The 133,084-nt window shown below is 40.1% G+C and overlaps 1 protein-coding gene across 5 annotated transcripts; it reads left to right on the plus strand.

The window, feature by feature from the left end:
- Positions 1 to 25,544: 25,544 nt before the first annotated feature.
- On the plus strand, positions 25,545 to 113,940 carry RET (ret proto-oncogene). 5 transcript variants are annotated; one of them, XM_077822210.1, is made up of 18 exons: positions 62,144 to 62,377; positions 62,700 to 62,941; positions 65,966 to 66,167; positions 67,979 to 68,178; positions 75,732 to 75,990; positions 78,611 to 78,736; positions 79,786 to 79,896; positions 83,965 to 84,078; positions 85,400 to 85,656; positions 88,353 to 88,500; positions 93,963 to 94,070; positions 96,836 to 97,050; positions 97,221 to 97,343; positions 103,096 to 103,166; positions 105,897 to 106,034; positions 108,974 to 109,073; positions 110,840 to 110,987; positions 112,906 to 113,940. In XM_077822210.1, the coding sequence occupies exons 1-18, from the start codon at positions 62,260 to 62,262 to the stop codon at positions 113,061 to 113,063; spliced, it is 2,838 nt and encodes a 945-aa protein (XP_077678336.1). In that variant the 5' UTR covers positions 62,144 to 62,259; the 3' UTR covers positions 113,064 to 113,940. The 5 variants fall into 5 exon arrangements, with proteins under 5 accessions (XP_077678341.1, XP_077678336.1, XP_077678337.1 ...); XM_077822215.1 differs by lacking the exons at positions 62,144 to 62,377; positions 62,700 to 62,941 and adding an exon at positions 25,545 to 25,604; XM_077822211.1 differs by lacking the exon at positions 83,965 to 84,078.
- Positions 113,941 to 133,084: the final 19,144 nt, after the last annotated feature.

Below are 133,084 nucleotides of genomic sequence, written 5' to 3' on the forward strand. Positions count from 1 at the left end.
GGCACATTGCAAAGTCTGTCTCTTGCAGCAGGCTCTTGGGGGAGGGTTGAGTTCCTGCTGGGACCAGGGGAAGGCATTTTTAAGGGAAGTTGAAATACTTCTTTGACCAGCTTGGGTGAATAGTGTTGCTATAGAGGGTGGAGTTCCCATTGAAGTTAATGGTTTGTATTTTATAACTGTGTTTTTTAAAAGATCATAAAGCACCTAGAGCCTGAGATGGACACAGCTTCTGTATCTATATATCCAAATAAACAGATACATACATATAATTAATCATCTTGAGCCGAGTAGCCTGGAGCCCCTTCCCTTTAATGTTGAGCCAAGCTGCTGGAGTTTCCAGCTTCCAGAATGACCATTGGACTTTGCACTTTACATTTGTTTCATGGTCTTCCATGCCTTTCTTGAGAGCAATTCTTCTCATGTACCAAGCACTCTCAACACCCATTGAGTTGGAACTTCGCATTGATGGAGCTCAATGCCTCTCCCAGGGTTCTTATCATTAGGGCAGGGAACACTGAAGGGCTTTACCATTAATCCTTGTAAATGGGCTAGATTACCCACATATTTCCTTAACTTTGCTGTCCAGAACAGCGCACAGACAAGTACAATGCAGTTAATTGGTAAAATCTTCCTTTACTTGCCATACCGTGCCTGTGCGCACACAGGCAGAGACTTTGGGGAAGGGATTTCTCAAGAGAGTTAGAATTTAGATCTACATCCTGAGATTAGTCATTTGATTGGATGTTAGATAATTTCATGTTAGCATGAAAATCATAAAAAAAATCAAGGATAGGAAAAGCCTTTTAGGTTGTCTGCCAATGGTCCTCAAACCTTTTCATACTGCATCCTCTGCTCACCTTTCTGTGACCCCCTATTTTGAGAACCCTGATGTAATTTATTCTCTTGCTAATGCAGGATTGTTCCCTACCAATACAGGATGTTCCTGTATATTTTTTTATTTTCAGTGCTCAGCTGGTTTTAAACTTCCCTAGCTTCTACAGCTTCCTTTGGGAAGTCTGTTTCACAGGCTAATACACTTAATCATTACACAGTTTCCCCTCTAATTCCAGGACACTCCAGAAGGAAGCATTTCATTTAAAATGCACTATGCTCTGTATAAGGAGTATTTGAGCATCAGCTGCTTCCTAATAGCATATGGGACATGCTACAGATTTAATAAATCCACTGAGAAAGAAACAGAGGCTCTTGTTTTTTCTTCCCAAGCACTTACTGGAATCCTACTTTATTTTGATTTAAAGCTGAGCTGCTGTTGCATCACCTTTTCCTACAGCAGAACAACAGAAACCCACAAACATGTGGAACTGCCATTGAAAGTGAAAGTGCTTAAGCACATGGGCTGTGCTGTGTGATTAAATGTCAGATGTCGACTTCTCAGTGCAGACACTCTCGTTACATGACTATGCCATTACAAGCCAGAATATCTGATTTTTAGGCACATGCTGTTGTCTGGAAAGAGGCTTTTTAAAATTTAACAGTTGCGTAGCTCATGGGTACCACTATCCTTACAAAAATGTTGCTATCATGGGTCTTAATTAGCTAAAAAGATGATGGGAACTAGGGCTATTCATGCATATTTCACTTGGAACACTGTAGAATACCGTTTTCCCCATCTAAAGATGTACCCATCCTTAAACAGCTTCCAATTATCACTGGGTATTACACAGACACATGCACACACAGACACACACATGCACACAAACAAAATGTGGAACATAAACCCACCATTGATTTTTAAATCTAGCATGCAGAGTGCACGCACAACCCGGTTTTTAAACACGGACTCCCAATTTAGGTTGACCAAAAGCCCACAGTTCTACCACTTTCCACGACAGCTGTTTAAAGCTATGGACTTGGAAATCTAGTCAGTAGAAAAAAAGAATGAGTTAAAAACTAGTTCCCAATATTAAACCAATTGGTGTCCACCTTACCAGTTTGGGGGGTTTGCAATCACATTTTTTTTATTCTTAAACTGCATGTCTGTGGGTCTCGCTCTCTTTGCTGTCAGACCTACATAAACAGGAGAAAAGTCACTGACTATGCTGGGAAAATACATGGAAATCTGGCCCTTAGCACATAGTCAAATTCACTAAGTGTTTGCTAATGTGTTTAAGAAGGTTACAGTCTGTTCCAAGGTAAATAAACAAAAACTCTAGCCCCTTCCAGATTTTAGATAATCTGTAACAATAGTAGATGTGTAATTTTATTTCTTTTTTAAATAGTGGTCTCTTTTAAAATGAAATTACATTTGCTGCTGTACTTGCTGAAAAGCAACTGTATTTTAACAACTTCATCCATCCCTTCTGCCACAGTAATCTTCCCAAATGGGAACTCAATGTAAACCAAAGCAGTGTTGAGTTGAAGTACAGCTGTGACTCAGATGGACTCTCCCATTTATCTCAATGAGGCATAATTCTTAAGTCTAAAGATTATTTTCATGTCATCATTGCCAATTGTTTCATTGCTGATCATTTTAACAGCACCATTCAGATATAGCACTTACCTATTAGAATATGAAGGATACAGTGGAAAAATGAAGGAGTGAGACAGATGATTGCTGCCCAAGATTATTGGGATGTGGAATAAATTCAAGCCTTTCCCCCTCCCTCCCAAAAGCCAGTTACTTCCAATCCTGCCCAAAAGGTGAGGGGAAGAGGATATGTATCCAACTCTTTAGTCCCAGAAGCGTCAGTTGATTCCTAGGTAACACAACCCCACATTTCCCCTACCCAGCTACCAAAACTTCCAGAATTTCCACAGTATATTTTATGCATTGGCAATATGTTTGTAGCTTTTTGGCAAAGTGGGGGGTAGCCTAAAATAAAGCGAATACATTAAAAATTAAATCCTACCACAAAGACTACTCTGATCATATTGTTTTTTGTGTCTAATTAAATAAAACCTCCATTATTATTTCACCCAACTCTGCTGCAGCATATTCAGCCTGCTGCAGAACAGCAGTAACCTGGGGGCCTTGGTGCAAAATGTAGAGTACACAGACCACTGTGTGTAAGTTTCCAAAACCTTCACTTTCAACGCTGGCAGAGGACAACAGCTCTTGTTAATGATGAATTCTCTCAGTGCATGATGGCAAACCCATCTGTCAGTACTTTAATTGGGTTTGGATTATGCCCGCATAGAAGTCAGTGGGAGTCATCCTATTGACTTGAATAGGCTTTAGATCATGCCCTCTGTGGCCAAAACAAAGATATTGGGAATTGTACTTGACAAAACATTTTTACGTTTGTTTACATCTTCTTTCCCCAGCATCGTCCAAGCTGCTAAGCATTATGAATGTTGGTTTACTGCTGCTATTAGATTGACCTCTTTTTCAGCTTAATAATAATTCTCCATTCTATTCAAAATTTCAGTTTTCTTTTACCTCCCCCAAAAAAGAACCTGAAATATATATCTTTAAAAATACAAATCATACAAAGCCTGGGAAATTTGAAAAGCAAAACACTTAACCCACTCTCTCCTCTCCCCCAGAAACAAACCTGCTTATGATTGGTAAGAGCCAGGTTGCAGAGTGACTGCAGTGTAGTTGCCTATAGCATCATTGTAAAAAAAAAAAAAAAAAAAAGGGGGGGGGGAACACACCACACGACTTAAATATCTCAATGAAAATGGAAAATGCTTCATTAAAAAAATCTTTTTGAATGTCTTTAAAATTAATTCAAAATGGAGTCTCCCTCCAAACGGTAAAGAGTGGTTAGGTCTGCCTTACAGCTGTTTACTTATATTCTCTTTCTGTTCTGTTTGTACAGCACCTAGCACCACAGTTCCTGATCTGTGACTGGGGCCCATAGGCACTGCTGGGGAGCAGGTCCTGCAGCAGCGCCAGTCTCTAGGCAACCAAATGAATGCAGCTGCCCTGTAGTAGGTCTCTGATTCCCTAGACCATCTGATTGATTGGAAGAGTCAGCAGACTTGCTCTTAAGCCCTATAGCAGTTTAGGGGCTGCTTAAAGCATTTTTCCATGGCTGTGATAGCCCCTGTACCTGTTTGTTCCCAGCCTTTCATGATGCTTGTCAGAGTGTCCAGAAATGGGAATCACCTTGTTACCTCCTCCCCCATCTCCAAGAAAAGAGAGACTTTCCTGTGCTTAGCTAAGTGTTGGCTCCCTGACATCACCAGCCTCTTAGCCACCCAAACAATCGCCTCCAGGCAATACTAGTCTTCTCTTTGCTTTGTAGGTTAACAAAAGATGCACCCTGTTCCCCAAGCCTCTTTTGAAGCATTCCCCTGAGATATCCTGTCCCTGGCAACTCACAGAAATATCAGGTGTGCTGGACAGTGTAGACATGGGGCTTGTTGGATTTAACTGTGAATCAGCTCTTATATAACATAACAGGACTGAGCTGTATTTATAGTGAAAACCATCAAAAGTTTATCATCAAAGATTAAGGTTTGAGATGGTAAGGATAATGGAAACGGAAACATTACCTATACAACAAAATTGTAACATGTTTCCTCAAGTCCAGATGTAATAGGCTTGTTTAAAGCAATCTCCCAGCATTTCCAACCTAGATGGAAGGGATACCTCTTTAATTGATGCAAAAGCACTATTCTTTTGCTTCCTTGGTGAAGGATAAATAGGTGTCCTTTTACCTTCTCCTTGTATCCCCCCAAATTTATTTTTTTGTCCCTAGAGTCAGGGCTGATCTACACTGAAAAGCTACACTGGCATAGCTATGTCTCTGGGGATGTGTGAAAAATGAGAGATGTAGTTAAGCTGATCTAGCCCCCAGTGTAGACAGTGCTAGGTTGACAGAAGAATTCGTCCATCCACCTAGCTACTGCCTCTCGGAGTGATGAGATAATCCCTCCTGTTGCTGTAGCGAGTGTCTACACTGAAGAGCTACAACAGCTCACCTACAGCACTGCAGTTGTTCTGCTGCAGCGTTTTCAGTGTACACATAGCCTCAGGATGACACCCTCAGTTTTATTCCCCGGTGTGTTGACTTCATGGTGCCTTTATATGCAAACAGAACATCCACTGTGTTGGCTTACAATGCTTAATTTACATGTTTACTGAAGCAGAGAGGTAAATATCCATCCTTTGTCTGGCAGAAACCTCTTTGTTAACCCTGCCTTGAGTAGGAATTTAGGAACGTATTTTCATCTTACATACATAACTTTTTACTTAATGTTTATACATACATTTCACAATGATATTAATGATCAGTGTGATCTTGGCTTTCATTTAAGACCTTGCATGATATTCTTTATGGATCAATATAGTGAAAGCAGCCAGGGCCAGCTCTAGCTTTTTTGCTGCCCCAAGCAAAAAAAATTTGGTTCCCCCCCCGCCCTTCTTTTTGGCTTTTACACATGTTTGCACTTCAAAATGTTTTTGTTTTGTTTTGACTGTTTCAAATTAAAAAAAAATGAAAACAGAGAATTTGTAGTTAGTGAAATAAAACAATTTCCTAGTACTGTACTCATTTAATTTTAACAAAATCACAATTACAAACAATTTGGGTTCAACTATACACTGTAATGAAAAACGTTAGTGTCTTCTGGTAAGCCCAGTTTCTCATAAATTAAAAGAACTATAATTGAGTAATATGTGACATGTTTCAAATCTGATAAAATTTCATTACTCACTCCATTAGAAATTAATTGTATTATCTCATTTTGTGTATTTTTACCCAAATAGTGGGTGTGAATCTCTCCACCTTTCACTCTTCGTACATGCTCAGCCATAACACTATCAAATTTCGCCAATAACTCAACCAATTTCAAGAAATTTCCTTTGTTATTCTCATATTAAAATATCTGAGCATCCACGGAATGCGAGGCACTGTTTGGCTAGGATATGAATGATTTCCAGTAAACGTTCCAACACAGCTTGCCAACGTAGAATTTCTGAATTTAGTAGACGTTGCTGTACAGCACCGATTGTTGTACCAGAACGTAATCTGTTTGACAGCGCAATCCAATTTGTCAATGAGCATAAATGATTTTTTGATCTTTCAAATGCTGATGCAAATTTTGCCAGTCATTAAAACCTGCAGTTGCCAGAAGAATGTCCGAGTTACAGAACAGTGTGCAGCAAAACCAAAAAACTACATCTTTGGTCTGTGAATACACTAACCACGATCCATTAGTTTGTTCCCCATTTTTCATTTTTTTCTTCATACTGGATGGCATAAATCAACGATTCGACTCATTACATGGATATTCAAATGTAGGATCTAGTTTTAAAGGACCTTTTTTCACAATAATCATTAGAATTGCGTCAGTAATTATTGTCGGCCAGGTACTTGGATCTCATCCTGTGTCAGTCTCTCCACCTTCCCATAATTGTTCTTCAGTTTTAGATTTGGATAACAGTTCTTCTTTTCTGGACTCTTCAGCTGAAGAAGTAAATCTTTGGATGGATTATGATTGTTCGTCTTTATTAGTTAGCGAAGATAATCTTTGGTCGGATTGTTGTTCCTCTTTATCAGTTGATAATCTTTGGTTCGATTGGTCTTCATCAGCTGGTGAATAATCACTTTCAATGCATTGCTTAGACCTTTCTCCTTGATTGTCAACTTTTTAAAAATACTTATTTGAGGTACGAAATAGTTTTTCTAATTCTTTTTGCTGTTTTTCTCTTTGTTGCCGGTAGGCAGCACCGGAAAGTCGTTTTTGTTTTTGTCCTGGCATTTTAGCCCTATAACCATTGGCACTGACCCGACATGGAAATTGGCGTGAATGGCACCGATAGGGTGGCACAGTATACACAAGTAATCGTGATTCCTGATTTAATTAATCATAACCGTTAATGTTTACACATTTACCCCCTTTCACATTATAATTGACCGTGTCACTGCGTGACTCGATATTTTTCATGTCACGCTCCTATCGCACTACTGGAGATTTTTTTGATCTTCATGTATTTTTTTTCGTACATTGGTGGATTTTTCCGATTTAAAAAAAAAAAAAAAAAGGATGGCCGGAATGCTGCCCCTGGAAATGTGCCACCCCAAGCACGTGCTTGCTTTGCTGGTGCCTAAAGCCGGTCCTGAAAGAAGCGTGCTAGGTGTAATGAGTTTGTCAGGCTTGTTCAGAGTCACTGTCACAAAACACTGAACCCTGTCCCAGCTGCCAGCAATGGGCCTCTGTGTCATACCTTGTTCCAGTCCTGCTCTTGCTTTGTTTCTGCTTTGGACCCATACCTGCTCCTGCCTGGCCTTGCTGCGGGGAATCTGGTCTCTAACACCAGTTCTGATCCTGGTTGCAACTCCTGCTCTGACCACTGGGCTGACTGCCCATGTCCTGGCCACTGAAGTTGGCACCGCAATACAAATCATGAAATAGTAATGATCGCTGTCTAATTCTGTCTCTGATATACACCTATCAGTGCCATCAAAACTTTGTATGGTTTATAGGTGAAAAAGCGAAATCAGTTTCTCATCATATTGTCCCATCTCCCCAAATTTAGTAACTGTGGCACTCCCCCCAATCATCCTTGTGTTCAATATACAAGATGAATGAACTGTTCTGACTTTAATGATTCTTCTGGTTTTTACAGCAAACTGAGCTCTGAGGTAGCCTGTGCTTTCAAACTCTCCTTGCCAATAGTTCAGGGTTTTTTAACTCCCCTTTCCCTGGCAGTGGAGATTATTCTATAGTGAGTTAAAGGGTAACTCATCATCTTGTGTGATGACAGGAAACATGGGGGAGTGTAAAGGATAATGGCTAATTCAAAGCAGATTGTTCCACTCCGCCTCTGGAAATCCATCAGCCCCATTGAAACTCATGATTCAGTATTTCAGAACGAACTCTCAAAGCTCTCTCGCCCTTCTTCTGCCTCAATAAATTCTGTCTGAGAGAGGATGATGCAAGTGCCCTTGAACTGTGCTGACCCTCATTACTAGGGAGCAAATCGCATGTTGTTCCAGCATGGCATTCGGAAGACTTAAGGATTTAGGGGATTAATTCAAAGAGCACTGTTTGCCTAAATGAGGACACAGGGTTGGTAACCGATAGGGTGATACTAAAGGTCTGTATGGCGTTACCTGGAACTAGTTTCCTTGTTTCCAACAACAGAGACCCCAAAGCATGTCTGATTGAAAGTGCACTTGCTGCCAGAACAATAATCTCTAATCTGAGATTGGATCCAGCTCCCGAGGCAGAAGGGCCAGGTGGAACAGCAGGTGAACTGTGCCTTGAGTAAACACCTTTGTTTGCTTTTTTTCTGAAAACCAGCTGCCGACAAGAACAAGGAAAATCTAACACAATAACAAGCTATAGAAGTAGATTTTAAAATCTGTATTCCTGAATCGTTTCAGAGAGGTGATTTTCTTTTAGAGATGGATCAGAATCAGAACCATTCATCTGGTATTCCCATCCACTTCTCTCAGGTTCAGTCACATTCACACCAGAATCTGAATCATCCTACGTTGGTCTGTGATTCTGCTTTGTCGAAAAACCAAAAAACATGCCTGCAACAAAGTTTTTGTTTTTGGGGAAAAAGGTTACTTTTCACTGACACGTTTTTCAAACAAAACATGCTCACCAGCTCTACTTCTGTTTTTCAACACTGTCAGTGAGACAGGATCCAGCTATATCAGCCATCGTATCTCTTGACTTCCAAAGATAGCTTCTCCTTTTTAGGACGTCCTGCAAAAATCAGGGTGAAGCACATGAGAATTTGGGATAAAAATGTTCTTTGTTAAGAGGGCTTAACTGTGAAATGACCTGTCTGAGGAGACTTGGCTCAGCCAAAGACTAACTGCTTTTAGAGCAAACTGCAGAACCCTCCCTTTTAAATCTTTTTCTCTCCATGCAGGATTTTTAAAAAATTTAAAGTTACCGGCACCTAAACCCAGCAGGGCTTCCGAGAATTGGTGAGGTGTGAAGAACAGACTCTTCCATGAAGTCTAGTATGATTCTTGCTGTGCAGAGCTAATTGACTTAGGCAACATTTAGATATGACAGTGATGAATGCTAGAGAAAACCCTAAGATTGTTTCTGCTAGGCAGTGATTCTAATTATTCACAACTATAGATATACATCATCTATTCTACTCCAGACTGTTTTTAATTTCCTGGGGACAATGCACCCTGTGGCATTTTTTCTTCATCAGGTCATCTGATTTATTCGCAAACTGCTAGATCCTTATATCTAAAACTCTGTTAATGATCATTGTGTATGACGACAGGTGTACTTAATGTGTTAACGTGTGTGTGTGTGTACACATTTTAACGTGCTGGCTACTTCCTCGGCCCACCTCTATCAAGCAGATAAAGCAAACATTACAAGAAAAAAAAACCCTGTACAAATAATGCATAGAGCAGCTTTTTAATTAAAGCGTTTCTGCTTTTTTATTACCACATGCGAGAGAGATTTATTGAATATGGGTTAGCAAACGCTAATGAAATGGACAAGTCTGAGGTGAAAACCTTATCACAACAGAGGTACAGTGTTGGGAGAAGACAGTACAGCCAACAATATGATGTTCCAGTAAGGCTGTATTTATTTTTTTGCTATGTCTTTTCCAAGCTGATATTTGTTTTACATTGAAGGTAGGAAAGGCTGGTGGACAGAGACTTAGCTTTACACAATTAATTTTATGACAAATGTAACGATTACAAATAAGCTTATTGACTGAATTATCTCGTGTTATTTTTGCCCTTTACGAGGCAAAAATGTTACTTGGGAATCAAGCAGTTCTTAGGGTGATACAGGAAGTAAAATAGTGATTCAATAGCCAGGATTGAGGGCCTGATCCAAAGCCTATCAAAGAGTCCCATTGACTTCAATGGATTTTGGATGGGACCCTGTGGTAATATTCTCATGTTCTTTTTCAAAAGACCCTTTTTCACATTAATACATCATGTATTTTAGGAAGATTCAGGGAAGGATCTGTTATAATTGCACAAAATTCCAGAAGTAAAAAATTGCAGTAACAACTTGCTCAGCATAGAGCTATTTAATAAAACCATTTTATTTGTAAGCAGAGTCTGCGTGAGCTGTCCTCTGACATCTAGTGGTGAGCTGTGGAAGAGGACTTCCAGGAGCTGATCTCATTTGCGTGGACACACCCACCCTGCCTAGGTGCTCAGCATGATGGGACTGCTTGCCCAAACGCTCAATTGGGGCTGGTATTGGATCCCTAGTCGCCTTGTGATTGGGCCAGGAGTAATAAAGCGTTGTTATCCTTGTTATGTGAACCGAGGGCAGCAGAACTGTACCTGGCATACCCCAATTGAGGATCTCACCTCAACAGCACTGGCTAGGCAAGGGACATGGGTTCCGCAGCCCAATGAGTTGAGAGAGGGTAGGGACAGCTACTTGTATCTGGTGGTGTGGGCCCTGTTTAAGGGCTCTAGACACCATTTGACCCTTTCTGTCTCCATGGTATAATAAAAGAGCTAATTTAGACTCAACTGAGAGTCTTACACACTACAGAGCTGAAATCACTGGTAACTAGGTCTAAGTATTAGACCTACTTTTGCAAAAGAGACACTGCCCAAGAGACTGCCCAGTGTGCACCAGCAGTGAGGCTCCCCTACTAACAGCTGAAATCACTGAGAGTTTTGTTAAGTATGTGTGTGTTGGTGGAGAAGCATGGCAAGCAGCTAGCAGGGTGGCTGGCGGAGAGGCATGGCAAGTGGCTAGCGGGGCAGGTGGTGGAGAGGAGTGGCAAGCAGTTGGCCATTGGGGCGACAAGCGAGTGCCCGAGCACTGCAGCGTGTAAGGTGCCTCCTTTACCCCCAACCCCGCCTTCCACACAGGGTGGGAGGTGAACTCTGCGGATGAACCTCTGAACTCTGGGGCTGCACTGGCCAAAGACAGCAACTGTGAGTGGGGTTGAGAGAAGGGATGGACATGTTTAAAGTGACTTTTGGGTTGCTGGACTTAAGACCCTGAGGGGAAAAGGGCACTGTCCAACTTACTTGGGGGGGTGGGTATTTTGCTCATGGTTTGTGTTTATGAACCCTAGTTATGGTGTTTTCCCAAATTAATGCTGAGTTAATTCCCTCCTTTTATTAAAAGTTTTTGCTACACTCAGACTCTGCTTGCGAGAGGGGAAGTATTGCCTCTTAGATGCACCCAGGGGATGATGTGTAATTGCCCCATGTCACTGGATGGGGTCTCAAGTCGGTTTTGTGTTGTATTGTTGAAAAGGAACTCCTAGATACTGAACCCGGCTCTTGTTGCTGCTGGCTGAACCTGGCAGAAGGGTTATGTATTTTATTTAGAGAAAATTTACTTGCTTTTCCATGTAGTGTTTTTGCATATTTAAAAACATACTGTATTGTTCAGATCATTAATACCGCCACATGTCATTTCCTGTGGTCTTTTGAGTGGCAGTTTATTTCCTATCTGAAACAGTAACAACTCATATTCCACAATAAATCACCAAGATGTGAGTTAAACGGATGGACTGGATATTTAGACAACAGTTTTAAGGCCTGAGACTCATAGTTGGGGAAATATCCAAGTTACCATGGAAAATGGTATGGGTAAACAGATAACCCAATCAGCTTGGTACATGCAGGTGTATATGAAGCAGAGGGAATCAAAGAAGGATATTGTAGAGGCAGTGTCTGGATCTCCTTTGTTACTGACTGCTAGTACTAGGCTGCCATTCCAAACAAGAATTGAATGGGAGCTTGAAGTTTGTTTAACACTATGAATTTTCCCATCGTAATAGCTCCAAAGACACAGAAGCTAAATCACTTTGGGTGAATTCTTGCCTCGTTAAAGTCAATGGCGAAACTTCCATTCATTTCACTTGGCTTGTGCGATTAAATACAGAGTTTCAGAAACCATGACAGGTTTGTCTTTATCTGGTATCTGTGCATGTGTCTGGAAGATACATTGGTGCTTTCTATGACCTGCATCTGCATTTAGACTCAATGTGTAAACAGAACAGTGAAATCTGGTTTAGAGAGGATATAGCAGTGCAAAGGTGTAAACAATGGATGTGACACTCACGAGAAGGGTTCAGGCCAGGTCGTGGGTAGCCAGACCTAGTAGTCGGAGCTACGGTCCAAAGTCACAGGATGGGAGTCAAGAGTCAGCTGGGTCAGGACACTGGGAGATCAGAAGCAGAAGACAAACTTAAGAGCAGAACCATGAATCAGTAACCAGAGTCAGGCCAGGTATGGTTACTGGGGGTCAAAGGCAGGAAACAAACTGGAGGTCAGGAGTCAGTCAGGCCAGATTAGGATACCAAGAGCTCAGAGGTAGGAGACAAGCTGGAGATCAAAACCACAAGTCAGGAGTTAAGCCAGGTTGGTATGCCAGGAAGTCAAGCCAGGGGAGCAGGAGCACCAATTCAGAGCAGGGTGGATCCCAGTTACATGGACAACTTCCTGTGCTGGGTTTATACAGAAGCTATTGACAATCAAGACATCCAGCATTCTGCCAATCAGGTTCCAGGACTGGAGTCCTCTGTCAGGGTTCGGCTTCTGCCCTAGCAACTGATAGCAGGTCACTGCATGGCAGGTTTGAGCTTATTAGCTCCTAAGAGTCCTGTGGACCAGGGTTCAAGACCTGGGGTACCTGACAGATGGGTGGAAAAGTACTTGATTGTCACAAAAGTTCACTACAATGGTTATAGGAGCTGCAATGATAGTTGAGCAGCCTCTAATGTATTTGCCCCATATTTAGCTATAACTGCCAGCTGTAGAAGTATTGACGCAGGTGAGAACCATGTACTGGAAAATATCTTGAGAGAAAAATGATCAAGAGCCTTGTAAGGAAATAACATAAGGTTTGCTACCATTATTCAAGACTACAAGTATAGTGCACATGTTGATAGCTTTTTAATGGTTGACAATGACTATAAGTGCTTCAGACATCCACTTGCATGTGTTTCCCCCTAAGGAAGTGAATGACTCATTTGTTGTCATAGGATTCATGTTACTGTGATGGCACATTAAACTGATTAGTCAATAGGCTGTACACATTGTGCTCCAGTAGACAGGGTATCGCACTGAGAGTTGGGAGACCTGGTTTCTATTCCCAACTCTGCCACATGTGACCTAAACCAAGCCATTTCACCTTTCTGCATCTGTTTCTTCATCTGTACAATGGGCTAAATAGCCAATTCTGTAAAGCACTTTAAGCTCTGTACCTGGAAAAAGTGTATGTAAGTAGAGTACTCCTCTTGTGGTTGATTTTTAAAAATGGTTGGAATACCTACTTGTCAGCTTCAAGGTGTGGGTTTGTGGGTTGAAATATCTAATCTAGTGGCAAATGTCATCAGTTGTTGTTGATTTTTCCTTTTTATAACCTCTAATGGTATATCTATACTGCAGTGTAATCCCATGCTTGAGCCTGGCCTCAGGGCTTACCATCCTTGTGTCTACAGTGCAATTGCGCCAATTATGCAATTGGACCCAGGATCCCAGGACCCTGCAAGGCTGGAGAGTCCAAGCTCAAGTCAAGCCAGGACCCAGGGTCCGAGCCCTATTGCTTTGCAGTGTAGCCACAGCCTTGGTTGACTCAGGTCACAGGAGTCATCTGGAAGTATCCCACAATTCCATGGGACAACTTCCTTCATCCTCTCTATCCCAACAATCTGCAATCAACTCTATTGAAAATGGAAGCACTCCCACCTCCCTTGGCAAACGGCAACATCTCAGGTCAGTGTTAACCCATTCTGTTCTGATCACTGATCTGCAAGCATGCTATCAGAGAGTCTCATAGGTTCGCAATGGAGAGCGAACCAATCAATTATTTTGCAAAGAGAGCTGCATCCTGGTAATGTGCAAGGAGGGGTCAGTAAAATTTTTCCACAGTGCACTACAGTCCTAGGGCAAGAGCGGCCACATTTCAGGGGGCTGGAGATTCTGGGATATGGTTACTTTGACTTGGGTCTGCACACTGCAGTGTGGATGCCAGAGCCCTAGGTTTGAGCATGAGTCAGAAAATTCATAACCTAGGATTAAAATATAATGTAGACACTGAAGCCCAGGGCTCCCTAACATGGGTCAGGTGATTGGAGTCCCACTAATCTTGGGCTTACATTGCAGTGTAGACATACCCTAAGTCTTTTATCAGGTGCGTCTGTGCAATTTATAGTGGGAACTGAAAACCAAACTTGTATTCCTGCTGTTTAGTTCCATTATATTAGGGCTCTCTCTTGGGTATTACTCCTGTTCTGGACAATCAGCCAGTACCTGTATCTGTTCATTATATTTGTTTAAAGGGGAAAAATCCAAATAAATTCATTGGCTCTTCCCCTTAAACAAGAGACTTTAGAGATTTAAATGTGCTGGGTTCTGGTCTGCTACTGATGTGCAGGCATAATTTCCACTGACAGTAATGGGAGTTAAATGTGTGTGTGTGTGTGTGTGTACAGAGAGCAAGAGAGACTCCTAAATAAGTACAGCTCAAATAACAAAAGCTGGTCTAAGGAGTTATTTCTGGAAGGTAGAGATTGGGAGTTTTAACTTCTCTCTACTCTAATGTCTATATTCTCCTCTCCACTTATGTTAGATTACATCCACTTTCAACAATGAAGTTACTCCTGGCTTACTCTGGTGTGAGAGGAAAATCAGGCCCCATGTGGAACAGCTAAACAGAAGATGTTTTTAAAATAAGGAGAGAGAGATGCCAGAGAAAACTTACAGAAAAGCTAACGAAAGCCTTTTTCATATCATTGTAGTGAAACACTAATGGAAGTACATACATAGCACAGTAGTGACAACAGTTATAAGCACAGAAGTAAATAACACAGCAGTGTTGCTACTATTAATGTGATTTTGTGTGGAGTTGTTATTGCTCACAACATCTTATTAGCACCACTATATGTATTGTTTAGGGGTGAGAGAAGTGGTCTGGATGAATCAAGTTCTATCATGAATTGAAACTGAACATGAACCAAAACTACCAGACTTTGGGGGTTAACTCTTTTTTAAATAAATTGTTGTGTGCCTCAGAGCATTCTAGCTGCAGGCAGAAACTGAAATCTGGATATATTTTGGCAAAAGTTATTCTTCCTTGGTTTGAGTGGGTTGGAAATCTTGAAGCATTGGAAATCTCTCAGAAAAGCCTGCACTGGTGGGATACTCAACCTAGCTTTCAGTGGGGAGATTCTGAGATGGTCTGGATAAACATCCAGACCCCCAGATGCCTGTTAATTCAGAACATCCCCTCACTCTTAACTCCTCAGTGTATTTGGTTTCTAGATACAAGTCCAAGGGTCAGGTTCTCTACTTTCATGTGCCTGCAGCTGCAAGAAAGTCAACTGTGTTGCATGCAAAAGCCCCATTCGGCCTAAAAGATGTAGGCTGGGATTGTCAAATGCACCTAAGGGAGTTAGGTGCCCATCTTCCATTCCATCAGTGAAATTCAATAGAAGATGGGCACCTAATTCCTTAAGGCCTCTTTGAAAATCCCATCTTGAAATCCTAATGTAATTAGAACAGCATGGCTGGGAGAAGCTAAAATGAATTGTGTGGTGTGCAGGGTCAGCCCTAACCACAGGGAAAGCCAACTGGCTGTTAGCTAAAGCCGTAGAACAGACTCATTTTATCTCGCTTTCTAAGTGGTCTCGGTGCTACTAGAGGGGACACAACACCACACCCAGAAAGTGTGCGGGTTACACCTGCACTACATGTTGCTTGGGATTACAGCTGCAGGTCAGGCACTGGGACTAGAACAGGAGGAGATTTGCCAACTATGGCCCACCTGTGCAGTGCAGGATCTGTAAACTTTTGTCTGGCTTCACTACTTGGTGTTCAGAAGGTCGGTCTCTCTCTCTCTCGTGTGTGTGTGTGTGTGTGTGTATATCTATCTATCTATCTATCTATCTATCTGTAACTGGTGAATATACTGTATACCTTGCATACAGCTGCAGACCCTGAAAATATGGTTTTTGCTAGTTTGTATACCATCATAATTTGATGAGTAAATTACTCAAGAATTGAATGAGTGGAGAGAGGAGAAGGGAGAACTTCATACCAGAAGGACAATTGGACCTGGCGATTGGTATTCCATCACTCACTTTATACATTTTCATTGTGAGTGGATAGGTAGTGGCCTGCAGAAGAAATCAACCTTTGGAAGTGGAAGGAAGGAGGAAAACAGGTTAGGAAAGCCAAGCATGAATGAAAAGACTAAAAGGCATAAGGAAATACTTGAACATCATGCTACTTCCTACTTGGAAATACTTGAACATCATGCTATCTTTGCCAAAGGGAGTGCTACAGTGTGCTCTCTGGATAAACCTCAATAAAGCCTCTAAAAATAACTACATAGATATAGTCTAAGTTGATTAGCAGTAATTGCCCTGACTTAATGTAGTCACAGTTGGATGATGTCATGTGTAATATTCCCTGAAAGTAATTTTAGTAGACAGAGCCATTTGAAGTCCTGTTGTAGCCAGCATAACCATCTTCATGTTGTTGAGCTGAATGCTCAGACTGAAGCACTCAGAAAGCTCTGACATAAGACTCCTTTATCTTGTTTCTTTGCACTGCTGTAGCTCATCCATTACAAATAGTTTTGCAATAACAAAAGATTGCATTTGTCTTGAATGAAAAATTAGTAACTATAACATATTTTAGATTTTCATCTAATTGGGTAACAGCCTAGAATTATTATTTGTAGAAGCATAAAAGTTAGTGATGGATAAGACCTATTAGGTCATTTGATCCATCTGATTGCAAAAATTGCTCCATAGTGTACATTTCCAATGCTTTGGCCAGTATGGTTCTCAATGTTCCAAGCTATGACGGCTTCTCTTCCTTCCCTTGAGTTGCTACTCCACAGTCTAATAAACTGCACCAGAAGGAAGGTTTAAAAAAACAAAAACAAAATATTTTCCTATGCTTTCTTCCATGCTTTTGCAGCTGGCTGCATGTCCATTTGTAACAATTCTTCTCTCTTGTTGTTTTACAGCCTTCAAACATTTGTAGTTGGTTACTGTAGCTGGTGTGTGATTCCACCATTTTTGTTGCTTGTTTCTGAATTATGATATGCTGATAACATTGCAGGATTGAGGATTGAATCATTCATAACACAACAGTTTTCTCAGTGTATTCTGATGCAGAGAGGAATTGCAGATTCACTTATCTGTGATTCTTTTCCACGTCGATCCCCAAAATTGCTTTGACTTGTTTGATGTTATATCACAGTAATACTCAGACTGCGAGCCACAAGTGGCTCTTTAATTTGTCTCCTGCGGCTCTTTGCAGCACATATTAAAACTCTGTGATTTAATTATTAACTAATCAGGATGTTTTTACTATGTTTTTAACCAATTGTAGTTGAGAAAATAATATTTGGTCAGTCATTTTTCTGTGAGATATTATATATATATAAAAAATAGTAATGAAACAATGAATTCACACAACCGTGGCTCTTTTGGGTAATAATGATAGCTAATTTGGCTCCTGAAACACTGAGATCTGAGTATCACTGTTATATCATATTAAAAGCTCAGATCAGATTTTGTCTTCATCACCCCTAGGTGGGTCTTGGTATTGATGCTTTCTAAGTTTGTGCCATTGAATATCAGGAGATAATTGATGTACATTGGTTGCTTTTAAATACTCCATCAGTGAATCAAACAATATCCGGCCTCTGTTTTGCATTATTTTCACCTGTGCAAAGTCCAGTATTCTGGTATGTAAGATTTGCAGGTGCCATGTTGATCTTGTCCACATCTGAGGTTCACCAGCAATGCTTTGTGAAGCTCCTGTCCTGGGGTGAGCTCTGAACAATATTGTGGAGATGTGGAATTTTGCTGTGGATTCAGCTGCCTATCTAAGTAAATGTGCCTCAAGCTCAGACCTTTGTAAACAAGAAGATTTTTGCATGTGTTCACATTTAAGCTCCATCTCAGGCTAATTCTTCCAGGTTTTTAATACTACTCGAACCACCATAGTAGCAGAATGCTTTACAAGCTCCCAATCTGTTGGATCTTACTGGCTTGGCAGGGCCTTTATCTGTTGGAAATAGGGCCCCCATATATTCCTCTAATGTTCTCAGGAGAGAACATTTCATGAGTCTTGCTTATCTGTAGAGGTCTGTGCAGATATAAATCAATATCCACGGAACTGCAGGGCTTTCCCGGGAACTGCAGCAGCTAAAGGAGCGGAACGTGGGGCCGGCCGATAGTGCCCCAAGCCAGCAGCTCCTCCGGCGCAGCTGTACCTCCCCTAACTCCGCCCCAAAGCTTCCATGCAGCTGACTGCGTCTCCTGTCTGGGGGCGTGTGTGCCACTGGAATGCAAAAGCGCGACCAGGGACACTTGCCGGTGAGCTTGGTGCCTGCCCCAGTGGGCAGGGTTGGGGGTGGTACAGCCGTGCCAGAGGAGCCGCTGGCGTGGGGCGCTGGCTCCTGGGAGCGGCAGCCCTACATTCTGCTCCTTTAGCTGCTGCAGTTCCCGGGAGAGCCCTGCAGTGCTGTGGATACTGATTTATATCCGCGCAAGGCTCTATTTATCTGTGATCTGGCTAAAGTGAATTAGAATTACAATCTCTGGGTATTGGTTGTTCCAAACAGAGGGAAGTCCTTTCTTCTAGGATTTTTCTTCATCTGTGTGGGCAGATAAACCTACAGGTAGGAGACCTCTTGATTTTACTGCAAGGTCTCTGATGCCACAGGAATTGGTGTCAGACGTTATTGACTGGTAAAACATGAATATGATTAGCACATTAAAAACCTGTACTAAACTTTGGAAACTGCTTGTAAGTTCAGTGCGCCAAATCCTGAAGGCCCTGCTTAGGTAGAATTCATTTGTTACTCGGGAGTTTTGCCAGAGCCAAGACTGATGGTTTCTGGTCCTGTATTATTAAATATAAGAGGTTAAATTATGCTAAATTAATGTATTTGATTATTTAAGTGTTATATTGCGTGGGTGTTCACATGCAATAACTGATGGGTCAGATTCGTTAATAGATTTTCCTGTTTTTTTCCTCCTGGTTTATGTGATGTGTAGGCCCATTAGGAGTAATTAGGGACAGACCTGGAGCACGTTCCCCTCATGCTCCTCTCTCTGATGACGCCTCTGTGCACAAAAGAATCTGCGGTTTCTCTTTCTGAACGTTAATTTTGTTTTCATCAATTCTGCCAGCTCTGCTGCTTGAGCAGTTTATTTCTCCCAGAAGACCTGGGAACCATTTTTTTTCAGCCTTTTTTCTTTTTAAGTTTGTGGTGGAGAGCTAAGCTAATTGGCTGTACAAACTTTTTTGAGGCTCTCTTCACTATACCTTTACCGTGAAGGGTCAGAGTTGTGAGCTCCTATGGAAGCTTGTTTGGCAGAGTTCACATCTTACAGACTTTAGAAGTTGTTAGCAAAACAGGAGTAGGAAGTTGACAAGAGATATATTAACAGATTTTAGAGAGCTTCCTTCTGTCTTTTTAAGAGTGGCCGTGGCTGTTCAAGCTAGACATTATGACAATTTAGTACAGTTTGTCCTAAGATGGTTGCAGCACATTATGCATAATATTAATAATGGAAGTGATGGCAATCTATCTAGCTGTCTCCTGCAAAAATGTCATATCAGTTGTTTGTATGTGGATAACAACTTCTGATATTTGTGGTGGCCATTTGATAACATATGCATCGTTCTATTAGATGTTTTGGCGGATAAATACTACCATAATTATTTAAAGACTTGGAAGTCATGGTCACCAAGAACCTGATCCCCAAGCCCTGTGAATTCAATGGGTTTATTTCTATTAATGTCAATAGGTTTTGGGGTCAGGGCCATAGAGATGCTTAGAAAACACTGACATGCATCAACTTTAGGAATCCAAGATTTCTTTCCTTTTTCACTCTGTCCCTGAAATTCTTTGTCATGAGGTTGAGGTGAAGGCGATGTGTGGATTCTCTGTACATTTAATAATTCTGAGCTCCTGAGACAAAACATGCTATTTACAAGCATTACATTTTAAAAAAGCCGCCCCTGTGGAGTAGCTAAGTGTTATACAAGAATTTGTGGATAAACTAAGGCACGGAAAGGTTGCATTACTTAGTCAGGAGTTGAGAATTCAGTGACTGAGCTGGGAATAGATCTGGACTCCTAATCCCTCTATCTAACCAATAAATGTGTTTCCAGATATTGCTCTGGTGGTCTCAACCCTGACGCTTGCATAAATGCCTAAAATATACGTTTAATGTGTGTTAATTGTAATTTTTCAAACTTGTGTACTTTATTAAGTGCTAAGCATGCGGTTTGTTTTTTGTTATTTTGGAAGTCAGAGGCTAGAAAGAAGGGATGGCATTTATATATAATCAGGGAGCTTCAAGCAGTAGGTGAGCTGTAAATGGTGAAGGTATTATGGGAGAAGAGACAATGAAGTGCGATATTAAAAAGTATAGGGAGTGAGTTACAGACTAGGCAGAGATGAGGTCAGTACAGCCAGATGACAAATTGATGGAAATCTTGAGATTAGATGTTACAGAGCATTCTGTAATGGACAGGAAGCCAATGAAATTTCTGAGGTCAGATTTGTTTCCTAGTATGGATGAGGAAATAAACCATCCAAATTTGAACAAATTAAAGAACTGGACCATAGGGTCACTCCAAAGTAGGCTGGATACTTGAAATATCTAAAAGTTACTTTCTAGTGTATGTACACATTTGGTGACCTATTACTGCTGCAGTGCCTTACCACTTGGTCCTTCAAACACAACATAACTGGTATTGAGTAATGCTTGAAAAGCTAGCCATCAATTTCATACTTAGATCTCTCTAAAAGACTTTCTATAAGACACAAGAAGGATCTTAGAAAGATAGTCCAGTGGCACAGGCACTAGGCTGTGTCTTGTGAAACCTGGGTTCAGTTCCGTGCTCCGCTACAGATTTCCTGTGTGAACTTAGACAAATTGCTTAGTCTATCTGTGCGCCACTTCTCCACTCTAAAAATCAGGATGATAGCACTTACCTACCTCACTGGGGTGTCATGAGGCTAAATATGTTAACGAATGAGAGACAGGTACTACAGTAATGGGGGCCATGTAAGTACCTGAGATAAATAGATTCCAAACCTCACTTAACTATTTTTTTTTCAGTATTGAGATCATCAGGCTGTGCAATAGCTATCTTGTATAACCTCATGATCTTCTGTTCATTATTCAATGTGAACTTCATGTTTCAAATTAGATTGTAAACTCTTTGGGGAGGTGTAACTTAGACATCCTCTATATTTGTCTATAGAAATTTTTAGTGATCTAGTTTTGCATCTGCTGTACTTTGTTCTAAGTAAAAAAATGGAGAAAACCTTTATTTAAACAAAGGTTAAAGAGAGTCTTCAGCTTGTATAAATTGTCAGCTTTGCTCAAGTCAATGGAGCTGTGACAATTTACACTAGGTGAGGATCTGGCCAAGAATATATAAGGGGATTTTGGGAAAATGACAGATGCCAGTGAAAAATGACTAAATGTGCCATGTGTTTTTTGTTTGTACAAAATATAGTATATAAATTCATAAATGTGTTCCTAAATAAATGTGACAAATCATGATTGATCTTACTGTTCTCCTGCTATCAGAATTTAGGAGTGAGTCCCCAATCTACATGCAGGTAATAGTAATGTCGGAAAGTCTGGAAGTAGGAAATGGGGTTGAACTGAAAACATCATATGATGGGGTTTCATGGGCACTTTGGTGCTGACACAGCCATACGTGTGTTATGTCTGCATCTTAAGAAATTGATTACATGACCTCCACAATGCTTGTATGTATTGTAGGGCTACGGTATGTTTATAATTTCTTTGAGATGTGTCTGTGTTCCTTGTGGAACAAGATATGAGAACAAGGTTGCTCTAATGATTTATTACACTGCAATGTGCAGCGAGACCAGCCTGAAGTCATAAGATTTGTTGTTCTTTCATAAGTTTTAAATCCATCTTTAAATAGTCTTTCTTTTGAAGGAGGAAATAACATATTGTAATCTTTCCATGTTGGATGCTTCCGTGGGAGTCTCAGCTTGTTTGTGAGGCTCAATGTTTGTCTTATTTCCAGCTCCGTAGCAATCTCTTTAATTCCCAGGTTTGTTAAAGTTGCGAAGCTAGACTGTTGTATGATCCAAAAGACCAAGATTCCCCCAGAAGGTACGTTTTTCAAGCAGTTGTCAGCAGTTCTAGCCCATGTTGTATTTCCCTAGCTATTGAAGCATTGTGTGTTAGATCAGTGGTGTGGAACAGTGATCAACGCGGTGGACAATTTATTTGAATGCTTTCCTGACAGGAGATAGACTTTCTTAATTGCAATAAGTGCCGATAAAATCAGGAGCCCATTGGTATGCTCCCAGCCTGCATACATGTGAGTTTTTCCTGGGATGGTTTGATTTTCAAGATCTTCAGGTTGTTAAAAGAACATTTATCGCTACACCTGGCACTTTCTTGATAAAATCCAAGCAAACAACTCAGTTGAAGGATACTGTAATCTAAAGTATATCCTTAAAACAACAACAAAAAAAGTCTTAACATCTGAGCTTTGCTGGAAATTTTTTTCTTCAATGAAAAGGCATAGTAGTTACACTAATCTGGAAAACTGCCAAACATTGCATTTACATTCAGTACAACCTTAATTCAGAAATCAAACTTAAAAGCTATTGGGAAAGGTTTAGCACTATTCATGCCATAATTTTCCCCAAGATATACAGGTTACAGTGGAGATGAAAATTTTCTTTCTTAAATGATAGAAAATTGCAGTTTTGAATTGTGTAGCAATTAACACTTTAGGTGCTCATTTGTTCATTTTGGCAGCTAACATGGATGGTTTGACAATATCTATAAGTACATATTTATCTGTCTGTATACACCTATAACTATCATTTCTTTGATACACATATCAAGATATAATCCTGGTAAGGCTGAATAGTGTAAATGTTTTAAGATTAACAAAGAATAGAATGATTTATTACTAAGTGGTGGAGGTGGCTGGTTGGTTTGTTATTCCAGTATCAAAGAACATGGTTTTAGTAGTATTTTCCCCATAAGAGGTTAGTTCAAGGAAGCAATTTCCCATATTTTCCAAAAATGTTGTCCAGGAAAGCAGACATTGGAACAAACTCTGTTAAAGTTATTGGAAAAAGCAAGGCTGTTCTCCTCCTGGAAAGAATAATGGCAAATTTCAGTGGGAGCTCTGTTTGGTTATTTGAAAAAAAAAATTCTAGTGGGAAGGTAACTTTAGTTATTCTCCCAAAGTGGTTATTTTAAATATTATCAGTAAATTGATTGGAAGTTAACATTTTGGTTTTTAATTGAATATATATCAAATGCTGCAATACGTAGTATAAATAATTCACCTTACTGCACTACTCCCATGTTTCACGGGGTTTATAGAATGACCGGGATGATGAATCTAACCCTTATTGTGTAATGTCTTAAAGCAATTTTTAAAATTACTTTTCACTGTTCAATTGGAGATTTTGAATGTATCCCTTGGTGTTTGTGTGTAACTTAATAGTGCTGCCTTTCTAACTGCCACATTTTGACTGAATGTTAAACTAATTTTAAATACACATCCCTTCATGTAAATGGTTGTGTGTGTTATTGAACTTGTTCGTGATAATGCCAATCTTTTTGTTAACCAGGTTTTTCTTTCTCATTGAGATTCAACAAAAAAAGAGTGTTGAACATCTTGTTGATTTTTATGATCAGTTCAGTTGGGGGAAGATCTGAAGAGGTCATGTACAGATCCAAACTAGAATTAAAACTTGGTTTAGGCTGAGGATTGAAAGTTGGCTTTCAGGCTGAATTGGGCTAGAGCAGATTTTTATGACATCCTTCATCCTGAATGATGGAAATCTAGTGAAATCAACTGTTCTGATGATCTGAATAGGAAATTGTTTCTTCTAGTTTTGATTTGATGCAGAACTAAAATGGCGAGTTTGAATATGGGAATCTGAATCCTAGTCTCTTCTTTCTTCTTCTCTGCTCTCCTTCCTCCTCCCCCCTCCCAGGTTTGACCAGTCAGCATAACTTTTAGTTAACCTGAATGAATTTTTCATAACATATCTGCTAAAAAATACCTAAAGCACCTCTAGGATACAGCATCCTAAAGGAACAGATCTCTGGACTTTCTGAATGGTTGGTGCTGAGCTGATAATGGGGAAATCTTCGTACTTTATTTGTATTCACTTAGATCTAAAAGCTGCTGTAATGCAAGTGGGATGAGCTGATGAGATAGAACTGTAGTAAACATATGTAGAAATGCAACATACATTTTAGTACATTTGCTGAACATTCATATATTTTAAGACCAGAAGGGACCATTGTGATTATCTACTCTGACCTTCTGCATAATGCAGGTCATAGGATTCCCCTTCACATCCAATAGCTGTGGTTGATTTAGAGTACAACTTCTAGAAAAACTTCCAATCTTGATTTAAAAATTTGCAGTGATGGAGAATCCACCACAACCCTTGGTAAATTGTTCTAATGCGTAATTACTCTCACTGGTGAAAATTTGCAGTTCATTTCTAGTCTGAATTTTTCTAGCTTCAGCTTCTTCTTTTACCTTTTTCTGCTAGATTGACAAACCCCTATTAGCAAGTCTGTTACACATGTAGGTACTTACAGTCTGTTATCAAATCACCCCTTAACCTTCTCATTGAGATTGGAGAACAGCAGAGGCTTCTGTAGTGTTGCTGCCTGGATTAAGCATTGTTTCTCCTCTATGAATTACTTGTTTATGTACCCCAGAAACATAGATAGTGGTTTTGGTTTGTTTTGGATTAATTTTGTGCATTAGAAGAACTAGGCTGGGGACTATAAATTAACCATCAGTGCTGTCTACATACATGCAGGTCACAACCTTCCAAATTTTTCTGTCATGAGAGAGAGAGAGAATTAATTACAGTCCTAATTGACTGTTTCTTTGGAAATAAGCAGGAAGGAACTGCTAGAAAGTAAAGTGATTAATCAGTTAGCAAATTACATAAATCAAATTTATAAGAAAGTTAATCATCATAAACCTTCAGAAAACAGAAGCTATCACTTTTTACACAGGGCTTTTGCTGTGTGTCTTTTACCAGTATTCAAGGGAATGTTTAAAGATACACCAGTGACATGTTTTGTGCTTGACCGTCTGTCACTTCCTGCCTTTCCCCAGAGAATGCAAGATGTGGTAAAGTAATATGTCACGGGTGGCCAAACCACAGCTCATGAGCTGCATGTGACTCTTTTACAGTTAAAGTGTGGTTCTCGGAGCCTTCCCCACCACCCTATTCTCCGCGTACCAGACTGTTTAGGGGAGCTCAGGGCTTCTGTCCGGGGGGAGAGGGGGGAGGGGGGTGTCTCAGGTCTTGGGAGGCACCTGCTGGGGCTGACGCCCTGAGACACATCCCGCCTAGGGGTGAAAGTGAGGCGGTACAGGCCAGTACGGCGTACTGGTAAGAAGCTGGTACTGGCCTGTACGCAGCCCACATTAAAGCACTGCTGCTGCTGGGGGGGCAAAAGGGGCAACGATTTTAAAGCCGGGCCTCTGATGGGGAGGGGCAAAAGGGCAGCTGCCTTGGGACCAGAGCCCTGGGCCCTTTTAAATTGCTGCTGGAGTCCCGGGCGGCGGGGGCCAGGCAGCGCGGATGGGCTGGCTGGGGAAGGCTGACCCCAAGCCCCGTCCCTTCTGCCGAAGCACCGCCCCTTCTGCGGACCAGAGCTGGCCCCTGGACTGGTAAGAATTTATTATTACTTTCACCCCTGCACCCTCCCCAACCCCACATGGCAGAAGCCCCTAGCCCTCCTTCTCCACTGCAGGGCTGAAGCACCAAGCCTGAGCAGGCACGACCCAGGTCTTAAACTTCTGAAGATTGTACTTTGTGGCTCAGAGGGTCAGTAAGTTTGGCCACCCCTGTAATATGTGCAGATATCAGAATTTATCTATAGAGCTCTTATTAGAAGGCATCAATTTAGTTTATCAGCATACATGGACAAATAACTCTATTTGCATAATAAATAATTTTTAAATGATAATATTGCTATTTATTTAATGACTGACAGCCAGGACATTTGTGCACTTTCACTTTGCCACCTGAAGCCTTTCAGTTGCTATTTCATGTAAAATACTTAGGTGCAGGCTTAACTTGGAGCATGGATGTTGATGGTACTACTTGTGTGCTTACATTTAAACTGTGTGTGTGTAAATGTGTGCGGGCTTGAGGTCTTAGCTACCATAAATAATCCTAGGAAATAATCCATTTTCATTCATTCATTCACTCTTGTCAGTTGATGACCAGCAGCCTCATACAGAAGGAAATATGAGGCTTTCTGCTTAACATGAGCCTTGGAAGGCTGTGAATGCTGATCCCATGACAATCCAAACCAAGCTCAGGAGATAGCGAAGCTGCATGGGATCTAGAGAGGAGAAAGATTTGATGCAAATTAACTTCCTGCCTTGCAGCAGCTCTGTAACGTTTAATTCTTGAGTGCCCTTCATGTCCTGATATGGGGACTCACTGGAGTCCTCCTATAGTGCTAGGCTTTCAACTGATTCCTTCATGCAGACTCTAGTGAAAGTGGAGGGAGAGCCTTCTAAACCCCTGTTTGGGGTTCCTTCTTTACCATTTCCCTGGATTTTAGGGGCTGTGTCTTGACACCTTGGACATGTCTGGCTGTTTGTTTGTTTTTTGGAAGAGCTGGGAGGTCCTGAAGTCTTCAGGCTCTGCCTTCTTTAAATATTTGCTCCTGGTCAACTGAATATGAAACAAGTAGAAAGCACAGCTTACTCTGGGATGTCCAAGGCTGGACTGACTTATCCCAAGTTCCCAGCTGCCATATACTTGTATAGCCATTGGGCCAGGCAGGCAGATACTATGAACTGGACCATGAGAAGGAGCCAGCCATAGCTGGCCTAATGCAGTATTCCACAGCTGGTAACAAGAGGCTGTTCCAACATCCAGAATTAAGTTTCCAACGCTGTGTTTCTGAGGGTCACAATCCACATCACTATTCCAACGGAGGAGGGTAAAACCTATGGCATGGGGTAGAATGTATTTGATATTGTTGTGACCTATGATACTGAAAGAGAGTAAGCCAAGAGGAAGCTGTGTTGGCAGATTCTGAACTTAATTTGAAATAACATTTGTGGACTACAGTAAATATGTGTAAAGAGTTGTCACTTTGGATGGGCTATCACCAGCAGGAGAGTGAATTTGTGTGGGGGGGGTGGAGGGTGAGAAAACCTGGATTTGTGCTGGAAATGGCCTAACCTGATGATCACTTTAGATAAGCTATTACCAGCAGGACAGTGGGGTGGGAGGAGGTATTGTTTCATATTCTCTGTGTATATATAAAGTCTGCTGCAGTTTCCACGGTATGCATCCGATGAAGTGAGCTGTAGCTCACGAAAGCTCATGCTCAAATAAATTGGTTAGTCTCTAAGGTGCCACAAGTACTCCTTTTCTTTTTGCGAATACAGACTAACATGGCTGTTACTCTGAAACCAGTAAATATACAAATTACAGCTTAAGCTAATGTAACTTTAACCTTTGACCCAAATCGCTCTCTGCATTTATTGGCAATCTGGGTTCTGTTCCCAACCGTGGATATGTTTCCAGAATAGCTAGTACACTCAGCACTCACTTATCCTATCTAACCTTCATTCATTCTTATGACGGTGTTACGCTTATAAGATAGCACCCATCACCTTCGTGTCTTGAGTGCTTCCAAGTGTTAAATAACCCAAATCCTAATAAGCAAGTAGCCCGTTTTTCCTTCCCTTTCCCCGAAGCAGTCAGGACTACTGTTTTTTTATTTTTTTAGTGCTCTCCTTCTTGCGTGCTCTTTGTTGCAGCTCTGGGAAAGCTAAGGTAATGTGGCTTTTGCCCTTCATTCTGAAGGCTGTAGGATGTGTGGTTGTCCTTTCCTCCTCCTCCTCCTCCTCCTCCTCCTCCTCGTAATGCATTCCAAAGATTATTTGAATATCCATATAAAAATGTCTTCACTATAAAGGAACAGTATGCATGTAATACAATCCAGTATATCGTGTCTGAGGCTGATATGAGGATGTTGATAGTAATGTGGCTTGTACAGTAAAGAAACATGAACCAGAGAAATGTTATCAGCCATTATCAACGTACTTGTAGTAAGAATTTACAGTATTCTCACTTTCGCTTTTAAATAACTCATTGAATGGCCATCAATAATTTCATTGTGAAGAAAGGTTGATAAAGTGCCTAGGGATTCAGACATTCTATGGGTCTGATCTGTCCCTGGACTTTGGAAAAGCATACTGGGGAGAGGCTGTCATTTTCATTTGGTACTTTTCTCTTCTACTTTGTAATTCTGCTGTTCCTCAATTGAACTTCCTGTGTTAGCACCAGCATGTAAATAAAATAAATACATTTGTGACCTTCTAGGAACTTCACAGTTGTCAGTGTGCTACAGCCTGGGACCACACACACCTTTATGGTAACTGTAGACAGAGAAATCATTCTTCTTTTCCAAAAGTCTAGATACCTACCACTTGAACTAGAGGAAACTCTCCTTTATCTGTTAGCAATATGGGGCAGATGACACAATTGAGTAGTTCTGTTCTGTCCATCGGAGAAGAGTGATGCATATACACACTTTTTACTTAACAGACAGTAAATACCTTAGTATAATTTTGTTAGCAATTATTTTCTTTTGCCTGTAAATTGAACACTACACTTTTTTAAAAAAACCACATGAATTGATATGAAATTGAGAAGCTTTTGCTTTTATTTCTTTTGCTCTCAGCAGGTTTCAATACCTTAATTTCCAATATACTGATGAGCATTTTGGTAAAAGACAGCGAATGTCTGTTTTGGAGTTGGCCTTAATGTTTGAAGAAAAAAATCTTATTCAGCTTTTACAATAAAAAAAGGCTCAAAGTTATAATAACCCCATATTATATATACTTCTATCTAAAAAATCATTGAGAACCTCACAAATAGTTCCTGATCATATTAGAAATGAACATCTTGCAAAATATTTACAACACTAGAGCAGAGCCTGTACAAAATATGAAGTGTCCTTTAAAGAGTGTGGTTAGGACTGGAAAATTTCAGCGTGAAATGTTGTCCAGACTGCTGGATGTAGTCTCACGTACACGTGTGTGCATGATAGAATATATAAATATAAGGCCATCCATACTGGGTCAGATCAATGGTCTATCTAGGGGTTCTCAACCTTTTTCTTTTTGAGCCCGCCCTCTCCTCCCCCCCACCTAACACGCTATAAAAACTCCACTGTCTACCTGTGCTACAATAACTGTTTTTCTGCATATAAAAGTCAGGGCCAGCGTTAGCGGGTAGCAAGCAGGGCAATTGCCCATGGCTCCATACCTCCAGGGGCCCTGCAAAGCTAAGTTGCTCAAGCTTCAGCCCTATACGGTGGGGCTCGGAGCCCCGGGCTTCAGCCCCATACGGTGGGGCTTTCTGCCCTGATGCCCAGCAAGTCTAATGCTGGCTCTGCCTGGTGGACCCCCTGAAACCTGTGCACGGCCCCCCAAGGGGCCCCGGACCCCTGGTTAAGAGCCACTGATCTAGTCCAGTATCCTTTCTCCTGGCAGTGGCTGGCAACCAATGCTTCAGAGGGAATGAACAGAACAGGACAATCTGTCGTCCGGTCCCAATTTCTGGCAGTCAGAGGTTTAGGGACACCTGGACATGCGGTTGCATCCCTGACCATTTTGATTAATAGTCATTGATGGACCTATCCTCCATGAACTTATCTCATTCTCTTTTGAACCCAGTTATAGTTTTGGCCTTCACATCACCTGGCTGAAAGTTCCACAGGTTGACTGTATTCATGTAAAGAAGTGCTTCCTTTTTGTTTCTTTTAAACCTGCTGCCTATTAATTTCATTGGGTGATCCCTGGTTCTTGTGTTGTGTGAAGGGGTTAATAACACTTTCTTATTCATTTTCTCCATACCAGTCATGATTTTATAGACCTCTGTCATATCCTCCTTTAGTCACCTCCTTTCTAAGCTGAACAGTCCCAGTCTTTTGAATCTCTCTTCATATGGAAGTTGTTCCATACCCCTAATTATTTTTGTTGACTTTCTCTGTCCTTTTCTAATATATCTTTTCTGAGATGGGGCATCCAGAACTGCATGCAGTATTCAAGGTGTGGGTATATCATGGATTGATATAGTGTCATTATGATATTTTCTATCTTATTATCTATCCCTTTCCTAATGGATTGTTAGCTTTTCTGACTGCCATTGCAATCTGAGCAGATGTTTTCAGAGAACTATCCACAATGACTCCAAGATCTTTCTTGAGTGGTAACAGTTAATTTAGACCCATCATTTTATATGTCTAGTTGGGATTATGTTTTCCAATGTGCATTACTTTGCATTTATCAACACTGAATTGTATCTGCCATTTTGTTGCCTAATCACCAAGTTTTGTGAGATCCATTTGTAATTCTTAGCAGTCAGCTTTGGACTTAATGCAAAATTATTCAAAGTAGTTATCTGAAAACTTTGCCACCTCACTGTTTACCCTTTCTCCCAGATCATTATGAATATGTTGAACTGTGCAAGTCCCAGTACAGATCCCTGGGGGACCCTGCTATTTACCTCTCTCCAGTGTGAAGACTGACCATTTATTCCTACCCTTTGTTTTCTATCTTTTAACCAGTTACTGATTCATAAGAGGACCTTCCCTCTTATCCCATGACTTCTCACTACTTTTAAGAGCCTTTGGTGAGGGACCTCGTCAAAGGCTTTCTGAAAGTCCAAGTACATTATATCCACTGGATTACTGTTGTCCACCTTTGTTTGACACCCCCTTCCTTCCTCCCCCCAGAATTCTAATAGATTGGTGAAGCATGATTTCCCTTCAGAAGCCTTGTTGATCTTGCAGAAAATCATGTTCATCTGTATATCTGAAAATTCTGTTCTTTACTATAGTTTCAATCAATTTGCCTGGTACTGAAGTTAGGCTTACCGGCCTGTAATTACCAGGATTGCCCCTGGAGTCTTTTTAAAAAAATCAGTGTTACATTAGCTATCCCCCAGTCATCTGGAGCAGAGGTTGATTTAAATAAGTTACATACCTCAATTAGTAGTTCTGCAATGTCATATTTGAGTTCCTTTAGATCTCCTGGGTGAATATCACCAGGTCCTGGTGTCTTATTACTGTTTAATTGATCAATTTGTTCCAAAACCACCTCTACTGATGTCTTCATCTGGAACAGTTCCTCAGATTTGTCACTTAAAAAGAATTGGTCAGGTGTGGAAAACTCTCCTCTGCAGTGAAGACCAATGCAAAGAATTTATTTGGCTTCTCCACAGCAGCCTTGTCTTCCTTGAGCGCTCCTTTAGCACCTCAATTGTCCAGTGGCCCCACTGATTGTTTGGCAGGCTTCCTGCTTCTGAGCTACATAAAAAAAAATTGCTGTTAGTTTTTTGTGTCGTTTTTAGTTACTCTTCAAATTCTTTTCTGGCCTGCCTAATTATACTTTTACTTTTGACTTGCCAGAGTTTATGCTCTTTTCTCTTTTCCTCAGTAGGATTTGACCTCCAATTTTTAAAATATTTGTTTCTAACCGCCTCTTTTACTCTGTTTAGCTCTGGTGGCATTTTTTTGGTCCTCTTAGTGGGTTTTTTATTTTTTTTGAGCTTCTGCTCTGGTGTTTTTAAAAAGTTTCATGCAGCTTGCAGGCATTTCACTCTCGTGACTGTTGCTTTTAATTTCCATTTAATTAGCCTCCTCATTGTTGTCTAGTTCCCCTTTTTGAAGTTAAATACTAGTGGAGTGGCTTTCTTGTTGTTTTATCCCCTACAAGGATGTTAAATTTAATTACATTATGTTATTACAGCTAATTACAGTTGCTATTACTGAGTGGTTCAGCTATATTTGCATCTTGAACCAAACCCTATGTGCCACTTAGGACTAAATCAAAAATTACCTCTCCCCTGGTAGGGTTACAGGACTAGCTGCACCAAGAAGCAGTCATTAGTGGTGTCTAGAAATTTAATTTCTGAATCCCATCCTGAGGTGTCATGCTCCCAGTCAATATGGGGATAGTTGAAATCCCCCATCGTTATTGGGTTTTCTGCTTTTTTATAGCTTCTCTGATCTACTGGCCGTTTCACAGTCACAGTCACCATCCTGGTCAGGTGGTTGGTAGTATATTTCTACTACTGTGCTCTTTTTATTCAGCCATGGAATTTCTATCCATAGAGATTCTATGGTTCCATTTGATTCATTTAAGATTTTACTACATTTGACTCTTCTTTCTTTCACATACAATGCTTCCTCCCTCCCAGTGCAATCTACTCTGTATTACCATGCCTCAATGATTATCATCATTCCACCAAATTTCTGTGATATCTATCATATCAATATCCCAATTTAATACCAGACCCTGAAGTTCACCAATCTTAGTATTTCGTCTGCTTGCATTTATATAAAAGCACTTATAAAAATTTTCAATATTTAGTTGTCTGTCTTCATGAGATGTAATTGAATAGATCTCTTTTTCGTTTGACGTTTCTCTTCAATTCCTAACTGTACTTTATCACTATCATCTTCTCTTTATTGGGATATAAGTATCCCCTTTAATAAATCCTCCCCGTCTGTCCGAACCGTGTGCTCTTCTGTACCTGTCAGCTTTCTCCCAGCCCTTGGCTTAAAAACTCCTCTACGACTTTTTAAATTTGACATGCCAGCAATCGGATTCTGTTTTGGTTTAGATGGAGCCCATCACTTCCTGTATAGGCTCCCCCTTTCCTAAAAAGTTTCCCAATTCCTAATAAACCTAAATTCCTCCTCCCAACATCAGTATCTATCCATGCATTGAGACCCTGCATTTTTGCCTGTCTAACTGGCCCTGCACATGGAACTGGAACCATTTCAGAGAATGCAACCATGGAGGTCCTGGACTTTAAACTCTGACCTAGCAGCCTAAATTTGGCCTTCAGGACCTTTCTCCTTTTCCCTAAGTCGTTGGTACCTACATGTACCACAACCACTGCCCCCAGCTTTGTACATAAGCCTCTTTAGATGTCTTGAGCTATCCACAGTCTTGACACTCAGCAGGCAATTCACCATCCAGTTCTCTCAGTTATCACAAACTCAAATATCTCTTTCTAATTAGCAAATCCCCCATGACTATAATCTTTCTTCCTAACAACAGGGGTCCCCTCCCCTGGAAGAGTATTCTCAGTGTGAGAGGATACCATGACATCATCTGGAACTTGGGTCCCAACTGTTGGATTTTTTCCCCCCGTTCCAGCTTGACATTCCCTTTCCCCTTTGATCCTCATCAGTAGCACAGCAGCTGTCAGACTGGGGATTGGGACCGTGCTGCTGTGTCGCAGGAAATCTCATCTGTGTACCTCCCTATCTTCCTTAGCTCCTTCAGTTCAGCCACCATCATCTCAAGAGCCTGTACTCTGTTTCTGAGGGTCATGACCTTTTTGCATGTCTGACACTTTCCCAGAAGGCAGGGAAATGGATAGGCCCTACTCTGATGCTGGACTTCTGTCTGCATTATTTTTACCCTTGTGTTTGTGGGTTTTGTTTTGAGGGGGGTGTTTATTGGCTTAAGTGTAGAGAATGTTTGTTTGGTGAATATGATTGTCATACACCATTTCTAAACACCACTGTTTTATATATTATATTTATGTATTATGGGTGTATATTTAGAAAATCCATACTAATATCTACACATACACAATAGTGTATTATATCATGTATTATGCATTTTTATATTTGTGTTTATATATATAAAAATACAAACTTTGTCACACATTGTACTGTATTAACACTTGCATTAAATATTTCTTAATTGTTTCTAACAAAGATTACAGATCAAAATCTGTTTGTTTATATTCCTAGTGTATTTCTTTGGGTAGAAATTCCTAGATAAATTAATGTTCTCGAACAACTGTTTGCACTTATGAATGTGCATACATGACATTTAAGTATAGTAATGTAAATTGTTTCAAACTGAATTTCAGTACTAGAAATATTAATTTTTAGTCTTGCCCTTTGTTTCTTAGTATATCAGGCATGGTGCTGGGTATTTGATCATCTATAAAGCAGTTGACAGTATTATTTATCAACTATGAAGTGTAAATTAATTGTTGTTGTTAGAAAACATTGCGTCCTACACATTTTAAAAGATTTAGCTATTCTCCAACTCCCTTTAAATGAAACCTGACCACAGTTTCAGGCACCAGTTTAATAAATCTTTGTTTCTTGTAATCAGGCAATATTGAATACGCTGTCTTTAAAATATGGGTAGGTACGAATTTCATTTATATAGATGTATTTGTGCCTATATGTACTAAATCTATAACTTTATGAAAGAAATGCAATGTTTAACCTATTCAGCATGATGCTAAATCTTTGGTAGATGGGTGATTACATATAGTGGAACATTTCTAGTGAGGTCACTTTTCTTTCCAGGGTAACATTTGTTGAATGAAAGGCAAAATCTAGAAAATAATATTGATTTTAAAATTTGCTGTGCAGCAGCTGTTCTATACCTGGTTTTAATGTTGTTAAAATATTCCAGAATCAAATACACAGCCTGGTGGTCCAAACCCAGAAAGGATTTTGGTTTTACCATGCTACTGTATTTACAATCAGAGATATCAGCCTATTTGATAAAAGCCACGCTTGAAATATCTGTGATGAATAGGAAACTTTTCCAGGCAAGTGCCCTCTGCTTCTGGCATTTAAGATGGCATTGAAAAATAAAAGGCTGAAATTTTAAGTGTTCACTAATCTTGTCAACCTTGGACAAATATCTCAAAAATAAGACCCTAAAAGTTGAGATCAAAGGATCAAAAATGCTGAACACTCGAGGTGTTTACAGTTACAAAGGTAACCCACATTTGAAAATGTTGGTATTAATCATGTTTTGATAATTAATAAGCAATCATTTGTCAATCCGTAGCCAATTAATTGATGATTGACCATTAATAGAAATGTTAAAGGCGATTGATTATATGTTTAGTGAGAGGGATTCTCTCAAGTCTGGATAAGTTTAATAATAAACCTCGGTTAAGTCAGTTTGATTTTATTTGCTGATTATCAGTTAGTAAAGACAGCACATACATAGAGAGGCCTACAGTTACCAACAGCTGTGGAAGATCTTCCCTGCAGTTCTCTGACAGTCTGTGTCCAGCCTGCAGATGATCTCATTTCCTTGTGATCTTTTAGTGTAATTGTACCCTTTGTTGTTCTCCTTGTTTATCATTCTAACCCTTAACTATTTCCTCCTTTTTTGCACTTTTCCTTATCTCTAGGTTATTTCCTGACAAATTTTGCGGTTAATGTGATAAAATAACTGTAACAGCCGTCTTCATGTTTTGCAGTTAAGATTGCAAAAAAATTCTGTAACAGAACTTTAAAAAAAATATGCTGAAGGTTCAGGTGTCTTGGTAGCAGAGCATCATGGGAGTCTTGCTTCCAGGCAAGCCTTAAAATCTTTCTTGACACTATATTAAGTGTCTCCAAGGCGATTTAAAGATGTAGCACAGATCCAAAAGCCCATTGAAATCAATGGGTGTCTTTCCCCTGAGTTCAGTGAGTGTTGGGATAGGACCTAAATGACCAGTCAGTACAACTTACAAGCATAAAAATAATTAATAATGTGTCCAATCCTAGAAAACAAGCCTAAAGAACCCTTTTAAATATGCTTGGTGAGTTCGTCATTATTTTTCCTCTACATACACTTGATAATGTGTGTGGTGGGGTGGATTTTATCTAGCAATTCAGTTATTTTAATATTTTAATAGTAATTTTAACTGTAAAATACTATGGTGGACACATTCGCTGCAGAGGGGTTTTCTACCCCAGCCCTCCAGTACGCTGGCAAGAAGGGCAGTATTGGGAAAAAGGACTAAAAGTTCCATATTTAGGTGGAGTCCTATTGCCCTGCACGAATAACGTACAGGTGCATAAGCCACTATATTCCAGACCATAGACTAGAATAATGACTGTAGAGGTCTGCTATCTGGGTTCATTCCCTACTCCCGGGCTAGGAGGCATATATTTTGGCCACTGATTTGGCTTTATTCAGAAAAAATAAATTAACCTTCAATGAATAACTCTAATTTTAAAATTATATTGCAGATCACCATTGCATTGCCATGATAAAGCCTTCCTAAAGTTTTCCAATCCAGGGTATAAAGAGCAATGCAAGATAGAGAGCATATGTAGCTATTCAGTCCCGTAAAGCAGATATTTCTGTGTGGTCATCAAGAGCCAAAGCCATGTGGCCTTTCTGAAAGGTAGTCTTCTATCAAAATTCTACCTACCAGGGAGCCACAAGGTTGGTGAGATTTAGAAACCCCTCACCACATCAGCACACCTTCAAAGTGCTTAACATTATAGCATATATTAAAAATGGCATTTTTAATGATGTATGTAGATTGGCTGTTCTTGGACTTTTTCTATAAAATATTGTTTCCCTGAAAGATACAGAATTGGGGCTTTTTGACAATTTAATGCAGATTAAGATAATTAATATGATAAATGGCTCAAATTGTAAAGGGCATCTGGCCAGACGCGCTTGATTTGTTGTACTGTGATTATTTTATTTTATTTTATTTTATTTACCTGAAATTCAGAGAAACCCATTACATAGTTTAAGAAGATTAGTGTTGTGCCCAATGACATTCGATGCTGTGTGTTAATCTCAAACTTTGTCAGGAACTTGCTCCTCCCATGTTGATCTAAAACAGTCCAAATGTGGTCATCATGCTGGCATTCTGCATAAGCCACTTACTCCAGAGGGATTTGGGGGAAGGTTGAGGGCCTATTCCCAGAGACAGTGAGGGTGGAAAACAGCTTTTGTCGATGGTTCAGTGGCTGAGGTGAGTTATTTTGATTTTGTTCCTTTGGAATGTTTGTATTTAATTCTGCTGGGTGCATTATGCTGTTGCAGGATTAAGTAAATGTAAAATCCCTAGATCTCTTGTACAGGAGTCCTTTTACTGTTACTTGTAAATAAATGTACAATTTGTTTTCTGCTCTCAAAGTGCTAAATTATTGTTGCCGGCCTGGTAACAGATGGTAGGGCCTTCCAAGTCAATGTCCTATTAAAGGAGAAATCAGTGACATGGAGTCTTCAGATATTCTTAATGGAATTTGTTTTTTTTTACACTATATGTACCGGTCCTTGAATGGAGGCGCTCACAAACAGCATGGAGGCAATAATCTGTTTCAGGAATCTCAGCTCAAACTCCAATGCCCCAGTCCCAGGGAGCAACTTTGCCTCGAGAGTCCACTCTGATTAGAGAGATTAAGACAGAGAGCAAACTCTTTTGCTGCTTGCCACAACTTCCCAAAGCAATTTGCTTCAGAAAACCAACAATGCAGAAAACCAACAACCAACAAAAAAAGACATTATAAAATTGTGTGCCACAGCTCCACCAGGGGACTCTGGCCACACCAGTACTTAACAATTAAATAACCGGACATTGACTCTCACAGGTGTCTTTTGATTAAACATTTGTAAAGAGAAAATTAACTGTAGCCTATTTGGAGCCATGTCTTGGTACAGTTCTCCACTTCTTAAACATGCCATTCATTGAAGTATTAATTTCCATTATGGTCAAGACTCTGCCAGTTATATGTAGTGGAAGCCAACTATAATAAAAGTCCTCTTAAAGTGGAGTTTCAGAGTAACAGCCGTGTTAGTCTGTATTTGCAAAAAGAAAAGGAGGACTTGTGGCACCTTGGTTAGTCTCTAAGGTGCCACAAGTACTCCTTTTCTTTTTAAAGTGGAGTGGAAGTCCCAGATTGCATCAGTGCATTTCAGTTGACTTTCACTCTTCTTATAGTGGAACTTCACTCAGTTCATAGCAAAGTTTCATTTCATTCAAAGGATGAATCTTAGATGAGGAAAATGAGGTGTGTTTACCATTTGTTAGCTAACACGTTTAGTACTTAATATGATTTTAAAAGCCATTTTGTGCCTACTGTAGTCAGTAGTGTTAAACTTAATACCTGAGGGAGGGAGAGGAGCTTTTTTCCTGCCAACTTGGGGTACATTCCTTTCCCCTGTCATAACTTTAAAATTGGCAGCTTTTGCTTATGACACTTCAAAAATTTTACAGCCAAAAGTACCCAACAATTCCTGCTCTCATGCCCTCCCATTCCCACCCCTCACAATATTTGGTGGCAGAAATGACATAATTTGTATGGAGATAATATTATAAATACTTGCAAAGTGCTGTTTTTACATCTGTATGTGACCCGAGTTTCAAACTCATTGAAGTCAATGGGATTCTTGACTTCTGTAGATTTGGATTCTGCTTTGAAACTTGGTCATTTGATAGAGCTGTAATTATAAAGGTTCTTTTCTTCCAGTAGAAAATGTGTGATAGTTTTGCTTGAGAACTACTAAAAATGACTTAGGCCTTGCCAGTGGTTTTGTAGGCAAATATCTGGCCTCCTCACAGGTATGTGCTTACTGTTGTATGTGGAGACACCCAGATTTATGTAGATGATGCATCTTGAACTATAATCCATTTAATAGTAATACGTCCATGTTATGTCTATTTGCATTTACTCCTTTTAAAGCTCTGGATTGGCGCAATAATAGATGAAAGGCCATGTAACCCATAAAGGCAACGGGGAGTGTGTTGTTGAGGCGTGAGGTCAAAGGCGGAGTGCTTCCTATACTCTTGGCACCTTTAATACAGTGGTAACGTGCCACACAGTACCTTATTGCTTTTATAAAATGTCTTGTTTGAAGAAAGGGAGCATTACTTTTTGACATGGAACTTGTTTATCTCATCTGCCACAATGTCAGTGTGGAATACTCCAGGTCCACAAATCTACTTCTAGTTTTAAAAGGCAGTATGCAAAGAGGTGCTTTAAGACTTTGGAGCAGATCCTTAGCTGGCATGAATTGGCATAGCTCAATTGATTTCAGTGGTGCTATGACAGTTGACTTTGAGTATATGCCCCCAAGTCAGTTGTAGCCATGAGAATCTAAAATGCCAGCTATAATGTGCAGAAAACCAATTGCCTAAGTAAAGAGCTGTATATTCTTATTACCATGTATGACACATAATCAGACTGGGTCAGCTGAACCATGTTTATTCCAGTGTATGGTAAAAGTTGGGGGATCAGCCTTTCTGTTGCGTTGGTGTAAATCCAGAGAATTGCCACTGAAGATATTGTACTTGAAGTCAGAATAAGTCCTGTAACTTGAAATCAACATGGACTAGATTGATAGTGTGTTTAAAGAGGGGGTAAAAATGGTTTTGTCTGGTTTTGGTTTTTGTTCCCCTCTCCCCAGTCTTGCCTTATTACATTCATATAAAGTAGTTTGTGGACTCTCCCACAGACTGCTATTAGAACCTGTCAGATAATGTTTATTCCAGAACAGAGCAGTGCAAAAGCTATGAAACATTTCTACCATTACAAAATGCTGTATCCAGTTTTACTGACCCTCATAACTGTGCCATCAATCATCAAGCTGCAGACACCTAAGAAAGGCGTGCATATGTCCTCTGCATTTCACTGTCAAACTGAAAGCATATTGATATGGTGAAAACTGCCTACTGTGGTTGGCTAAAGCCTTCTGCAGCATCATTCATGCTCGCAGAGTTGAATTTGAATGTGAGTGCAGATGCTTCCTCCAGTGTTGATCCATATGGATTCCGTTATCTACTACATCCTTCATTTTGCAGCCCAAAATTCAGTTAGTCAAGAATGCTAAGTTATCTGGTTTAGCCTGCTGTTGTGTGAAAATTTAATGGTGCAAAACCTGGTTAAACACTGAGACCAGTGGTTTGGTTCTTTTTTTCCTTCGTGACAATGAATGGACCAAATATGATGATGTGACTTTGGGTGCAGCCTCTGCCTGAACCTCCTAATCCAGCATGTGTTTAACCCAGTGGCATGTAAATCCCAGGAGTTTAATTAACCAAGTCCCCCCTCCCACGGTACCAGTTTAGGGAAACTACAGCTCTAATCTTAAATCGTGTCCCTGTTGGCAGAGAAGATATATGAAAGGGAGAGTACATCGTAACACACACATTTTATCAGAAGCCATAGCACAGGAAGATAGCTGAAAGGCATAAATATTTGTATGCTGGGTCTGTTCTTTTTTTTTTTTGGCATCCCTATTAATAACAGAGCATGTTTCCATTTAATGACATCTTAAGCAAGCTGTGTTAGGAGTTAGTGATTGCATGTTTAATTATGGAAATAAGCACCAACCAAGCCAGTCATTCACTCTTACCCCAAGGGAGCTATATTTCTTGGAAAGCACTGATGGAAAAGTCAATGTGCTTGAGTCTCAGCTGTGGCATAAAACCCATGGCACATTTTGTTTATGCCACTGTGTTCATGTCATTTCAGTGTATGTGTCTGTGAACAGGAGGGGTTAAAGGTACATTTGTGAGCTTATATGTTGGTTTCCATCATGCCATTGACACCTACTTGCATGATACGTTCTTGTCTCTTTTGCCCTATCATGGCAGGGAATATGAGGTGTTCCTTAGATATGTGAATTAGATATCTAGATGAAATTACTCAGGAACGACCAACATGAAGGGATTTGGAAAAGAAAATACTCCAGTAAACAGTATATTAGGGAATTTAGCTAAAACAAGATTAGATTACTCCTGTGTGTTTACAAATATTATATGAGGTGATTGAGCTTATAAGCAGAGAGGGGAGCCTGAACCACTGGATCTTGACACTTTTGAAAAGTTTGTATCCATGTGTGAACTTTGTTTGCCAACCCCATCTCTATTTAGGACATGTCTACACTTTGAGCTGGAAGTGTAAATCCCAGCTTGAAGAGACATTTCCATGTGAGCTCTGATTGAGCGAGCGTGCTAACAATGAAGCGTAGCGGTAGCAGCATGAGCAATGGCTAGTTTGCCCCTATTACGTACCTGTCCAAGTTACTATGACAGGTGGTGCAGGGTTTTTTTGTTTAACTGCTCGCTTGTTTGATTTATCTAGGTACCAGTCCCTGCTAATCTGTCAAGCAAGTGGAAAGGAAGGGGAAAAATCTGATCTTTAATTTGTTTGAGTTGTAAAGGGAAGGTCTGAGCCACAACGCTATTAGTCAATATTATATCACCTTTTTTTCAAACTTTGTTAGTACATATTCTCCTTTCTTCACTGATAGCATTTACAGTTTAAGATAACCATGGTATACAGCTTAATTGTTCTCTGTTGTATAGTAACAGGAGCCCCAGATCTATTGTTTTCGGTACACTTAAGAGAATGTATGTCTTCCACAATGAGATATTACGGTTGCAAATGTAGATCTATACAAACTTTCCATCAGGTGATCTTAAACCTTTTTATTTGCAATCTATATCTGTGTTGTTAAAATGGGAATAGTACCCGTACAAATAAATGCTACCCAAACTTTCTTTCCAGTGTTTCACCCCATAGATCACCTGGTATTTAATATCATAGAGTGGGACTTTTCTTGATTTACAATCACACAACTTAAAAAAACAAACAAAAAAAAGGGGCAAACTATTATAATGGTATCCACTTCTTGCATTGAAAAATGAACTGTGGTCTCACAGCTCCCTTGAGTGTTTGGAAGGAGAATAGCATCTCTTAATAATAAAGCACTTTCCTATGAGCGGTGCACATTCATATCATTATCATTTGCCTGGCAAATTTTCAACCATCAACAGAGAAAGTTTTCATTGATTGCCTCCTGTTGTAAGGAAGTAATAATACTGCTGTCTCTGCCTTTCATGAACTATACAAATCAAAGAAAACAGAAAGAGCTAGGGAGACTTGGTGGGAATAAAATACAGTGTTGTGTGGGTTATTTCCCATATCACTGCATAAAAGTACAGGGTCATGGTCTCTGTGCATAGGCACTAAATATTTTGACTAAGGTTTTCAGAGATGGCTACTGATTTTTGGATGCTCAGTCAGAGACACCTAAAAGGAGCCTAATTTTCAAGAAGTGCTGAACCATCCTCTGAAAGTGAAAAATCAGACCCTTTGTTAAGCTGCCTCAAGTCAGGGACCCCAAATTGCTAATCACTTTTGAAAATCTTGGCCATCGTGTAGTAATTTGGAAAATAGAATGTTACCATTTTGCAACAGGGTTGCAAATGGCTCAAGCTCCTAGAAACCATGAAATGAAAGCTACATATGAGAAATATTGTTATAACTACCCTAAGCTTTGTTAGCCCTGATGGACTGCTGTTGAAACAGGAATTACTCTGAAGTGGTTGCAATCATTTGGACCAGAGTCTCACTGAGTTGATCAGAAAGTGACACTATGCTTGATCCTAATCCCATTAAAATCAACTGGAAAACTCCCATTCAGTTTGAAGGTGCTGGATCAGTCCCACTATCTTGTGGTGGGGAAAACAGGGGGAAACCATTATGTATAACAGCAATGCAACCCTTTGCCAGGGATGTGTGTGGGTACACATCTTCGTATAAATCTATAAAAAAAAATGCAGTTGTGATATTTTCCTCCCAATTATGTTGTTTTATGAATCATGACTGTGTTAGTGAAATAACTTATTATTTTTTAAGTGACACATTGACACAAATTCTTGTCCCGTTGAAGTGAATGAATTTTGCAATTGACTTCAGTAGGACAGGAATAAATAATTTGCACTCACCAATTTTCACGTCCTGGGATCTGTCCATCCCATGAAATGTGTGCGTTACTCCTACCAATAAGACAATCCTGTGGTTTCAGTTTTTGTGCATAAATTGAACTTGCTCAGTTTCCAGTAATTTGGTGAAACTTACCCATTGTTTTCTTGTGCTGCTATAACGTATACCCAGATTCTATCATTTGTTTTTTGGAGGAAATGTGTAAGAAAGCTAATTGAGGTACAACAGGCGTTGAGAGCTTGTATCTCATTGCAGTATAAAAGGGGAGGTTGAGCTGCAGAGTAGGCATAACTAGATGGCAGTTATCTTCTGTTTTTCAGACTTATAATTAGTTTGGCAATTTTTTGTAACAGACCAGGAAGAAGACAAATCTATCTGTGTGTGTTGACTTCTCAGACATCAAATTTTCAGACCTGTACAGTTGGTACAAATAAGTTCAGCAGACTTCTAAATGGAGAGAACTGACATGAAGGATGAATGAAAAGATGCCTCTTCACCTCTGATATGAATCCAGACTTAATATTGTTTTTTCAGGTTCATAGCTGCCTATGAGTGGTGTACTGTTTTTCTCATTATTTTTCACATGCACCTGTATTTCAAAGTTCCAATCCGTATACAAGTACCAAAATATCAGGGTTATGTTTTAAAAAGTGTAACCAGAAGCAGGAAGTATGAAATGAGACAATCCTTGTTTCTCATGGTATTTCCAGTCCAGTAATGCCTATCTAATAGCACTGATGATTTCAGATTAGAATCCAAACCAGATCTGAACTCAGAACCTTTTTGGTGGTGCAATTGAAGTAGATGATAAAAAGAAATAAGAAGAGGTGGAAGAAGACTAAGTTAAATAAATTCAGGCATAATGAACCATCTGTCATTTCCTTTCTCCAAAATTTCCTATATTTTTATGTCCTGAAGTCACAAAAACATTGTGACATTGGGTACAATTTTCAGAAGTACCTAAGGGACATAAGAGCCTAAGTCCATTGCAAGGAAATTGTGATTTAAAAAGATTTAGGTGTGTTGTGAAAATTTTACCCAGTATGCCATCATTCTTCCAAAATATCAGCTGTACAGATCCTGTGTTCTTCATGGATACCCAAATGTTTTAACAGTGAACTGACAAAATTAATCTAAGCAGAGATTGTTATGCTGATCTGTCTGTTGTACATTCACTGTCTAGGTGAAATAAGTCTTGAAATATGTCTTGACATGAAATAAGTCTTCACTGTTTTTGATTATTTTAATCTACTCCGGCTATCTTAATTCTTCCTTGAAGGCCGTCACAATGGTGTATAAATCCTCCTGGTCCAGAATGTACCACTGTGGACTGCCACTGCACTGACTGCAGTGAGACTGCTGCGTGGCATACATTCTGAGATGTCTCCAGTGAATCAGGAAGTACCAGAAAGATTTTGGAGGAAAGCTACTTTAGAAAGAGAAGTTGAAAACTTATTCCTGTACTAAAAGTCTCCTCACACCTGTTAGTTGAGATGTCATGTACACACAGCAAAAATGTCATTTTTGCATTGCAATTCATCTTTAATATATATTCCAAATAGTATCTAAAAGAGAGAGAGAAGATTTGGGATTATGTTCTGTGCTCACTCTTTTTAGAATAATCTCATTGGTACAAATAGTAGTCCCCTTAATTAAACAAAGATAGTGTACATCCTTTGTTTAATTAGTCTGGGCTGCTCACTGTTGATGAGAATAATTTTTTTTTAAAAATGGAAAAGTTCCTTCATTCTTGTAAAACCCAACTTTCAAAAACTGATTTGGATACATTTTAGTAGAAAGTATGACTGCAGCATTTAATTGCAAGTATCAGCATTAACTTTTTTCTGGACAATCATGTTACCCATGATACTTGTAAATGGTTGTAGAAGAGAGAAGACCAGTTAAAATATAAGCATAAGTGAGCCCCTTCCTTCCACTGCCTCAATCTTGTAGAGGTGGGTTGCTCAACAGGTACTGTTTTGTGATCTGCTATTCAGTCTAATGTTGACTGACAACACTGTCATTAATTTGAAAGAGATGCAGGCACATATTCAATTAGAGCATGTTTCAGTTGCTTTTTACAACAGTAGTAGAACAGTTATAGCTATCCCATCCAACAGAGGGATCCCATGGCTTCCAGTTCTGGGACTGTGAAGGCTTTGTTTGGCCACTAGGATACAGCCAGTGTCTTTTAAAAATATATCTATGTTCTGAGTAGCTTTGGTTTGCTTCTGGTGGACACACCTATAAATACTACGCTTCCAGTTGGTGACAGTAGTGTTATATTGTTTTTTTCAGTGCTGTTCTGGTTCATATCATGTACTTTTGGATCACAATGTTCTATGCAGTGACTGGGTTGTTGTACATAAGGCCTAACTTTTCCAACCAATAATTTGAGTACTGTTCAAATTCTGGATTTCACAATATGTGAAGGGTGTAGTTCAGACTGTTCAGACCAAAAGATTTCGCTATGAGATTGTTCTGATAATGGCAACTCGAGGTATCCAGTAAACGGTGAGAAATCTGACTGCTTTCTCCTCTTCTTTTTGATTTGAAAGAATTGGTTGTGTTTCATATTGCTCAAAACATTTTAGCTTCAATAAGGCTTCCCTTAGGGAACTGGATCTTTATCCCTGTGTCTTATTGTCTAGTCTACATGTGGCTTATGGCTGTATTTAGCAATTTGTTCTGTATGGTTGGTGATCAAACCAAATGATAACATGGCTTGGCAGGGAAAACACCTATAACTTGTTTGACTTCTTTTTAATGTAGGTTCCTGCCTAGGCTAAATTACATTTTTAATGTAATGTAAAAAATGTTAACAAGGTTAAAAAATGAGTTTTGATTTTACAAAATTTACGGTTAGTCATAGGACTTGTTACTATGAGGAGTGCCATTGGACTAATAAGTGTGTTTAAGTATATTATGGGGATTGGGCCTTGGAATGAGCAGAACACTTCATGTGTTAACTTAAATGAAATAAGTTACAATTTCCAAAATCATGGTTTCATCTTCTGTCTTGGTTGTGTGTGTTACGATGATGTTGGAGACAACTTGGAGATGTTCCCAAAAGTTTTTGCAGGGAATATGGAATCACATCCTCGGATCAGTACTTTCTCTGGCTCCTATTGAGTTCCTATTATTAAACATATTTGTGTCTGGAGAGAGGCTTGCACTCTCATTGTTTCATTTTGGCATGACTGCAAACCACTTAGAATCATGCCTCTTACTTTTCATCCAGCCCTGCAAAATCAAGTAAGGAAACAAACCTTGTTTAATCCCCAATATCTATGAGAATTAGTGAACATATCATGCAGTATTTTGAAGAACCGATGAAAGGTGATTCGATTTATAGCCAGTTTGTCTGATACAGTGAAATGTTTTCCCTAGACTGTTTCAAGAGACAAGGTGGTTGCGGTAATATCTTGTATTGGACCTATTTCTGTTGATCGGAGAGAGAAGTGTTTTTTAGCTGACACAGCACTCTTCTTCAATTTTGTGTAAGTTTGAAAGCTTGTCTCTCTCGCTAACAGAAGTTTGTCTGATAAAATATTACCTCACCCACCTTGTCTCTGTAATATTCTGGGACCAGCATGGCTACAACGCTGCATACTGAGTCAAGAATCGTTCAGATAACGTAGTATAGTAGTGTGCATTACATTCTTAATTACGAGGATTGTCACAGGATAAGAGTAACTCATTTCAATTTGGTTTATTGATGGAGGGAGGAAGAGCACAGTATCTACTCCCTCTCCACCAGATAGCTTACAGTTTTTGAGGTGTTCTGAGATGCATTTGGGGAAATAGTGCCAGCTCAAGTCAATCTGCTGCCCTGGCCAACCTCCCTTTTCACTCCCACACCTCCGTCACTTGCTCAAAAAGTTGTCATAAACTGCTGCTGTTGATATTTTGCTCCCTTAGCCAGCCACTTTTTTAACCAAGTTTCATTTAGGGTCTCCAAAGACTAATGGTTGTGGCTGAAATGCCTGAGTGCTGGCCTTTGGTTGATTGCTCTTGCATATTATTACATTTTTCTCTGTCTGGAAGCTCATACTCTTTTTGAATAAAATAAGTTAGAGCCTCAAGCACCCTTATGCTTTCTTCCACACAGCCCCTTTCATCTGGGACCTCCCACCCCAGTCAAAATCCTTAAAATTATCAGTTAAACCTCCTTCAAGTCACTCCTCAAGATTACCTTTTTCCATGTTACGTACAGAAAACTGCAACCTGATGATGGCTAGATATGTGATGAATTATGATCTCTGCTCCTGATTGGCTAAGAATTGTTTCAGAGTAACAGCCGTGATAGTCTGTATTCGCAAAAAGAAAAGGAGTACTTGTGGCACCTTAGAGACTAACCAATTTATTTGAGCATAAGCTTTCGTGAGCTAGCTATAGCTCACGAAAGCTTATGCTCAAATAAATTGGTTAGCCTCTAAGGTGCCACAAGTACTCCTTTTCTTTTTAAGAATTGTTTGTTGCCCTGATTTATAGCATACTCTTCCTGTCTTACAGGGGTATTTTAAAAGTCAGTGGAGCTTTGAGATCCTCAGATAAAAGGTGCCACATTGTATGCAGTAGAAGCACAAGTTATTTTTTAAGAAGTGTCTATAGCATGCCTGGCCAAAGCTTTCAAACCTGAGTGCCTACCATTAGGCACCTACATCCCTGGTTAGGCTCAGAAATAAGGTCTCTAATTACTTTTTCTGAAGGTGTGGGACACCAGCAATACTGGTTGGCCTCACTGGCAGTTGGAGTGTTCAACATCCCTGAAAATCCAGCCAGTTCTACTTATATGTGAGTGCCTAAAATTAAACTCCTAAATCCAGATATGAAAATTTTGGCCTCTGCAGTGCGTTTTGAAGAGAGTGCTCCAGGCACTGTGAAAATGCTCGGATTTACAAGAAGTACACCTTACTCTTGAACCAGGTAAATAGAATTGTGTGATGCCATGACTGGAGCTGTGCATTCACACTAAGATGATTGTATCCATTTTCTCAGTGAAATCTTCCTGTCCCATACCTCCCAGTGAAATTCAGCCAGACACTGACTCAAAACTAAATAAATCTTTTTGTGCCTACAGGTAAACTTTTCTCTCTCACTATCACTGTCACCTATGCAGTCAAACCTGTCAGTAAAAATACCATAGGCAAAGATAGGTGTCATTGTCAAAGCAACTCACTTAGTCTCTGAAACTTAATCTCAGTATGGCCATGTCTCCAGATGTGTGCCCATTGCCTCTTAATAGGTATTATGTGAGTAAAACTATTTTCAAAAGAATTTTAAAATCGTTAAAATCCTTTGCAGTGCTAAAAATAGGTGCAATTCAATTATAAAATAGCTATTTGTATTATTGCATACAAAAATAAAAAAATCAACGCTTGAAGTTGTCGCTAGGCTGCCAGGTTTAACCCTACAGATGAATGTTAGATGAGTCCTCATGGTTTATGCATGAGGATACAATTTAATGCAATCATTAATTCTAGTTTTTATTGTCTCAGTAGCATCTAATGGCTAATATAGATAGTACTTCCTGAGCAGGTAGTGCCAGAAATAATGGTCTGGCCTATAGATTTGTGAACCAGGATTTCTATTGCTCTTTCCAGGTGCTGGCTTTGTGCTCCTGTGGATGATCAGTCAGCTGAGGGGTTCCCAGTGTTGTTTTTTTACGTTAGGCACAGAAATGTAGGTTACCTTTCGCCTCTTGATTTCAACAGGCTGAGAAAAAAATCTCATGGTCCAATAATTGTGCAAACTTAACCCTTTACAAATTTGCTGAAAAGACGGCAGTGGATACACATCATTCCCATCTAGAGCTAAGTTCATTGAAGTGATGATTTGCACCAGTGATGGTTGTTAGCATAGCAAAGAGTGGAGGTATGTGACCTTCTGCAGTGACTTCTAGTCTTTTTCTTTTCTTGTCTCTCTCCTCTCATTCAAGCCCAGGGTTGGCCACCAGAACAAAACACATGCAGGTCACTGGCGATCCAGACTTACACAACACAAAATAAACTATGTCTATACAGAGCTCAGTGGGAATGGACATAATGGTTCATTTTTACTTGTCTTCATCCTGAGTTTTTGCTGCCTTGCATATGCTATAAATTTGACCCAGATGTGACTAGATGCCATTAACTGCTGTATTGATGTAACTTTTGTGCTGATGTGTATTCTCCAGTCAGTTCCCTTTTCCTATATTGCAGACCTTTACTAACGAAAGTTCAATTATATTTGATTATTCCTAACCTTTTAAAAATAGGGTACCCTTAAAAGTTATGGTTCCCATAGACTGCAGCGGTGTTAAGAGACCATGTCACTGTGAATGGTCTCCAGTGTTAACTGCTTATGCTAAACAATCTGCTCCACTTTGTATTTAGTATTCTGAGTACATTTCCCAGACCTGCAAATCTCTGTGTAAGCTCGAAAGCTTGTCTCTCTGACCCACAGAAGTTGGTCCTGTAAAAGATATTACCTCACCCCTGTTGTCTCTCTAATTCCCCAGTACCGGCGTGGCTGCAACAGCACTGCATACATGGTTCACATAGTCCTGTACCAAAAGAGAGAAGGAATTTCTGGGTTTCTGAAGAACTTGCAGAAGTCTACAGCTATTCTCTCCATCTCTTTCATGTGTGACCCACACATGATATCCATATAATATGTAATATTCTCTAATTGACTAGTATCATGTGAGATATGAGAAATCCAAACAATGTTGGCTAAAATTGCACGTAGTATAGTCATTTGCTTTCTGTCAAGCTGCATACCTCTAAATATATGCTCAATCTCTGGAGAAATAAATTAAGAAAAACATTTTAAGATTAACTAGCATTTGTTTTTTAAAGTGATGCTTCACAGCAACAAGGCATCCCAACCTTGCCTTCTCGGTGGAGTTTAAAATAGAGGAAGGACACCTCCCATCATCATAGCAATTAAAACGAATTAGAAATACACAGAATTGCTCTAACTCACTTAAAATGTAGAGAGATCTTTTCAAATGAACAAATGGGAATTAGGCACCCACCTCACTGATATTTATTAGGTTGGGACTGGAGGAGAGCTGGACAGGAAACAGTTTTCTAGTACTATGAGAATTTTTGAGATTTTTTTTTTAAATCCCCATCCCAAAATGGGACAAAATATCAATCTCAAAATTTTTTGCAAACTGAGAATCCAAAAAAATTGCTTGGGCCAAGTCAATTGAAAGGTATGGGTTTGGTAATTTTGAAATGTTTTACTTCAATTTTGACCTTTTGCATTTTTTTACATGTTCTTTACTATAAAATAAATTTCAAAACAAAGTCATTTTGCTCTGAAAAAACTGAACTTCTTTGTTTAGAAAATGTCACAATGGGACACTTGGACAATTTTGAAACTTATTCAAAAAATTTTTTTTGAAACAGGAAATTCTTCCAATCTGACCCTTCTCGGTGAACATGAATTTGTTTTTCTCAGAGGTTTTTTTCCAGCCACAATCTCTAGGTTTTTCTCAATAGAATGCACATGGAGAGCTGCTGAATCGAATAATAATGCGAGAGAGAGAGAGAGAGAGAGAGAGAGAGATGCATATAGACTAAATTAAACCAGGCCAGTTCAACAAAAGTATCCCAGAAACTGATCTGGAATGTATTTTAGTTTAGGATTGCTTCTGCCTACCATTATCTCCTCAAAATTCCTGAGAAAATGTAAGTACCACATTGCATGAAACCTATGTATTCCATTTATATTGCTGTTGTTGCACTCGCTATCCCTTCTGTCATTTTTACATGTGTACTACAGGTGAAATGCTACCAGTAATCTACTCAACTCTCTAAAGTTCAGATATAAACTTAGGCTATGTCTGTACTTGGGGCTGTGGGTGAGTCCCAGCTCGAGGAGACATACTTGGCTAGCTCGCATCAAGCTAGTGTGCTAAAAATAGAATGTAACCATGGCAGCATGAGCCTGTCCTGCCATTGGTGCTATGCTCTGCTAATGTAATAATGGCACAAACTTCATTCAGTGAAGTAATGGCAGAATCTGATTTCAGTCCTCATAAAGCAAAGAGTATTGGCTAAGACTTTGTAAGACATTGTCTAGGCTCAAGGCATAACCACGTACAGGGCTTGATTCACGTGCAAGAAGAGGAGTTACACTGCCTAAGGGGGCAATTGACTCCCTCGTGATGTCCAGGGGGAGGACAGCTTTAACTGACACTGGGGCTACAGGACACCTTAAACCATGCTGGGCGTGCCCCTTTCTGGATAGAGCTGCAGCTGTGGGAGTCCAGGTGGAGTGGAGATGCACTGCTGCAACCTCTCTCTGGGCAGAATTTCTTCTGCTGCAGGCCCTTTGCCCTGGTTTATTATGGCATAACTATAGGCTGAATCAAACTCTCAGCACGCTGAAGCATCCAGTAGGCATAGTTTCCCTGCAATACCTTACAGTAGATCAAGTTTTAGCTCAGAATTTCTTTGCTTTCAAATAAATATAGATAAACAACAAACTTCCTTTCCCAACTGTTGTAATGAAAAAGGAAAGCATTTATCTCTCTGCAGTGATATGTACTGTAAGTATCAGCTATCCCAATGGAGCAGTTATGATTTAACCAAATTGTGTATATTTGATCCATTCACAGATGTTCTAGTAGCCTCTTCGAAGTGCATTATTATAGTACAGGGTCTATGCAATAGCACATATGCTCTTGATCACTATTAGCATTCTGCCTTCTTACTCCATATCTCCTAATAATTCTCAACAAGGACTATTTCTGAGACGGTTTCTATTCCTGAGATTGCTCTTTTTCCCCCCTGAACACCAGTGAGGTGATGAAGGCTTCTCTCAAGAGCCCCTCATTTAAAATTCTGCCACTGGATTGATTCCCCTGCATGAAATGCAGCTTGTCCCCTCTCTGGCTACTGTTAAATCAATCCTGTCAGAAATGACATATCCCTGAGACTCATAAAAGTATTTCTGAAGGGCAATTTGATACTTGTGGAATGGACAAGATTGGCAGGTATTTTCAGAGAGTTTCTCATGGAAAGATAACTCTTGCAGGGTCCTAACTCCACATGACCCTCCTTCAAACTATATGAGTTGAACTCTGTTCCATACTGTCTGTATACTCTTCAGGAACTAGGTATAAACATTCCCAGCATGTGACAACATAATGGTCTTGCCAAGTGGTTTACTTGGATTTTGGTCATGAAGAAGTGTTGGTTTTTCGATAAGTAGATTTCTTGATTCTCCTCTTCTGCAAGGTCCAGAAGAGCACAGCTTATTGCAGACTAAGTGGGAAGGGAGGAATTTTGTGGCAGATTGCAGATACTGACAGTGTATCCCTGCCACATGCTCTGAGTCAAACATCAGGTAGATGAATATTCATAATGGAGCATAATGGCCAATAAACGGTAGTCAAAATAGGGACACAGTGCTAACCCCCCCACATCTAACTGATTGTTGAAATCTGATGCTGTGCCACAAATGGTGGAATATTAACAGCACACTCCCATGTTTGTCAGCTAATATCTTTTTCTCCTCTACTCTACAAATGTCCTGACTTGAGAGGGGCATGTTATTAATGTAATCATACACCCATTTCAGTAAGGCATAGAGTAAATTCTTCAATATTCTTTCCACATCGGGGAAAGGTTTGTTTCTCATGAATTGTAACACTATCCCTCAACAATATGGAGAAGGCCTGAGTAAATTTTGCTAGAGGAAATTGGTTGTGTCACATATGTATATTATTATTAGTTGAAAGAAAACCAACTCTTGTTCCAGTTTCCATATTGCTGCTGAGAATCATTTTCCCTATTATTTTAACTCACAAACCAATTAAAGCTCTGTTAATGCAGTTCATATTTCAGCACATGAAATGTGGTGGGTAAGATTACCCATACATCTAGCAGAATAAGGCTAACCAGAGCCAGTAGTTGCAAGTTGAAGCTAGATGAATTCAGACGAGAAATAAGGCACACATTTTTAACAGGGAGGGTAATTAATCATTGGATCAACTTACCTAGGGATGTGGGGATTCTCCATCACTTGAATTCTCTAAATGAAGACTGGACATCTTTCTAAACTATATGCTTTAGCTCAAAGAGAAGTTATGGGTGTGAAGCAGAAATTATTGGGTTACATAGATTTATTCTTTGGTTTGTGTTATGCAGGATCAGATGATATGGTCATAATGGTCCTTTAAAGCTTTAAAAATATATTAATTGAGAACCGCAAAAGAAGACCATCTGAGTACAATGCACTTAGATAAAGAGGCATGTGACAATTAAGGGATTAAAAACACACACACAACTGTGAAAATAGTGTTTTAAATAAAAATTAGATTCTGTAATATTTTCTAACTTCCACAATCACAGAGATCTGTGCAAATGGGTACACCTAATGTTCTACCAGATTCTGACTCTACTCCATATTTTGCATAATGTCATATTTCTTTTTACTAGGGATATGTACGCATAATTTCTTTAAATGCCAATGGACATTATTCCCATTGATCAGGGAGGTGAGATATTCTAGGTTTATTCAAATGCAGCATTTGGATTCTGGGAAGCTTCATTGGTTAGTAACTTTGCTATTTGCAAACCTCTTGTACTACAGCTTGAGTGTGGAGTAAGTGAAAATCAAAGCTCAGACGTAACTGGATGAAACTGTCAAAGTATTGCATCAAATGTACATGTAAACATAAAGTAATGGTACTGAAGAAAAGCAGGAGGCTGCTTCTTCTTATTGACATGGTCTTTTGGATAATGCACAGGAACATGACTCAGGAGATCTGGGTTCTGTTCCTAGCTCTACGACTGATTTGTTTTGTAACTTGGATCAATGAATGTAGTCCGTGCCTCAGTTTCCCCTTCAATAAAATGGGGCTGATAGCACCTTCCAGAGAAATTTTGAATATTGTATAGTTATGTGAAATTCTCTGATGGAAATCCCTGCTGTAAGTGTAAGGTTGTATTCAAATCTAATTTGAATTGCTTTCACAATGTCAAAAGCACCGAAGTTCCATTTTCAAAAAGTGACTTAGGCATTAAGAATCTAACTTTCCATGAGACTTAATTTCCTAAGTGCCCTACTGAAAAGAGGGCATAAGCTCCTCAGTTGCTTAAGTGCTTTTGAAAATTTTATCATCCATCTGAAAATGGATAATTTTTTCAAGAAAAATATGTAATGTATGTTTAAAAATAAAGTTAAAATGCTAAATATTTTGGCTAGCTCTGATCATAATGTGTGACAGGGTCGGGCCAGATGGCTACAGGAGAGTACTAGAAGATAGAAATATTAACCCCAGATTAAGCAGGTCCCTTTCCCCTGGGTAAGGTAACAGGGGCGGTTCTAGAACAATCAGGAATGTGCTAAAATCAATTAAGACAGGCAGACTAATCAGGGCACCTGGTTTAAAAGGGACCTCACTTCAGTTAGTGAGGAGCGTGCAAGGAGTGGGAAGTGAGAGGGCATGCTGCTGGAAGACTGAGGAGTACAAACGCTATCTGGAATCAGGAGGAAGGTCCTGGGGCGAGGATAAAGAAGGAGCTGGCGGGAGACCATGGGGAAGTAGCCCAGGGAGTTGTAGCTGTCACACAACTGTTACAGGAGATGTTGTAGATAGCTGATATCCCCAGGGCCCTTGGCTGGAATCCAGATTAGAGGGCAGGCCAGGGTTCCCCACATCCCCCCAACTCCCTATTGGATACAGGAGGAGTTGACCTGGACTGTGAGTCCCACCAGAGCGGAAGGTCTCTGGCCTGTCCCCTGACCCGCTTGGTGGATCAGCAAAGACTGAGGGGATTGTTCTCCTCCTTTTCCCTATGCTGGCCAGTGATGAAGTTAGCTGAGTGAACGGCAGGTTTGTACCACTGACAAAAGGAGCCAAACTGAGGGCTGCCGTGAACCTCTGAGGTGAGCAAATCTGCCAGAAAGCGCAGGATCCACCAAGGCAGAGGAGGAACTTTGTCACAAATGGAAAACAACAAATACACAGCGTTCCAAGCTAAGACAGAACCTGAGAAAATAGAACTGGTTGAAATTTTCCAAGTTGCAAATTTTTCAACCAAAATGAGAAAACAAGTATATTGAATACATGTTATATAAGTAACTGTATGAAGTGCATTCCTGTGCACCCTGTGAGTAGGGCAGGAAGACGCTGGAATTTGGCTTTGGTTCAGATACGCCATTGTATGTTTGAATGCTTAGCTGAATCTGACCTGAACAATTTGAATCTGCAAAAACTCATCTTTTTAAAAATCCGGCTCCTTGGAGATTACATTTTTTCTTTTGATGTTTGAACTGCTTCTTGTTCAGGTCAGGACTCAGAAAAAACACAAAAATAGGTGGTAATGTATAATATTGTCACTTCTGTTCCTGGCCAAAACCTAGAAGTGCCTAGCAGAATTATTAGACCTTAGATAAGTTTTGTTTTATTCCTTTTTAGAAATGAACTTCAAAGTTTTAAGTGGATTTCTAACTTTGTTGAAACTGATTCTCCCAACCCTAGTTGCAAGACACAATGCCATCGGCAAAGGAAGAAGAGTCGCAGGTGCAATGTAACTGAATTTTCAGTGGTGGTGATGATTTGCCAAATATTTTTGAACATGTCTAGATATCAGTTGTCTTGATTAATTAATCTTCAAGCATATCTCTTCCAATTAACTGTTATTCAAAGGACAACCAAAAAAAATGAGGAGTACTTGTGGCACCTTAGAGACTAACAAATTTATTTGGGCATAAGCTTTTGTGGGCTAAAACCCACTTTATCAGATGCATGCAGTGGAAAATACAGTAGGAAGATATATATATATACACACACACACAAACACACACAGAGAACATGAAAAAATGGGTGTTGCCATACCAACTGTAACGAGAACAAACCAATCAATTAAGGTGAGCTGTTTATCAGCAGGAGAAAAAAGACGTTTGTAGTGATAATCAGGATGGCCCATTTCAAACAGTTGACAAGAAGGTGTGAGTAACAGTAGGGGGAAATAGCATGGGAAAATAGATTTTACTTTGTGTAATGACCCATCCACTCCCAGTCTTTATTCAAGCCTAATTTAATGGTGTTCGGTTTGCAAATTAATTCCAATTCTACAGTTTCGCATTGGAGTCTGTTTTTGAATTTTTTTTGTTGGAGAATTGCGACTTTTAGGTCTGAAATTGAGTGACCAGGGAGGTTGAAGTGTTCTCCGACTGGTTTTTGAATGTTATAATTCTTGATGTCTGATTTGTGTCCATTTATTCTTTTGTGTAGAGACTGTCCGGTTTGGCCAATGTACGTGGCAGAGGGGCATTGCTGGCACATGATGGCATATATCACATTGGTAGAAGTGCAGGTGAACGAGCCCCTGATGGTGTGGCTGATGTGATTAGGTCCTACGATGGTGTACCTTGAATAGATATGTGGACAGAGTTGGCAACAGGCTTTGTTGCAAGGATAGATTCCTGGGTTAGTGTTTTTGTTGTGTGGTGTGTGGTTGCTGGTGAGTATTTGCTTCAGGTTGGGGGGCTGTTTGTAAGCGAGGACTGGCCTGTCTAGTAAGTGAGTTCCTACTGTGAGCTACTATCTATGACAATTTAGGTTTGATTGTTTTAAAAAGAGGAAGGTTAAATAGACAATGAATTACTAGTCTCTGTACTATTTAAAGCTGTGATCCTGTAAACACTTAGGGGCAGAATTCGGAGCCAGATTTTCAAGGGACCAGATCCTCAAAACCGCTCAGCATCCAAAATTCTGAGCTCTTTTGAAAGTCGGCTGATGATGAAATTCAAGCATCGGAGTAGCCACTTTACAGTGAAACTGCTCAGATGCATAAAGTTAAACATGTTCATTAGTTTTTGCAAGGATCTCAGTTACTTAAATGGAATGGAGGTGTTCTGAAAAGCACTTCAGTGTTCTAGATCTCAGGGTTCCAATTAAGTAAAATTCTCATGCTGAAACACAGAAATCGTAACTGGTAACATTTTTTGACAAGCCTGGTTTGCTTTCTTCTTGTGATAGGACGATTCCTTGTTAGGTGAACGAGATTTGGCTCAGTTGTTTGTTACAAACTTTACTGGCCTAACTGAGTAGGAATAGTGTCTCCATTGAAAATGCACAGTGGTGTATTTTAATGTTTTAATTTTTAATCAACAATCAATTCAGTACAGTATTAAAAGGTACATAAAGCAAACCTGTGTTTGAATTGAATCATAGGAGTTAGTGATGGAAAAGTCCTATTAGCTCATGTAGTCTTCCCTCCTACTACTGGATAATTTATTTGGATCTCACCAAGAGGAGTTTCCCCCAACATTCCGGTTAAACTTAGACCACAGGCAGGGACCTTGCCTCCTTTTTGGTTTGTATAGTCTTACCTTCCTTAATTTATCTCTATTTTGTTACATCTTGTACCATCTTAAATAATTTTTTTCACTCCTCTTTGCATCTTTCTGATAGAAGTATATCTCTCCTAAGGTATGTTTTACATATTTAACGCTTGTATTCCTGAAAATATTGAGTTGCAATGATGTGTGGACACAATGTTTGCATAGCCTTCAGTTAGAAGCAACAGTAGATTGAATGGGCCAAAAGTATATCTTTGACGTTATCTTTATTAAACAGTGCATGTTGCTGACAAAATCTCAGTGCTGAATATCAAATGGAAATTGTTTTGCAGAAAACGCTCTTTTAAAAAAAATTAGAAAAGGTTTCTTGCAATTACAAAAGTAGGAGACTGAAAGAGATGCATGGAAAATTTAGGAAGAATGCTCATGAATCTAGTTTATGAACTAGATACATGCTAAAAGGAAATATAGCAGAAGGAAAATAATATTTTCCTTTCAAAGAAAAGAAGTTGGAGGGGGACTTTAACTCAGGAGTCACTGGTTTTTAGCTCCCTGCTACCCACCGGCTGCCAAAAGTTTATTGTATGCTTTTTTTAAAAGATTACAGCTGGCTGCTTTCTTAATTGAACATTATTTTGGTAAGTTTTTGCCTGCTTTATTAATTTATTTAATACAAATTACATGTAGCTAAATAACAGCCAACTGTAAAACCTGAGGATGTAATTCCATGCAGCAATGCTGCTGATGTAATCACAAGAGAGAATACTGTGGCTTGTGTAGTGTTTCCAAGTTACATCACAGGCCTTTAATTCACAGTGGGTTTGCCATCTTCCTTTTCCTTCTTTAAAATGGATCCTTCAGTAATCCTTCAGTAATGAGGAAATGTTAGCCCATTGCTATTCTGGAGATGCTTTGGCAGCCTACTTCCCATTTCTGCTGGGGCGGAAATGCGTCATCATGGAAAAATGTCCAGTAAAAGTGGGCCCAGTTTTGAGCAAAAAGGGCTTTGCACCAATAAAATGGATGGGGTGATATCTTTTATTGGCCCAACTTCTGCTGGTGAGAGAGACAAGCTTTTCGAGCTTATGCTGAGCTCTTCTTCGAGTCTAGGAAACTAATTCAGAGTGTCACAGCTAAATATAAGGTGGAACAGATTGTTTAGCATTCAAGGTCAAGAGGGCCGTTAACATCCCTTCAGTCACAGGGAGGAAAAGAAGGGGAGGGGAGCAGCTAGGGGGCAACTGTTGTAAGTGGGTTACAGATTGTTGTAATAAGCCATAAATTCAGTGTGTCTGTTCAGGCCATGATTTTTAGTGTCCAGCAAAGTTATGAATTTAAGCTCCCAGGCTCGTCTTTTGAAAGTGTTGTGTAGGTTTCCTATGAGGACTTATAGGTCAGATATAGAGTGATCGCTTTGTGAAAAGTGTTCACCCACAGGTGGTGTGGTGTTTTTGTCTTTTATCATTTTCCTGTGTGAGTTCATTTGAGCATAGTGCTTTTCAGGTACTCAGATACCACAGAATATGCTGCGAGGAGAAAGTCCAGGTTATACACCTGAACACATTCAAAACTGCCTTCACCAAACAAGGACACTCCACCACAAAAATAGATCACATCACATCATGGCATGGCTCACCGAAATACCTCAAGAGAACCTGCTTCAATACAGAAATAAAACCCCTTCTAACCACACACCCCTAGTTGTAACCTACCCCTACAGGGAACCCTTAGTATCCAACAACTACAACCAGACGTGAAAGTAAGCTGGTACGCCCTGGTGCACCATACCCCGGCCCTTTAAATTGCTGCCAGAGCCCTGGGGTAGCGGCGGCAGGGCTGGGGTGGTGATTTAAAAGGCCCGGGGTGGTAGCGGTGGCTGAGCCCTGGGCCCTTTAAATCATCCCCAGAGCCCCACCGCCGCTTCCCCAGGGCTCTGGCAGGCTCCGGGGATGATTTAAAGGGCCCAGGGCAGTAGTGGCGGTCAGAGTCCCGTCCTGGAGCCCTGCTGCCGGAGCCATGGAGAAGCGGTGGTGGGGCTCCGGGGATGATTTAAAGGGCCCAGGGTTCTGGCCCCCGCTACTGCCCTGGGCCCTTTAAACTGCTGCCAGAGCCCCCGGCTGCTGCTGTTACCTGGGCGGGGGGAGGAGGGGAGGGGAGGGGAGGGGAGGGGGAAGGAGGCACTTACCGGTACAGGGTGGTCCGGGGCTGGCTCTGACCCCCCCAGTCCAGCCCTGTACCGGTAAGTCCCTAGACTTACTTTTACCCCGACTACAACCCATACTCAATGAGAACCCCATCCTGAAAGAAATATTTCCTGAGCCCCCTCTTCTGGCGTGCAAACAGCCCCCCAACCTCCCCAAGCTCATAGTCAGAAGCAAGCTCCCCACAGACCAGGACAGGCCAAATCAAAGCTGTACCAATGATCAACACCCACCCCCACCTCCCACCACAACACACCTTTCAAGATCTAAGGGTCCTACACATGCCTATCACAACATGTATTGTAGCTCATCCAGTGCACTAAATGCCCTAATAGCAACTACGTGGGCTGAAACCAGACAATTACTACGCTCTCAAATGAATTCACACAGGGTGAATGAATCCAAATTAATGTAAATGTCTACAACCAGGGAGAGGAAATAAACAATACAGAGGCACAATGGTCAGTCGCACCCATTGCATTAGAGAGAGATTAAATTTCTCTAACCTTAATTGGTGTTATCAATCCTGAGTTTTTATATCTCTGAGACCTATATCTTTGTATGAGTTGTAATATTACTTAAGCACCTCCCTGGGGAACAGAACAGTGATAATAGAGGGCTCTTCAATCTACTGGTGAAAGATATAACAAGATCCAATGGTTGAAAGTTGAAGCTAGATAAATTCAGCCTAGAAATAAGGTGCAAATTTTCAACAGCGAGGGTAATTAATCATTGGAAGAATTTTATGAAAGGCTGGGGTAGATTTTTCCATTACTGAACATTTTAAAAACAAGATTGGATGTTATTCTGAAAAGATATGTTCCAGCTCAAACAGGAGTTAATTGAGGGAAATCCCATGACCTGTGTTATGTGGGAAAGTCAGACTGGTCCCTTCTGGCCTGATAATCTATGGATTTATTTAGTTGAGTGGAGTACCACTTACTTTAGGAAAGGTGTAGGGTGGGTTGGTTGGTTTGTATGGGAAGGGAGGTGTCCATAAGAAAAATCACTACTTAAAAAGAAGTCCACACTAGGGAAAAGTTTGAAAGCCCCTGATGTACTTGCACGTTTTTCCTCTGGATAGAAATTGAGTGTTTGGACTGTGTGACTTGAAAGGGTGAGATTCATTTTACAGCAGTACCTCCTAATGTTTTTTCATCTAACTGTATTTATTTCCTCAATAAGATTTCACCATAAATGATGATATTCAGAGAAGAAAGCAATTTGTGTGAGAATGGAAAAGCAGCTGGGAATTGCTGATGTGAATTTATCTGAAGTTTGACAAGAAATGCTCCATTAGGCTCTCTGCTGTGGCTATGGTCTTGTTTACAACTAAGCAATTTGGCTTCTAGGGGGAATTCTCATAGCTTTTACATAAATTATGGGTCAAATCCTCAACTGGTAAACATTGAGGTAGTGCCATTGAACTCAGTAGAGCTATACCAATTTACACCAGCTCAGGATCTGGGTCTGCTCTTATATCTTCCTATGCACTTACTAAATGGAGCTTCCAATTCTTTAGAAATGCACCTCTTACGACAATGTCTACCCAGAGTTCATTCAGCTTTAACAGTTCTCCTGTTGTTTGTGTTCCTTTGCAGCTTCCTTTGGTCTCTACTTCCCTAGGAAAGATTATTCTGAGACTGTCTACATTGATCAACCAGCCGGTACGCCACTACTGCACATCCGTGCCTTGAGGGATTCACATGGGGAGGTGGCCCACTTTCAGCTGTGCCAGCATCTCTTTATCTATCGCGTTGGAGCCTATGAAAATCATTGGTTTCAAATCAAAGAAAAAACAGGGCTTCTCTACCTCAATAAGAGTCTGGATAGAGGAGACTTCGATATCCTGTGTAAGTCTGAGAGGAGTAGCTGCAGTTGCGATAATGTCCAGAGTTGAAGCTAAACACTTACATCTAATGGGATTTATCCAGCAGCATATGAATAGCAAGTCAATACTTAGGGATCAGATTGGAAGAACTGTTTGTTTACTTTAAATGAATTTTGGGATTGAAAAGAACCCTCAGATAGACACAGTGGTATTAAAGCCAAAATGAACACTAAGGCCAAGAAGAAATTGCATTAGTTGTCAAATGGTGGAGTTTCATCAGGAAAGTTTCATCAGTTTAACTAAATCAATGTAATGAACCTAGACTAGACCCCAAAGAAGACACACTTAAACCATTTTTAATCCTTGCAAGTTTATTCTTATTTAGTAATTTACCAACAAGTTATATCCATTTATGTGTTGGTTAAAATTTTATTTCTGCATCAGTTCAGATAGACTGATTTTAGTTAAATTGGTGCAACTTTTCTAATATAAGCAAAACCTTTAATTACAAAGACCCAGCTATCTTTTTTTGTGGGGTAGTAAATGAACCTCTGCTGAAGGGGTTAAGTGATGCCTATTTATATTGCTTGGGATTGAAGTGAGGGAGTTTTTTTTGTAAGAACCGCATACCATTGAACCATAGAAATGAATTGTTTCCATTCTCCTCTTGCATTCAATAGACAGAACCTATATCTTGGTGGTTTTGATCCCCGAGGAAATTAGGTAGCATTAGATGAGGGAGGAGAAAGTGGTGTAAAGAAAGATCCAGAAGTAAAGGCTGCTGAAAAGGCTTTCACTGTGGGGTAGTCTGATAGTCTGAAGCAATAGGAGAACCTATAAGAGCCATATTTTCCACCTTAGCCTGTAATTTTGGGTGGCTTGGTCCAACTTCAAACATGTAGGGCCTTATTTTCAGAGGTGCCAAACATCACGTATTGTCACTGAACTGGCCTTTACTTCTGGATCAGTTTCAGAGATCAGTAGGGTTCCACTGTGGGGTAGTGTGATAAGCTGAAGGAATAGGAGAACCTGTAAGAACCATGTTTTCCACATTAGCCTGTAATTTTGGGTGGCTTGGCCCAACTTCAAACATGTAGGGCCTTATTTTCAGAGGTGCCAAACATCAGGTATTGTCACTGAACTACTTGGTTCACTGTAGAATAATGGCTGATGGAAGGAAAATATTAAGAGGAATATTTGCTTGTTTCTTTGTCAACTGTTTCTTTGTTTCTGTTCTTGCAGTTGGAAGAAATTGGGTGTCATTACCAAAGGTGACATTTCATGTCTACCTTTCATCTCAGCCCTTCCAAGGGAAGGAATGTGAGACGCCCGTTTCTGCCCTGGTGCATCTCTCCATCCTCAATGCCACTGTACCAGCTTGCAATGCTCTGACATCAAGGGAGCTTTGTTTCTCAGAAATGGATCTCTCCTTTCACATCAAGGAGAATAAACCACCTGGTACATTTCATCAGCTTCAGTTACCCCCAATACATCACCTGTGCCAGAATGTCAGCATTTCCTACAAATTACTAGCAGGTAAAACTGGAGGTAAACCATTCAGTCACGGTCATATTAATGAGATTTTTAATGGAGCAGATCTCTCTTCTGTTGGTTATTCTACTCTGCTTCCACACAAGTCCTGTAGACTTCCTCTTGTGTCCCTGATATAGCTCCTCCACCTTCCTCCATATCTCTTCCTAGACTGATTTTCATAATACAGAGTGAAATTCTTCCCTCTACATGGATGCAACCCAAATGGATTCATTGGGATCACACCAGTATGTCAAAGAGGAGAATAATCACACACCACTAATAGGAAAGGATTATTCCAGTTTATGCTCTGCATGTGTTGTTTCAGTTGATGGGCTGCCTTTTCGCTACAATGAGAACACCACAGGCGTGAGTGTTGTGCAGCGTTTGGATCGGGAAGAAAGAGAGAGGTACGAGCTGATCGCCAAGTGTACAGTGAGAGAGGGCTCCAAGGAGATGCAGGTCGAGGTGCCCTTCCTGGTCAATGTGTTAGATGAAGATGACTCTGCCCCCTTCCTTCCCAATGGCACTAGCACGACGGATGCTGTTGTGGAATTCAACAGAAAAGAGGTAGAGTTCTCTTCTGCTTGGACTCTGAGATGTTCAGTGGAAATGCTGTGGGTTAGGCATGTCTACATGGAAACTTCAGACCTTGTATGTGAGCTCCCAGCATCATATGCCCTAATTTACGATACAGTCCAGAGAGCTCTGACTGCCTAATAATAGTAATAATATGAGGAATGTGATGACCACCTCCACTGAGTGACTAATTATCTGAGTGGTCATTTGACAGATTTCCCTGTGTGTGTATATCTGCCTATATATTACATATAAAAAGCTATGTTAAAATATAATTTAGGTGGGAAAGTCAATCACTGAGAAGTTAAGAAATGCAAGATTTATAGCTGTCCATGCAACCATGATTCTTCTTTGTGCAAGTACACTGACTGAGGCCTGGGTTCTGTGGAAAACAATAGCGTGTGCAATTAAAGACTGTACCATAATGCATGCACACAAAGAGGCATCGTGTCAAAGGCCTGCTTCAAACAAAGAAGAGGTGAGAGCTTCTCAAATAAAAGGTTTCAGAGTAACAGCCGTGTTAGTCTGTATTCGCAAAAAGAAAAGGAGTACTTGTGGCACCTTAGAGACTAACCAATTTATTTGAGCATGAGCTTTCGTGAGCTACAGCTCACTTCATCAAGTGAGCTGTAGCTCACGAAAGCTCATGCTCAAATAAATTGGTTAGTCTCTAAGGTGCCACAAGTACTCCTTTTCAAATAAAAGGGTTTCAGGAATCTTTTGTTACGGAAGGTCTTAGGGAATCTAAATATTGGGGTTGCTACCAGCTCCTCATATAATGTATATTTGTGAATATCAATTGATATTTCTTTTATTTATTTATTTACAATGGGATTTAAACAGGCACCTGTCTGCTGCCTTGGACATCTTTTGGTGTTACTTATAAAAAACAAATACAAACAGAACAAAACCAGCAGCAACTTCCTGGAAAACTCCACCTCAAACACTAACCAACTTTCCCCACCAACACTCCCATCCTACATAAACCTTCCTCAGATATCTAGGCAAAATTATGGTTCTTGCAGTGTCCACTGAAAGTCAACAATGCCAGAGTATTCAGGGCCAAGGGTAGGATCTTGTTCTGTAGCTGAAGGTTGCACATTGACAAGCCTTTACCACCTCCACCCCCTCTGTGCTCCATGGTACCCCTCCTGCTACAGTGAATAGAGTCCAGCCTGAAAGTAGGCACATTTCTTGTATGGCTTTATAGGTGAAACCCAAGATACATATGTATAAAACTAGTAGAATAACATTCAGCTGGGACTTACTCTGGGAGAAGAAACACTCATAAAAGCTTTAATAGATGGTTGTTATGCTTGAGCCATTTCAATGTGCGTTCATCATAAGCCATGCATAAAATTCCAGCAAGTACTCAGTCACTTCCCTCCAGGGATTTCTGTGTAATAATATTTCTCTAATAGCTGTATTTCTTTCCCTTGGAAGTAAACTGGATTTTGCATATCTGGTCTGGAAAGAGAGTATACAATTTTGGATGTTTGCTGCCACCTACAGGCTTGACATATCAGTTCCACACACCGATGGGCATAACTAGTAGAGCTGCTTGAAAAATGGAATTCCCATCCCATGGAAAATTCTGACTCTGAAATTTTGTTTCTTCTCAAATCAGGATGAAAAGCAGAAATCTCAGTATTTGTCATGCAGTGAAATATTTTTGACTTTAATATGATGTATAATATAGTTGAAATAAACCTTGACAAAATCAATTTATTCTCATGAAACATTTTGATTTAATTAATTCAGTGTTTTCCAGCAGAAAAATCTGTTGCCGGAAAACTTCCAAAATACATCTGATAATTTGTATATTCAAACTTAAAAGGAGAAAGGATTTGTATGGGAATCTCAATGGCCAATGGAATTATAACTGTACAAAATGAGTTTGAGGCCTACTGCCAGGTAATCAGAAATCTAGTGTAGAGTCAATAAAGAGCAATCTAGTGGAATGAGCACAAGACTGGGAGCCTAGAACATCTGATTTCTGATCATCCTTCTGTTACTAACTCTCTGTGGGGCCTTAGTTATGTCATGCGGCCTCTATTTCTTCTTCCCTGACTTTTAAATGTGGATTTGTTGCTTACCTGCAACAAGAATATTGAGGATTATTTTTTTATTTTGATGAGTGAAAGCAAGGTATGATCCTGTTACTTCTGCCTTCAAACGCCCAGTATTACATTTGAGCACAGCCGCTTAATTAGTCTCTCCCGGGAGCTAAGGGAGAAAAATCTCTGCTATCCCAGCCATTCTCTGTAAATTGGGGATTAAATTTTTTTAAAAATCCCACAGCACATAACAGAGAGTGAACTGCATGTCTCAGGGAGTGGAGACTGCACTACATGGGACACATCCTCTTGTGTGTTCCAACCCTTCTTGCCATTCACACAGCTGAGAATTCAAGCCACCCTAAACTCTGTGAGGTTGAGTTGGTGCAGAACCAGCCAGAGAATGAGGATCAGTAACTGGTTCCGTGAGGACTCCCCCCCGCCCCTCCTCACCTTGCTGACCTGAGCCAATATTGGCAGTCCCATATTTTTCACTTGGCTTTTCATTCTGTGCATCACCTCATGTTTATTCAGTGATATACCAGAGTTGCAAAATTACCCCAAAGATCATCCTAGCTACAAAGTCTCTGGGGTCATTGAGACCACTAGTTGGGGATTGCTGGAATCAGATATGCTGTCTTTACATAGGTCTCAAAACTGACTGTTGCTACAGTAATTTTGCAATTCACTGGCTTTATGAAATGCTGTTACAGTGCTCATCTGTCTCCAAATAGGTGGTAAGCGGTAGGATCATCAATCTTTGCCCTTTCTGTTAAAGACCTGCAAAGACTTTGAATGGAAGTGGATTTGTACAGAATGTCAGGGAGCTTTATATGGACAGGACTTTGGTCTCCAGATTGTATCACTTATTCAGACAGTAAACCAGAAAGCAAATCTGGAAAAAAAATAGTGTGGCAGTCATTGATTTTTCCCCATATTGTCTATGATTTTCTTGTAGGGAACTGTCCTAGCCACACTGACTGTGTGTGATGCAGACACCACACCTATTTTCCCCATTGAAAGCAGCAGAAAGAAGTACACAGGCACCATCAGTACAACTGATCCGTGGATTAGCGAAACATTTCGGGTGGATCACATCTTCCACGAGATCTATTTCAGCCCCAATGGCAGCCAAGTGAGGGGAACACTGCATGAATACAGTAAGGTCTCTTCCTTCTAACAAAGAGTGAAATTGCTTTGCTTATAATTGACCAAAATTGTATTTCACTTTTCTATGCATCTGGAAAATACCAAGCCGATGGAAAATGAGACAGAAAATCCCAGTATCAGAACAGATATTTGGGACTGAAAGAGGGGATTCTGATATTACAGTCTTTCCTCCTATGTATAACACAGTGACTGTATAGGAATCTGACAGTTGCATTATGTGTTGACTAGCCAAGAGAAGTTCTGATTGTATTGCATTTCAGAATGTGATTCTAAGCTAATGACTACAGCTGGATGGCAAACATTTTTCCTCTACCACACACATTTTTGAGATTTTTAAGATTTTCCAGTTTCACATTGGGGAGAAACGGAGACATTTTGAAAAAAAATCATGAAAAAACAGAGAGAGGCCCATCCGCTTGCTCCAAAATAGCTAATAGCCAGATGGGGAGGGCACTCACTTGGGTCCCCCAGTATACATCTACCCAGCCAAAAAAAAAGCCAAAACCCACAACACAGTGGGTCAGCTGACTCAGGCTCACATTGCTGGGCTAAAAATAGCAGTGTAGATGTTCGGGCTTGGGCTGGAGCCAGGGTGCTGAAACCCAGGAAGGCTGGAGGGTCTCAGAGCCCAGGCTCCAGCCTCAGCCTGAAAGTCTACACTATTTTTAGCTCTTCAGCTCAAGCCCATTGACCTGGGCTCTGAAAGTCACTGCTGCTGGTCTTTCTTTTTTTTTTTTTTTTTTTTCTGCGTAGACATATCGCCACATCCCAGATGATAGTCCTAACCACCAGGCTATTGGCTATTCTGTGGTGGGTATCTCTCATATTGACCAGAAGATATGTGAAACGTTCCTGTGAAAAATGTTGATTTTGATGAATCCACATTTTTCTACTAAGCACCGTTTCATCAAAACATTCCCAACCAGCGTTAGTTGTGACATATCTTTAGGCACTTTTTGTTGAATGGAATGGGAGAATATCTATATTTCTAGTGTTAATTCAACCTCTCCCTTTACCTAGTGTGACAAAGTTCCTGCTCTACCTTGGTGGGTCTTGCACATATTGGCAGATTTGCTCACCTTGGAGCTTCACGGCAGCCTCAGCTTGGCCGTTTTTCTGAACCCACAGTCCAGGTCGATGACTCCTGTGTCTGACCAGGAGTTGGGAGGATTTGGGGGGAACCCGGGCCCGCCCTTTACTCCGGGTTCCAGCCCAGGGCCCTGTGGAATGCAGCTGTCTAGAGTGCCTCCTGGGACAGCTGTGCGACAGCTACAACTCCCTGGGCTACTTCCCCATGGCCTTCTCCCAACACCTTCTTTATCCTCACCATAGGACCTTCCTCCTGGTGTCTGATAATGCTTGTACACCTCAGTCCTCCAACAGTACACGTTCTCACTCTCAGCTCCTAGCACCTCTTGCTCCCAGCTCCTCTCACGCACACCACAAACTGAAGTGAGCTCCTTTTTAAAACCCAGGTGCCCTGATTAGCCTGCCTTAATTGATTCTAGCAGCTTCTTAATTGGCTGCAGGTGTTCTAATCAGCCTGTCTTAATTGTCTTCAGAAGGTTCCTGATTGTTCTGGAACCTTCCCTGTTACCCTACCCAGGGAAAAGGGACCTACTTAGCCTGGGGCTAATATATCTGCCTTCTATTACTCTCCTATAGCCATCTGGCCTGACCCTGTCACACTAGTAGTATGCCATGAGCCTGTGCTTGAAGAATAGATTTGATATTTATAGTTGGGATTTTGTGATGCCTAAAAATGCATCAACATGTGAAAAGCCAATCTTCTCTTTTGCAGAACTGATGCTGAATAAAAATATTTCAGTCACAGAGAACCGTTCCTTCCAGTTGGATGTTTTGGTGAATGACACAGAGTTTCATGGTCCTGAAAGATCTGTGATGCTCCACTTCAATGTCTCCATTCTTCCCGTCAGCATTCAGTTCTCTAATGTGACTTACCAGTTCGCGGTGAACAGAAATGCTGAACGTTTTGCACAGGTAAGGACTGTCTTAATTGCTTTTGATTTTGGCATTGTTGAAGATAAACCTTGTAAAAGTGAGACAGCTTGGAGGGAAATGTGTACATAAAAAAAACCAAAAAAACAACCCTTCAGGATTTCAGAAAGGTCCACAAATACCAGATGACATTGCAAATCTGTTCTGACCCTGAGGCAATGTTACCTAGTAGTTAGAACCCTGGACTGGGATTCAGGAAACCTAGGTTGTCATATTGATTTTGCTACTGGCCTGCAAGTCACTTTGCTTCTCTTTGCCTCATTTTCACCCGTGTATAAAATGATGTGTGTATTACAGAGCCTCATTTTGCAAGGTGCTGTACAAATACATAGTCAGGGACAGTCCCTGCCGCAAAGAGTTTATGATCTAAATAACAAAGCATTGTGACCCTCCGGATCACTATCACACTTATAAGTGATTACTGCTTTGCCAACATCCAGTCTGTGTGGCTCTAGAAACTAGCACCAGCTAATCTGGAAGCAGAGAATTTTTAGATGGCTGTACTCTGATATGATCATCAAATCTGAGTCTTTGAAATGAAGCATGGTACTTCTGAAAGTGAGCAGTGTCTTAAAAAATGCTTCCAAGCTTGGCTTCATCCTCACTGCATCTGTTCCTTCCCAAAGTTTGCAGAAGATAGTGTCAGCATTCCCACTTCTTTGCACAGAAACAAAAAGGTGGATTCTACCCGTCAGGTGGACATTGCCACCCGCTTCTAGGTGGGCTTCTCCTGGTCTGCCTAGCTCTGATAGGACAGATTTCCAGCTGACAGGCCAAGCGCTTGTCCTTGGTGGATGGCCCTAGCACCTGGGATAAGGGAGGCTTGAGAAGTCAGAGATGTGAGCATGTGTTTTCCAATATACACATAGCTCCAACCGAAGCCTTGTCAGACATTAAACAGAAGTGAGCTATCGTAATGCATAATGTAAATATGACCTTGTCACAGTTACGAGGTGAACTACACCTCTGATGTCTCCTAGTCTTGTGGAGGTCACCCACTTCCAGGTTGCAGACTCTAGCCATCACCTGGCTCAGGGTGGAATCCCCTGATTCTCCCATACCTGGGATGCAGTCCCCTGGTACTATTCATGAATTTCTAGCAGGGCTGATTTAGACTCATATCCTGCAGTTGTTTTCCGTCCAGGTCAATGACAATAGTAACCAGTGACCAAAGAGCTCCTTAAAGCAAATAATTATTTATTTAGAACCAGAGCATTTAAGAGAAAACAGATCTTAAAACCACTAAACCCACCACTCTAGCTTACCAGGTGTTTAACCATCTTCCACATGGGCATTCTAGGAGCATTGTTCTCTATAGACTGTCTTCCACAGAGCCGCTCTCTTTCTGAGCCTGTCAGAGCTCACTGATGCTCACTGGACACCCCCTAGCAACTCACCCCCCTTCACAGGAATCAATTTACTTTTAAACTGATTATAACCCTTTGGCAACTCCTAGCAGTGGCAAAGCAAGATTTACAACCGGAGAGAAGGTGTTTGAAGCTAGCGAACAGACCCTTTGTATTTCTTGATTATGCCTGTATGTTTTTATCTGGGAAGCCATTTTGTTGCTTCCCTGCTTGTTGTTCCCAGAGTCCCCTATTAAGCTAGATCAGTGCATTCATGTAGGAATGTCACATACCGTGTTCATAAAATTGTTACATGTCAGTATTTGTGACATTATTATAGATTATTACGTAGCAACTCCGCTTCTGTTAAAGGCCCTATATTAACATAAATAGAGCAAACAAATAGTTCCTTAGGTTGTTCACTGGACAAAGCCTTTTGGACCCTAATTAAAGTGAATTGTAGGAAAGAATGACAATGGAAAAGGGTAAAAAAATCAAGTGGAGAAGATACTCCTACTGCAATATATTCATGGATTTTCCCTAGATAATGGCTACTCATTAATTAATGTGCTTCCTAATTTAACCCTCATTTCAGTTTAATCACCATCATCACCATTAATAATACCTTCTAGTAACATTTCCAACAGATTGACATTAATCAGTGGTAAATTACAGTGAATTCCTGCAGAACATGCATGTTAATACTAAACTAACTCATTATAATGAATATTGTGGAAAGATGAAATGTTTCCATATTCTTAAACCTTGTGACAAATAGAGACGTAAGAAGTCCTGTGTAGTTGTAACACAGAGCAGTGTTGAGACTAACCTGTTTTTCCCGCCTCCCATTGTGAAGGAAACTTAATAATCAGATGCCTTACTTATCTTTAAGCTTCCGGTTAGTCAAGGAGAAGAATAAAAGAGGAAAGCAAGATATATTATGGTCTAGATAATACTAAGCCCTGCCGTGAGTGCAGGGGACTGGACTAGATGACCTCTCAAGGTCCCTTCAAGACCTATGATTATCTGGCTTCACATTTAATTTTGATACCAATTTAATGCTCACGGAATGTGCTGCTGGATTGGCAGCTTTTGAGACTGCAGAACAGGCTCCACACAGATAATAGTAATGATGACTTCCCAATCAATGGGCATAAGGCAGGGTCTGCAGTTACCATCCCTAACTAGTAGAGGCTACTTCAATCACTGGGCTCTTTACAAAGAGTGCCAACCAGGGTCCAGACTGTGGCGGTTGTCTTTATTTGTGGTGATTGTTCCTTTTTGTTTGGTGCTTGGGGTTTTCCTGTTTAGTCTTGCAGACTCCGATCCGGGAGAAACTTGCATGCAAATGCTGTTGCCCTTCTGGTGCTTTTTGCACAATCCTTTTAGTAAAAAGAAAAGCAGTACTTGTGGCACCTTAGAGACTAACCAATTTATTTGAGCATAAGCTTTCGTGAGCTACAGCTGCTCACGAAAGCTTATGTTCAGATAAATTGGTTAGTCTCTAAGGTGCCACAAGTACTCCTTTTCTTTTTGCGAATACAGACTAACACGGCTGTTACTCTGAATCCTTTTAGTGTTACATTGGCTTTTGTAGTGCCAGATTGTGAACCTCTTCCTCTCAGTGGTGTGCATTTACTCTCACTAGCAGCTCTGTTGAAAGCAATGGGGTTATTCAGGGGAGTAACTGCTTAGTCATGTGAATAAGGTGTTCTCAATCGGGCCCTTATTACTTAGAGATGAACCTGAGCCATAAGTATCTGAATATTGATCCAAGCTACTCCTAAATCCAGCAACGTTATTTTCTGTGGCTCTAGCTTGGGCTTATCTCCGTTAAAAATCATTGTTCCCAAGCATAACAAATCAGTACAGAAAGGCAATGTGTGGAAGCCGCAGACTTTTCATTGTGTTGGGACCATTGAACATTCTGCATTTTCAATGGAATTCCCCTTTCTAATCTCAGCAGCTTCATTTCCTGACATGTAACGGTCTCGGTCTCGTTTCACTGGATGGCTGTAGTAAGAGGGAAATGTTCCTGAGATAAAGAGCTCTGTGTCTGTGGAAGCCGTGTCTGTCTGTGCTTGCTGCATTCTAATTCCCAAAGAGATTCTGTTCTGAGGTTTAACTGGGGGGGCGCGGAATCAAAGCCAGAATGGGAATGGCTTTCTCAGTCAGGAGTCACTTCTGAGAGGTGGATTTGAAGGTTCAGTGTGGTCTGAAATCAGCCCAACTAAGATGCTAGCAGCTTAGTTCCTAGAGAATGGCATTCCATGTCATCGAAGCATTATGCATAATTAACTATAATTAGCCTGTGCAGTGAGGAAAAGTATAGAGCCAAATGAATATGAAGGCTGAAACAGCTCTCACTCGAAGGAAAACATGAGCGTGTGTTAGTTAACCTTCCGGCCAATGCCATTTGTCCGTTTTAGCAGCCAAATGAATGGAGTAACAGGATCATGGCCTGACGGAACCTGTGCAACTCACTTAGCTCTTCAAAGGTCTTAGAGCCCTGTCCTTATTTACTCCAACCATTGATGAAAAATATAGGCCGAAATTTTCAATTTACCTCTGGCAGTTGGGTACCCAAATCCCACTGAAATTCAATGGAAGGGGGCACCATAATCCATTATCCAAACCTTCCTAAGATTACCTGTCTTGTACCTCTCTAAATTAATTTCTCCCTTCCCATCATTTCTGAAAACCAAGATATTTGTGTCTTAACTGATGGCCTCTCTTTTAATACCATCCTGCTCCTTGCCTGAATCCTGCCCTGACGTTGGATCACATTACTGCTGATTACTGAAGTATTTTCTGAGGAGGTAGCAGCATTCCTCTTAATAAGGCGGAAGCGCTGTCTGCCTGTTTCTGCCTGAGTCCAGTGAGGCTGCACTGCGGTATGTTTAAGGTCACCACCAAAGTTTCCATTAGACGACGACTTATAGTCGTGTAATCCTGGGGCAGTAATGCCTGGGAAAGAACCATCCAGATAGAAACGGCTTCTTTTCTTTGACAAAGTACCTCAGGATCCCCTCTGTTGCTTCCCCTCTGTATAGAACAGGTGAGAGCAGAGCTGTTGTGGGGCTGCACTGAGGGAAACCTGGCTGTGAAGGATGCTTCTCCATCCCCTAATGATCTGCACAGCCTTTCCCATCCCCTTCACAGGAAATCTCTATGGCTGACAGGCTATGTGGAGAAGGTGAGAATGGCTTGATGGGAGAGGAACAGACAGGGAACACCCACTGTCCGCTCCTACACAGGCTAGAGTCCATATAATAACTGTGGTTAATGCTGCTTGGAGCGGCTTTCATTTTCCCCTGCTGCGTTCTGGAACCACTGTGGTAGGGATTGCAGAGCTAGGTCAGTGGCAGTACAACACGACATCTACCATGCTGTCATTGCCAGGAGACTTGGTTCTAGAAGGGGACCAGAGGGACCTAAAGCTACCTTGTGTCCAGCCAGGGATTTGAGAGCAATCTCAGCCTTAAGTCTTTTTACCTCCACCCGCTGCTTGTTTACTTGCCAGTTCCGTGGCGCAGAGGAGAGAAGGCAGCCCACATCATAAGCAGCCTAGCTTTTGAAATGTTTTATTCCTCTCCCTGCATTCTTCTGCCAAAAAGAAACACATGGCCCTAAGTGGAATGGAAATAAAGAAATGTAAAAGCAGTTAAATGGGAGCTTCCTATAATAAGATTTCTCATTAGTCTGAATCCAAGAATGACGGTTTCACGTCAGGAAATGGATTTACCTAGATTTATTTTAAAAATGCTAGAAGCAGCATTTATCTGTGTGTGCTAGGCCCACCTGGCATAACTTTAAAGCACATCTTAAGTGTTTTAAATTTAAGATGACCCACCACAAATCTCCCTGCACCCTTACCATTAAAGTTCTCCCCATAAACAAATCAAATGCTGTATTGGTCCAGATTCAAATCTCATTAAAATCAATGGAAAGACTTAGATGGGTTTTGGATCAGGTACTATATGAATTAGACAGGATATAAGGATTTACATTCCTGTGCTGCTTAGATAAATAGTTTCAGAATGTAGAGTGGTCTAGTGTTATATACTACTCCAGGCAGAAACTCCTACAGCAATAATCCTCTCCCTGTTTTCATTTTAAATGACAATGCTTAACTGCCACCAGCAAATTGAAAAAGATGAGGTCCTTCTTTCTTTAGAGACTTTTGGATGCTTCTGTTGGCCAGAAACTTCTGACCATAATATTGTGCCACTCATATCTAAGTAGTGAATAATTAGAACGTTAGAATAGTGCTTGTGTAATTGCTTTCCATTAACTTTCTGTCTTCCTTCATTAAGAATGTCATCTCTTCAGTTTTTGGACTAATTACTACATTGTCTTTATGGCACAAAAATGTTTTACTCTGTCTAATTTGAAGTTTCAACCTCTGGAGAATGGAGTTTGAGGTTATACAACTTTCGGAAACTTTTGTGTTTTCTTAGAAATTAAAAAAAAAAGTTACTCGTCGCCTGCCAATGAATATATTGCCATGAGGTCAGATAATTTATTTCCGGTATAATCTTTCTCCTGAGTGGTAGAAAATGTAGCTTTTTTAGCTCTTTCTTCCTACCTTCATTATTTATTTATTTAAAGTTGTTCCTAGAGATTCCTACTGAGATCAGGGCTCCTTTCTTCTAAGGCATCCTTACAAACACGTACAGCCCCTGAGACAAAAAGCTTGCAATAGGCAGACAAAAGGTGGGAGGGGAAACAGAGCAGTGAAGTGACTTGACTCTAGTCATGCAGCAAGTTAGTGGCAGAGTTGGGAATAAATCCAGGTCTTTTGAGTCCCATTGCAATACCCCGTCCAGTGGACCACACAGCCCTGTTTGAAAGGGTCTCCAATTTGTGCACACTACACCAAATTGCACAGTTTCCTCATGCTGGTGTAGGGTTTTCACATGCACTTATTTGCTCAGATATACAGCAGGGATACTTTTCAAGTCTAGCTTTGAAATAGCAACTTCATTATATCTCCTGGGAGCTCTGATTGGTTTATTTTGCTCCATTCTAAAAAGCCCAGTAGAAAAGGAATAAAAAATTGCTTTTTGGCAACACTGCAATTTTTTAAACCAAAACTAAGTCATCTGGAAAATATAAAATAATTATGCTGATTCTGCTTCATTGTGTGTGTGTGTGTGTGTGTGTGTGTGTGAGAGAGAGAGAGAGAGAGAGACTTTCAGCTCTTAAGTCATCCATAAAGTCATCGCACTTTAGTAGAGTGATGAAAAAAGTCTCCATGAAGTTTCCACTAGGGCTGGGCAATAAAGAGAAGGAAAAGGGGAATTGTTTTTGATATTTTCAAAAACAGTTTTGATTACGGTTTTTGTTAGTTTATTTCCAAGTTAGGAAAATAAAAATGTCAGAATTTTGGAACCTGAAATATTTCTACCGGCTCTATAGCTTGCGCAAAAAAAATGGGAAAACTTTACAAAATTTTTCAAATGTCAAGATTAGAAAAATTTCCATCCATTCTAGTTTCCACATCATGCTTCTAACACAGACAGGCCTGATTCTCCTCTTGCTCGCTTTGAGTGTGCCCATTGACTTCATCAGCAAAACTGAGAGCAGGACCTGGTCCAAAAACTCTAGCACATGCAGTATGCTTCTGTTCATCTGTAGAAATAACGTACCTATTTTGAATTGAATAACATGGTTTTGTTCGTTCTCGGAAAAGAAATAGATATTGGGGCCTGAGGCTGCCATCGTTTTCCACTTAAAAGTCCTGTTGTTGTCAATGGGCGTTGTGTGTAGATGAAATGTGTGACATTTATGATAGCGTCATTATAACTAGTATCCCAGTATTTTCTAGTGAATTCCTTGCAGAGGATCTTTGAAAGAAACATATTTTGGCTGCATGGAACTGGATAGGATGAAGAATGATGGTCTGGTGGATGGGCCACTAGCCTTGGATTTGGGAGACTTGGGTTCAAATCCCTGCTCTGCCTTGGGCAGGTCAGTTAGTTTCATGTTTGTAAAATTGGGATAATGCTACTTCCTTACCTCAGAGGGGTGCTTTGAGGCTCTCAGATACTACTGTAATGGGGGCCATGTAAGAACAGTAGACAGAGAGATGCTGAATATTGCATGTATTTAACTAGCTTTAATCACTGAGAAAGATTTGTAGTGAGCGCAAAGTATCGTGATCTCTTTGTTGTTGTTTGAGCCTAGATAGGTAAAATCTGCATCGAAAACTGCATGAAGTTCTGTGGAGTAAACATCACCTACAGGTTGCTGTCTCCCAGTGCCAGCTGCTATGCTGTAGGGATACTTCAGGGCCGAGAGGACAAGTATGGAAGCCTCTATGTGAATGACTCCTCTGTGCTACTCAGACCCGAATGCAAAGAAATTCAATACACCATTGTAGCCTCAGACAAGCAGAGTAAGAAGCATGCCAAAACCCAGCTCACTATTACGCTGGAAGGAACAGGTAAGTACTTGAGATGGATGGGGGAGAAAGGTTGGGAAATGTCGATATTAACACTGTATGAGGAATTATGGATACTCACTGATATTACGCTTTAAAGTCTGTGACCAAACAAGGGAAGAAACAGGTTTTCTTCCAGACAGGAGGGAAGGCAGCTATCTCCCTGTCTCTAATGTCAATTAAGCATTGTGGAACCAAAACAATGGAAGCCTCTTGACATACAATCAACAGGAGGATGGGAAGGCAAAGGATGAGAAGAAAACCAGGAGGTCTTCTTGACTCTGGGGACAAAACAATGAGTTTTAGGAAATATAAAGAGAAGCAAAAAGTTATTTGGGCACCCATCACTTGGGGGTAGTGGGATGCAAAGGGACCAGCACCCTCTGATTCTGTGAGTGGTGGATCCTCCAGCCTGAGCGGCTGGGGATGCTGATAGCTTGATGTAAGTGAGGAAGCCACTTAGGCAAAAGGCTGTAGCTTTCTTAAATTAAGTTTGGTCACTAAAAAGCGTGTGCTTTGTGTTTTATTTGTTACCAGATTTGTCTCTGTTTCTCTTGCTTAGAATCACTTAAATCTATGTTTTGTGTTAATAAACTTATGCTTACTTTTCCTATAAGCCACCTCTGCTCTGTTATACTACAGTAAAGGTGTGCTCCCTCAGTTGATCCAACAGGCTGGTGTATGTTCTGTCTCTTTGGAGACAGCAGATTTGGTAATTTCTGGGAGTCAGAGGAACTGGACACTGCAAAGGGAGACGTCTCTGTGGAATTCGGGAATGGGGTACACTCGTTACTGGCAAGACAAGGTTTAGACTGGCAGAGTACAAGGAGTTTACTGCTGTAGCAGGGAGCCGTCACACAGTGTAAGCTCCAGAAAAGCTCTCTCTCACTGAGGTTAACACAGTGGCTTATGGTTCTGAGCTCCCTGAGGAGACCGTCACAACTTGTTTTAGCTGGGCTTGTCTCTTTCAGTGTTAATTTTTAGGCAAGTGCCTTGTTAGAGCAGTTCATACGCTGGTGAAATTAACAATAGAAATGAGCCTGAGCCACCGAGTTCAGATCAGATCCCGAAGTTTGGGTGTTTGGATTAGGTGTTTTGGTTCAGACTCCTTTCAAATTCGCATTTCTAGAGGATATGTGAAGATAGATATTGTGTTAGATATAAAAGGAGTTTCATCAAATGCAATTCCTTCTATTATAAACCATGATTAGCTTTGTAAGAATCTACTTTTTGTGTGTGTTTGTTTCATATACATGTATCCCTCTTCAGTTTTGTCATTGCAAAGCACTTCCTTGTCAGACACACCTTTCTCCTTGTTTGTTCCTCCTCTTAATACTCATGCAGAACATGAGGTATAAAAATTTAGGCTTGTGCATAGAGTTGAACACATGCTCTGGAAAAGGGCAGTAAATTAGCCATTTAGCAGCCTCGTAATATTCAGTGTAGTGCATATGTAGCAATAAACACTGCAGTCCTTCACTCTCCTGGACTGAAGATTAAAACAACAAAATGTTAGAAAATGTGCACGGGAGGCACTGAAGTTATGTTAGATGCTTCTCATTTTGTTGTTCATACTATAGTCATTGTCAGGCTGCTTAAAAACAGGCAAGGGAACATTACAGAAACGGGACTAGACAGCATGGTAGCACGTGTGGTCTACATTAGGGGTCAGTTCTCTTCCATTTGTTTCTTTTTCTGTACTTTCCACTTATTTAATTTTATATGTCCTTATGGTAGCCTCCGAATATGTAACCCATGACTCTGCTCCACAAAGATGTCAGTGTGAATTCCAATGGGCTTGTTTACCACCAACAACCATTTGTATTGTATCTATTTTTTGCTGGTTTAGTCATTTTACCCAGCCTTTGCCTAGTACTTAATATGGTACCACACTTGGTTCATTGTAGCAAAAGTGTCAGGGTTCAAACTTCACAGAAAAGGGAAGATCTGTGTAAGTAAAACCGTATAACACCTCCCTGGATCACAAGAACAGATTGGGACTATACTTCAATCTACCAAACCATTAAGTACTCTCTAAGAGAATTGTCCGTGCAGAACAGTTAACTTCCAGCAGTTGATTGCCCCATTCCTTTGAATTATGTAAATAACGTGACCTCAGATGTTAAGTTTGGGGCAGATTGGGGAAATGGACACAGGGGATCAGTCGTGCTATTCCTCCCGCCAGAGTTTTGTGCTAGTTGCAATCAGAACCTCTCCGTGCTACCTGCTGTTTGCTGGCCCAGTGTCACACCAGCCCAAACAACAAGGGTCATGCCTTCATCAGCTGTCTTTTTCTGAATCCATTGTTTGTATTATAATTGGTACGTTAGTGCATCGTGCTGCCTTTCTGTAATTCCAAGCATTATGCCCAGCAATCAGAGAGGGCAATGTTTCTGCCACCACCCCTTTGATACTAAATAGGAAGAAGATACACAGCCCTGGTCCCTTCAGTCTTTATTCTAAATGTATTGAGGGATAGGTCCTCAAAGTTAACTGTGTTCTCTCATTTTTAATCTAGAAAAAGGAATTTCTCCTTTTTAGAGCCCAGCTGCCTTGAATGTGTATTCACCTCTATCAATCCAGGTAGTGACACCTCACGTTGTCTTGCTTCCGTTCCATGCAGTTATTAAGAAAGAAGAGGACTGTCCTGAATCTTGCGCTGTTAATAAGCACCGTGCTGAATGTGAAGAGTGTGGTGGTGTAGGAGTGCTAACAGGAAAATGCGAGTGGAGACAGGGAAGTGGAAAAGGTACACACTTCTGCTGCGTAATTGGCCAGATTGTCAGCTGATGTTAAATTGGCACAGCTCCATTGACTATGGTGTAACTGTGCTCATCAGTTCCAGCTGAAGAGATACCCCAGGGTATTAAACCATCCAGAACTTATGGTATAAATAATACACAAATAAAACCTGAAGGAGGGAGGAGAGCAGAGTTACGGGGAAGACGTCATTAATCCAATCCCTGGGGCCCACCCATCACAGCACCTGCAGGTATCAAATTAGCAATCACTGGGAATGAAGAGAAGAATATGGCCTGTTGGATGCAACATAACCCCTTGCAATCATGACCTGAGTTTGGAACAGCTCAAATTCTACAAAATCCCACCAGCAGATACTGGCTGGTACAACAGAGGTCTCAATTTGAAACCATTATCCAAAACTTGAGAATGTGTGCTCTGTAACACTTACGACACATTGCTTATGTGACAAATTATGGTATTCTTAAATATTCCATAGCAAACTTGATGTTTTACTCTTGCCCTTCTATTAATATCACAATTTCCCTCCAACTATTTGTAAACCTTTTGTTCAATCACAGGCTTGTGAAAATACATTTAAAGAGGGATCATCAGTTTTAAAAAGCAAACTTTGTACTCAGGATGTTTCACCTACCTTTGTTGCAAACAACACCAAAGATCACCATGACTGAAACTGACAGCGCACAAAGGGCCGTCAAATGCACCAAGTAGATAAACTGAAAACCCAGTGAAAAACAGGTTTCAGAGTAGCAGCCATGTTAGTCTATATTCACAAAAAGAAAAGGAGTACTTGTGGCACCTTAGCTCACGAAAGCTTGTGCTCAGTGAAAAACACACTTTTTGATCGCTTTCAGTTATCATCATCTTGCATGTTAGTTGTAAAAACAGCAGGTAAAGAATTTGTAGACAGAGTGTGATTTTTTTTTTAAACTGACAGCGTCCCCTGTGTCTGTGTGTCAACATGAACCAAGAGAGTGCAATGAACTTCTCTTCAAATCATTGTGGTATTTGGACTGTTGTGTGCTTGTGTGTTCATAGGAATCACCACAAATTATTCTACCTGCACCCCAAGCATCAGGACTTGTCCAGATGGCACCTGTGACGTTATAGAGAGCAAAGATCCATCAGTGTGCCCCCAAGATTGCACAAGTATGGAGTGTTTTAACGTTAATATAAAATATAATATATAAAATAATAATTAGTATGTTAAAGCTGTGTATATTAGTCCAAGTTCTGCTTTCTTGTTTCCAGATCCTTTTTATATATTAAACACAAATATCTATTTACAGTCGTATAGCTAATGTTTGAGTTGTGCAAAGTTCAGAGTTATGAGCCCAGTCTTCCGCCCTTTAGAGTCAATAGCCAAACTCTGATTGAATTCACTCAGAGCAAGATTGTGTTTGTCTACACTGTGCTTTTGCCTGCATCAGCTGGGGGGCAACTTCTAATATGGACCCTGCTGGCATTCACTAGGGAGCTTTAGTGCATGCCAGCATGGTCCACATGGGCCAGTTAGTGCACAACATGCTGGTGCATATTAGAATTTACACCCCAGTTGATGCAGACTAAGTCACAGTGTAGAAAAGACCTTGGTAAATCTAATTCAGCTTGTGAACAAAACATAAACTTTAAAGTGGCAGAAATGCTTAAAGTGCTCATAGATATTTTACTATCATCTGAAAAAATCTTCACTGGTTATAAGAGGAATCAGCTGTCACTTTACAAGCAGCAAATGATGTGCTAGAAGCTGCCTCCCTAAAATCTGTAATGTTCAACATATGTAGTGGCAGATGGTTTGTTTGACAGAAGACTGAAAGAAATGGAATCTTATTAGACAATAGAAAGAAGCAAGTAACACAAGCTTTCTAGATGTTATGTATGCTATCTTGTTAATGCATAAATTGAGAATGTTATTCTGACTTAGCAGTTCAGGACACAGGGTTGGTGGTCATAGCCAATATGTTCACAGATGGAGAAATTAGTGCATTTCAGGAGTTCAAATGTGCTGACAAGTACCATTATCTCCGCTTTTATCGGCAGAAGGCATTTCTTTGGCAAAAGCAAACAATGTATTATAAAATCCTGGATGTTGTAATGCCAAGTATGTTGTGTATATATAAGATTGCTGCTAAAATATTTATTTTTATCATTCATCTATCATTTTGATGGGTAGGCACTTGATGCTTAAATCCCAAAAATTATACAGGTTTCAGAGTAGCAGCCGTGTTAGTCTGTATTCGCAAAAAGAAAAGGAGTACTTGTGGCACCTTAGAGACTAACCAATTTATTTGAGCATAAGCTTTTATACATACGTGCACACCCATATGCACATATTACATATGCCACTTGCAATGGGACCCTACAAACAAGCTAATACAATTGGTTCTACTGTTATCACCATCAAGCACAGGAAACCTATTTACGTACTAAACAAAGTCATAGAATCATAGAAGATTAGGGTTGGAAGAGACCTCAGGAGGCCATTAGTCCAGCCCCCTGCTCAAAGCAGGACCAACCCCAACTAAATCATCCCAGCCAGGACTTTGTCAAGCCAGGCCTTAAAAACCTCTAAGGATGGAGATTCCACAACCTCCCTGGGTAACCCATTCCAGTGCTTCACCACCCTCCAGTTATCCAACCTCGATCTCCCCCACTGCAACTTGAGACCATTGCTTCTTGTTCTGTCATCAGCCACCACTGAGAACAGCCGAGCTCGTCCTCTTTGGAACCCCCTTTCAGGTAGTTGAAGGCTGCTATCAAATCCTCCATCACTCCTCTCTTCTGCAGACTAAATAAGCCCAGTTCTCTCAGCCTCTCCTCGTAAGTCATGTGCCCCAACCCCCTAATCATTTTCATAACCCACCGCTGGACTCTCTCCAATTTGTCCACATCCTTTCTGTAGATGCCTCAGTATAATATGTAATTACTTTAAATATAATAGTAGAGAGAATTCTAAATGGTAGTGGGTTTTTGGTCAGGGCTGGCTGTGCCATGTGAACCCTGCTAAGAAGTTTTGAACGATGTTCACCGGACCAACCATTGCAGGTTCATCTGTGAGATTAGGTTCTACAGAACCTGAACTTCAAAGAAAATATGGGTGCTGGGTTCAATTTTGTTTGTTTACTTTAGTGTTCAGTGGTAGTGTGACCATCCAGCATTCTCTGCTCCTAGCTAAACTTCAGTGTTTGTTTTCTGATCTTCTGGAGCCACCAGATGGTCACTCCCACATCTTTCAGCTTTGGGGAGGGTTTCTTGGTAAGGGCCCCAGTTTACAGGATCTGAAGGCAGGGCAGAAAGTCCCTGCCCTCCATCAGGCAGTGAAAACAGTTGCTGATTGAATGAAAGGATAGGCATAGAGACACAATGTAATCTGTAGCACCGCTGGTAATCTGTAGAACTGCCGGAGTTTCCCTAGTAACTGTACTCTAACTCGAGTAAGCTCCATTGGACCCAATGGGGAAGCCCCATTTATATCCAGAGTGGAAGTGTTTTTTCTCTTGCTGTCCTATGCAAGGAAACACTTCCCCCGCTCTCACAAAGAACTTTTGGAGTAAAAGCAGTTGTACTTATCTGACGTTATCGTCATCCGCTGCCATGAGCTTGCAAGCTGGGAAGCAATCAGTGCTCACCTCTCCAAGACAGAGGAATAATTAGGAGAATTAATTTAGGTCCCATAGGGGACCAAATGACAGGTCTGGAAACACCTATGTTTTCTGGAACAGGTCCTAGCTCTGACGGGGTTGACCCAGCATAGTCTCCTTAACTCACACGCAGTTTAGTACGTGTGGATCCCTGAGGAAAGATCTGTAAGACTGAGGTCCTATATACTTTGCAAGGATGCTGAATTCCCATTGCACTTTCCCCGCACAAATTAGAGGGTTGCTCTCATGCCATTGGCCAAAATGTCCTGTTCCCCAATTTTGGAGCACACTGCTTTGCCCACCCGTCCTCCGTCACAGAGACAGCTGCATTCCCTTTTGGAAAATACATGTAGGATTCAGTAGAAAATCATAACCTTTCTAGAGGATTTTTTTTATCCTCCTGCAAAATTTAATAAGTTATATCCCTGGTATAGAATTCTATAGGATGGTTTAAAAATATAACTATAGAAATGATCTCTTTCTCCATTTTAATACCTGTAATTTCTATAGAACCTGATTACATTTTTATAGAACACAGTTGATTTCATCCTATTAAATCTTAGGGATGTAAAGCGCTATGTAGATAAAAAAGATTATTACTACTAATAGTTTCTGTATGGAAGTATGTTTTACAGATTTTCATATGATGGTTTCAAAAGAGCCTGATTCTGCAGGAACTTTGCCATTTGGAAATCAGGCTAGCTCTGTACATAGGGTGGTTACATACAGTGTGTCCTTATGCTAAATAATAGATTATCCTAGACAATAAAACATTCATTTACAGAGTTTTTAGTGCTTTCATATTGTGCCTCTCACCAGAATATTGCAAAACACTTTGCAAAAGTAGGTATCATCATCATCTCCATTTGAAGATGGGAAAACTGAGGTGCACAGTGCTTAACTGATTGGTCCAAGATCAGAGCAAGTGGCTGTCAGAACCAGGAATAAAACCCGTCTCTTGACCACCAGTTCCTGGCCTGCTGTCACAACTAGACTGCTGTCTCCTACATATATAAGGCACACAACAGTCACAGAGCAGCAGTGGGAGAGAAAAATTAAACTAAATAAGAGAAGATTTTGAGGGAAGATTTTGGAGAGCTGACAAGGCAGAGAGAGGTCAGATGAGTTGGGAGTGGGAATCAATATTAAATAATAGATATACATGTTCCATATTTAAAGGCCATTTTAAATAAAGGCGGTATCCACCCATTGTACACATACAAAGTAAAGACATAATCCAAAATAAACTCTATGTATTCTATACCCACCTTGTCTATCATTTCTAAATCTATGAACCAGGATCTTCTATAACAGCAGTAATTGCTAATCAGACCAGTGAGCCCAGAACTAGTATTCAAGTAGTCTTTGAGTTCCCTAATCTCTTTACATTAACCCCCAGAGACCTTTTGTCCATTTTTTTTCACCTATCTTCATTTTTACTGCTTAATCTGAGCTGCACTGTCAAATTTCAAATACTTAGTAGGGTAAGCCCACAAAAACCCTTTAGTGGAATGAGCTGTTGAGGTTTGCCTTTTAACTACAGTGAGAATCTGAGCTTGCGTTTGTATTTGATTAGATGGAAACATCATTGGTGGTCATGAGAGAGGCGCTCATGGAATTAAATCAGGACATGGGATTTGTTACTGCTTCCCAAGACAAAACTGTTACTGTGAGAAAGATGATATTAAAGGTAAGTCTAAAGATTATTTAGCTGGTTTTACAGTTATCTTGCTCTTGTGACACTAACCTTTCCTACTATATACAATACTCCTGTCTTTGATATATAGAACCATCTAAACTCATTTACATGGTGATGGGTAATGTTCACGTTCATGGCCTGCCAGTGTACAAAGCATTAAGAAGGGAGTTCCTGGATTTGGACATTAAGGATTCCCCATGGATTTTGTCCCTGTGTTTTTGGCATAGTGTCCCCTCCCATCCAGTGTTGCACAATACACTGGTTGGCTGCCCCACAATCCCCAGAGGTGGCTGCATATCAGTGGAAGGGTGGCATGGACTTGTGGTCTGAAATCTTCAAAGGTGGTTAGGGGATTGCTTTTCACTGGACTTGAGTTAAAAATCTCAACTACAGAACTCAGAGATGGAAAAGACAGTTGTGGAAGGTGCTGGAATCACCTTATCCATTCTCCTGGGGGTAGATTGCTACCTAGCTACACCTCTTGCCCTGTTTTCCAAGGAAGGCAGAATGGGAGTACTTGCAAAAGGGGAGTAGTGATTTGTTTTCTAATGAGCCTTCTCCATGAAGGACTTGTAGCACTGGACAATATATTGTTAAGTGAAAAGCAAAAAACAAAATGAAAGCAATAATACAACTAAGGACCCCCCCCACCTCGACCCTTCTGAAGTTAGAGAGGGGTTCCCATGCAGGAAAAAGGGGAAAGGGAGACTTGAGAATACTCATAACATAGTTATACATGGTCCCGCCTCAGTGCAATAAGATAGACTAGATGGCCTTTCAAAGTCCAATCCAGCCCTACATTTCTATGATTCTATAATAATATACACTTCTAGGGGAAATGTTAGTTGGTAGGGAAGTGGATCTGAAAAGGATATCAAGGGATTGTGTTCCTAGGGTCTGCAGTGGTGTTGGCAAGTGACTATATGATAGGATAAGTCTCAAGGAAGAGGTCTCAGATTAAGTCAGTACCTGCACTACTAAGGGCTGTAAGACTCTAACTAAATCTAGTTACAGTTTAACAGGCATTTAGGCTTGCAATTGCCCACAGAACTTGGGGGAAATGTAGGATTTTGCAGTTGCACTGGGTATATTTGCAAATGCATCACTTCTACCTTTCTTTGAGAATTGGATCCAGGGTTTTAGTGTCGCTTATGAAATTACGGTTATACGGTAAATTTAATTCAAAACCTCGAAGTAGATGCTGTTGTGAACGGTAACTAGCTACCAAAGGGGGGGCGTGGAAAGAGATGACATGGGAAAAAGTTGAAAACGAAACCAGCAGAACTGTAATCAATTCCCCTTCTGCCCACAGAGCCGCTGTGTGATGACGTGTGCAAGACCGTGATTGCAGGGGCAGTTCTGCTCTCCTTCATTATCTCAGTGCTGCTCTCTTCTTATTTCATCCACCGTTACCACAAGAATTCTCCGAAACCACCGATTGCCTCAGCAGAGATGACCTTTCGGCGCCCAGCCCAGTCCTACCCCATCAGTTACTCTTCTACAAATGTCCGTCGGCCATCTCTGGACTCTATGGAGAACCAGGTGCCTGTCGACACCTTTAAAATACCTGTAAGCTTTTATATTTTATGCTTTTAAATTGCGTACTGATTCGTCTTGGCTTTTTTGCTTTGCCACGATTTGGGCTTTCTAAGGAAAGTTGTGTGTCGTGTACTGAATATGTTGTGGTAGTGCCCCAAACCCCCATTTTGATTTGAGGATGCATTGTGCTGGACAAACATTTAAGGTGAAATTCTGGCCCTATTCACTTCAGCAGGCCTAGAATTTCACTATTAGTAAGAGAGAGGCCTTCCTCCAAAGAGATTGCAGTCTAAGATTCAAACAAAAATCACCCACATGGAGGGAATAAGACAAAGATATCTAATGAATGCATGGTAATTAAACAGATCATAACTTCCTGCACAAGCCCACTGCATTCTCTCTTACTGTTAGTGTCTAAAGAAATGTAACGCTCTAGGCACAATCTAATCCCTTATTTCTTTTGCCATTGACTTCAGTACAGGGTTAAGCTAACTGAGGTTAAACTGATTTGTCAATGTTTGAAATCTATTTGCTGACCAATATCTCTATCGTGAGGATAAATAATAGTAGCATCTATCTCTCAAAACACTCTTTGCTGGTAGATTTCAAATCACTTTTTCAAAGGAGGCCAGTAGCGTTATCCTCATTTTACAGGTGGGGAAACTGAGGCACGGAGAGGCAAAGTGACATGCACAGGGTCACACAGGAGGTCATTGGCAGAGTGGGGTATAGAACTCAAGTCTCTTGAATCTTAGTCCATTGCTATCCACTAGGAAACACTGTTTCCCTTGAATGTAAGGTGACACTGTCTAGTGATTTAAGCACAGACCTGGGAGTGAGAAGACCTGAGCTCTATTGCTAACTCAACTACTGACTTGAAGTCTTTTCTTGGGCAAGTCACATCATCACTCTGTGTCAGTTTCCCCATCTGAGAGACAATGGTAACTTTCTGAAGGATTTAAAATTCTCGATGAAAATTATCATGTACTGCAAATGGAAAGTATTTAATTATTTATCAATTACTGAGCAGTAGCCTGATATCAGCTTTGCATGGGCTATTACTGTACCATTCATTTGTATCAGAGTAACAGCCGTGTTAGTCTGTATTCACAAAAAGAAAAGGAGTCCTTGTGGCACCTTAGAGACTAACCAATTTATTTGAGCATGAGCTTTCGTGAGCTACAGCTCACTTCATCAGATGCATACCGTGGAAACTGCAGCAGAAAGTCTGCTGCAGTTTCCACGGTATGCATCTGATGAAGTGAGCTGTAGCTCACGAAAGCTCATGCTCAAATAAATTGGTTAGTCTCTAAGGTGCCACAAGGACTCCTATTCATTTGTATAACACTTCTTGTAGTGCAATAGTTTGATTGTGAGCTAACTGTCCTGGGGTGTGGAACTAAATAATGGTCGACTAAAACAAACAATTGAATTCAAATTCAACTAGTTCCCTGGAAAGTTTGCAGCTAATTACTTTTGTTCCCTAGTACTGTCATTATTGGCTACTCCCGTTTGCAGCTAGCTGTACTGTTTGCACTTTCATTGTAAACATTATGTCGTTGTTTTAGTAATATGTTCCAGCATTCAGTTGGATTGCACGTGCTGCACTGTGGAGCTTGATCACAGGACTTTATTTTAGTGCATTGACTAAATTTTAATTTATATGGTAGGATTCTAGTTAAGGGGGGGAATGTCAATATCCTGGCAGTATTTTATTTCATGGGCTAATTGTAGATGTCCAGAAATTGTGTAAAATGCAAACAATCAATGAGTTAAAAAAATTCATCCAACTAACATTACATTAACCGAGGTTAACAGCTCCATAACATCTGGTATCAGCTAATCTCCAATACAGGATTTTCCTTGGACATTGACCTACAGCACCACACTAAAACCCGATTATCTTAATTTCACTTATAAAGCTTAGTTTAGGGTGGGTTTATCTGCATACTTTGGAAGGCTTCTCCCCCCTGCCCTCCCACCAGTCCTTTGATGCAGTTTCTGTTGTTTGATTATACTGTATGTAGGATGCCTGCCAGTTTGTGCATTTTTTATTTATTTTCTACCTGGGCCAAATAGGATGGTGTCTGGAAAAGTCCTGTGCAGTGAAACACTGTTCTCTTGTTTGACCCATATGGCAGCGTCTGATACATTTGGATGTTAGATATGGATGCCTTCATAGTAGCTTGTACTCTATTTGCTTTTATTTCTTGGTTGGTTTATACATTTTATCACTCTTCTGTAACTGTAAGGCTCAATAGCATTTCATAACAGATGGATTGTTGTCTGTGATGAATTCTTAAAGGAAAACCTCCTCCCACAAGTTAAACAGAAATGCAAGATCAAATATGCATACTTTATTTTGAAGGTGAGCATTTATTCAGTTAGTGTTTCATTTATACAGAAAATCTCAGGTAGGCCTGTAAACATCGTCGATATTGATAGTGCCTTTTTATCTAGAGGAAACTAGTAGCTAATTGAAAAATGCTTGCAAAGAGCTTTTAGAGGGTGTTGTAGAAGAGCAAAGTCATGGTCTTTTGTCTGATAACAGAACAAAAACAAAAATTAATCAGATAACTGAGCCTAACGTCTTCCCTGAAATATAGTAGTGTATTAAACCTTTGTGATTTGAGCTACCAGTCAGCAGCTGGCCCCTTCTGTCTCATAAGATAACCCCTTCCATCTCATTTTGTATCTGATAGGATTCCATTTTTTCCCTCATATAGGAGGACCCCAAATGGGAATTCCCCCGGAAGAACCTGGTTCTAGGCAAGACACTAGGAGAAGGAGAATTTGGAAAGGTCGTCAAGGCAACAGCGTTCAGACTCAAGGGGAAAGCAGGCTACACCACGGTGGCAGTGAAAATGCTAAAAGGTACATTTCCCCGAAATGATTTGAAAGCTATCTGGGAACCTTTGAATCTATTTCACAAGAGTCTAGTGTGCACGCAGGAGGCCATGTGCGGGCAGGCCCTGCCAGCATCCTGGCAGCATTTCCTCTAGCATTCTATTTCTGTACTGACATATTCCCGTTGAAAGGGAGAGTGCCACATTGATGCAAACAAAGTAATTTCCAAAGGCCCTAGCTTGTGCTGTGCAAGGGCAATGTGATTTACTGTGGCAAATGTATCTCATTTAAGTTGTCAATGATTGAGGTATCACAGGGGCTTTTTAAAACTCTGCACAGATTTTTGTATTAATCTATCTCAATTTTTCTTCAAATGTCTTTAAGTAGACCATTTGTGCTCGATACATAGAGTCTAGAGACAGAACACACCTATTAAGCTATCCATCTACTTCCCTGCCCGTGTCAGACTGATCTGATGTATTTACTCGACAGAGGTGTGGTCTAGTGGTTTTGGGCAAGGGGCAGGAAATCCAGGAAGCCTTCAGCTCTAATTGTAGGCTGGCCATGACCAATTCACTTCATCTCTCTACTTAAATTTTCCAATCTGTGTAATAGTGGGTAATAATACTTACCCAGCTAATATGGCTATCGGAAAAAGCAAATAGGCAGTTTGTAAAGCACTTTGTATGCACAGGGTGAGATTTTGGAAAGCTTTCAGCCTTGCTCTAATTATGCTACTATTAAAGTCCATGGAAAAACTCTCATTTGAAGTCAGTAGAAGCAAAGCTAGGCTGATGCTGAGCACTTTTGAAAACCTCACCTGAAAAGCCCTACATAAGTGTTAAGAATTATTAATTTAAGACTATTGTTTTGTCCAGTTGAGTTTTAAATGTACAGAAACTGAGGATACAGAGTTGGAAGAAGACCTACACTAGACAAACTCTGGTTGATAAGAAGGGAGCGTCTGTATCCACCTATCTCTACCTATTGTATTTTCTTTCATTAAGGAAACTGACCCATATGTCCTTCTTTTCAAACCCAGCTATACCTACCTTTCTCCTACATTTGCCACCTTTAAAAGGAGAGCAAAGTAATGAAATAATGAGTTGTCACTTTCTGTAGACCAGACCAAGTACCACCATATTCCCCAAGTGAAGATAGTGGTAGGCTTTGGTTTATGCCACCTTTCGCACCTAATGGCTACATCATCTGGACCATATCAGTGAGATAGGAGGCCTTGGTCACAGGTCAAAGAAGGCAAATGGAGGCCTTTAGATCACATAAGGCCCCACAGAACCTAGGACTGACCCTATTGTTTTGACAGAAGGTTAATTTCAACTGCATTGTCCTGAAGGATGATGTAGAAATGAAAAGAACAGAGAGAAATAACCCTGCTTTGTGATAGAATCTGATACTACTTTATAATGGTGTGTTGTCCCTATATACCAAGGAGATAAGCACCCTAGGAATATGAAAGACACAAAAAAAGTATTCAGAAATGTTTCTGGGTGGAGGTTTCTTTCTTTTGGAGGGGAGCAAGCACTGGCTGGATGACCTTACTCGTTAATTGCTGCTGTGAATAAGAAAACACAATTATAATAGAATAATGGGCTTCTTATTAGCATTTTCATTATGTGCAAGCTTAAAAAAAAGTCCATCATCCTCTTACTGAGTGCAAGGAAATTGCATATTATATCAATTTACCAATGAAATAAATGAGTTATGAAATGCATGTCTACATTTATAAAAAGGCTTCCTTATAATGAGGGTTCAATGGAGATGAAATCAAAGACAGAGCATGCAGACGGAGCCCTGGAACTTAGTCTTGCAGAGACACAGATGAGTATAGCTCTACATGTAACACTAAAATAACCTTTTACATGGTATTATAAATGGAATATCCATAATTTTTACAGCGTGCCAACTTTATTTATACATTTACAAGTACTTGTGACTTTTTAGCAGGTTTTACATCAATAATATGAGCTAAAAATTCTGAAATATGCTGTTAAAAAGTGACATTCTTAGTTCCAGTTGACTTACCATTTGACTTTCCCTAGCTATTATCTGGAGCAGAATTGATAGCAGCAGGAGTAAGCTTTTATTTTAAGCACCCTCCTCTAATAAATTCATATGGCATTTATAGTAATAGCACAAACTCTAATGAATTCCTTTTGCAATGCATATTTCTCTCTCAGATAGCTCCCCCAAACGTTCCATGAGACCTGGATGCTGGAAAACATTTGCCCATTACTTGGGTAAACATTTGTGTGTTGCTGTTGTTTTTACTTTGTTAACAAATAGAAATGAAAATAAAACCATAACAAAAAAATCACTACCCCAGAATGTTCTCTAAAAAGTTTTCTGCAGGCAGACAGCCAAGGGATAGTATAACTGAATCAGTACCCATCCTCTGCTCTTTAAAGTCATTAAAAAGATTCCTGTTGGCTTCTGTGGATATTGGATCAGGCACAATATAAATGAGAACATATCCAGGGTCAAATTCATCCTAGTGCAAAGAACAAAGCTGTTTGTGCCTTTTAATCTCCGGGTTGGGACACTGGCAGAGCAGATGTGTAGAGAAGCCTCCAGCTCACAGCAGCACCTCGAAGAACCAGTCATGGTCTAGGACTCCATTGTGCCTGGCTCTGTACAAACACAAAACAATAACATAGACCTTGCCCCCAAAAGCATACAATTTAAGATGGATACAGTCAGGCAGATGGGGGAGTACAAAGAAACAATGATACCATATTAAAATGTTATTATCAGGGCAAACTATTAGCAAACACATATTTTAATTGGGTGTTAAAATAAATAGTATAGACTGTCTTTTGGGTTTAGTATGCCATGTAAAAATGTATTATGTGTTAGGGTTCAATGTAGATTATTAATGAGAGGACCGATAACCAAGACTCAATCAGTTTATTAATCAAAGATTATTAGTGAAAGATTAATCATCCTGCCACAGAATGGCAAATACATTATCGATCCAGGCAAGCAGTCCTGCAGCCCAATCCATTCGAAATATCATTCAGAAATTCATGCCTTTATATATGATACGTGTTCACAAAAAAGGGACAAACAAATTCTGTTCTCTTGACCTATTGACCATTGGAGTTCCCTTCATGGCATCCCAACTTACATAATTGATAAGCAAAAGACATCTGTGCAACAAGTTGTTATCTTCCCAATCACAGAAGACATCTTTAGTAACAAATACTCCCTTTTTTGATTTCCTGGACATTTTCTAAGGGTCATTGGATCAGAGCAAGAGGTCTTACACAATCCATCACTTGACAACACACCGAGATCTAGCCTGAGTACAAAACATGTTGGTTCATCTACAAAGGATCATGGCAGTTCGGTTCATCTGCTAACAAATGGAATACCAAATGTTCGGCAGTATGATATATTCACAGAGACCAAAGTTTGAACTTGGTTTCTATGAGCCTCTGGTAACAGTGATTGTTTATTTATCAGCCTCCTAATAAAAATATTGGCTGTAAAAGCAACTGTCAAAGCCCTTTGTGTCAAGGAGATTCAGGATGGACAGCACACAGAATTTTCTTGCTGAAATCTAGTGTTAGGGCCATAGAATTCCGGGGAGCCCAAATGTGTTCAAAGAGGAAGACAGGAGGCCCTGCAAAAACAAAAGACTGGGGGAGCCTCTAAAAGCCATATACTATCCTGGATGCGCACACTTTTCCCACAAACATCAGCAAAGAAGTCTGGATAGGTATCTTCTATTGATGTCAATACAAACTCTCTACCCAGCTCCAAGTTTAGAATTCTGGATATGTACTGCAAGATTAACAAGAATAGAAGGGCATTTTATCTTTAATTAAATATTTGGGGGAAAGAGGGTTGAGGCGAGCCATGGATGTTTCTGTAAGCTTGGTTTGAACAAGGGAAGCTCTGGTCAAGAGAAGTGCTTGGCTTATGTAGCCTCCCAAAGCTCAGACCACCCTCATTGGGTTCATCACATAAATTAGCTTTAGGCCTACTGGAGATCTCCTGCTATATCAGGGCTGAGCCCTCTAAATCTTGTCTACTGTATGTAGCGTAGAAAAGGGATGCAGTAATTTCAATGTAGTTATATGGCACAAAAGGCTCTGGGTTTGATTCTTCAGTGCCTTGCAGCTTATCTAGTCAATTACACCAGTGCAGAGTGGGTATAAAAATGCTACCTAGTTAGATGGCAGTGCTGTACTCTCACCTGGCTTTAGAGTTGGACAGTAACTGATTTTGTGGTTCAACGGCAGTTCCCAAAATTTGCAAACAAAATTCAGTGAATTGAAAAAAAATTATTTTGCATTGAACAAAACATTTTGTCTGACCTGAAACATGCTGTTTCGGATATTTTGAAAAGGCTAGATTTACAAAACAGGGGGAGGGGGTCATGTCACCCGTCTCCTTTGTAGCTTTTAGCCCAGTAGTAGAGCACTCACAAGACACTGGTTCAATAGCCCCCTCTGCCTAATGTGGAGAACGTGGTCCTCCCACATTGCAGGAAAGCACATTAGCCATTGGGCTATGGGATATTCTGGTGTGAGGATCTTTCAGTATCTCCTATTGAAGCTATTCCACTTTGGATGAAATACTTGAATAGTCACTGGGAAAGAGAAGAGTGTGTGTGAGAATGACTCTATAGCCTGCTGGTTAGGGCTGAGAGGTGGGAGACCCAAGTTCAAATACCCCTCTGCCTGATATGGAGAATGGGAATGCTAACCATTGGACTAAAATTTATAAAGAGGGCCCATGATGACCTCCAGTTCCTCCTGCTGTTTTGTGAATGACATCTAAGTCCTGAAAATATATTTTTTTGGCCAAAACTATTAGGCAAATTTGTCAAATTCCTGAATAGTTTGGGGTCATTCAAAACTACATTTTTCAGTGAGTTTTTAAACCACTAGCTGAAAAATTTCACCCATCTCTACTTGGCAAAGATGTGAATGACTGAACATCAGTGAAGACTAAGGCCCTGTCTCTTCTCTGAAAACTGTTACAAAGCTGATAGCACTTGAAGCTTTTCATCTCCATGCTCATTTCAAGAGCATTCTGAAATTCTTGTTCTTAGATTGTACCTGTTTTATACTACAGTGATTAGTCCCCTGCAAGTACCTAAAATAAGTCAAAGTCTGCCCCGAGCCACAGATGGCTCATCAGGCTAACACACGTCAGTTTCCATAGCCAACAATACACAAGGGAGTGCTGTGACTAGCATCATGCTGACTTCCTTTCACAGCCCTAACACTATGGATCAGGTGCCCATTTTGCTGCTGGGTGAATTATCCTTCAGTATGAGATGGAGCGAGAAGTGAATCCATGACCTCTGGAATTGCAGTTGAGCACCTTGATCACTTGGCCAGTGCATCTCAATACCTCAAATAGGTAGCAGTATGCTAATTTACAGCTTAGTCTATAGGTGGTGCATTCCTTTTGCAGTGTTTTATTAACCAGATGTCTGGTTTTGATGCCTTCTATAGAAAACGCTTCCCAGAGTGAGCTGCGAGATCTGCTCTCAGAGTTCAACCTCTTGAAACAGGTCAACCACCCTCATGTCATCAAACTGTATGGAGCATGCAGTCAGGATGGTAAGTGTCAGCAGCTAGTTAGTAAGAGAAAAACAAAGAATGGATCTAGCCTGGGGTTGGAGCACTATTTAAAATGCAAAACACTTTTATAAATTTGCCTTTGGTTAAAAATGGTGATGTTAAGAATGAGTGAGAGAAGTAGAAATACTAATTTCAGATAAACTAGCCATAGATTTTATGGATACTACCTATATAGTCAGAGACAAACATGTTTTGATTTTAAAGCTATTTTAAAATATTTCCTGGCCAGTTTCTTTTTCTGCCTCTGTTTTTTGACACTAACTTGGTTCTCAGTGAACCTCTTCTAATTTGGCGACTGGATTTTCCATACGATTATTATTTTGTATTCTAGTAGCACCTAAAGGCCCAAGTCAGGGATTGGGGCACCATTTTGCCAGGTGCTGTGTGAACAAGTAGTTAAGGGACAAGCCACTACCTAACCCCTGACTAGGTTGCTAGTTAGTTTCGCTTTCAGTTTTTCTGCCCCAGAGTTTTTCTTCACTAGCATGATTCTGTTGTGTGGTGCTTATGTGAATGCTTACATTTGTCAAAAACTGGTTTCACTGAAGTGTACACTGTACTTAGCTGCAAATACATGGGGGAAATAATTTTCAAAAGATGTATTATAAACAGCCAATGGGGCAAACTTTCAGTGCAGTTCATGGGGATTTATCTAAACAATTCCCATTAATGTTAAATGGAGTTGCATGGCAACATCTTCTGCCATAAAATATCTGCTGTAAGTTGAACTTTCAGTTGTTATGGAGTGTGAGTGATTTACATGGCCACAAATTCTTAAGGCTCAGTCCTGCATCCCCAGAACTCCTGATGATGTAATTGTTTGTTCTGGGGGCACGTAGAATTCAGGATTATGCATCTGGGAGACGCAGTGAGATTTAAAAAAAAAATCAGGGTGTTTTTTTTATGAACCTTGCGGAGGGGATAAAATCATTGTGCTGTGAACTGTTTCTGAGTCGAACGCTTCTCATAAATATGAAGGTAATTCATTAATGCATAGGTGTGGGAAGGCTTTGATACAGCTGACAAATGTACTCAGCATTGTAGCACAGAGTGGATATTATTCATGTGGGTGGTGGGGAGGAGAAGCTTGCTAATGGATTGAAGTGTGTTAGGATTTTTGTTGAGAACCTATACTTGAGTGCTTTGAAAATGAAGTGCTGGAAGGAGAAGATGCTTTGTGAGCTAAATATTATACACTCCAGAAAGTAATTGTGATTTTTTTAAAAATCAAGTTTCTTAAGCAATTCCTTATACAGGCTTGATTTTCAGCTAGGTTTAAAAGAAAATTAAAAGGTGAAAGCTAAGGAGCTCTATTCATTAGGCCAGTATTTCTTCATCAGTGTGAATCTGGAGTCATTCTAGTGACTTCAGTGGATTTATTCTGAATTGAAACTCAGATGAATGAGAAGAACAGATTTTGATCCAACACCTTTGTGCAGCTGCTTATTGCATGAATGGATTGTATTCTATTTGCTTTCTTGAATCCTCCTGACCTAATTAAGGTTTTATCTGCTTGCAGTCAATGAGACTATTCATCTGCGTCAGGCAAGCAAGATCTGGCCTGGTATTTGGTATAACATTGTGTGTGCATGACTCCATCAATAGAACCAAAAGAGCATTAAATAAGCGTGTCACTAGCCATACACATGAATTTACAGCTAATGATAAAAAATACCATACGTACTGCAAAACCTACACAAAATGAGGCAAATCAAAATGAGGCAAATCATGGAGAATTTGAGTTTTGCCATTGACTTCAGTGGGACCAGGATTTCACCCCACAAATTTAAGATGGCATGTGTCATGCACTGGATTAAATTTTTTTTCCAATCTATTGTTTAATAATTGTTGCCGGCACACCAAAATTTAGTGTGTGGCTAGACAGAATAAAAACTAGCTCAGTCTAATTCTATATATAGATATCACAAATATTTTTCGTTCAATGAAACCTTTTTCCTTGTAAACATGCTCCCCCTATCCAAGCAAAGACACTGTTTAAGGCTCTGTGCCATGATGCCTACAAAACAACCTGACAACAGAGAGGCATCTGGTGGGCTGAGACCACTGCCTGCCATGCTGACCAGTACTTTCTCATTGTTTCCCTAAAAACAGGCACTGCTTGGGTATGTAGAGAGCCCTACAGGGTACACACCTTACGGTTCTGACATGAAAACACAAGGCTAGCATAGAAACTGTTTCGCAACTTTAGCTTTGGTAGGTGCCCTTTTTAGCTCTGAGCAATTATGTACATGAGTACCTGGGATTGTAGCATGAGCGAATTCCCATAGGACATCCACTTAAGTGCATGTTTGCAAGATTCTGAATCCTTCCCATGCCATCAGACGTTGCTAGGGCATGAAGAAGGCTCTGCCACCCTTGTCTATAATACTGTTTGCTGGAATCGCTACTTATTGTTTTTCTATAATTTAACTTTTTTACAAGGATAGGTTGTTGGCCTCTCTCTCAAATGCCAACCTAAGGGACCAGTGGACTGCTTTTCATGTGTTCCCTGACTGGCTTTGATGGCCCTACTGGGAGCTAAAATCCCCACCAGCATAGCTCTTAGTGTTATTTGAAAGCACACATCATTCTACCACATCAAGTTGCAGTGCCCAGGGAAGGATGTTTACAGGATTGGGGCCTGTAATTGTTACAAACCAGTCTGTGATGTTAACTAGAAAAATCTTTTGCAAAGGTAGAGCAGAACAACCTGACTGATTTGTATTTTTCTTTCTTTTCCTCAGGACCTTTGTATTTAATTGTGGAATATGCGAAGTATGGTTCCTTGCGCAGTTTTCTCAGGGAAAGTCGGAAAGTAGGACCTAGCTATGTGGGCAGTGATGCCAACAGAAATTCAAGCTACTTGGACAACCCAGATGAGAGAGCCTTAACAATGGGAGATCTGATCTCATTTGCATGGCAGATATCTCGGGGGATGCAGTACCTGGCAGAAATGAAGGTACAGTGCTACACCAGTGTACTGACCATATCTCTCCGATAGACATAAATATATCTGGATATATATATATATATATATATATATATATATATATATATATATATATATATATATATCATGCATCTTACCCCATAAGAATAATAACCATGATTGTTGGTTTATTTTAAAAGCTTGTTCATCGTGATTTAGCAGCTAGAAATGTATTGGTGGCAGAAGGACGCAAAATGAAGATTTCTGATTTTGGCTTGTCCCGAGATGTTTATGAAGAAGATTCCTATGTCAAGAGAAGCAAGGTACAGTGCATGTTAAAACCAGGGCTGGAATCCTTGCTTAATCAAGGGAATGGGTTTACACTGAAGCACTTGAACACAGGAAAATAAATACAACAGCTAATTCTGATAAGGAAATAGGGAACAAAAAGTAAAGTTTAAACAAAACAATTAATTTCATCATTGGGGCCACTATAAGTCACTAGACTACACTATTTACCGGTATATCATCAGCAGAAAACATTAATTCCAGTCCGCTCTTTCTTCTGCCTATGTGCAATAATCTTTGTATTTTATTCTAATGACCCATCAACACAACATCTACAACCCAGTCACAGGATATGGTGACAATATAGATTCAGTAGGACCACCTGTGTCCTTGTAAGTAAGTTAAAACCCTGGACTATTTTTGGAAAGCATGTATCCATGCATCTTATAACCACGATTTCTCCTGTGTTTGTGTTATAGCTATCGTATGGGCAGGGGCCTTAAAAATAATGGGTGATCTATCAGTAATAAAGACAAATATATTCAAATATAATCCTATTGCCTTTCAAGTATTTTTCAGGTCGTAATTTTTTTTTATAGCTGTTAGTATGTAAGTTACTTAGGGTACAAAATCTAGGGCCTCATCTTGCTACTTTATATAAAAAAGCCATTAATATCGCTCTCCCTCTCTTTTCATAACTGCCAAGCTCACAAAACAAGGGATTGAAGAAAAAGTAGGCAGAAAGAGCTGGAAATCATTTAAATCAGAACTAGTTCTGTCTGAAAACTTCATACTTGGAATCTAAATCCAGATCCTAGTTTCATGAATGCTTCTACTATAGCTATGATAATCTGAACCAAAACCCAGCTCCAAACAGCTCTGAAATATACAAGGGTTCAAAATCCAGATACAAATGCCAGAGCTTGGGCCCATCTCTGCTATAGATAGTAGAGATACCCATCTGCCAGTTTGGAATGCCTTTCTTTAAAGCAATTATATTTTTCCTGTTACAGTATATTATTATCAGCTGTCGAGAAATAGTTCTGTCTGCTCACAGTGCTCATTGCAGATCCCAGCATATGGTTACATTTAATCTGTAGGACTGTGCAAAGGAAATTTGATGGAAAGCCTCTCCTGTGGTGTTAGGAGAACTCCTCTCATTGTTTAGCCATATCATGGCTTTCCCTAAAAAGAACTATTATGATAACTCAAGATTGTGAAACAAGTTCAGACTTGTCATTATTTATTATCATAGCAGATATCGTCATAACACACTGAGCTGAATTCTGCCAATAGCTTGTATGCATGCAACTCTTACTGAAATCAGTGGGCCTTTTGCATGTCAATGAGGCCAGTATCATAGAATCATAGAATATCAGGGTTGGAAGGGACCTCAGTAGGTCATCTAGTCCAACCCCCTGCTCAAAAGCAGGACCCATCCCCAATTAAATCATCCCAGCCAGGGCTTTGTCAAGCCTGACCTTAAAAACTTCTAAGGAAGGAGATTCCACCACCTCCCTAGGCAATGGATTCCAGTGTTTCACCACCCTCCTAGTGAAAAAGTTTTTCCTAATATCCAACCTAAACCTCCCCCACTGCAACTTGAGACCATTACTCCTTGTCCTGTCCTCTTCCACCACTGAGAATAGTCTAGAACCATCCTCTCTGGAACCACCTCTCAGGTAGTTGAAAGCAGCTATCAAATCCCCCCTCATTCTTCTCTTCCACAGACTCAACAATCCCAGTTCCCTCAGCCTCTCCTCATAAGTCATGTGTTCCAGACCCCTAATCATTTTTGTTGCCCTTCGCTGGACTCTTTCCAATTTATCCACGTCCTTCTTGTAGTGTGGGGCCCAAAACTGGACACAGTACTCCAGATGAGGCCTCACCAATGTCGAATAGAGGGGGACGATCACATCCCTCAATCTGCTCGCTATGCCCCTACTTATACATCCCAAAATGCCATTGGCCTTCTTGGCAACAAGGGCACACTGCTGACTCATATCCAGCTTCTCGTCCACTGTCACCCCTAGGTCCTTTTCCGCAGAACTGCTGCCTAGCCATTCGGTCCCTAGTCTGTAGCTGTGCATTGGGTTCTTCCGTCCTACGTGCAGGACCCTGCACTTATCCTTATTGAACCTCATCAGATTTCTTTTGGCCCAATCCTCCAATTTGTCTAGGTCCCTCTGTATCCTATCCCTGCCCTCCAGCATATCTACCACTCCTCCCAGTTTAGTATCATCTGCAAATTTGCTGAGAGTGCAATCCACACCATCCTCCAGATCATTTATGAAGATATTGAACAAAACCGGCCCCAGGACCGACCCCTGGGGCACTCCACTTGACACCGGCTGCCAACTAGACATGGAGCCATTGATCACTACCCGTTGAGCCTGACAATCTAGCCAACTTTCTACCCACCTTATAGTGCATTCATCCAGCCCATACTTCTTTAACTTGCTGACAAGAATACTGTGGGAGACCGTGTCAAAAGCTTTGCTAAAGTCAAGATACAATACATCCACTGCTTTCCCTTCATCCACAGAACCAGTAATCTCATCACAGAAGGCGATTAGATTAGTCAGGCATGACCTTCCCCTGGTGAATCCATGCTGACTGTTCCTGATCACTTTCCTCTCATGTAAGTGCTTCAGGATTGATTCTTTGAGGACCTGCTCCATGATTTTTCCGGGGACTGAAGTGAGGCTGACTGGCCTGTAGTTCCCAGGATCCTCCTCCTTCCCTTTTTTAAAGATTGGCACTACATTAGCCTTTTTCCAGTCTTCCGGGACTTCCCCCGTTCGCCACCAGTTTTCAAAGATAATGGCCAATGGCTCTGCAATCACAGCCGCCAGTTCCTTTAGCACTCTTGGATGCAACTCGTCTGGCCCCATGGACTTGTGCACGTCCAGCTTTTCTAAATAGTCCCTAACCACCTCTTTCTCCACAGAGGGCTGGCCATCTATTCCCCATTTTGTGATGCCCAGCGCAGCAGTCTGGGAGCTGACCTTGTTTGTGAAGACAGAGGCAAAAAAAGCATTGAGTACATTAGCTTTTTCCACATCCTCTGTCACTAGGTTGCCTCCCTCATTCATTAAGGGGCCCACACTTTCCTTGGCTTTCTTCTTGTTGCCAACATACCTGAAGACACCCTTCTTGTTATTCTTAACATCTCTCGCTAGCTGCAGCTCCAGGTGCGATTTGGCCCTCCTAATTTCATTCCTACATGCCCGAGCAATATTTTTATATTCTTCCCTGGTCATATGTCCAACCTTCCACTTCTTGTAAGCTTCTTTTTTATGCTTAAGATCCGCTAGGATTTCACCGTTAAGCCAAGCTGGTCGCCTGCCATATTTACTATTCTTTCGACACATCGGGATGGTTTGTCCCTGTAACCTCAACAGGGATTCCTTGAAATACAGCCAGCTCTCCTGGACTCCTTTCCCCTTCATGTTAGTCCCCCAGGGGATCCTACCCATCCGTTCCCTGAAGGAGTCGAAGTCTGCTTTCCTGAAGTCCAGGGTCCGTATCTTGCTGCTTACCTTTCTTCCCTGTGTCAGGATCCTGAACTCAACCAACTCATGGTCACTGCCTCCCAGATTCCCATCCACTTTTGCTTCCCCTACTAATTCTTCCCGGTTTGTGAGCAGCAGGTCAAGAAAAGCTCCCCTCCAGTTGGCTCCTCTAGCACTTGCACCAGGAAATTGTCCCCTACGCTTTCCAAAAACTTCCTGGATTGTCTATGCACCGCTGTATTGCTTTCCCAGCAGATATCAGGAAAATTAAAGTCACCCATGAGAACCAGGGCATGCGATCTAGTAGCTTCCGCGAGCTGCCGGAAGAAAGCCTCATCCACCTCATCCCCCTGGTCCGGTGGTCTATAGCAGACTCCTACCACTACATCACTCCTGTTGCTCACACTTCTAAACTTAATCCAGAGACACTCAGGTTTTTCTGCAGTTTCGTACCGGAGCTCTGAGCAGTCATACTGCTCCCTTACATACAGTGCTACTCCCCCACCTTTTCTGCCCTGCCTGTCTTTCCTGAACAGTTTATAACCATCCATGACAGTACTCCAGTCATGAGAGTTATCCCACCAAGTCTCTGTTATTCCAATCACGTCATAATTCCTTGACATCACCAGGACCTCCAGTTCTCCCTGCTTTTTTCCAAGGTTTTGTGCATTTGTATATAGGCACTTGAGATAACCTGTTGATCGCCCCTCATTCTCAGTATGAGGCAGGAGCCCTCCCCTCACAGACATTCCTGCCTGTGCTTCCTCCCGGTATCCCGCTTTCCCACTTACTTCAGGGCTTTGGTCTCCTTCCCCCGGTGAACCTAGTTTAAAGCCCTCCTCACTAGGTTAGCCAGCCTGCTCGCAAAGATGCTCTTCCCTCTCTTTGTAAGGTGGAGCCCGTCTCTGCCCAGCACTCCTCCTTCATGGAAGACCATCCCATGGTCAAAGTATCCTAGCTCAGTTTGTGAACTTCAGTCATACTATTTTATGTTGACCATTCAGTCTTCTGTGCTACTGCTTCAGTTCCCTGTGGGGGTTAGTGTGAAAGTGCTGTCAGCACGAATTCACGCACATGGAGAATTTCAAATATTGGCTTCCACAAATACTGTGACTTTTTGATGTTTGTTTTCCAGTACAATTCCAGCCAATAATGCTCGATTGCATGATGTTTTCAGGAGGCAAATACAAAAGTGACCATGGACAAAGACAATTTAAAATATAACTAGATAGTATATTAGGAAAGACTGTGCAATATGCACTCAGTTCTATTATGTATGCTTTACACTGAAGGAATGCTAGCTCTTTGTACCTATTTCTCTGCAAAAAGTATTTGAGAACAATTTATTCTAATATATAGATTTCCCCCATAAAATTAACAGATACTGATATAGCCCTCCTCACCATAGTATCTCCGAGTGCATATTCAATTTTCTAACACAAACAATTGTTTGCTGTCAAAAATAACTTGGGTAGAGAGGGAGCAGGAGGAAAGAATGGGAGAAAGAATGAAATATATCCAGAATTTTTTCCAAATACATGTGCATTGCCTGAAAATTTATGAAAATACAAATCACTGTGGATGTTGTGAAGCATCCTGGAAATCACGTTGACATTTTGCACAGCCACAATCTTTGTGAATAGCTGGTATAGATCTGAGATTTTACCATGTGAATTTCAGCATGCAGAAGGCAGCGGTTTGCACAGCTTGTTAAGCAGCCATTGAACAAGTGTAACTGCCTGAGTGAAACCTGAGTTCAGAAGCCAAAGCTGTCCTAAACCTGAATTTTGAAGTTGCGAATCAGCATACATTTTTCATTTGGGATGGATCTTACTCCTATAGCTTCATTCTCCATCTCCTTTTGCACCTGCACAACCCCCACTAGGCTCTGAAAGTGTATCTCATGGATGGCAAGCAATTCATGTTGATAAGTAAAGGTTTAGTGTGATAGGAGGGGTCTGTGGCCTGAGTTTGCCATGTAATATGTCTGAAAATCACCGTTAATTGAGTGCATGTCCTTTCAAAACTGGGTCCTCCTAAGTGGGTTAGGTTAGAATGAATTGTAAAGTTCAGTGGTGATTAAAGAGAGGTTATAGCTGTGCCCCCTAACCTATACTGTTCCCTTTTATTTGATGAAATGTCACTTCAGTCATTCCACTGAAGCGTATCAGAGAGGCACAGTGCAGTGTAAATAATCTTATTGTGAAACAAACGCACCAACATTAAATTTACCCTTCTAATTTAGTAATTTTGCTGCTGTTTTTTCTCTTAGGGTCGAATACCTGTTAAATGGATGGCAATCGAATCCCTATTTGATCATATCTATACAACACAAAGTGATGTGTAAGTCTAAATTGTGATGTGTCTTACAATTTATATGTCTGTTGTATACAGTTTAACAAAGAACATGGTAACATATTTAGCAGCCACAGCTTTTAAGTTGGAAGATAACAAAAATCAGAGAGCCCAGATGACTCAGTCTCTTAGTAATGGTGGGATAAATATGGAACTTTAAAATTGTAGGTGACCCATTAAATTAAATTAAAACCTAAATCATGAGTGACTGTATGGTGTTCCAATCTGATTGTCCTTCGGTGGCCTGTGTGGAATGAGATTTGATGGTCTCAGCCCCGTTCTTAGTGTGCACACCACAAAACCCACTCTTGTTGGCAGATCCAGCAAAAAGACTAAGGATTTAGAGCCTGAGTCGCCTCCCATTGAAATCGGTGACAAAACTCCAAATGACTTCAATGGGAATAGGATCAGACTCTTAATGAGCAACCAAGTTGCAGCCACATGATGCACATACATGTGCCGGTTGTTAGAGAGTGATTGCATGGGCAGATTTGATTTCCACTTCCCTTCTCACGTGACTACTTCCTTCCTCATCCAGGCCAGTAGAGCGTCAGGAGAGGAGCGAGTGCCAGGCTAGGGAGTCCTCGGGGGAATAGGCTGGGCAAGGGCAGGGCCTCAGGGTAGAGCATGGGTGGGGCCTCAGGGTAGAGTGTGGGTGGTGCCCCGGTCTGAGCCTTGGTGGGCCTCCCCACTTCTAGGGAGCTTTGCTTCCAGCGCTCGAAAGGCGCATCTCCAAAGGGAGGTGACCGGCACTGCATCTGCAGCATTTGTACCCCCTGCAGGGCCAGCCTTATTTGGGGAGGCTTAGTCTCCTGCAGTCTCTTATAAACAGCCTCCATGCTCCAGACTATGACTCCAACAGTGTAACGCTGAAGAATTAAAGGGTTACTTTATTGGAAAATTGATTTTTAAAAATTGACATGTTCACAAATATAATCTACAAATATTCAATGCTGTTTGGGGTGATGCAATTATGGTTTTAGTGACCACCTAATACTATACTTAAAATCCATTCCAGAATGCTAGATTTTCCTCATAAATTCTATATCTCTTTTTTTCCAGCTGCTTCCTTTTAAGACCCTTGTATATAGTCAGTAGTTGGCAGTGATCTAGCAGTCGTATAAGTTGCCAGCTTCTGTAATTTCTTTTTTCCAACCCTGCTGCAAAAACCTTTGCTTTTTATGTTGGAACCTAGACACACATTGTACCGGTGCCAGCCCACAGTCTTCCTGTCCCACTCTCTCTGATGGCATTTTTATTCATCCACAAAGACCGTAAAATGGAAAATATTCTCCCCCCCCACACACACACTTAGTTAATTTTCATTATGTTTACAAAACTAAGGTACAATATCCTAACATACAAATCTGACAATCAGCTGCAGCTAATTGAGAAATTACTAACATGCTACACCCTCTTACAGAGCCCCCAAAAAATTCACTTAAACAATCTTAAAAATAAAAACCCACAATGCCACACACTTTTTTTGGATTATTTACAGGTCAAATTATAACCTAATGGGCTGCACGGAATGATTGGCTCAATAAAGGGCATGAGGAAGAATAAAAGACTTAATCAAGTGCAATGGAACGTTATAAATATGCATTAGCTTTGAGGAAGATATAGACTGGTTAAAAATGAACTTACAGAATATCAGCAGGAAAAAGCTGTTTGAAAGTTTCATGTAAGGCTGTGTGAGACTAGCAGTTGCTGCTTTTTTTTTTTTTTCCCCCTGTGCACAGCCATTTTGGATCTGAATATGTCCTGGCCTGGGAATGCCATTTCTCTTGTTTAAAATAAAAATAATTTAAAGAACTACAAGGAGACAAGCGAAGCCTAGTCAGGAGGAGAGCAATTTCTGTGACTAAAATTTTGAGGTGGGATTTTCAAGGGAACCTCAGGGAATTAGGCACCTGACTTTCATTGACTTTCAGTGGACTTTATGGGCCTAATTCCTCTAGGTCTCTTCTTAAAGGTTGAGCTCTTGCATAAAAATCAGATGGCAAAACTGAATGTTTATTACACTTTGTATATAATTCTCAGAGGTATCCCATCAAACCTGAGTGGAAAAATGCACTGTTGCCTGCTTTCCTTCACCCCGCATTGTGAACTCTGAAATCTTGGAGGGTTTGAAATGGGGTTCTGGATTAGATTTTGGTTGCTCAAGCCTCTCTCTCTGAAAGAGGGCTTCCACTCAAGAAAGGAACCTTTTTTTTTTTTTTTTTGGCCTTTGAGTCAAGGCCTTTCTACTAGAGCTGGTCCGAAAGTGGATAGAAAAATTGACTCAATTATTTTCCCTTTTTAAAAAAAAAAAATCAAAATGCCACCATTTTTTTTTTTGTGCATTTCAAATTTCCAAATAGAATTGACCAGTGCTGCTTTCTGTATTCGGCCAAGAACAAAATTAAGGCCCTGATTCATTAAACGAGCACAAATAAGCCTATTAAAATAAAGGGGGTCATTTAGGTAAAATTAGACACCTGCATGCAAAGACGGATGGATTTGTGGTTGATGCCTTGGTCTGTCTTGTCTATTTAGAATGTAATAGATGGGGGCAGGGATTGTGTCTTACTATTTGTTCATACAACACCTAGCATAATGGAAACTTGATCTTGGAACCTTTAAGTGCTACTGTACTATTTGCTGGATAGGGGCCATGTTAAGCTCTTAAATCCTAGCAATTCAAGTGAACGTTTCCTTCCTTCCTTCCTTTTTCAGTTGGTCATTTGGAGTTCTGCTGTGGGAGATTGTAACCCTGGGAGGTAACCCTTATCCTGGAATTGCTCCTGAAAGACTCTTTAACCTCTTGAAAACCGGCTATAGAATGGAGAGACCTGAAAACTGCAGTGAAGAAATGTAAGTATTTCTTGCTTTGTTTGGATTAATAGAAATATCCTTGAACAAAGGGAGGAAACAGTGTAAATAACAGCCATCTCCAGCATGACTTTTAGAGAAGTCTGAGAACAATCTAATAAAAGTAAAGAACTCTGACATCATAAAGTGGCAGAAAGGTGGGGTGACAATCTGTGTTAAATGTGCACAAAAAGAAACGCAGTCCCCAAATGCCTGCAGCTATTGCCAAAATACCTACTGAAAATTGGATAAAGTACTCATCAGGCTAATGAAAAAGTGTCAGTTAAATATTCGGAACATGTGGCTGGGGAGGGGAAATGCATCTACCATAGTGATGATTGACCTCTTCAAGATGTGTTGAAGCACATCCAAATACTGGGAACCCACTTTCCTGAAAATAAGGTGGTTATTTTAATATCTGTGCCCCATCTATTCCCTGAAAATGGTTTGTAAGCTGTCTAACTTTTCTGGTAGTGCATAGAACCCTGAAGAGAAGATACCGTCACTCAGAAATCAATACTTCTATAACACAAACATTTTGTGAGTGAGTGAGTCATTTCAGTTTATCTGTGACTGTAAGACAGTTCATATGTTATTAACTGACTTATTTACAAAAGGCAATTAACCAGGAAAATCTCAATGAGAGAGAAATATCTCATCACCCTGGATATTCCCTGGTGTCCAAAAATGAAACACATAGAGCTTGAAATATGTTAATCAGCCCTTATTAAGGCATATTCACATATTCAAATGAGACAGCATTGTTTCATTTGAATTTTGGAGAACAAGAACGAGATCCCTTCAGGTGTTTCTGAATGACCTTGCCCACGTGGTAAATAGTACAGCCATTTTTTTCCGTGCATCACATATACAGAGATACCACGGAGACACTGTTGAACTTAGATCTGTTGAGAAATTCATAGATCTCAAGTCCAGACTTGCCCCAGCAAAATTAAATATTTTAAATTTTCACCTGTCTTCCCTTCCTCAAGCATTCACTTCAAAGGTCCCCTTTCCCACCCCCAATTATGTTCCATTGTTTATACTTTTTTGAGTTACTCCCGTTGCGTAAGTTTGCGGGGGAGGAAGGGTTGATGGCTTTATTGTTGTTGCCGCTCTTAGATGGACAACCTGGGTAGATGTTTATCTTAGGACATTAAAGACTGCATTAAGATGAACCACTTAAGACCCTTTTTTCTATGCCTGCTCCAAATGATCCAGTCTAGCAATGAGGGGGTGATGCATAACCATACCCTTTTTTTTATATAGGTATGCAAACTTTTCTGACGCAGTTCACTCCATCTTTAATATAATAAATCCCAAAAAAGTGAGATTAGAAGAATCTTATTTAGGTTGTAAAGTCAAGTGCTAAAAAGTTAGGAAATGCCAGATTTATGGTTTCCTGGGCAGCCTTAATTCAGCCAGCCTATGCACATGTGTTTTTGAGACAGTCTTTAATGACATGATCACATAGTATCATAATGCATATGCCCAAGGGGGAGGGTGTGAGTTAAGGTTGTACAGCCAATCATATATCTGGCATTTTTTAACTTTCAAGTGCTTGAATTTGCAACCTAAACAGCATTCTTATAATTTAGGGTTCTTTAATATAATTTCAAAAGGTTTTTTTGTTGTTTTGTGTTTGTTTTTAAGGAAAAAAGTAAAACCACTTTCTTCTGTGAACAGCTGAGCACGATCAGGGTTTGAATCCTGAACCATCAGCACTGCAGCAGAAGTAATTTAAGCTATAGATCTAACTACGTTGTCTGGGTAGGCTGCTGAGTCCAGAAAGAGTGGTCATGGGGGAACTCAGCCTGGCCCAGTTCGTTCTTTCTTTCTCTTCCCTTCTGGGAGCTGGGGGAGCTTCTGCCCTATTTGGTGTCCAAGTGGCCCATTCTTCCCTCTGCGGTCCAGGTGCTGGATCAAGAGGAGGGAAGCCCAGTCTAGGTTTTTCTCCTCCCCGCAACTACGGCTGCTCCCAGCTATTCCCAGAACAATATGGTGGTGCTGCTGATTTGGTGGCAGTGGAGCTTGGCCTTAGAATATTCATGTGTTCAGTTATTATTTTAGCAGGCTGCCAACATTTTCCTGAGGAAGGAGAGCAGGAGAAAGGAAATTATTTTGAAAGCTTATATCTCAGCAAAAGCTGAATGGAATTTCATACAGCAAAGAGAAAAGTACTTCTGTAGCCAGAGGAACTTTCCCCTGCCAAATACCAAAGGCAAACAATGGAGATGTGAAAGTTTCTCAAAGGAAAGGTTGCAAGAATCTTGTAGGTGGGACGTGTTAGGCAGCCTAAACATTGGTGTCACTATCAACTCCCCCTGTACTGGTTGTTTTGTTGTTCTTCCAGGTGACCAACCGAGAAAACAGAAGTCATAGGAGAAGTGTAAGGGTGTCAGCAGGGAGGTGTGATTACCAGCGTAAGTAGGCACTCGCCATACCTCAGCTCAAACTAGTGTGTTAAAAATAGCCGTGTGGAGGTTGCGGCACTGAAGCTGGGCAGGCTTGGGGTTGAGGGGCTAGCCCACGCCACCACCAGTGCCACAAAGTTCACGCTGCCTTTTTTAGAACAAGAGCTCGAGTTGAGCGAGGGCGAGAGTCTACCCACGCTGGGAATCCCACCTTCCAGCAGCAGTGTAGACTTATTCTTTGACACCAATTTTGCAAAGAGATCCACATGCCTGAGCCTTTAATTACACGCGGCATCTCCTGGGAGTAAAGGTTCACTCCTGTGACTCTCAGTGCAGTATTAGGGCCTCGTCCCATGGAGAAATTGTTTAGCTACATAAATAAGAAAAAGGAAAGATTGAGATATTTCTTTGAGTGGCATTCACAAAAGTGTCCAGATCACTGTACTGTATGTAGATTTATTTGAGCAGAAAGGAAAACCAAACCATTTGTGAATGCAGGAGCTTATTATGTGTTACTTTGGTTCATAGGTATAACTTGATGCTGCGATGCTGGAAACAGGAACCAGATAAGAGGCCAACCTTTGCTGACATCAGCAAAGAACTGGAGAAAATGATGGTGAAGAGTAGGGTAAGTCTGCTGCAAGCTGAGTTTTGCACAGTTAATGAAAACTAGTAGGGAATGTTAACAATCCAAAGAGCTTGGGTGTAGCACAGGGAAATAAGTTTCTGATAAGAAAAGTTCTGATTTTGATCAGGATTAAAGGCATCCAAAAACCTTATTTCCTCCAGATGGCAGAAAGCTTTCCAAAAGCAGTTCCATCTTTTTTTTGTATGGTGATTTTGAAGATTTCAGACCTAGAAATGTTGTGTGCTTGATTATTTTACCACTTAGTTTCCTTAGTAACAAATGTATTGTTGCAGAGTTAATTTTAATTTGCATTACTCAATAATTAAGCAATAGGAAGCCTCAAATTAAATGACTAAAATATTGCAATGTATTGTGTCATTTCTGACTTGGGATGTCTTAAAAATGTAAAAACAGCAACAAAATATTAAAGCGGTTTGGTTCCAAATCTGTCTACTTTAAAATGCATAATCTGATAAGGGATTTTCTTGGGAATTCAAAGGACCTCATTGTCAGTGTGGAGCCTTTACACATCCTCATCTAGGACTTCGTCTTGCACACTGCTGAGCACTGTCGTCCTGATCCAGGAGAACACCTATGCATGCGCTTAATTTAAAGCCCATGAGAATCTGCGTCAGTACCTTGCAGGATTGAGTCCCTAGTACACACTGCAAATATATGTCCACCTCAGTGGACATTTTCCAGTATTCATACTTGTACGTGCACTTATTTGATACAGCTTAGGCATGGATATTCTGTCAGTGCAAATGGAAGATTTTCATGGAAAAATCCAGTGATCTGTGTGTGCTGGAAAAGGGCATGTGTAGCTGAATGAGCACACATAAGAGTACACGTGCACACAGAAGTACAGGCTGGTGACTAAAAATAAGTGTGTGTATGTACTTATATATTTATAAAATCCCTGTTTTACAAAAACATTAGAAATCTCCAGCAATAGTTACGCTCTAGGTAATGCTCCTCTGTTACAAATCCAGCAGAGGGAGAACATATGAACTAGCCCATTCTGGGCTTGGGCATGTGTTCCTGGGCACAGATTAAGAAGTGAACAGAAGGGAGCCATTATGCTCCTATAGGAAAATTAAAAAATCAAAGTTAAATCAATGGTGGTGAAAGGCAAAGTAAGAGCAAAGTTTTATTTTTTGAGGTTCCAAAAGGCTATTACAAGAGCAATATATTGAACTAAAAGTAGATTTCCAACCCCAAAAGTTGTCTGCTTTGTATGCCGTATATAGACAATATCTGGGATAATCCAGTGACTGGACAGTAACACTGAACTGGGCAGTGTTGTCTGAAATGGTTATCATAGTTGAAAACAAAACCACCAGCATCCTGAACAGAACTGTGGGCCAAATGCTGCGAAATGGCGAGAACACCTTCCAGGCATTGTTAAGCACCCTGTCCTCCCATTGAATCGTAGGCTTAGAGGAAAGCTGAAGTTAAAGCATATCTATCATATATAGATTTTTGAGTGTTGTGTTGACTCATTGGCAAGCAGCATTCAACAGGAGAAGCACTAACTGAGCATGTTTCTATTGAACCATGTCTAGTGTTTCTGCAAACAAGTGCATTGCCAAGGACACTACTCTTGCAGAAAACAGGACATTAAGCAGCTGGTATTCTCTATAGAAGGGCCCACTTTGAGTTTGCAGTTGCCCAGTTTAGGGAGCCCAGAAATTTGTTAGGAACTGTAACTGAGGAATGACTTTGTTGCTTATTGTAACCTAGCCTTTTATTTATTTATTTGGTAGGACTACTTAGATCTTGCAGCTTCCACACCTGCTGACTCCTTACTTTATGATGACGGGCTCTCAGAAGAGGAGACACCACTCGTGGACTGTAATAATGCTCCCCTCCCTCGAACCCTTCCCTCCACATGGATTGAAAACAAACTCTATGGTAGAATTTCACATGCATTTACTAGATTCTAGCAACACACACACAAAGTGAATTTTTTCTTCTGCACTATCTTCAGACTCTGTAACCCCTTTAGAGTGTTTCTTGTGTGAATGAAGCCAATCAAAATTTGCTTGGAAAGCTTTTTTTATTTGTAAATGTCAAACTTTGCAGCAGGATTATACTTTAGGCGTCTTGCAGCTGTGTTTAAAAAAAGATTAAAAAAGGATGTGAAAATAAGTAAAATCACCATATATATCTATATCTATATATCATATGATAAAGAGAAATAAATAGATCAGGGAAGTACTCTCAGGGGAAATTTTAAAAGGCTAAGAACCGAATATCCAATTAAAATAGTCTTTTGTGTTGAGGGGTGGAGTTGGGAAATATGTTAGATTCTACATCTCTAATTTAAGTAATGGATTTAAAAAAAACATTTGCTAAACATTTTGCGGGGGGGGGCTCAGTTGAATAGTGAGGCCCAATTTGTTATAGTTTTAAGTTTATCCAGACGGATTTCTGAATCTCAGCTGCTGCTTGGGCAGAAATTTCTGCTTAACATGACATGGGATGGGATCAGGTTACAATTTACAGAAGACGGGAGACTGAGGGCATCTTATACAGTCTTTTGGAAATTGAATTGGTGATAGCCACTGTAAAAATACTTTTAACTGTTTTCACATCCTTTGGTTTATCATGCAAATGTCAGCACTAAGCCCTGATTGAATGATGTAGCAAGTGTTTTGAAAAGGAACATGTGCTTTCATATTGTGGTGGTGAGATGGACAGTAAAAATGGTTCTTGCCAAAACTCCTATATTTTGTTTCCTGATTAAATATTCTACATGTTTTTGGCTGTTTACTAACTTCAAAGATTTTTTTTTTCATTCTTCAAGCAGTAAAACTTTTTTAAAACCTGAAGCTTTTCCATTACTCTATGTATTTGTAATTAGTAAATATCTTTGGGTCTTTTTTTCCTCTGCTCACCAGACATGACTTTCAAAACTAGGTGCCCAAGGTTAGGTTCCTAAATACATATTTGAGATTTTAAATAAGTGGTCAGCTTTTCAAAAGGTTCCAATTCAACAGTTCCCAATGAAGTTCCCATTGCTGAATGCTTTTGAAAATCTCAGCACTTATTTAGGTGCCAAAATAGGCAACAAAATTAGGCTTCTATTTTTGAAAATGTTGGCCTTGGTATGTTTTTGCATATAGTGCTGGATCTTCAAGATGCTGAGCACTCTGGGCCCAGTCCAGCAAAATATGTAAGCATGACCTTAACTCTACATTTATGAGTAGCACACTGATGTCAGTAGGACTACTTATATGCTTAACTTTAAACCTGTATTTAAATATATAGCTGGATCAGAGCCAGAGTGCTCAGAACCTTGCAGCCCATTGTACTACTGGGAGATCATGATGGGTGATATGAGTCTCATCCTAAACCTATTGAAGCCAATGGAAAGACACCCATTAATGTCAAAGGAAATACTTTCATTGACTAGAATGGACATTGGGTCCTGCCTTAAATGGGCGTATTACTGCTTGGAGCATTGTACGTACAGCAAGAACTTCCAGTTGCAATAAATTCTCTGGCAAAGCAATTTGTAATTATGTTGTCATGAAACTATAAAATTGCAAAAAGTTGGAGGCTATCAGAAGAAAAAATAACAACTTTTATTGAATTATATGATATACACACTTTTTTTTATCAAGACAGCACTTTATTTGTTCAGGGTGTTTGCCTTCAGCAGAATTTGTGCTTTGGGGCTTTGAAACACAGTTTATATCAATTGACTGGGGACAAAAACCAGTGGTCTGGCTTAAAGTATTGAACGGAGTTTTGCCAAGGGCCTTACTGTCTGCACATGAAGTTATGGTTCTTCAGTGCAGAAAAAATTATCTGTTTTCATTTTTAGGCATGTCATACCCGAACTGGCCTGAGGAGAGCCCCGTTCCACTCACAAGATTCGATGGCACTAACTCTGTGTTTTCAAGATATGCAAATGATAGTGTATATGCTAACTGGATGGTTTCACCCTCAGCGGCAAAATTTATGGACAAGTTTGATAGTTAAAAATTTCTTTGTGAAAGGTAATGGACCCGTGAGGGGAGCAAACATGCAAAGAATGGAAAGTCCATTGGCTCGTTCTTTGTACAATTAAAACTGGTTAAACCAACGTTAATTTCTCAAATGGCAAACTCTTTTTTGGTAGTTTCTCAAGTGGTTTTACGCATGATCAAGACTATAATTGATTATTTCCCCTTTCAGGAAACATATCAAACTGGATAAAAGTTGTGGTTCCAGTACTTATTTTTTAGTCCACCATTCTGCACATAGTCCAATTTGGTAACTGTTTATTGCAAATGGCTGTGCACTTCATGCTTACAATTTTTTAGGTCAGCTGTCCTGCATTACAGCTTTCTTGGGTGGGAAAATGTTGTTGTACTTGAACTGCCACTTTTCTGGTTATTAACAAAAGGCCACTTGATCTAAGCATGAAGCACAAACAGTATATGTCGGGGGAAAAAACATTTGGCTCAAAATAACTGAGCTTACTATAGAATCCAAAGTGTTACCATGATGTTGGCACTAATGAAGCCTATATTTTGGTTTCGAAGCCAACATTAAGTAACTCAGTAGGGAACTTGAGATTCAACATTTGAAGTCTTGAAAAGCTGTAAAAATGTCTTGTCTTGTCTTAATGAGAAAAGAGTTTGTTTTATTATGTTTAAACTATTCTTACCTTTAGCACAATGGAGATAAATTTGATACGAGATATGCTATATAGACTGATGTCAATCAAGAGTGCTCACCTGGCACAACTTACTTTCCATCACATCCATTTTACTCATGTTACAATGTCTGTTGTACAATCATAATTCTGTTTGAGTTCAGTGTAGACTGTACAGGATATTTTGAACTAAATTAAAGCAAAGAGATTTTGTTTGCAGTCATGTTCAATGAGTTGGAGTCTTCCTCTAAGTTCAAAATCTGATTCTACAGTCCAATACACTGCTAACATAGGATATCACATTGACACCATTCCAAATAAATCTTCTGTCTTGCAAGTCACAAGTAGACAACTCTTTTACTTAGCATAGCTTATCTGATGTTTTTATCATTAGTTAGTTAATTATTCCCTAAAAGCAAGAAAAAAATCACCAGATTTTGTTAAGGGTAAATTTAATTCTAATGATGTGCAACAGTATTGACATGGTATTTAGGAGAATGATCTGACTCTTATAGAGCTTATATGGAAGGGGATAAATAGGTTGGCAGTACTTTTCTGTCTTTTATTTGTAATTTAATATTGTTGAAGAGAATATTTTTTGTGTTCTAAAAATGTTGGACCATAAACCCAGACTAACATGTTGTTACATGTGTAATGGCTATTCTTAAATAATCCAATTCTACCAAAACTTGTTCCTGTCTCTTAAATTCCAGTTTAGCTGTCTTCATGTGTTTGTCTTGTGTGTCAGCACAATGTGTTTCCATTAAAGTCTGTGATTTCAGAAGTAAATGAGTCAGATTGCCAAAAACTTAACACAGGTCTTCATACATACAACGGAAGTACAGATCTAAAGCACTGTGTTAGTATTTAAACACTATTTTATAAAGGAATATTGTATTTTATTATAACTTGTTTTCAGACGAGCAGTAGCAGTGTGAATTTTTCTTTGTGTAAGATAACTACTGCACTAGGTACTCTGTGCACAGCATAAAGATACAGACATGCATAGGAAGAGAAAATGTAATGAGTTTAGTTGTGATACAACAGTGGCCTCTCAAATGATTCTGGAGGTGTGGCACAGCCCTGAATACACTGTAACAATGCACGTCAAATAAGCATAAAATAAATGAAATGGAAAATTAAACCCCCATTAAATGGGCTTTTTCTTCACTGTCACTGAGAGAGGGAAACTAGGTATAAATGCCGTAACAACATAAGGGAGGTCTACAATCAGTGACAGCTGCTGTGGTAGCTTTCAGTGTTACTCATTAAGTCTGGCCATACGCTGTTTTCCCACTGTTTCAGTTCATCAGTGAGAAATCTGAATTCTTCATTTGTCATGAGCAATCCGGAAGCATCAGGGAGATTTTTTCATCAGCGGCAGCATGTGACAGAAATTCCTGAACTAGAACAAAAGTCCCCCAGGCAGAGGTACTTTACTCCAGTTTCTAATCGGACAGAACCTGTGACAACAGTGTCATTCTAAGACAGGTGAGTGAGATGACAAGTGGTATTGAAATAACCAACTGATGGAGAAAGCATTGAGTATCATCGTATTTCAAACTCTGAGCATCATCCCCTGGTTAGTTCAGTTCACCCCTATGAAAACTGGAGTTCCCAGTCACATTTATCATTAATTTCCTTATGCACACATCTAATATAGGCGCTGTATAGAACACACAACAGCAAAAAGTAATTACATTTATGCCATAATTACATGCCGGCCCACTTTCTCAAGCAGAGCTGAATGAATGATTCACAATGAACAATTTATAATCCAACTAATTTAGCCTTCCTTATTGTTCTCAGAATACCTGTAAGAAGCAGCTTGTGACTTCCTTGCATACTTTTATTATTTAACATTTTTTATGTCCACACTGTAGGTTCATTGTGAATGGTTCATGTGGAGCATTTGATATTTGTTCTGTATTGGTTAGTTGTGGTTAAAGTCACAAGGTATTTCAATTCTCTGATTGGATGAAAACGGATCCACTTCTGGAATGAATACTCACACATGAAAATTCTAGTTTTAGTTCCCACCAATGTTCGGGACAGTAAAACTCAATTACTTCATAACTTCATAGATTTTTATTTTTAAGGCCAGAAGGGGTCTTATACAGAGGTGTGATTACATGATCTAGCAGGCTACGAAATTTCCCCCAGTTCCTCCAGTACTGAGCCCAATAACTTGTATTTCCTTGCTTTCTCTCAGAAAACTTAAAAGGAGCATGAGAAGAGCCAGCATGAACTCATTTATATATTTGAGGGAATAGTGACAGAATATTCTTCCAGCTCTACCAACATGTCAACAAAAACCACACCACATAAACATTGTACACTTGGGGTTCTGTAAGATGTGGCCAGCTGTAGAAATGGGTGAATCCAAAAGCATTTTTCTCTTTATAAACACACAAGGAAATGATTTTAATGTACATTTCTTTTCTATGTGCAAATGTTTTTCTTAGCTGTGATCCTCAAAATCCCTCATGTAAATGTATGGCAGCTGATGAAGTAGACTGCAGCCTGTCACATATTTTAGACAACTTTACAAATATGCATTCTTACCATTAAATCATGAAGGGTCCAAGATGGGCATCCTGTTTTATTCATTGTATGTGGTAAAATAATATTAAATTGGAAATATAAAGTCTATACATACAGCTTATGGGTTTGTCCTTTTAAAAATAGTATTCAAGTGCATACAATAAGACCATTTTTATACTAATTGCTTACTATATTTAAAATTTTAAATCAATCACATTTGAATAATACAAGCACTCAAATATTCCAAAATAGACCATTGTTTTATTTAAAAAAAAGTATATGATTTCAAAATGATCAAGCTAATTTGCCTTTTTCATTAAAAAAAAATCCCACATTCTAAAATCTTGTATGCAAAATTACAGCCCACACAATTCTTAAATCTATTACAGGGTTTATAATGAAAACACTATGAAACTCCTAATTGTACACCAGCATGCAGGCCCTGATATAGTATCACCATCCTCCTGGTGCCTTAGCCAGTCACATAATACTAGGTTTGGTCTGTTAAAAAAAAAAAACAGTGTACCTGTCTGAAATGTTTTTTTCAAAATTCTACTGGAGTTGCATGAAATAGTTGTGAATCTAGTCTGACTGACCTTAATCCACCCTAAATTGTGTTTTCCATATTGCCAGCCAAATAAGTGTGTAGGAAAGTATGCATGTATATGTGTGCACATGATATTCTCTATATAATCCTTTCTACATTATTTTATACCTATATAGAGATAAATACAATATATCATATAAAATGAGTACATATATACAATGGGCCTGGGTATAAATATACTTAAATACAGATATTATAAGCACATACACACAACTGGTGTCTTATACATAGCTTCTGTACTCTCCAAATGTTTAGTCCTGATTCTGTTCAGGCCAAACTCCTACTGAATTCAGTCAAGAGGTTGTGTCTGTGTAAGCATTGCATGATAGATCCAGCCAACAGTCCATTACAGTAGTCACCATAAAAAGCTGTGACAATTACAATAGTATTTGTGATATTCCATAATGCAAAGATAGGGATATTGCAAAAAAAAAAAAAAAACACTGTAAAGTTACTTTTATCTACAAATACTGGTTGTACTCTTTTAATGATCATTTTGCGAGGCTAAAATGTATCAGTAAGGTTAGAAATGCTGCAAAGATTAGGTGTTAATGAAAATACAATAGATTTTATGTGTAAGGATGTTTTCTATGTATGAAAATGTTTATAGACATTTTAAAATGTATATATTTTTTGAGAAAAGAGAATTGGTAAATTAATTAATCCCCAAGGATCTGCACTGGCACCAGAGCTGTTCAACGTATTCATAAATGATCAGGAAAAAGGGGCAAACAGTGAGGTGGCAAAGTTTGCAGATGATAGAAAATTACTCAAGATCGTTAAGTCGAAAACAAACTGAAAAGTTACAAAGAGAGGTCTCACAAACTGGGCAACAAAATGGCAGATGAAATTCACTGTTGATAAATGCAAAGTAATGCATACTGGAAAACGTGATTCCAACTAGCCATACAAAACAGTGGGGTCTAAATTAGCTGTTCCCATTCAAGAAAGAGATCTTGGAGTCATTGTGGATAGTTCTCTGAAAACATCTGCTCAATGTGCAATGACAGTCAAAAAAGCAAACAGAATGTTGGAAAGCATTAGGAAAGGGATAGATAATAAATAAATAATCATAATGCCACTATATTAAATCCATGATACGCCCACATCTTGAATACTGTGTGCAGTTCTGGTTGCTCCATCTCAGAAAAATACATTAGAATTGGAAAAAGCACAGAGAAGGGCAAAAAAACGATTAAGGTTATGGAACAGATTCCATATGAGGGGAGATTTAAAAGACTGGGACTGGTCTGCTTAGAAAAGAGAGGAATGGCGGGGCGGATGTGATTAATAAAATCATGAATGGTATGGAGAAAGTGCATAGGGAAGTGTTATTTACCCCTTCACATAACACATGAACCAGGGGTCACCCAATGAAATTAATAATCAGCAGGTTTAAAACAAAAATAAGGAAGTACTTATTCACAAAGTCAACCTTTGGAACTTGTTGCCAGGTGGTGTTGAGAAGGCCAAAAGTACAACCGGGTTCAAAAAAAGAACTAGATAAGTTCATGGAGGACAGGTCCATCAATGGCTATTAGCCAAGATGGTCAGGGATGCAACCCCATGTTCTGGGTGTCCATTAACCTCTTACGTCCAGAAGCTGGGGATGGATGACGGGATGGATCACTAGATAAATTGCCCTGTTCTGTTCACTCTCTGAAGCGTCTAGCACTGGTCACTGTTGGAAGACTGGGCTGGATGGACCACTGGTCTGATCCAGTATGGCCGTTCTCATGAGTTCTAAACTGGATGGTATTTTGCTAATTATTAATCTCTCACTCTGCTTTACAACTGGAACTGCAAAGATTAGACACATGCTTATCATATTAGCACGTTTTCAAAGTTCAAATGCACTTAGTAGGAGGTTCATTATTTACATTCACCAGGTTTTAGGCTTCTTACCACTAGTAAACATTTTCATCCAAAAAATCAAAACCTGAACAGTGTAGTTTCACACAGCGTGCATATACATGTATGTGCATTTTAAAATTAATTGTCTATGTTTTCACAATTAATGATTAGCGGCTTAATCATTAGCCATACTTCAAAAACCAGGCAAGACTCCACAACAACAAAGTGCCGTGTGTAGTGGATGCACAAAATGACCGTTTTCTCGTAAACTTCTCTTCCAGAAAACTCCCCTTAACTTCACTTTCACTTAAAAGCACAGAACAGTGCTTAAATAAATAAACCTAAGGGCCCAATCCTGCCAATACAATGTGACTAGCTTTACCTAATGCAAGCAGTCTCATTGAAGTCAATGGGACTACTCATGTGAGTAAAGATACATGAATAATGTTTGCAGGATCGGGCCCTAATAATGAGTTTTATTCCCCTGGCAAGAGGTATGAAAAATATGGCTAGGAAAAGTAACTTATGAAACAGTAGCTTTGATCTAGGTATCTCTAGCCCTAAAATATTTTGCTATCCCCCCCAAAAACAAATCCTTATCAGTCGACATACACAGACAGAGCATAGATAAATGTACTGTACATGTACAAAAGTGAAAGGAATGTTTATCAAGAACTGCTTGAGTAAAGCTGGATCATTCACAAATACAGTATCCATTACATAAATTGTTTCTTATGCATATTTCTTATTTGCTAATTTTGTGGGAAGGAAGTCCAAACTATGACTTTCAATAACAGCAAATATGTTTTTGAAAGAATATTTTTCTAACAGTGGCCATGATTCCTTTGTTTATTTTTGTAGAGTGACATGATTTTTCTAATTTAACACCTTTTCATTCTAAGAGGTGTGTGTGTGGGCACAAGCTGTGGCATTTCCATTTATTAATGACCTTCTGCAATTAAGCAGATTCACATCCATCAGCTGAGTTAAGACAATTAAGTTTGCCTTAAATTTACCTGAAGTACTTCACTCCTTAGTGGGGCTAATACAGCACATTTCTTTAAAAAAATCCAGCCTGCTTGTATGATTTACCAGCTGTCATGTTTGAATGATGTGCTAGTCACAAATGGTAAGAACATTTTAAAATATTCTTTAGGTGTATTTTTGATGTTGGGAAAATAATTTTCAAAGTTTTTCCATTAAATGTGTGTCTCGAGTAGTCATAAAAGCCTTTAAAAGGAGTGATATCACCTAATGTTACAATTATTGTATCAAACTAAGTGCTTGACCCTGTCCATGCTGAAATGGATTCATAGCTAGTAGCTGATTTTCCAAAATAATTGGTGAAACATATATCAGTGTGTTAAGAGAAGAATCAAACAGTAAATATTTTAAAATAATTTCCTTATTCTATACTACAGGAAAATGTCTACAGAAGTACTCTGCCTCACTGGGAAATGTGTAGAAGCTTAAACAAATAGTGAGAGTGAGTGATGTACATACTTTGAATACAAATAATGATGCTAACTCTATCTGTTTCTGGTGTTTGTTGGCTCCCGAATATAAAAGACCGAAATATATGGATGGTATTTTCAAAAGCCCTCAGTGTTGTCCTAACTCTGCTCCCATTGAAATCAGTGAAAGTTTGATCATTGACTTCGATGGGTAGAAATGCTGAGTGCTGTTGAAAATCCTTCCCAAAATAAAGATATCATAAGGATGGAGTTTTAAGTAGGAGCTTTCTGGCAGCATGTGGTAAGGGCCCTAGAGGAAAGCTTAATTGCTCATATTGCCAGTCGATGCCCTTCGGGCCCAATTCTGAAGGATACTCCTACTGCGATAGAGCCCTGACTCAGTAATGCCTTATGGGTAAAATATACCCACTAAAGGAGGCCATAGGCAGGGCCTTCTGCACCCTTTAAGCCATATGGGAGAATGCAGTCACACCAGCCAAACAGGGAGACCTCTTCACCCATGGTACAATTCACCCCCATGCAAAGGGCAAGCATGAGGCCTGGGCACTGCTTTAAGTCTGAGGTTCTGATTTCACCCCTAATGTGCAACAAGGGGATAATGCTGTCTGAGCCTCACGTAGGCAGAGCAGAATGGAACACTAGGGGTAGGGAAGGGGCCATCAGATGCGCACTTGCACAAAGACAATGGCCCAAAACACTTGCATAAGATGAGCAGCTCTATGCATCCCGAAAGTGTTTCTACAAAGTAAACAGCTGACATATTGTGTACATCAAGGACCTGTTCCTGTGAAGTGGCAGATCATTGTGCCCTCCCAGTGATTTCAGTATGAGTTAAGAGCGCTTAGCTCATCATAGGGCTCGGTCCTCACTGCATACCAATCTCAATTTATGAAATAGACCTCTGTAAAATCACAGCTGTCTTGGGTCCTGTGCAACGTTCTTGACAGACCAAAAGAAACCCTCTGAATTTTAGGAGGGCTTCCCCAGATCTGAACCTGTTGTTGTAATTCTGGCTTGGATCTGCAACTAGAAGATATCCGGTTTTGCATTTGGATGCGATGAATATGTATTCGCAAAGATTTTGGCTCAGGTTGGTAGAGATCTCATTAGAACAACTTGTGAAACTTTGGACTGTCATATTCAAGCCCATGATCTTAGCCCTGATTTGGCTATGAAATTTAATCCCAGTCTAAACCTACTATAGATCCAAATACCACTACTTTGGTCCTTCCCTCTTTTCACTGTCTGGCAAGATTTTATATTCTACCTGTGGTTTTTGGGGCCATTATAAAGGAGACATTTATGTTTCAGGCCTGGTTTACACCTAAAACTTAGGCTGACCTCACATCATCACTCAGGGCTGTGAGAAACTTCATGCCTCGTGTGACAGAGTTAGGTTCCCAACTCCCACACTGTAACGAAGGTAGGTCAATGGAAGAATTCTTCCATCAATCTAGCTACTGCCTCTTGGAGAGGTGGATTAACTACATTGACAGAAAAATCCTTTAAGTCACCGTCGTAAGTGGGTATGCTACAGTGGCATAGCTGAAGTGCTGCAACTGTGCCACTATAGTGATTGTAATGTAGACATTGAAAAATGTGGCTTTCCCCTTGACATCACACCTCCTCTGAAAGAGGATGGGGCTAGCACTGCTGTGTTTTTTATTCCTAACAGTCATATTTAACAAGTGCCAGTTTCACAGTTCTCTTCTCATTCACTGCATACAATTTACTACACCTGAAATATTTTTAACTGATAAACAGAACTGATTGAATAATTACGTACAATTGTTTGCTTTACCGAACATCTTGATGCTCCACCTGAACTTTGGAATAATTTTTAAAAAGTTATTTGGGAGGAAGGGAAAAACTGTCCCCCCTTTTTTAAAAGATAAATATTAAGGGTCTGATTGTAAAATCCTTACATACCTAAGGACTCATTGAAATCAGTGAAACTACAGGTTCAAGAAAAGATTACTTATGGCAGTAAGATTTCAATATATGGCTCTAGATGTTCATCAATTCACTGCCAATAATCATACACACTTTAATACAGTATACTAGCAATATAGGAGGAGGTAAGAGATTTGGAGTGATCTCACAAAAAGCCTTAGGGCCATCAAAGTTCAGGGAAAAGATTCCCTTTGAAGTCAGTGAGATTAGGTACAAAATGATTTGGTGTATGTTGCTGGCAGACTGTCTGTCGCCAGTAAGGATTTTGACTCCACTGAAGGTGGATCATAGTGAACCTTCAAAGAGGTAAGTAAAGGGATGCTCTAAAGTCAGTGGAAATAGTTCCATTGACTCCAGTGGGCTTTGTATCAATCCCTGAGAGAGAGGTGTAAGAAGCAGGAAGTTTAAACACACTGGAAATATATCTAAGAAATTAAAATAATTGTTTTGTTTTAAAATTAAATAGATTTTAAGGATTCAGAGAACCAACCAAAAAGACACAAGCAAATATTTCAATGCTGTCTTGAGGGGCCTTTCAGTAACAGTGCCAACGACAATTTCACAAGGAAGAGATTCTGCTCTACTCTGTAATTTTTCGGGATTTGGAACTTGATTCAGGAAATCACTTAAGCAGTTGCATAAATGCTTCCCTGAATAGAGATTCTGGGGCCTAATTCATGGATGACAAAGATAATTGAAATTAGTTTATACTTATAATTGTTATCAAGTATGAGACCTGAAAATCTCATCCAATTCTGCTATGAAAAATATAAACCTGCCTTCCCAGTACCATTTGTTAGACTGAATTGTGACAAATTTGTTAAATCTTGAGCAAATAAGGATAATGCAGGTCTTGTACAAACACTACTGAGCACATTTTCATAACACAGAGAGACCATTTTTCACACTTATAAACAAATATGTATGTAATAAATTACATTTCAAGCCTATAAAAATGCATTCTTGCTGTCAAAAATTTCATGGATTAATTTTACAGCAGTTAATTATTTGATTAACAGATAATTAACTGAAATGAAATTTTTTATTAAATCATTTGTATTAGCTCCACTGACTTTGCTTTAAGTTTTACAAAACAATTGCCTCTGTCTTTGAAGACTTAGAAAAATGTGTCCGTTTTAAATGTATAACTAGGACAGTTATTTGTAGAGTGTCTTACCATTACAATTTTTTACATTATGAATATAACATTAAAAATGTTATTTTTACTGCCCTTTGACTCTGAAGTGCCACTCAGAAGAATAGCTACAGATAAATCTTATTGCTGTAGTATGTTTTTAAAGTACTGTAGGAATGTAACTATTGCCATACAAGATCAGAACATGGCTCATGTAGGCCCGTAACCTGCCACTGGCAGTGGCCAATAATTTATGTTTCAAGAGAAAGGAAAAGAGGGGGTAAGTACCCTCTAGTGCACCTTGCCAATTGTGCAGTGTTCTATATGGGGTCAAATATCTCCCGGATATCAATAGGGCAACAGCTTAATGTACATCCTAAAGCAGGAGTTCTTATTGAGCTCTTTATATTTTGCATAGCTATAATCCTCTTTACCACAGTGCTATTTTTAGGAAGTGTACTTTCAAGATTCTAAATCAGTTTGAAGTTTCCCATAATGAAAAACCTTGTTAGTTGCATCATCATCGTGTTTTAAATGTGACTTGCTATCACTGCCAATACAGCTATGTCCTCAGCACTTTAACTACTGAAACAAGCAATCTCTTGGTAACTGGTGTAGCCTTGAAGTCTCTGCTGCATAAAGAAAGAAAAATGATTTTTCACAGCCATGGACCAAGAAATTGTCATTTAAAAATCATCCAAAACCTGTTATCAGAACACTTCAGAAGTCAGAAAGGCCTGACTTTACTTAACAGGCTGTCATATTGGCCTCTCTGTAATTTTACCTCCAAAAATAGAATGTGGTGGGGAGGAAATTGAGATGCTCCCAAAGCTGCGAGTTCTATACTTCTGGTCCACATCTTCTGATTAGCCCCAAATTAATTTTTTGAAATGTAAAGTCTTGCTTTAGACTAATCTGATTGGGAAATTCTTTTTTAACCATTCAAGCAAGGAGTCAAGGAATTCATGGGCTCAGACCATGGACCATATTTTATTCTTTGTCCCTTCATCAGAAAAGCCTTTTTTGAAACAATGACTGCAAACCAATAATTAGAGCATGCCCTGTGCTGCAGGTATGCAGATCCAAACTTCCCCAAAGTGCAGGGACATTTGGCTTTGCTGTTCCAATTTGGGCCCATCTCTACTAATTTTAAAACACAAATAACCTTGGTAATAAAAACAATGCCACGATACTAGATTATGGAAATGTTACCTGAAGAATACTAAAACTAAATGTATTTAACATATAATATTTTTTAACAATCGGCCTATAGGTAACATTGTTCTTTTATTACTTGAACTCCTCAGACACGAAACTTAGTTTGTAAATGAAGTAATTGAAGTTTGGAGTCAAACTGCAGAAGTTTTGTGGGCAGTTTAACACCCTGCCTCACAGTTAAGGGTTCCAACAACATTGCCATGGATTATATGTTTACTTTCTGAAACTCAATAGCATAGAAATCATTGTGTGGCCTTACTATTCCGTTTTAGTGAACAGATTAAGAAGCTTTTTGTCTTTGTGCCTGCCCATTTATAAATAAATCTGTATTATATATAAAAAAAGGAACAATGTCATGTACAAGCTGTTAATTATATCAGCTTGGATCTGGTCTCCTGTATATTGTACATTTTTGTAGGTTTTTTTTTTCATAAAGCTATTTTTTCTCTGTCTGTTGGGCAGATGTAATGAGCACAATGCTGATTATGCAATAAAATCTATTAAATGCTGATGTCAGTTGTTTTGTATTAAACCACAAAGCTACTTGGTTAAAACACCATGTAGTATTCCCTGTGCTAGAGCTACTGGGTGTATGGTATAGAAGCTTATTTTTTCTCCAAATACTTAAGGTTTGGTACTTAATTTTTTTTTATAAGCTAAGTTTTGAGACCTATGTAGAATCCATCATAATGGGTGAAATCAGCAAATCCAGCTAGCACGGTATGCTGCCTCGCTCCAGAAGTGGCTAATATTGCTTCATAAGAAAGTGTATTTTAAAAGAAAGGAAAAGTAGTGCACTCAGTCATTTCTGCAGTGATGTATTCAGGCTAACCAGAATTTCGTATGAAGTCTGAGATTTGATTACCCTGACTCTTTTTAGGCTGAGGAAGTTTTCACTATGTCTTTCATATTACTTAATACCTTACTCAATTTGTAAATGCCCAGTACAAGGATCTTCTCACAAGAAGCTCCTTGGAGAATTAAACCCTTAATCTGTACATTCATGGCAGGAATTGTACCTTCTCTCTGTTGTGACAGGTGCCTAGTCCATCTGGTTAAGGTGACAAGTGCCTTAGAAATAGTTTAGAAACAAGCCACTGTGCTACTCTAGCACTGAATAACTGGACAGGATTCATGGTTTGTCTTATCAGACTGTTATACAAAATGGGGAATGAGTGGGAAGTAGCCAGGGCTCTGTGGCCCATTACACCGGCCAATACAGATAAACTCATGCCAGGAGAAGTCATCTGCTACTGGTGCAAACTAGTAGCAAATTACTTTCCTCTGAAGCGAGGGAGGAAGCCAAGAACCAGGCTGTGACTCTAAGTGTTGATTAGGGCCCTGTTCTGCTCCTGGGTTAGCACAACTGTATGCGCGGCCCTTTACTCAGGACTTGCAATAAAGCCCTAAATGCTAGATCTTGCAAGATCCTGAGTGATTCCTGAGTTTCACACTCTATTCCCACTGAGATAGTGGCATCCAGGACCATGCCCTGGCTGTGAGTACATTTATCAATTCCCTGCAATAACATTAGGGGCAGAGGAAGAAATTGCTTTGGCAAATGGGAAGAATCCATCCCCACCCACAGTAAAAATTGTGAAAAACCTATTTAATTCAGTACTTATAATGTATAATGTTCAGTTACAAAAGGAAGAATGCTTCTACTAATGTCCTGCATGCCAAGCATAAGGTTCACAAAAAGCAGTCAGAAAAGCATTGAAGTAACACTACTCACCTCTCATACGGGCAATAAACTAAAATTAGACAACCACAACCATAGAAAATTGTGCCGATGTATTCAAAGTCCCAAGAGACATGGGACTCTAAGAGTCCGAAGACATGTACCCTGCCATAGATTATTACTCTTTCAGGAATTAGTTTTTGTGTCAATCAGTGAACTCGTGTTGAAAGAGTTGACCACACCCTAATTAAAAAAAGAGTTGGCGTCAATAAAGCTTGAATGATAGCAGTGCAGAGTAAGTTGGCATTCTACCTAAAGGGCACGTCTACACTTAAACTGCTGCATCGGTTCAGCTGCACCACTGTAACACTTTAATGAAAATGCTCTAAATTGCCAGGATAGAGCTCTCCCGTGCATGGAGTTAATCCACCTTCCCGAGAGGTGATAGCTATGTCAGCAGGATTTTTCACCTCCCTGAGCAATGAAGTTATACCAGTATAGGTCTGTAGTGTAGACCAGACCTTTAACGGCACGTGGATTGATTCTGTTCTGTTATGTCAGTAGAAATAAGGAGTAACTCCATTAAATGTCTGTGGATGCTACACCAATGTCAAACTAGCAGTGAGATCAAAATCAAGCCCACATAGTATAGTCAAGGGCGTCCCTTATACAAGTCCACTAATTCTGATGAAATTTCAGCTGGGATGAATTTGACTCATTACATGCTCTTAACATAAAGGTAGGCTTAATGAAAGAATAATGATAAAATAGATTGGAAAAAATTCTTCTCCCCTCTCCCCCTCCCCGCAATGCCTCCATTTTCCCCTAAGTGTTTTTCTCTTTCATCATCTAGTTGTGCAGGTGGCTGTGCTTTTCTCTTCACCTTTCCTCTCCCCCCACAACCCTCCCCAGCTGCATCCCTGAAGCTTGCTCAAACATTCACAGACAGTTGTTATCATCTAGGATAAGTTAATTTTCTTTGATATTCATCCCACCTTCTTTCATGATGGGCTGTGTCGCTTTAAAAAAAGGAAGATTCTCTCAGCCTCAGAGAGCTCTAGCAAGGTGAGAGAGATCTACACAACTGAAAAGGACCGGGTAATCATTACTTTTTCCTTACATTTCTCAATTTCACACTCAAGCCAAATCAAGAAAGCTCAAGAGCAGTGACCAAATAATAATACTTGGCAGGTATGTAGCTCTTTTAATTGCCAAATGCTGTACAAAGGAATAAGCATAATTTGCCAGTATAGTGTGCTACTTTTACCAGGCTATTAATATGTATGTATGTGTTTGGCAGCAAGAGTTATGCATGGCCCTGTACAATGGACACAAAGACAGTCACTGACGTGAAGAGCTTACGTTAACAACAGATTCATATTTCAAAAGTTTTTGAGACCAATAAAAAGGCTGCTGCTTCTGCATAGCTATCTACCTGCCACGATCCAAATGTGGGACAAAAGAAAAATGACGGGCACAATACATTTAATAGATACCAGGGCCAGAAGGGACCACTGTGATTATCTAATCTGCCTTTAAGTGTAGGAAGCTTAAAACATTTGTGATTAGGTACAGCAATGGGACGGCGCAGACTATCTTACACAGCCGCTGCTTGCGCTGTATCTGTTTTGTGGTTAAAAAAAGGACTGAAGTCTCCATGGATGTCAGATAAAGTTTGCAATACTACAAAATGCTTTAAAACATGAAGAATCTTCACAATAGCCTCCTGAGAAAGATAAGTAGTATTTATTACCTGCTGTTTACAGATGGGGAAACAGCAACATGGAGAACAAGTGAAGTTACCCTTTCCATGACTTCGTCAAAGCTCACACAGAGTCAGAACTAGAATTCAGGCTTTCCCATAGGCCAGACATGTATGTGGATTCTACTATAATATACTACTATTCCTGTGACCTCATATGCAGATTTCAATGAAATATTTAATAGCCCATGCAAGCAAGACATCGGAACAGGAGCAGTAACAAAGGGGTTGTACAATATAAGGCGGAATAAAAAGCCAAAATGAGGGACTTAAGGAAAAAAAATAGAGGGCAGGAAACGTACAATGTTGTGGGAAAGTTTCCTTTAGGTTGTTTAAAATTGTCTGTATCTTAGTTGCGTGGTTCAATATCTCCAGTATAAATAATTTATAACCATAAAAACTGGGAAGGAGGGCAGCTTTATATGGACTCATTGGAATTATGTCACCATTAGACAACTGTAGCACTTCACAAAAAGTCCCTTATCTAGACAAACTGACTATTGTTTGTGAATTTCATTTTTGAAAGCTAAGAAAAAAATAAACCTCACCAGATATAATTTTTGTTTTTCACACACTTTTATTTTATCCTGGCCTGAGAGGCTTAAAAAAAATATTTGGGTTCTGAAAGGTTGCTTTTTCCTCTCTGTTCTGTGATCTAATTCAGATTACTCTATCAGGCCTGAGTCCTGCTTTTATGTCAGTTTTATTTTCCCCTCTTCAGCCACTGCTTCACTGCCACCATCCCACACATGCGCTGAACAAAAAAACCAAACCAATCAAAAAAAAAAAGAGGCCACAGCTAATGCTGTTCTGGGAAATTCTTCTTTTCTTTAGATTCCAGCCATCACTGGCCACATCCTGTCCCACAACTGTACTGAGTTAGGAAGAGAAATCTATAGCAAAATATCTTATTTTTCCTGTCTCTAAAATAGCTCTTCTACACCATTTTTTTAATGGATTTTAAAGGTGTGTCCCTATTTCTTCACCAAATTTATAACTTTCAGATGTTGGAAGGAGTGCAACTATCTCTTTTTAAGAAAAATGTTCAGGATGAAATAAATTATACCTCAAGATGAGTAAGTTTCCTGAATCTCTTAGTCCATTATGTCTTTACAAACAAAACACCGGTTTCAGAGTAACAGCCGTGTTAGTCTGTATTCGCAAAAAGAAAAGGAGTACTTGTGGCACCTTAGAGACTAACCAATTTATTTGAGCATAAGCTTTCGTGAGCTACAGCTCACTTCATCGTATGCATACTGTGGAAAGTATAGAAGATCTTTTTATACACACAAAGCATGAAAAAATGGGTGTTTACCACTACAAAAGGTTTTCTCTCCCCCCACCCCACTCTCCTGCTAGTAATAGCTTATCTAAAGTCTGTCTTTAGATAAGCTATTACTAGCAGGAGAGTGGGGTGGGGGGAGAGAAAACCTTTTGTAGTGGTAAACACCCATTTTTTCATGCTTTGTGTGTATAAAAAGATCTTCTATACTTTCCACAGTATGCATACGATGAAGTGAGCTGTAGCTCACGAAAGCTTATGCTCAAATAAATTGGTTAAACAAAACACCAGCTCTTCTCTCAGTTGTAAAGACTAAGATACATAAACTCTTGTTTTTTGAAGAATCAGTAACTTTTTCTCCTTCTCCCAATTTGGAGAGAAAAGCTCCTTAGAGATTGGGAGTATCCTTAGAAACAGAAACGGAGGAAATAGACACACAGAGAGTAATGTGGTTTGTCTGCCTAATAAGAAAGGATAGAAGAAAAACAAGTCAAAATCCTATAGAAGCCAGAAGGATATTTTCACAGTAGTGGGAATCTTAATTTTTGTTTCGGGTGGATCACATCTTAATGGAGACACTGTATCAAAGACCATCTTTACTGCCAGTCGTGACTGCATCGACCCCTTCCTCACACACCCAGAATCGTGTAACCTCTGTGTGGCAGCTACAGCGTCCCTAGAAAAGAAATTTGTGGAAAGTAACACAATGAGACAGCACAATGCGACTAACTAGCTCTCTCTAGATCCACGCACGTGGACTGTTGAGAACTGCTGCTGCTGCGCTACATCATTGCATTCGTTATGGGCAATGACTCTGGTGCAGCAGCACTTATTACCACCACCGTACTGCCTTGCACATACATATAATGTTCTGTCTAGAGAACTTACACAAATAAAAGCACACGTGGGTCAATAGTAACTCCTATCTATGTATTACTGCAGAGAATAGACTTGTACTGTACTGTTAAAGTGGAGAGCCGAACAGAATGCTAGTAAAGAGCATGGGGGGGGGGGGAGAGGAGGCATTCCTCCTCTTACCGTATATCGTAGAAAAATCAGATATTATTTTCAAGGGAAGTAGTACCTACACCTACCAAGTCTCAGGGGAGTCTTCCAAAGAAAACATTTAGAAACCTGCCTTTAATCTAAATCAAAAACACATACTTTCTCTGAAAGCAGATGGCTCTTTCCTCCATTTACTTGTTTACTCTTAGTACATTGTAATAGTGTGTGTGTGTGTGTGTGTGTGGTGGGGGGGGGCGGGGTAGGTAGGAAATTCTCTAACTTGATAGGATTAAGTCTCATCACAAGGAAAAAACCATTGTAAGTCAGAAGGGCACCCATCTCAGTTACCTAAATCCTATCTGTCAAGCCTTTCTCCTTGAGCAGGAAAAACCTACATCTTGTATATTTTCCCTACATGCTGCCTCTCATCTTTAGCTAACCAGATGCTAATGGAACAGAGCAGCAGACTAGAAGGGAGAGCAAAGATTAAAACAGACAAGGAGAAGCGAAGGAGTTCTTAGTACACATGGAGATTGTAACCGAGTAGATTGCCCCTTGCTGGGCTAGAGGCCTGAGGCCACCCCAGTTATTAAGGAGACACACCCGATTCCCCTATAAAAAGTAGCAGGACACTGCAGAAAGAGGTTAGCTGGAATATGGAAGCTGCTGGGTATGAGAAGATTTCCATGCATAACCCTAGAACTTGGGGAGTGAGAGGATAGGCAGAAAAAATGCCTAGGAGTGACTTGTTCCGGGGCTAAATGAGGATCTAAGGAAACCTGTGGGGTGGTGTTGGATGAAAAGTTCCTGTGTGGAGTTTATTTAAGGAAGGAGTTCCCTTGAAGGTGGAAAATGGGGTAAGCTGCCTGTAGAGCAATCTCAGACTGTGTGGTGGTGGTGGTTAGGAGTTAGTTTGCCCCAGGACACCAGAGCTGGTGAAATTGACAAGAATGACAGCCAACAGCTGATGTAAGGAATGCGGTATCTACAGACACTGCATTGCTCTAACTATACCGACATATGTCCTATGCCTCGCGTTGAAGTGGTTTTATTATGTTGGCATAGCAGGGCAGTTACATGGGTGGGAGGAGCTTTTCAGTGTGCATACCTCCACTGTTTTAGTGATGAAAGCTGACTTTTGTCAACAAAACTATGTAGTCTATACAAGCCTTACACGCATCCTTTGCTTTATGCAGCTGAGTAGTCCCACTGCAGTAAATGTGAAGCAATAGCCTCAAGGTTCCTTCCCCACTTTGAACTCTAGGGTACAAATGTGAGGACCTGCATGAAAACCTCCTAAGCTTACTTTTACCAGCTTAGGTTAAAACTTCCCCAAGGTACAAACTATTTTACCCTTGGTCTTCCACCTGGGTTCCTGAGAAAGCGTTGTTTGGAAACATCTTTCCCCCCAAAAATCCTCCCGACCCTTGCACCCTACTTCTTGGGGAAGGTTTGGTAAAAATCCTCACCAATTTGCATAGGTGACCACAGACCCAAGCCCTTGGATCTTAGAACAATGAAAAAAAGCATTCAGTTCTTGAAAAGAAACATTTTAATAGAAGAAACAGTAAAAAGAAAAGGATCACCTCTGTAAGATCAGGATGGTAAATACCTTACAGGGTAATTAGATTCAAAACATAGAGAATCCCCCTAGGCAAACCTTAGGTTACAAAAAAACACACAGACAGGAATATTCATTCTATTCAGCACAACTTATTTTCTCAGCCATTTAAAGAAATCATAATCTGACGCATATCTAGCTAGATTACTTACTAAGTTCTAAGACTCCATTCCTATTCTGTCCCCGGCAAAAGCCTCACCCAGACAGACACAGACCCTTTGATGTTCTCCCTCTTCCCAGCTTTTGAAAGTATCTTGTCTCCTCATTGGTCATTTTGGTCAGGTACCAGTGAGGTTATCCTAGCTTCTTAACCCTTTACACGTGAAAATGTTTTTTTCCTCTGGCCAGGAGGGATTTAAAGGTGGTTAGCCTTCCCTTTATATTTATGACAAGCCCTGTTTCAATATTGATTACATGCTGAAGTCAATGTGACTACTCGTGTTAAGTTAAGCAGGTGTGCAAGTCTGTAGGATTGGGGCCTTGGTTATTTTTGTCACTTTTTGATGAACAGGTTCAGAAATAATTGACATTTGTAAATTGTCATAAATGCAGTAAAGCAGCACAATTCTATAATCTCTCCATCTGCCAAGTGGCATTGGGAGGAAATGCTGGGAGTAGTGCTTTAACGTTTTATATGCAGTGACCTTGATCCTTCAATGAGCTCCATGTTGGAGGGCGCCTATTGCTTGCAACTGTAGGGCTTTTATGTGGGCCAGATCCCTGAGTTCCTACTGAAGTCAGTGGGAGTTGAGAGCCCACAACACATCCTGGATCAAGCGCTAAATGTAGAAAAGATTAGAAACAATATATAAGTGCTTTTATAGAAATGCAAATAACACTTATCGGATCATAACAGATAAATCAGAATGCTATTGATTTAATGTTTAACAAAAGAACGTACTTGTGCTTGGATGAAGTTGGGCCTTTTCTGGTTTATACATTGGCTGTGATCGCTATTGGTTATGTAGCACCCTGAGCGTATGGCATATAGAACAGGTGCGTTATGCCAAAGCATAATAAATCTCTGCCTTGAATTAATATCTCTGCAGTCCGGTGGATAGAGCCGATACAAAAGAGTATAGAGCAAACAAAGTGCTACATAGTCCTCAACAATGCAGCCTTTTCCAGGTGTTTTGGGTCTACTGTTATAATTACCAGGAAGCTTCGCATGCTTCCTGCAAGCATTAGGAGAAGTATATTGTGATTGGATGGATGGATATGTCATC

This window comes from Eretmochelys imbricata, chromosome 7 (assembly GCF_965152235.1).
Source record: "Eretmochelys imbricata isolate rEreImb1 chromosome 7, rEreImb1.hap1, whole genome shotgun sequence".
Taxonomy (NCBI): domain Eukaryota; kingdom Metazoa; phylum Chordata; order Testudines; family Cheloniidae; genus Eretmochelys; species Eretmochelys imbricata.

Coding starts and splice junctions, on each gene's coding strand:
- RET (XM_077822210.1), top strand. CDS start 62,260: ATGGATCTCTCCTTTCACATCAAGGAGAATAAACCACCTGGTACATTT. Junction 84,079..85,399: donor TGAGAAAGATGATATTAAAG/GTAAGTCTAAAG, acceptor TTCTGCCCACAG/AGCCGCTGTGTGATGACGTG. Junction 85,657..88,352: donor TCGACACCTTTAAAATACCT/GTAAGCTTTTAT, acceptor TCCCTCATATAG/GAGGACCCCAAATGGGAATT.